We start from the raw sequence: 143,018 nt of genomic DNA on the forward strand, positions 1-143,018 counted from the left end.
TCCTTCTTCTTCTTCCTGTTTTTTTAAGAGGAGATTAACTTCTTTTTAAACTTTTTTTTAGGGTTACCTTTTTTTTTATTAAAAAAAAAGAATTTATTTATTTATGAGAAAGATAGGCAGAGAGAAAGAACCAGACATCACTCTGGTACATGTACTGCCGGGGACCGAAATCAGGACCTCATGGTTGAGAATCCAATACTTTATCCACTGTGCCAACTCCTGGACCAGGGAAATTAACTTTTATTATTATTATTACTATTATTATTACCTCCAGGTGTATTGCTAGGTCTCAGTGCTGGCACTAGGTATCCACTACTCCTGTGGCCATTTTTTCCATTTTATTGGACAGTACAGAAACTGAGAGAAGAGGGGGAGGTAGAGAGAAGGGCAGACACCTGCAGACCTGTATCACCACTTGTGAAGTGACCCCCCTGCAGGTGGGGAGCCAGGGACTTGAACTGGGATTCTAGCACTATTCCTTGTGCTTCGCACTATGTGCACTTTGTGTTTTTTTTCTTCTCAGTGATACTGCTTTCTTGGTACACTCTGTACTCTTTGAACTATGTGTGCTTAACCTGGTGCACCACCACCCGACCCCCTTCCTTTTTCTTTCAACTGTCCTCCCTCCCCATTCCCGGGGACTTTGGTCTTAGCTCAGTTTGTTTTTTGGGGCCTACTTTGTCAAGGGGACCTAGGTTTGCAGACTATTTGCTTATATAATAAACAATGGAAAATCTCTCAAGGGAATTTGGGCGGCTCTACGGGTGGAGATTTGAATAAAGACACTGACTTCTTGAGGTTGGTGAATATGGGTAAAGAAAAAAAAGAATTTGTGATAAATGCTGCTGTGAACATTGTCATCTTCACTACCAATCTGCTGAAGGGCATGTCAAGGACATGGGTGGACTATTTTTAAATTATTTGAGAGTACTAAAGTATGCTTCTTAGTGCTAGGAGAGCAAGTGTCCTGGGTACAGACTTCATATCATAACAATATAGTAATAATCACCCCATATTTACTGAGCATTTAGATTGTACTCAGCACTTCTACAAAATTTTTTGAATGCATCATCTTATCCTTTATTTACTGCATTGTCATCAGGGTTATTGCTGGGGCTTGGTGCTTGCACAATGACTTCATTGCTCCTGGAGACTTTTTTTTAATTACCTTTATTTATTTATTAGATAGAGATAGTCAAAATGGAGAGGGGAGAGAGAGAGAGATAGAGACACACCTGCAGTTCTGCTTCACCACTCGTGAAGCTTTCCCGCTGCAGGTGGGGACCAGGGGCTCGAACCAGGCTCCTTGGGCACTGTAATGTGCGCTCAACCAAGTGCACCACCACCTGGCCTCCCTTTTTGTTTTTCTCCCTTATTTGATAGAAGTTAAGAGGGGAGGAGGAGATAATCAGGGAGAGTCTTTCAGTACCTACAATTGGGGTGTGGGGGCTTGGATCTGGGTCCTTGCCCATGGTAATGTGTGTACTTAGCCAAAGTGTGCCACTGCCTGAACATGCAGCTTCTTTTTCTTAAATATTTTTCTTTCTTTATTATTGGATAGAGACAGAGAAATTGTGAGGGGAGGGAAAGCGACAAAAGAGACACCTGTAGGCCTGCTTCACCACTTGGTGGGGACCAGTGGTTTGAACCGAGGACCTTGCACCCTGTAGTGTGCCTGGCCTGACCTGCATCATCTTATTTAACCTTCACAGCTACCCCATGGAGATGGGAACATCAGAAACAGGAACTGAGTCACCTGCTCAGTCATCAGTAGATGTGTTGCTAGGCTTATTATTTATGGGTTTTTTTTGCCACCAGGGTTATCCTTGGGACTGGATGTCTGCATGATGGCTCCAACATTCCTGGTGGATAGTCATGCCTCCCACTCCCCTCCTTTTTCTTTCTTTACTGATTGAGACAGAAATAGAGAGAGACCTACAGTACTGCTTCATTTCTTAAAAACCTTCCCTCCTGCAGGTAGGGACTAGGGGCCTTGTCTTATGCATGGTAATGTATACAATCTACCCAGTGCACTTACCACCTAGCCCCTGTTGCTAGGTTAGTTATTTTTATGGTTTATTTTGTTTCTTGTTTACCAGAACACTGATCTGCTCTGGCTTATAGTGGTGAACCTGGGAGCTGACAACCTTGATTAGGAAAGTTTGCATAATCATTAAGCTATCTCTGCAGACCTATTGCTAGGTTTCCAAGATAGGAAATCCAGCTGGCATCTGGCTCCCTGCATGAGGAGGAGCAGCTACTTCCCCTATGTCAGGGACATGGGGGTCTCCTCTCAGTTGGCTTCAAGAAAACTTCTAGGTAAAGGGGCATCAGGAGGTAGCTCATTCAACAGAGCCATGCTTAAGGGTCCTGCTACGTTCCAGCCAACAAGTTCCATGAGTGGTATGAAGGGTGCTATGGTGACTCTCCTTCTCTGTCTCCTTGGTTGTCTCTCATCGTTTATCTAGAAGACTGCTCAGGCACAAAGCCCCAGCAAAGGTTCAGTGATGAAAACAGGGCAAAGCTAGGTAAGCCTTACTGAAACCATCTCTCTAGAGCACGGACTCTCATGACTTAATGAAGCCTGGAAACTGATGAGGTGTATGGGAAGCATGGCTGCACACAGGCTGCTCTCAGTGGACTGAGCAGCAGGAATGTGACAGGGGCTCAAGTGACCATCTGGGGCTGTTGCTGCTGCCTGTCTCTGCTGGTTTGTCAGTCCTGGGCGTGAGGGTGAACGGGGGAGGGCAAAACCCAGAGTGATCTCCCTTATTTTTCTTTCTCTGCTGTGGGACTATGTGATAGCTTGGTAGAGCATAGGGGAGCTCTCCCATCCTTGGATGGAGGTCTGGATAGACACCCCGCTTGCTAAGTCTCTCTCGTCACAGAGGTGAGCCAAGAGGGAAAAAGTCTCCCAGACTAAGTTTGCCTTGTTAGTCTCTCAAGCCCACAGAAACCTCACTGCCTCTCTCCACTACCTGCAGGCCACATGGCCGCCTGCTTTAAGATTCATTTACTCAAAGTTCACCTCACCTTCTGATCACAGAGGAGAACACACCTTATCACACACTCCTAGCAGTGCCCTTTGATGTCCTTAATTTGCATCAAAACTTGCTTATCTTCTATCTCGCCTTAACTGGTTCAACCCCATTCTCCCCTTAAACACCTTTGGGTAATTAAATGCCTGCATCAGGAGACTAATTATCTTGGCCTTTATGTATCTCATCAAATTCCTGTCATAACCAGCCCCTTACCATAGGGGCAAGCTGACCTTTAAGAAACCTGTAATTTCTGACATAATTTGAATAATGTCCTTTGTTTGGTTTTCTATTTAAACTCATGTTCACCTGCCAATAAACGAGATTTGAGAGGACTTCATTTCTCCCTGGTGTCTCGTCTGTCTTTGCATGGTCCCTTGAATGAGCGAGAGAGCGCCGGTCAGTTTTGACTTCTTGCTGGACCTCACTTCATGTGAAGACCGACACCCTACCACGAGGAGGGATGCTTTTAAGATTTTCCGGGGGAGGGGTGCTGAGTGGTGGCACAGCAGGTTACATGCACATGACACGAAGTGCAAGGACCAGCATAAGGATCCCAGTTTGAGCCCCCAGCTCCCCACATGCAGGAGGAAGGTGACTTCACAACTGGTGAAGCAGGTCTGCAGGTGTCTTATTCTCCCTTCTCCATTTTCCATTCCTCTCTCGATTTCTGTCCTATCCAACAACAATGAAAGCAATAACAATAACAACAATAAACAAGGGCAACAAAAAGGAAAAATAGCCTCCAGGAGCAGTGGATTTGTAGTGTAGGCACCACGTCCCAGCGATAATCCTGGAGGCAATAAAAAAATAAACAAACAAAGTAAAAATTAAAATGGCAAACAAAACGAATGAAAAAAAATCTTCCAAGGGACAAAGAGGGAGATAATAACACCTCCATTTACACTCCATTCTTCTGTTTTGTATCAAATTTGCTGTCCATCGAATAAGGGCTCTCAATGGGAACCTGAGCTTTGAGAGTCAAGACAGACATGGGTTCAAACCTTGACTCTGCTCCTACCGTTAGAGCAAGTCACAACCAAAACCTCATTGGTGAAGCAGGAAAGCTAACATAACTGCAGGCTTAATGCAAATTAGAGGACTCCACCATGCGGGTTACATAATATCCTCATTACACAAGGGTCCTTGCTCAGGCAATGAGCTGACAGAGGCAAGTTTGTGGTCACCCTAAATTTCACCAGCCTGAGATTGTAACTGGTTTCTTAAGTCCTTCTGGACCCTTCAGCCAGCCACAGTCATTGGACAGGAGAGAGAGAATCGAGAAAGGACGGGAAGGCAGAGAGGGGTAGAGAAAGACTGACACCATCACCTGCCCCCTGAAGTTTTATCTCATTGGATGGGAAGAAAGGTGGCCATTAAGACCCAGATACCAGCAAAATGAGGTCTGTGTCTCCAGGAACAGGTCTGCCTGGGATACTTGCTTTGCTCCACACTGCCCTGAGTGTATTAGGTATTCCGTGAAAAACTATGAGGACAAGGCTTCTGGTTCAAAAGGCTAAATTCAAAAGTCTAAATCTAATGAGTAATCTAATAATTTCATCTAATAATCTAATAATTTTAACACATACCTGTGACAAGCAACTGCAAACTAACTCCGGTCAGCAATGAACTACATTCTAGGCAATACACCAGCTGTGGACATTTTAAGAGTTCCCTGAGCTCAGGAACTAGAACAGCTGAGTCTTGAAGAAGCTAAACTGGGAAAGGGCAGAGGTAATGCACTGAGGAATCATCTGCAAGTCTTGACACTGGAGACAGCAATCTAAGTTTACACAGGGCAGTTTTTCATCCCAGGGCCACTGCTGGCTCCAGATGACATATACAGCAACAAGCAGTCACTTTTGGGATTAAACACTCAGCCTGCATGAGGGAATTTTCTTTCTGGGCAGCAGTTGTTATGACATTCCAGTGTGAAGTGAGTATCATAAGATCTCCTACTAATTTTCACCGTGTAACTTCCTTGGCAGGTCACTTATAAAAATTTCCACCTACGTGACACTAAAAGTTTAGCAGTTGGAAATAATTTCCAGTTATTCCACATTTTAAATGTGGATTTAGGCAAATTACTTAACCTTCAAGCCATTTCTAGCATGTGTAGTTACAGAACTGACCTGATTCTCTGGCTGTTGTGAAGATACAACAGGGCAGTGCTTTGAGGAGTAAACATTTATAGTAGTGAACAGTAGTGGCTACTATCACTGTCCAGCATTCTGAAAGGACTCCAAGGACCAGTTATTTCAAATCTAAGCTAGACATTAGATTGAGAACTTTCTATTGACCCCTCATTAACTGTAAGATGTGGACACATACCTTACAATTACCTCCTTTCTAGTTACCTGGTTGAGTTTAACCTGAATCTATTTTCCAGACTGATTCAAAAAACTTTTATTTAGTTTACCTACCAGGGCATCAAGAGAATGAAAAACCAAATAGGCTGGGGAGACAGGGCAGAAGAAACTCAAAGAATTGTATGCAAACGAACCTAGTTTCAGGAGTTGGGCAGTTGCGCAGCGGGTTAAGGGCAGGTGGTGTAAAGCACAAGGACCGGCATAAGGATCCTGGTTCAAGCCCTCGGCTCCCTACCTGCAGGGGACTCGCTTCACAGGCAGTGAAGCAGGTCTGCAGGTTTCTGTCTTTCTCTCCCCCTCTGTATTCCCCTCCTCTCCATTTCTCTCTGTCCTATCCAACAACATCATCAATAATAACTACAACAATAAAACAAGGGCAACAAAAGGGAGTAAATATTAAAAAAAAAAAATAACTCTCACAACTTAATTTTCTCCCTAAAGTTAGATCATAACTGATGGGTATGATCTAATTACCTTGCTTTTTTTTAAAACTTATTTACTTATGCCCTTTTGTTGCCCTTGTTATTTTATTATTGTAGTAGTTGTTATTGATGGCGTCGTTGTTGGATAGGACAGAAAGAAGTGGAGAGAGGAGGGGAAGACAGAGAGGGGGAGAGAAAGACAGACACCTGCTTCACCGCTTGTGAAGCGACTCCTTATGCCAGTCCCTGCACTTTGCACCACGTGTGCTTGACCCGCATCACTACTGCCCGACTCCCTACCTTGCTTTTTAAAAAATTTATTGGATAGAGACTGCCAGAGATCAAGAGGGGTGAGGGAGAGGGAGAGAGACAGACACCTGCAGTACTGCTTCACCACTCCCAAAGTTTTCCCACTGCAGGTAGGGACCAGGGTTTGAACCAGGGTCCTTGTACACTGTAAAAAGTGCAGTGAGATCAACCAAGAGTGCAACCACCCGACCCCTCATAACCTTGTTATATAAAGCCACTCATAATCTGAATTAAACTCATCTTCCCAGTCTCTTGCGACTCCCAATGTCTCAAACACATTGTTCCTGTAATATAATGGGAGTCTTCCAAAGCCTTCACATCTCGATCATTCTTTTCTCTACTTAAACTGACACACACACACACACACACACACCAGAGCACTCAGCTCTGACTTACGGTGGTGCGGGGGACTGAATCTAGGACTATGGAGCCTCAGCCATGAGCATCTGTTTGCATAACCATTATGCTGTCTCTCCAGACCAAGTTACTGATTTAATGAAGCCTATATCAAATCCCCCCAGTGTTTCCTTTTTCAGGTCCCATTATATTAACCATTTAAGGAAAACTTTTTAGTGTAACTACCAGATCATTTATTAAACAAAATAAATAGGCTGGGGAGACAGGGCAGAAGAAACTCACATTTTTGTTCATAATGACCCTTTCCCAATACTTTTAAATTTCAAACAATATTCTATCTGCACGTACTACTCAGCATACTTGGATACTTGGACATTAGTGGGCCACAGGAAATTATCAACTTAAAAAATTGGCACTTAATGTTGCTATGAAAAACATTTTTAGATTGAATACTGAGTCCCATCTATGGTTACCGTGACAGGGCCAGACTCTATGATATCAAGGGCTGTATATGGTCGGTGGGCCAGATGCTCCTCATCCTTGTTCTAATTACTAGACCCATCTCTAAGAGAAATGAGAGAATAAAAGCAGAAGTGACGGTGCCTCTTTCCTTTTAGCAATTTAAAGTCTGGATAAGCTTCTGTTGTAACACACACACACACACACACACACACACACACACACACACACACACTCTCTCTCTCTCTCGGCCTAAGACAGAGGGTCTGGCGATGGCACACTTATTGAGTATACACATCATCATGTGTAAAGACCCAGGTTTGAGCTGAACTCCCCAGCCACAGGGGTAAAGCTTCCCAAGTAGGTCTCCTGGTGTCTTATCTATTTCCTTCCTTTCCTCTGTTTTTTTGTTCTATCAGATTAAATGGAAAGAAGAAAAAAAGGGAAAAAAAAATGGTTGCAGGGAGCATCAGATTCTTAGTGCCGGCATAACCACAGAGATAACCCTGGTGGCAATAAAAACAAAACCCAACAAGAAAGCCCTGGTGGTTTGAGAGGCAGTGCGGTAGATACGGCTTTGGACTCTAAGCATGAGGTCTTGTGTCTAGTACCTGGTATTGAATGTACCAAAGTGATGCACAGGTTCTCTCCTTTCTCATTAATAAATAAATCTTTAAAAGGAAAAAAGAGGGATGGGGGAGATAGCGTAATAGTTATGAAAAGAACTTCATGCCTAAAGCTTCAAACTCCCAGGTTCAATCCCCAACACCACCATTAGCCAGAGCTGAGCAGTGTTCTCTGGTCTTTCCTTGCTTAAAATAAAGCAAAATATATTTTTTTAAAAAAAGAAAGAAAATTAAAGTTTGTAGTGTGTGCACTTAACCAGGTATACCACCACCCGGCCCCCAAAATTAAGTTTGTAATAGTGACTTTTTAAAATGCCACCAGGGTTATCACTGGGGCTCAGTGCCTTGATGAGGAATCCACTGCTCCCAGTAGGCATTTTTTCTTTTTTTCTACTTTTCACAGAACAGTAAGAAACTGAGAGAGGAGGGAGGAGAGAAGAGTGGGAGAAAGACAGGCGCAAGTCTTTGCTTCATCAGTTCTGAAGCTTCCCCACTGCAGGTGGGGAGTGGGGGCTTGAACCCTAGTCTTGTACATGGTAACATGTGAATTCAACAGTGTGCCACCACCTGGCCTCCTGCAATACTTAAAAAAATTATACCAGGGGTCGGGCGGTGGCGCAGTGGGTTAAGCGCACGTGGCGCAAAGCGCAGGGACCGGCGTAAGGATCCCGGTTCGAGCCCCCGGCTCCCCACCTGCAGGGGAGTCGCTTCACAGGCGGTGAGGCAGGTCTGCAGGTGTCCATCCTTCTCTCCCCCTCTCTCTGTCTTCCCCTCCTCTCTCCATTTCTCTCTGTCCTATCCAACAACAAAGCAACGTCAACAATGGCAATAATAACTGCAACGAGGCTGCAACAACTAGGGCAACAAAAAGGGGGAAAATGGCCTCCAGGAGCAGTGGATTCATGGTGCAGGCACCGAGCCCAGCAATAACCCTGGAGGGAAAAAAAAAATTATACCATAAACCATTACCCCCCCCCAATAAAATTAATAGTCCTCAAGCCACCACACAGTACCACATATCAGGAGAAACTACAATGTACGTAAGAGAGTATGTACAAGGGCTGAGGAGATAGCATAATGGGTATGCAAAAAAGGGGTCCGGTGGTGGTGCACATGTTACAATGTGCAAGGACCCAGGTTCGAGTTCCCGGTCCCCTCCTGCAGGGAAAACTTCACAAGCGGCGAAGCAGTACTGCAGGTGTTTATCTCCACCTTCCCTCTCGATTTTTTTCATTTTTTTTAAATTAATTTTTTAATTATTTACTTTCCCATTTGTTGGTACCCCCTTTTTTAGGATAGAGAGAAATGCAGAGGGGAAGACAGAGGGGGCAGAGAAAAATAGACACCTGCAGACCTGCTTCACTGCCTGTGAAGTGACTCCCCTGCAGGTGGGGAGCGGGGGGCTTGAACCGGGATCCTTATGCCGATCCTTGCACTTTGCGCCACCTGCACTTAACCTGCTGCGCTACCACCCGACTCCCTTTTTATTTCCAACCCTTTTGTTGCTCGTTTACTGATGTTGTTGTTGCTATTATTGTTATTGCTGTCATTGTTGGATAGGACAATTAAAAGTGAATAAAGATCAGTATGAGCACACAGGTCAGCAGGTCAAGCACACGCCTATCAGTGAGGCACATGGGACTCCGGTGACTGAACTGAGGGAGCACCACAGGTGATGGAGTGGTGATTGGCATTTTCCTTTCTTCTTTTTTTAAACATTTTAAAATATTTATTTATTCCCTTTTGTTGCCCTTGTTTTATTGGTGTTGTTATTGATGTCATCATTGTTGGAAAGAACAGAGAGAAATGGAGAGAGGAGGGGAAGACAGAGAAGGGGTGAGAAAGACAGACACCTGCAGACCTGCTTCATTGCTTGAGAAATGACTCCCCTGCAGTTGGGGAGCCGGGGGCTAGAACCGGGACCCTTATGCCTCGCGCCATGTGTGCTTAACCCGCTGTGCCACCGCCTGATTCCCCTCTCTCGATTTCTGGCTGTCTCTATCCAATAAAAAAAAAACAACTTTCATGTCTGAGGTTATGAGGTCCCAGGTTCAATCCTCTGCATCAACGTAAGCCTGAGCTGAGCAGTGCTCTAGTCTTTCTCTAAGTGTCACCTATCAGTAAATAATAAAAAGAGTATCTACAAAAAGGGTTCACTTTTTTCTCCAATATTTAATACAAGGCGTATTCAAGTTGATCTCCCCCCCAACCTCTGCATTTAGTCTCTTCAGTCACTATGATTATTGGATATGCTAAGGGTAGTAATAGATACTGGAGAAGTCAAGATATGACAAACTTCTTTTATTTTTTTTTCTAAAGAGGTAAAAATAAGATTTCTTATATTCTTCACTCTTAAGATTTTTTAAACTCTTAAAAATGCAATTACCTCTTTTCAAAGCACATGCAATCTTTAAAAAAAAAATGTAGCAATGTACATTTGCACTCAAAGAAAAACATGCAGCACTAATGTCCCCTGACAAAACACTGCATAAAAAAACCCAATTTCTGCAAATATATTCCCTCTTTATATTTTATGGACTCCAAAACACAAACATTCAGTGCAATATTAATTGTTTTTGTTTTTAATTTCCGTAGGAAACACAGGACCAAGGATGTCTTCTGACTGTAACTGTTATCTGATGGATGAGCAACAGTTTCCCTGTCTTATTTTTAGAGTACCCTCTTCAATTTGCTGATGTAAGGTACAACTAGAATTCAGTAAAACTTGGAGGCCCAAAATCGGAGGGTGGAAGAAAAATACTTAAGGTGTACCCTGTGCAATGAATTCAGGGGGAAAAATTATACACACATGAAACCAAAGGGGGAAAAAGAACACCCCAGATTTTATCAATGTACCCTTTAAAAAAGTTTTTTTTTTTAATTTTTGAAAGCAGCTTAATGTGAATCAAAAGCAGTTCCTGAGTAACTGCAGTAAACAGTGTCTTTTAAAAATATATATATATTTGCAACTTATCTCATTTTGGTTCTGCCTTAGTTTACTTCCCCAGCTATTAGTATAGTCACAGTTCCTTTACTTTCAGTTCACAATGTGCAAGTATAATAGCCTCAGCTCTGAAAGTCTGTGTGGTGCAGATGTTTGTCACTGCTGAGCGACCATCTGCATGACTGTCAAGCCAGGCTTCCAGGATCGCCACAGGTCACAGTTCTGTCTCACAAAACCTGTGAGAATCACGAATCTTTCACGTTTTCTTCATTAGACGACGTGACTGCCACGTGTGGAGCTTGTTGTAGGCTGTCTGCAGCATCTCTTCTATGTGACTTACCAACTGAAAAACACAGGAGACACTTAAGTCAGTGCTTCTGACACAGAGTTGGCACACACTTGAGTGCAGTCTCCAAGTTCACTTATGTTTCCTTAATGAGGCAACACAAAATTCCACTGTCATGGTGTTGAAAGATATATTTTGTACAGAAAAGTAAGAGAGATGTTGGGTACAGTAGAGATCGGAACTTCACCTACACTATGTGGTTATGTTTGCTTTGTCACTAACCAGACATAAGAGAACGTGAAAGGTCTAACTTGTTCTAGGCCTTACTTTTTTTCTATTAGATGATGGAGGTGGACTAAATCAGTTAATACATTAACTAATGCAAAGAAATAAAAAGGACAGAGATGATGATTTCTGAAGCCTGGCTACTCACAGCCCTGGGAGAGTGTGGGGAAGGTGTAGGTCAAAGGATAGGGGCACTCGGGGACATATCTGTAGGTACTGGCAATGCTCCATTTCTTACTATGATTGATGGGTACACATTCTTTTAAAAGTTCTTTTATGATACATCTACAATTAAAATGAAGCAGTCCAGGCAACAGAAAAAATGAATTTGTCTACTCATTTGAACAAAATACAATTAATTTTGGGCTGGGGTTGATAGCATGACGGTTATGCAAAGAGACTCTCATGCCTGAGACTCCGGAAGTCCCAGATTCAATCCCTCCCACACCACTATAAGCCAGAGCTATCAGTGCTCTGGTTAAAAAAAAAAAAAAATTCATTTTACTATACAGGAAAATAAAATGAGACTAAAATTAGATTGTTGCCTTACATTTGTGCTTAAATACTGTCTCCGAATTTTTTCTTGGAATGGGCAGAGTTTTGTAACTTGGAATCGTTCCAAATTACTCTTCATTTTCATTACCTGAAATGAAGGAAATAACAAATTATGCAGAATCTCTAAGACCATATAAGGACCCAGAAACAGGTTACTCCCCCCCCCCCTTAATGGTTTCCAGCAGAAATAGTAGTAGCCAATAACTAAAAGGATTTCAGTAGTAGCCACCACTAAAATCCTTAACATTTTTGCTTATAATTCATCTTTGATATAAAGAAGGTATGGGATATATAGTCCATTATTTATCAGTAATCTAAAAAGTGACACTATTTTATTTGGGACAAAATGGATAGAGCTTGAGGTGATTATGCTTTTTTAAATTTAATTTATTTATATTGGATAAAGACAGAAAAGACACTTACAGCACTGCTTCATTCCATGTGAAGCCGGTGGAGCTTGGAGGTTGAACTGTGTACTCAACAATTGTGCCACCACCTGGCCCCCAGGTGATTACACTTAAAGGAGTAAGAAAAGAGGTGACAGACAACTAGTGGCTTCACCCATGTGGAATCTAGAGATCTTAAATGTAAGAATTTGAGGTGGTTATGGCTGGGGAGTGAAGGCACAGTACTTCTGAGGTAGGCGCAATGTGGAACTATATAATATTGCAAACCACTGTTAACTATAATTTTTTAAAAAGATTTTATTTATTTATTAATGAGGAAGGTAGGAGGAGAGAAGGAACCAGACATCACTCTGGCACATGTGCTGCTGGGGACTGAACTCAGGACCTCATGCTTGAGAGTCCAAAGCTTTATCAATGTGCCACCTACCGGAACACTTAACTAAAAAATTTAAAAATGGCTTAAATAAAAATTAAAAAATAGTAATACTAGCAGTGTCAGAAAAGCCTCTTAGCAACTTGACCAACACAGACCATCTAAACTTTTTTGTTCCTTTGCAAAGTAGTAGATGGAAGATTCTCTTTAACTTGGAGACATTTCAAATTACTTAACTATTTATAATGTATAAAATTAACAACTATTACTACTGATACTTTTATTCTTTTCTACTTATCAATGTCCTTTTATTGGTTAAAATGATTTTTGGAATTAAATAGCTAGTGATGTATCTATCTTTTCATTTTGGAATTTAATGTCCTGAACAATGTAAATATATATATATATATATATATATATATATATATATATAATTATTATTTTTTTTGCCTCCTGGGTTATTGCTGGGGCTCGGTGCCTGCACTACAAATCCACTGCTCCTGGAGGCTATTTTTTCCCCTTTTGTTGCCCTTGTTTTATCATTGTTGTGGTTATTATTATTGTTACTGATGTCATTATTGTTGGATAGTACAAAGAGAAGTGGAAGGAGGAGGGGAAGACAGAGGGGGGAAGAAAGTTAGATACCTGTAGACCTGCTTCACTGCTCGTGAAGAGATCTCCCCTGCAGGTGGGAAGCTGGGGGCTCGAACCAGGATCCTTGTGGCAGTCCTTGTGCTTAATCTGCTGCGCCACCACCTGACTCCCCAAGTAAATAATTTTGAGGCTAAACAATGTGACTGTAGAGTCTCCCCGTGGCTTAGAAGGGAAATTTAAAAAAAACATCTATTTATGGGAGTTGGGAGGTAGCACAGTGGGTTAAGCACAGGTGGCGCAAAGCAAGGACCAGCATAAAGATCCCGGTTCGAGCCCCCAGCTCCCCAACTGCAGGGGCGTCGCTTCACAAGTGGTGAAGCAGGTCTGCAGATGTCTATCTTTCTCTCCTCTTCTCTGTCTTCCCCTCCTCTCTCCATTTCTCTGTCCTATCTAATAATGACAACAACAATGACATCAATAATAACTACAACAATAAAACAAGGGCAACAAACGGGAAAATAAATATAAAAACCATTATTATTTTCCCTTTTTGTTCCCCTTGTTTTTTTCATTGTTGTTGTTATTGCTGTCGTCATCACTGGATAGGACATCAAGAAATGGAGAGAGGAAGGGAGGACAGAGGGGGAGAGAGAGAAAGACACCTGAAGACCTGCTTTACTGCCTGTATGAGACCTGCGTTATCACCCAACCCCCTAGAAGTGAATCTTTTTTTTTTTTTTTTAAAGAATTTATTTATTGGGAGTCTGGCGGTAGCGCAGCGGGTTAAGTGCAGGTGGCGCAAAGAGCAAGAACTGGTGTAAAGATCCTGGTTGAGTCCCTGGCTCCCCACCTGCGGGGGAGTCACTTCACAAGTGGTGAAGCAGGTCTGCAGGTGTCTGTCTTTCTCTCCCTGTCTTCCCCTCCCCTCTCCATTTCTCTGTGTCCTAACAACAATGACATCAATAACAACAACAATTACAATAATAAAAATAAAACAAGGGCAACAAAAGGGAATAAATATTAAAAAAAAATTTATTAATGAGAAAGATAGGAGAGGGAAAGAACCAGACATCACTCTGGTACATGTGCTGCCGGGGATTGAACTCAGGACCTCATGCTTGAGAATCCAATGCTTTATCCACTGCGCCACCTCCCAGACCACAGAAGTGAAATTTTAAGGTACACACTCTCACAAAGGGTGCTGTGAGAGTTAACACCCAAGTTACACAATTACGCTGCTGTGGTAACAATTGGTACCAACCTTTTCTTCTAGGAATGGTGTATTAACTGGAAAGCATGACCAGAAGTGACGTAAAAGTTCACCAACAGCGACATATAGGTGTTTCAATTCAGACTGTATATCAGTTGGCACCATCTCTGCAAACAAAGGAGGAGGTTCATAGGACAAGAACTATTTTCTCTTATATCTTCTTCTTCTAGCGTTTGCCTTCTCTTATATACACACACTTTAAAGAATGATCGTTCGGGATGGGAAGGTAGTTCGGCAATAGAGAACATGTCCTGAATGAGATCCCAGGTTGGATCCCTGCTACCAGAGAGAAAGTCATAGTTGGGGGTGAGGCAGGGCTGGGTAGTGCTGCACCTGGGTGAGCTCACGTCAGAATAGGTGCAAGCTCCAGTACCTGCCTCCACCTCCCACAGTGGCGAAACCTCACCAAGTGGAGAAGCAGTACTGCAGGTATCTTTCACTTTCCCTCTTAGACTTGAACACACACTCTTTGCTAATTCCAACCAAGATGTCTAATTTTGAGACAAACTGATGTTATGGCTGAGCAATCACACAATTTAAATTCTTTTGTGATTGGGGAAGTGTCTTTTAGGCTGTCGTTTAATGTTAGGGTAGGGGAGAAAAAAAAGAAAGCTTGAAGTGTGGAGACAGCAATGTGCCACTCTTTGTAAAATAGGAATGATTCTAAAACCCAGTTCTTGTCTAGATGTTTCAGGAACTGGGTATACATAAATAAACAATCTCAAAGAGTGTTTCAAAAAACAAAAATAAAATAGTAACTTTAGTATTCCTTTGGACTTGCTCTTAAAACAAAGACATTTTAAGCGCTGGTGGCACAAAGCACAAGGACCGGCATAAGGATCCTGGTTTGAGCCCCAGCTCCCCACCTGCAGGGGAGTCGCTTCACAGGCGGTGAAGCAGGTCTGCAGGTGTCTATCTTTCTCTCCCCCTCTGTCTTCCCCTCCTCTCTCCGTTTCTCTCTGTTCTATCCAACAACGACGACAATAATAACTACAACAATAAAACAACAAGGGCAACAAAAGGGAATAAATAAAATAAAATATTAAAAAAAAATTAAAAAACAACAACAAAAAAAACACAAAAAAACAAAGACATTTTTATTAATGGTGAAGGAAGGGGAGAATCTAGAAGTCACCACTTTGGCGTGTGAACTTGGGACTCATGCTTGAAGTCCAGTGCACCACATCCTGGGTCACTCAATTTGCTCTTGATTTCATTTATTTTTAATTGATCAATTAAGCCACCAGAGTGATTTCTAGGGCTCATTGTCTTCAAGGCTCTCTTGTTCCCAGTGGTCATTTTTATATTCCATTTCTCTTTTTCTTAGAGGATGAAGGAGAGAGAAGAACACTGCTCCTGAAGCCCCACACCTTCAGGTGGGGACCAGGGCCTGGAAGCCAGGTCCTCATGCATTAGAATATGTCATTTTTACTGAGTGGGCCAACCTCCGGCCTCTCAATTTAACACCCCAGCACATACGGTTTATAGCTTGCTGTGTTCCGCCTTGCATAAGTGCTCCTCCAGGTGACAGTGCTGCGATGGTACTACTGGCAGCACTACTCGAGAGAACCTGAAAGAAATGAAGACAAATGTCCCGTAAATCTTCATTTTTGTATGAATACGTAACTTATACAAGAGTCAACTATTCCACGAGGTCAGAAAATCTGTGTGTGGAGAAAAAAAACAATTACCTATCAATTTTACAGGAATACCAAGCAAACCCACAGGAACATGAACAATTAAAAGTTTCTGCCTAGCAGAGGCATTTCTTTTGAAAAATTTTGTTGTCATAGGGCTTCACTGGACCAGGCTGACTTTCAGAGAGCTTACTCTAGTGCAGTGGGGACTGGACTAAAACCTAGGTAGTGCACATGGCAAAACAGGTAAGCTATTCTGCTGAACTGTGAAGACCTTTCTTAACAATTCAAATTCTAAACCACCACTTTCTTCTACCCTTGGGCCCCTTTTCAAATGTTCTCTATTCCTACTCTTTGGTTCCTGTTTATTAAACATCTTGTCCTGCCTAAAATATTATTGCCCTTTAGCTAGCAAACTGCAGATACCACGACTCGATCCTGACCTTCCTGGCCAGATGGCTTCACCAACAACCGCTCTGCAGAGGCAGAGATTTGAGCTGAGGCATGAATAATTATTAAGCCCCAGAAGCTGGAGGATATTGTGGGTTTAGGGCATCTGAAGAGAGCAAGAAAAATAGCACAGGAAACAAGAAACAGCTATGATTAAAAACTTAGCATCTTAAAAGTAGAGGGTTGGAGAGACAGCAATAATGGTTACACAAAAGATTTTCATGCCTGAGTCTCTTAGGTTCCAGGTTCAATCCCCAGCATCACCATAAAAGTCAGAGCTGAGCAGTGCACTGGTCTCTCTCTCGGCATCTTTCATTAAAAATAAATGAGTAGGGAGTTGGGCAGTAGCGCAGTGGGTTAAGTGCACATTGCACAAAGTGCAAGGACTGGCATATGATCCTGGTTCGAGCCCCCAGCTCCCCACCTGCAGGGGAGTCACTTCACAGGCAGTGAAGCAGGTCTACAGGTGTCTCTCTCTTCTCTTCCCCCCCTGCCTTCCCCTCCCCTCTCCATTTCTGCCCTAATGACGACGATATCAATAACCATAATAACTGCAACAACAATAAATAAAAAAAAAAAGGGCAACAAAAGGGAAAATAAATAAAAAAACAAATAAATGAGTAGTGGTCCGGGAGGTGGCACAGTGGATAAAGCATCAAACTCTCAAGCATGAGATCCTGAGCTCAATCCCCGGCAGCACATGTACCACAGTGATGTCTGGCTCTTTCTCTCTCTTCTTATGTTTCCCATTAATAAACAAATAAATAAGTAGGACACCAAAGTAAAAACCCCGTGGTGACGGGGAGGGTGGACATTCGGCTTCCCGGGGCGGCAGGGGGGTGGGAAGGCACACAGTCTTTGGTGGTGGGAATGGTGTCTATGTACACTACTATTAAATTGTAGTCATATAATTCACTATTTAATTAATATGAGAGGGGGAAAATTGATTGTATGTCTTGCACTTTTTAAAACACAGACTGAGTCCTTTTAATACATAGGCTGAGTCTTTGATATGTTGACTCTCTCAAAAGCCTAGACCAGGGAGAACAGAAGCAACTGGTGGCACAGCTATATACAAGATGTTGGGTATTGTACAGCAAATCCTAACAAAGGGACTTTTCAAAGTTAACCCAATTACCAAATAATGTGATGATAACAATAACTACCTACTGTCTTCTTGAACCCTAAGACAATAGGAACCTCACATTTCCAATATAGAGCCTATACTTCCCCCAGTCCTGGAACCTTAGGGTGGGGCGCACTCTCCTGCATGCTTCTCTCAATTCATATCAAATAATATTGCATCCACCGATCACAACTTAATCAACACAAGTGCCACCTCAGCATGCTTCACTTCAGAATGTGTCCAGAGACTTCAGGTGTGGAATGACAACCCTTCAGCTTCATTACTTGGGTGAGACTGTTCCTTTCATAGTATTCTCTAATTCCATTCCAGGTAGTTCACTTTCTAACAAAGTCTCAAAACCTAGATATAGACCAGGTACCCTGAGATAGAGCATATGTTCACACCTATCCATAAACTAGGGCAAAATATATACCTGAAAGCAAAAGTACACAATAGTCTGCAGTGAGTACCCCCTAATACTTCATCTGCACTATTCCAGTCTTTAGGTCTATAACTGTTCAACAATTTGTTTGGCTTTGTATGTTAACTCTCTTTTCAGCCACCAGGTTCCAGATGCCAACAGGATGCCAACCAGACTTCCCTGGACAGATGACCCCACCAAGGTGTCCTGGAGCTCTGCTTCCCCAGAGCCCCACCCTACTATGGAAAAAGAGAGGCAGGGTGGGAATATGGATCGACCAGTCAACGCCCATGTTCATCGAGGAAGCAATTACATAAGCCAGACCTTCTGCATCCCACAATGACCTTGGGTCCATACTCTCAGAAGGATAAAGAATAGGAAAGCTATCAGGGGAGGGAATGGGACATAGAGATCTGGTGGTGGGAACTGTGTGGAGTTGTACCCCTCCTATCCTACGGTTTTGTTAATGTCTCCTTTTTAAAATAAAGAATTAATTAAAATAAATGAGTAAATAAATAAACGAGAGACAGTATAATGGTTATACAAAAATACTTCTAAAAAAAAATTGGGGGTCGAGCAGTAGCACAGCAGGCCTCAGCATGTGGTGCGAAGCCCCAGAAATGGTTTAAGGATCCCGGTTCGAGCCCTGGCTTCCCACCTGCAGGGCAGTCACTTCACAGGCGGTGAAGCAGGTCTGCAGGCGTCTATCTTTCTCTCCCCCTCTCGCCATTTCTCTCTGTCCTATCCAACAACGATGACATCAATAACAACAATAAAAAAACAACAAGGTTAACAAAAAGGGAAAATAAATATTAATATTAAAAAAATAGCCTCCAGGAGCAGTGGATTCACAGTGCAGGCACCAAGCCCCAGCAATAACACTGCAGGCAAAAACAAAACAAAACAGAACACATCCCACAAGCCTAACCTCTACCACTCCCCTCCCGCACCCCCCCCAAATGTCCCAGAGGCTCTGAGGTTCCAGGTTCTCTTGCACTGCCATAAACCAGAATTGAGCAGTGCTTTGTCTCAGTTGTTAGATCCGTCAGTCTTTCTCCCCACTCTTTGCTAAAAGAATTAAAATTAAAAATGAATAATAAGGAAAAAAAAAAGTGGCTGTGTGGAAAACTGGTCAGGTTTTCTCAAGTCAAAGAGGAAAAAATGCTGAAGCACCTAAAGGCCGTGCTGGCTGTCGGAAGTATGAGTATGGGGGAAAGTGACACTGTGCCTCGCAAGCAGTGTCAGAAATATGCTGGAGACACGGTCAAGCTGTGCATGAAGGGAGAAAAAATCAGCAATCACAACTCAGAATCTCACTTCACTAATTTATTGTCAGACACTTCTTAAATATGTTAAATACTTCTTTCCATTAACTTCATTCTTTCAATTATTAAAACAATTAAAAATTTGGTCATGGGACCGGATGGTGGTGCACCTGGTTGAGCACGCATGTTACAATCTGCAAGGACCTGGGTTCGAGCCCCCAGTCCCCACCTGTAGGGGGAAAGCTTTGCAGTGATGAAGCAGGGCTGTAGGTGTGTCTCTCTCCATCTCTATCACCTCCTCCCACCTTGATTTTGCCTCAATCCAATAAATAATAAAGTTAATAAAAAGAAATAAAAAAATGGTCATAGTGGCATGGAAGTGGTGCAGTAGATAAAGTGTTGGACTCCAAAGCATGAGGTCCCAAGACTGATGATGAGTGGTACCCTACCCCCAACCTCGTTATTCAATAAATAAATCTTAAGCAAAGCAGTCATATAGTCCAATCTGTTGCAGTCATGAAGTAAAGGAACCATGGGGAATTCTGGTTTTCAAACTGTGCAAGTCACATACCTGAGTTAATTTGGGTGTATATGCTTCCATTTCTTCTCTAATACTCTGAAAAGAATTAATAATGTCCTGACTTGTTGCATACTGTAGTGACTGGATTGGAGTAGGACCATGATAATACCTGAAGGTTAGCAAAGCAAGAGATTGACAGTCACAAAGGGCAATGCTCTTCAACTTCTTCAAATCATCTTGCAGTCTTGATACAATACTCTCCCCAAAACAAAAGTGTTAAGACGTTTCAATAGAATAGGACCCTATAGGACCTATAAAGCAGTAAATAAAAACACATATAACCAAAAACTATTCTTTAGAATTTGATCTTTAGGATTCCTTCCAGAGAAATAAAAAGTACATTCTAAGAAAAAGGATACCGTGTGTGCGCGCGCGCGCGCATACGCACGCGCACGAGACCAGTGCCCAAGCTTGTGTGTGTGTGCGCGCTCGCACGTGCATGAGACCACAGTGCCCAAGCTTGTGTGTGTGTGTGCACGTGCATGAGACCACAGTGCCCAAGCGTGTGTGTGTGTGTGTGTGTGTGTGTGTGTGTGTGTGTGTGTGTGCGCGCACGCACATGAGACCACAGTGCCCAAGCTTGTAGTGGGGGCCAGGCTTCAACTTCATTTGTGTACAAGGCAAAGCAGCACATCATCCAGGTGAGCTGTTTCTGCTGGTTCAAGGATATTGTACTTTTATGGTGATGAACTGAATATAATTTAAGTAACAGACTATAGAATATTTTCTGCTTCAAGGTAATTTAAAATTGACCAAACTTACCTATCTGACTTCTTTAGGTTTAGTGCAATTGTTTTTATGGCATTATTTTTTCCCAAGTCTTCATATTCAATGGACTCTTGTAATTTCGCCTATAATTAACAACAGTACCTTTTATTTTAGTTGTACCGTAAGACAAACAAATGAAAAAAACCCACCCCCCAAAAAAATAAATAAGACTAACTAAAACTACAGAAGGTTTAGAAGTAAAACTACATAGAAGGTATAAAGCCGTCCACGATCTTCACTTCCTCAAAACAATGCTCTAATGTTAAGCGAACAACTTGAAAAAAAGTGCATGTTTTCCTATACTTGGACTATACTACTACTAAACTTTTAATTTGGAGAATCTGATAGCTTATAAAAATTTACATTTTACTATTCCTCTCCAAGAGCTAGTTTTTAATCAAATGTATTGCAAATAAAAAATATATTTTCCCCCCACCTGCAGGGGAGTCGCTTCACAAGCGGTGAAGCAGGTCTGCAGGTGTCTATCTTTCTCTCCCCATCTCTGTCTTCCCCTCCTCTCTCCATTTCTCTCTGTCCTATCCAACAACTATAACAATGAAAAATCAACAAGGACAACATAGGGGAAAATAAAATTAAAAAAAAAAAAAAGAGAGAGGTTCAATCCCCCTGCACCACCTTTAGCCAGAGCTGGGCAGTGCTCTGGTGTTTCTCTCTCAATCTCTCACTCCTTCTCTCTCTCTCTCTGCATCTCCCTCAAAAATAAAAATAAAATATTTAATTAAAAAAAATTTTAAAAGGGAGCCGACATCAATAACAACAATAACTACAACAACAATAAAAACCAAGGGCAACAAAAGGGAATAAATAAATATTTAAAAATAAATAAAAATAAAAACAAAAGCTTCAACATTATGACTTGGGGGATAGCATAAAGGTTATGCTTAAGATTGTCATAGCTGAGGCGTCAAGGTCTCAGGTTCAATCCCCAGCACTCGCAGAACTGTACTGATACAACCTAAAAAAACTCACCTGACTGCCCTTTCAAGTTTTATCATCCCCAACAACACAACCCAGATCAAAGCACTAGTTAATAATAAATAAAAGTTAACTTGAGCCCATAGCGAACTAGCTAGCAAGTTCAAGTTGCAGCAGCACTGTTTAAAATGCTTCATAATTAGGGGGCCGGATGGTGGTGCACCTGGTGGAGTGCACATGTTAACAGTGCTCAAGGACACAGGTTCAAGCCTCTGGTCTCCACCTGCAGGAGGAAAGCTTCTCTCTGTCTCTCTCCCTCTCTGTCATCCCTTTCCCTCTCGATTTCTGGCTGTCTGTAGTCAATATATAAGTAAAGATAATAAAAAAATAAAATAAAATGTTTCATAATTTAGTCACAAGGGCTGGTCAGAAAAACATTATTTGAAATAATAAAGAGTCAGCCTAAAGCACTCATGGTCACATACGGTATTTGGAGAAGCCTGAGCCCCAAGGACTCTGCACACTTCACTCCTACCCGCTTGACTGCTGGCTGAAAGGAATCTGCATCCCCGCAATTTCCATCTGTGCTGCTGGGCTCACCATTTTGTTCATGTTGTGCTTCTCTTAAAACAAAGGAGGAAATTAGTGTTAAAACCACCACTACAACCACACAACTCCATCTAGTTATTAGAAAAGGCCAGTCACTGCACCTTTGTATGGATACTTAACTGTTTCCGGAGACCTGCTGCGAGGACCATGGCACTGTGATGGTTGAATCTCTTGATGATGGCTGCATTGCTGTTCTCCTTTATGGATTTAGAATTAGCAGAAGGCACAGAAGAAATGCCGTATCCCTATGAGAAACAATTTAGGACATTACAAATCTGAATAAGGTTCTGGTTTTCTTACTTATTACAAGACATGCTTAATTGAAAATATTTATAGGTAGACATTTAAAAGTGACCTTACGCACATAAAAATGAAGAAATACCACTAGCTTATTTTAGCATCACAAGAAATTTCAATTGCCTTTTTTGCCCCTCTCCTCAGAGGAATACTGGGTCTAGTTAGCAAAATAGGAAATGAAGGTATTATATAACACTGGAAAAATACCCAGATTTGGGGTGATATATATATTCAAATTTTGGCTTTATTACTTCTAGTATTAGTCTAAGCAAATCAATCAACTTTTCTGAGCTCTAAAAATGGAATGCTGGAGAATTAAATGATACAGTGTTTTTAAATATACACTAAGTGTATGTCTGTGTGCAAGCCTTATGTGATAAGCCCTGCAGATAGCAAGTTGGCACGGCCCTATTCTTTTTTTGTTGTTGCCTTCAGGGTTATTGCTGGGGCTCTGTGCCTGTACTACAAATTCACTGCTCCTGGAGGCTATTTTTACCCTTTTGTTGCCCTTGTATATAGTTATTATTGTTGTTGTCATCGCTTTTTTGTTGTTGTTGGATAGGAAAGAGAGAAATCAAGAGAGGAAGGGGAGACGGGAAGAGAAAGATAGACACCTGCAGCCCTGCTTCACAGCTTGTGAAGTGACCCATCTGTAGGGGGTTCGAACCGGGATCCTTGCACTCTGCACCATGTGCACTTAACCCACTGTGCTACCATCTGACCCCCAGGCCCTATTCTTAAACAAGTCTTAGCTAGTTAGTGGGATGCTGTGCTATAAGCCAGTGTACAGTTAAGACTTACAGGCTCTGGAGCAGAGGGTAGATAGCATAATGGTTATGCAAACAGACTCTCATGCCTGAGGCTCCAAAGTCTCAAATTCAATCCTTCGCACCACCATAAGCCAGAGCTTAACAGTGCTCTGGTTAAAAAAAAAAAAAAAAAAAAAAAAAAAAGGGAAGCAATTACAGAAGCCAGACCTTCTACCTTCTGCAACCCACAATGACCCTGGGCCCATGCTCCCAGAGGGATAGAGAATGGGAAAGCTATCAGGGGAGGGGGTGGGATATGGAGATTGGGTGGTGGGAATTGTGTGGAACTGCACCCCTCCTACCCTATGGTTTTGTTAATTAATCCTTTCTTAAATAAAAAAGGAAAAAAAAAAAAAGACTTACAGGCTCTATGAGAGGAACTGATCAATCCCAATGGAGAAGAGCAGGGATAGGGTTCAAAATAGCTTCTCAGTGCACCATTAAGATCAACAGGTGCTTGCAAGGCAGACAAGGAGATGACATTTCAGGGAGAGAAAATTGCTAAAACAAAGGCACGGAAGCAATTATCGCGCACTGTTATACAGGTTTGTATGTAAAGCTGACGGGTGGGCCAGGGAGAGGTGAAACATAAAACTGAAAAGGTAAAGAAATACATAGAAATAAAAAGATTATTAATACTCATACCCCCCCCCCTTTTTTTGGTAGCACTGTAGTGTCACATGGTAACCATCAAGTGGACTCACTAGGATAATTTTTCAAATTATTTTTTAGAGATGGAGCAAGGGACACAGAAGCATCAAAGCACTTCCCCACCCAGGTCCGTCCTTGAGCTTTCGAAGACATATTTTTTATCAAGTGGGCTATCTTCTTGGCCCTGACATCCGTTCATAAGCAATTTCTCAGAGCCACATACAAGCCACAGGCTGTGAATACAGGTCAGTAAAAAAGGACAGTGAGCCTCACATAATTCACACTCTACTCAGAGGAGGCAAGTAAAAAAGATCAGATTACTTTTCAAAGTGGCAAATGTCAGGAGGCAAGTAGAAGTTAGAATTTAGACTGGGAAAAAGAGCTCCTCTGGAGAGAGATGTCAAGGAAGATCTCTGAAGGACTGACATTAGATACGACGTCACAAGATGGGCAGATGTTAGTTAGTTAGCTTAAGGAGTAGGGAGAATGAACAGCAGATGTAAGGGTCCTGCAAGGCAGAGAAAGCTTGGATGAAACCGAATGGCCACTAGGTATGAAGCATGAATGAGCTGAAGTGGGCCAAACTGAGGTAAAGTAGGTAAAGGCCAGGCCAAAAGAGGCCTCGTGGAATTTTTAAGTTCAAGGAAAAACTATAGAAGAGGAAGAAAACAATCTGATGACAACTCTTCAGTGCTGAGAATGAGCTATCGGCAAGAGTGAGACAGGACACTCAACCAGGAGGGCAATACAATCCAGTCAAAGACAATGGTACCATAAAAGCAAGAGGCTGTTAAGAGTTTGTAGACAGAGTGTTGGATGGTAGCGCAGCGGGCTAAGTGCAGGTGGTGCAGAGCACAAGGAACTGTGTAAGGATCCTGGTTTGAGACCCCAGCTCCCCACCTGCAGGGGAGTTGCTTCACAGGTGGTGAAGCAGGTCTGCAGGTGTCTTTCTTCCCCCCCCTTCTCTCTCCATTTCTCTCTGTCGTATCCAACAACGATGACATCAATAACAACAACAGGCAGGGGACTGGGGAGATAGCATAATGGTTATGCAAAGACACTCTCATGCCTAGGTTCCAAAGTCCCAGGTTCAATTCCCTGCACCACCATAAGCCAGAGCTGAGCAGTGCTCTGTTAACAAAAAAAACCACAATAACTACAATAAAACAAGGGCAACAAAAGGGAATAAATTAATATTAAAAAAAAAAAAGGTTTGTGGACAGAGATGTATTTAAATCAGAAATATATTGTGGGAGACTTGCTGATAAGCTGGATGTGGGAAGTGATGGAAAGGGAGGGACTGAGCAACTGAGCTCATGGTGGTTTTATTTATTTTAAAGATTTTATTTATTAATGAGAAAGAAGGAGAGAAAGAACCAGGCATCACTCTGGTACATGTACTGTTGGGGTTTGAACTCAGGACCTCATGCTTGGGAGTCCAACACTTTATCCACTGTGCCAGCTACCAGACCTTTTTTTTTTTTAAACCGGGAAAGGGACTTACAAGAAGAGAATCAAAGGTTCTACCTCTGACACGTTATACACTGGTATGTCTGAAATGTCCAAGTGAAGCCATCAGACAGTTGTATGTAGAATTTTTAAGGTCGGGGATTAGATCAGCACTATTTACAATCTCTCATTATATAATTACTATTGGGTGGTCAGAAAAGTCATGATGTATTTTTCTGTTTTCCTAAGCAAAAAATGAGTCATGATGTTTCCAACAATCCAATATTTAAAGCAATGTAATGGAGAGAATATATGGGGGGGGTGTTCATGACCACACTTATATCAAACAGGAGAGGAGGCATAAAAAAAATGGACCCAACTAACATTTCTATTAAGGGTACTTACTGGTTATATAACTATTAATGTATCTGTGAATGGAATACAGATTGACTATTGTGTACAAGGATCTTCTTTTTTTATATTTTTATTTATTATTGGATCGGGACAGAGAGAAATTGAGAGGGGAGGAGATAAGGAGGCAAAGAGACAGACACTTGCAACCTTCTTTACCACTTATGAAGCTTTCCCCCTGCAGGTGGGGACCAGAGGCTTGAAGCTGGGTCCTTGAGCACTGTAATGTGAGTGCTTAACCCGGTACACCACCGCCTGCCCCCACAAGGATCTTCTCTTAAGGCAATCAAACAAGGTCAGTATTTTGGAGCGGGCAGGGGTAGGAGATGACTGACATTTAACACTGCATAAGTTTGGTCCCAGGTTCAAATCCTGGCATTACTATAAGGCAGAGCTGAGTAGTGCTTTGGCAAAAACAAAACCAAGAAGAAAGGAAAAAGTGAGTTTATATATCTTGGCACATATTTGCTGATTTGATAGACTTGCAAGCTTATGCACTGCTTAAATGGTGACATTCTGAGCAGTGCTGAGATGATTTTGTCATTATACAAGTGTCAGAGGGTAATCACATAAACAACATCATCAATAACTATAAAAAAACAAGGGCAGGGAGTCGGGCTGTAGCGCAGCGGGTTAAGCGCAGGTGGCGCAAAGCACAAGGACCGGCATAAGGATCCCGGTTCAAACCCTGGCTCCCCACCTGCAGGGGAATCGCTTCACAGGCGGTGAAGCAGGTCTGCAGGTGTCTATCTTTCTCTCCTCCTTTCTGTCTTCCCCTCCTCTCTCCATTTCTCTCTGTCCTATCCAACAACAATAACTACAACAATAAAAAACAAGGGCAACAAAAGGGAATAAACAAAATAAAATTAAAAAACAAAACAAAACAAGGGCAACAAAAGGGAAGATAAATAAAAAATAATATTTATTACTTACTGATGAGACACAGAGACAGACTGATGATCTCTGGTATGTGGTGGTAGTGAGAACTGAAGGTGAGACCTCTGGGGGTTCGGGCATGCAAGTCTATCAATGTATGACTCCCTGATATGTCTACAATTTGATTGTAGCCATAACATTACCTAACATCTCTATCATGGCACTAATTATCATTTCAATTAAGTGGTGAGAACAATTAAGACCTGGTCTCTGGCAGGGGAACTAGCCTACTATTTAAAAGACTTTCATGCCTGACCTAGATTCAATGACCTAAGTTCAACCCTTCCCTCACACCACAAGTCAGAACTGAGCAATCCATCAGTTTTAGCCTGGGAAGTGATGCAGCAGATAAGGTGTTGAACTGAAGAAGCGAAATCTCCAGGGTTCCATGCTCTTGTCCTCTCATATTAAATATATATGTCTGAGGCATCAAAGGTCTCAAGCTCACTCCCCAGCACTAACACGTGCCAGAATTCAGCAAGTGCTCTGGTTAAAAATATCTACTTTTAGCGCACATGGCGCAAGGCCCTGTGTAAGGATCCTGGTTCGAGCCCTGGCTCCTCACCTGCAGGGGAGTCGCTTCACAGGTGGTGAAGCAGGTCTGCAGGTGTTTATTTTTCTCTTCCCCCCGTTTTCCCCTCCTCTCTCCATCATTCTCTGTCCTAACAATGACAACATCAATCACAATAACTACAACAATAGTAAAAAAAAAAAAAAAAAAAGCAACAAAAGGGAAAATAAAAAAAAAAAATCTTTTAGTAATGTGAAGCCTGTAAAATAGTCATACTCTTGGAAGAGCAACCCCAGGATTTCTGAGGTTGACCATTATGCCATCAGCAAGGTCCCCAACCACTGAATAAGCCATGAAGAAGACAGTAACAAACTAGTTTTCATTGCAGATGTCAAGGCCAATAAGCACCAGATAAAACAGGCTGTAAAGAAACTATGACAACTGATGTGGCCAATGTCAGCACCCTGATAAGACCTGACGGAGAGAAGGCGGCTTATGCTTGATTGCCTTGGATGTTGCCAACAAAACTGGGATCATCTAAACTGAGTCCAACTGCCCAATTCTAAATATAACTTTTGACTCATACAAATAAAACAAAAACCAGTATTCCTGATTATAATCACTATGATGTATATTTATCTCCAGAGCTTGCTTACTCACTAGTTACAAGTCTGCATCCATAAAAAGTTATCTTCCAGGGGCCAGGTGGTGGCAAACTCGGTGCGCAAAGAACAGGGTTTGAGGCCCCCCCCCCGGCCCCCTACTGCAGGGGGAAAGCTCTGCGAGTGGTGAAGTAGTGCTGCAGGCATCTCCTTCTCTCATCCTCTCTATCTCCCCTCTTTCCTCTTGATTTCTGACTGTTTCTATCCAATAAATATATAAAGATTTAAAAAAAGTACCTTCCCAATTTTCTTACTCCCCCAAAGTCAATACTATTACCCTCACTGTCTAGGAATACTGGTCTTGGCAATTCTAAAAATTAATGGTGTCTGAGTCAAGTAGCTTGGTTTTAATCACCTTGCACTTAAAAAGTAAGGCCTAGGGGGCTGGGTGGTGGCACCCTTGGTGGAGTGTAGGACCCAGGTTTAAGGCCCCAGTCCCCACCTGCAGAGGGTAAGCTTCATGAGCAGTGAAGCATTGCTACAGGTGTGTCCCTCTCTATCTCCTCCCTTCCCTCTTGATTTCTCTCTAGCCAAAAAAAAAAAAAAAAAAAAAAAAATCACCAAACACACCTAAGGTATGTTTAGTTCAGATTGATATTGACAATATGCAAAATGACGAAGTAACACGTATCTGTGTAATATACCATAATTTTTTATTAAGACAAAAACACCACATTTTCCCCCCTCCATCATAATTCTCCAAGCTTCAGTTCAGTCAGGATCAGATTCTCCAAGAAAGCGATGAGAATTATCAGGAAAACAACAGAATTTCATTAAAGACCAGCTCACCTGAAGGATTATTTTCTGTTAATTAGACTTTAGATTGTAGCACAACATTTTATCTTTGACTTTTCTCACCTGGTGACTACATGCACTAAAATAAGAGGGAAAAGTTAGGGGAGAAAAGAAAAAGACAGGGAGGTATAAGCATGTTTACACGGACAACAAAAAAAGAAGTTCAAAGAGAAGCAAGGAACTGAAAGCACATGAGTGAGAAGAGTAACTAAGGAAAGCGAGTTCCTAGCCCAGAAGTCTTAACCAAAAAATCACATCTTTCCCCCTCACTGTATGAAACTAAAACTCTGGAATCGTGACGCTGAGGAGACAGTTCATACTCGACAGCCCGTCTAGCTACAGAAACATGAGGAGGCTAGTGTAGGTAACGGTCACAAGTGTGCTCGAGGTGGGACAAATGATACAAAATAAGGGACGTCAACAAATACATCTTTTTGTTGTCTACTAATACTTCCTCAGATATTGTTCAATGGCTAGCTAGAGCGAAAAGCTAGACTCACCAATACGTGGGAGAACTGGTAATGAGGGAGCCAGCAAATTCTCCAGACAGAATCTCAGCTCTAAATTGGAATTCTTATAGTGAACAACACTACTGAAAAGGACTTCGGACACATCACTCCACAAATGAAAGCATATTAAGTGTTTTACTTCTCCAAGTGGAACATCCACACAACTAAGGCAACTTTAAAGCTGTAAGAATATTACTGATGATTAGGTCAAGACAGTTTTTCTCCTAAAACCACACATTACTACTTACCTCATCTAATGGTTTATCTTCCAAAGCTGTCAGGTCAAGTAGAGGATTTTTCACTCCTAATGAAACCATTGTTTTCAACCCTAGAAAATCAATCAGTGGGGAAAAAAGTTAATCATGTTTCTATTCAGAAGTCAGCACCAGTTACTAGAGAGCAGCAGTGCTGACGTGTCTCGCGAGTGAGCAGTTACCTTTTTCATCTATTTTGGCACATTCTGCGAAAAGATCCTTTGACCCTGTATTTAGCCGGTCCCTGTGAAAATAATGTGACTGAAAAAAGCGTGTCCAGAATTCCTTTTCTGTCATGTTGTGGGGGACATTTTCTGCATACTTCATTTTCACTGTGGATGAAAAGGAACAGTTACGAGCTGAGTTTGTTTTGTAAACTTTATACTTCTAGGGTTGGACTTCCTGCCCACATGACTGATTCCACTGATCAAACAGGACTCTATCTTCTTCTTCTTTTTTTTTAATTTTTAAAAAATCTTTATTTATTGGATAGAGATAGCCAGAAATCTAGAGGGTAGGGGAAATAGAGATCGAGAGAGACAGAGAGACACCTGCAGCACTGCTTCACCATTTGCAAAGCTTTCCCTCTGCAGGAGGGGACCAGGGGCTCAAACCTGGGTCCCTGAGCACTGTAACATGTGCGCTCAACCAGGTGCGCCACCACCTGGCCCCCTCTATCTTTATTATTTAGTTTCTTTTTTATTTTTATTTTTATTTATTTATTTATTTTCCCTTTTGTTGCCCTTGTTGTCTTTTTTTATTGTTGTTGTAGTTATTGTTGTTGTTATTGATGTGGCTGTTATTGGATAGGACAGAGAGAAATGGAGAGAGGAGGGGAAGACAGAGGGGGGAGAGAAAGACAGACACCTGCAGACCTGCTTCACCGCCTGTGAAGCGACTCCCCTGCAGGTGGGGAGCCGGGGGCTGGAACTCGGATCCTTACGCCGGTCCTTGCGCTTTGCGCCACCTGCGCTTAACCCACTGTGCTACCGCCTGACTCCCTATTTAGTTTCTTTTTAAAAATATTTATTTTCCCTTTTGTTGCCCTTGTTTTATTGTTGTAGTTTTATTGATGTCATTGTTGTTGGATAGGACAGAAAGAAATGGAGAGAAGAGGGGAAGACAGAGAGAGGGAGAGAAAGATATACACCTGTAGACCTGTTTCACTGCCTAAAATGACTCCCCTGCAGGTGGGGAGCCAGGGGCTCGAACCGGGATCCTTACACTATTCTTTGTGCTCTGCACCACGTGCACTTAACCGACTCCCAAGGATAAGTAAATTTAAGAACCCTAATGGAAGGGATGGCAGTCATCATACCATGAACTGAGCATATTACTCACTGAACCCTTAATGTCTGCCATAAAAGCAAGGTGGCGGTGTGCTCAGTAGAACACACAGATTACTGTGCACAAGGACCTGGGTTCAAGCCCCCAGTTGCCAGGGTCAAGGGGGAAGCTACACACAAGTAGTGGAGCAGTGTCTCTCTAGTTCTGTCTTTATTAAAATAGAATTAAAAGGTGGTGGGTAGTAGCACACCCTGTTGAGTGCATATGCTACAACACTGGAGAAACTGAGTTCATGCTCCTGATCCCTGGTTACAGGTGGGAAGCTTCACTTTCAGTGAAGCAATGCTGCAGGCATCATTCTCTCCCCCTCTCTCCCACTTCCCCCTCAATTTCTTTTTTGTAATAGCAGAGCACTACTTAGCTCTGGCTTATAGTGGTGTGGGAGGTTGAACATGCGAACTTGGAACCTCAGGTATAAGAATCTGTTTGCATAACCATTATGCTATCTCACTCACCTTTTTTTTTTTTTTTTTTTGCCCATTTCAATTTCTGTTGCTATCCAATAATAAATAAAATTGGAAAAAGAAAAAAAAAAAAAAGGAAACCACAGGGGAGGGGAATTGTTGTAGAGGCAGTGAGTCCCTGTGATAATCCTGGCGGAAAAAACACATACGCACACTGTAACTTACACACTGGGTAAAGTACTTGGTGTATTTTATTGCATTAGATCAGAATAAAGGTAAAGGATTTTATATCCCCCCACCCTCCCACACACTGGGGTTTCATGGACTCCCCGTGTGGTATGGGAGTTTGAACCCAGGCCCAGGAGCATCATAAACTGTGGTTCTACCAGTTGAGCCATCTCCTGGACCACAGGTTTTTATTTTTAATGAATATTGTCAGATTTATACAAACACATATTTTAATTACTGGGAAGATGACTCTTACCTGCTGGATAGGTCCTAAATATGGACTCAATGATATCTGAGGTTAAATTGTATCTCAGACCATTACAGCCATCTGTTTGGGGTCGGACATCAGCCTGAAATAAAGACAACATATACACATGTATATTTATTAGAATATGGGAGAGGATGTCTACATTCGCAACATGTCAAAGGCAGACAAACAGAAAGTATGAATGAATGATAGTAACAGAAAGTAGTTTTTCATCTTCCCTGCTGGTTTCAGGAAAGGGCGCAAAGATGCCTAGTTTGGTTTACAATCGCAGTTACACCTACAAAGCCCGGTTCCCTGGAAATCCAACAAAGACAAGTGGGCATGTTTCAGTGTGGTCAGGAGAGCTTTAGTATACAACCTGTTCACATACCAAGCTCACAGTCTGAAAAGAATTGCTTCACCATTTGTGAAGCTTCCCACCCTGCTACCACCCAGTTCCAAAATTCTTAACTATTAAAGGAAACAAACATTTGTCCTATTGTTTAAAGGATCTGGGTTCAAGCTCCCATTCCTCACTTGCAGGGGGAGAGAACATCACAAGCAGTAAAGTTGGGCTGCAGGTCTTTCTCTCTTTTTATTTCCCCCAGCACTGCTGAGCTCTGGCTGATGGTGGTGCAGCGGACTGAACCTAGGACTTTAGAGCCTCAGGCATGAGAGTCTCTTTGCATAATCATTATGCTATCTACCCCTCTTTCAGTTTCTCTTTGTTCTAAGAAAAAAAGAAGGGGGGGTAAATAAAAAGAAAAAAAAAAGACTGCCAGGAGCCATTTGGCTACACTGAGCCTCAGCAATAATTCTAGTGGCAATAAAAATAAGTAAATAGTAGTCTGGGAGGTGGTGCAGTGGATAAAATGTTGGACTCTCAAGCATGAGTTCAATCCCCAGCAGCACATCTGGTTCTTTCTCTCTCCTCTTATCTTTCTCATGAATAAATAAATAAAATATTTTAATAAATAAATAATCCATTTGGTTTCCAGCATGCTAGGGTCAAGAAGAAAAACCAAAGGAAGCTAAGTCGTGGGTACACGTCATAATGTTCAAGGGCATGGGTTCAAGTCTCAAGTCTCCATGTGTAGGTGGAAAGCTTCACGAGCAATGAAACAGTGCTGTGGTATGTGCTCTCCCCCCCCCCACATTCCTTCTTGATTTCATTCTGTTTTTACCCAACACATAAATACATAAGTAAAAATATTAAAAAATAAAGACCATGAAAAGATAATAGGCAGAAAAGAAAAAATCACATTTAAAAAATACTTTAAGAGGCCCAGGTGGTGGCGCAGTGAACAAAGGATTGGAGTCTCAAATATGAGATCCAAAGTTCAGTCACTGGCCTCCCATGTGCCAGGATGATGGTCTGGTTCTCCCCCATCTCCCCTAAACATATGTACAGTCAACAGGCTGAATTTTCTATCGATCTGCTTAAGGAAATGTTCAGAAACATCAGGGTTTCACCACCCCCAATAAATCTCTGAAGGTCACATACCAGAAATGCCGCAGAGATGCCGACATCCTGCTTGTGATTGACGGCGGCAGAGGAACTGTCTGTGGCATTGACATTTAAACGATTGGCCCAGAACTCCTCAGCACTTATCACCTGACTCACAACAAGGTCTTTATAAAGCTGAAACAGAACAGGATCTTCTTGCAGCATTCTGGTGATAGAATATATTGAATATAATATCAAACCTCTAGAACACCATTTAAGTAATGTTTTTGAAAAAGGCTTTAGTGAAACAAAAATCAAAACACAGAATTTTTATTTTGTTGACTGAGCAACAAAGGCCATTTAACTTATGTTAATTTACATGCAAAGTGAGGAAGAGATAAAGACAAACCTGAAGTAGTACAGTTTAAGCTTGGAAGGCATAAATTTAATCTGTTTTTATCTCCATACCATAGTGATTCAAAGGCCAGTTTTTATTTTGCTTGTTTTATTGTATTATCTGATATTGTATTATCTGTATATTGTATTATCTGATTTTAATGCGATGCCAGGTCTTACACACGTGAGCTGCTTAGCACTAAGCTACACCCTCAGCACTATACTGCATTCTCTCACAAAGGTGAGTGGGGAAGAGAGAAGATGCGCTGGACATTTTCCAGCAACCAGTTCTTCAGTGATAAGCCCTTAAATCATAAGCATGGGTAGGCTGAAAGATATTGGTGGTGCAGTATCAATCTCAACAGAAATCTTATTGTTTCCCCTTCCTCTCTTCTGGGCTTCATGCCTGCAAGATTCCACTGTCCCCAGTTGGCTTTCCCCACCTGTCCTCTAGTTTTGTATGGGGGAGCAGGTGGGGCAGCACAGCACAGAAATACTCCATGATTCATGAAGCATTCCAATACCCCTGCATTGTGGCAGCCCGGAAACCAGATCCTTGCACATGGTATAGACTGTGCTCTACTGGTTGAGCCATTTCCCATTCCCTGGTTACTTTCTCAACCTGATTAATAGTATGCTTCTCCTTCCTTTTCCAAGTCACTTTATTAGGAGAAAATGATTTATAACAGCATTGCTGGCACATGAGCACAGCATGCTTCTTATTCACAAACACATCTCTATAAACGAATTAGAGAACCTTAGTACCCCTGAAATCTTGATTCTGTTTTCACTAGATGTTTGGCTTGAAGTAGTTAACTTATCTTCTGTGTCCAAACACTTTCTATAAAGGAAGTCCTTTATTCTTCTGGGGGTGTGGGGAGAGGGAGGCACCGGTGTATTACAGCACTGCTGCAGCACACATAGCACCAAGGATCACACTGAGGCCTAATACACAGGTCTTGCAGTCTGCCTGCTGAACCATTTACACACTGTCATTTACCCACAGTCAAACAAGCTAGTAAGATGCCAAAGCATCTGGGAGCTGAACTTAGAAAGATGGTAAGGGTAAGAAAAAACAACCTAGGATTCTATTAAGAAAGTGAAAAGAACCAAGTATCTTTTTGCAATGTAATTCTGTCTTCCTTCACCTGTTTTTCTCTTCCAGTTCTTTATTTGCTTTCCTTTTGAATTTCGGTAGCAGCTGCTGAAGAAGGTCTTTCACTGCATCTCGCTCTTTTACTGCTGTGCTTTCATTGGAAAAATGGAAGTTAGTTGTGTCTCCTGCGTGGAGGACAAGTTGAAGCTGAATTTTAGCTTTTCCTTCTGGACTGATCTTCTGGCCTGTAAGAAGCACAAGGCTAATTAGTTAGATAAGAATACTTAAATAATGGAAATTGTCCTACAGTAAGTAAAATTAATTCCAAAAATATGTAGAATTCCTCTGGGTTTTAGCTTCCCTATTCTGCTTTGCAGAAACACACTTTGCCCAAATAACCCCATATGGTCAGAGCATGTCAACAAAGCCACTGTTTTCTTCTTTAGATGCTTGTATGACACTTCCCACTCACTGTGCCCATGTCCAAATATTAAAGGCTTTTTATTTCCTTTCACTTGAGAGTAGATCTTCTCAAAGCTTTCTAAATAATCAACTAGGAGCCCCAATCCAATCTGAAAAGCGGCTTACCAATCAATATCACTACTAGCAAAATAATGATTTCTTGTCATTCAAAAGAACTCCAACAAAACAGTTCATGATTTACCTACTAATTGCAAAGAAGAAATCTAGTCTTACATTTGAAAGATCTGGTGTCATATATGATCAAACATAGATTGACAAAAGTAATCTGACACTATGGACTTTCTTATCACCAGCCATGTATTACTTTTGTGAAAATGTTTATACTTTTAGTATAGTATTAAGAATAAGTTAAGGGGCTGGGTGGTGGTGCAACTGGTTGAGCACACACATTACAGTGTTCAAGGATCCAGGTTAGAGGCCCCACTTCCCACCGACAGGAAGAAAACTTCACATGTGGTAAAGCAGGGCTTCCGGTGTCTCTCTCTCTCTCTCTCCTCCTTCCCTCTCAGTTTCTGTTTCTCTATTCAATAATAAATAAAAAAAACTAAGGTATTATGCATACATTAGAAAACATGGCATAACAATAAAAATAACCACAGGTTAGGAGAGATATATAAGTATACTTATATTACATAAGAATATTGTATCCTTCTTTACATTTTTCTGTTAACTGAAGAGTCTTAATAAATTTTTTTTGGGGGGGAAGTGTCACAGCACTAAGAGAGTTCAGGAGCTATTGTATTTTTTGCCCTCTTCAGAAAAAAAAAAAAAAAAAAAGCAAAGCAAAAGTTGTTCTGAGATCATTGAAACTGCACACGTTGGATCTATTAATGCCCTAGCACTGCTGCCCTCCTCTCTCCCATGGGGGGGCGGGCGGGAGTTGAGGTGGGGAAAAAAAAAAAAAAATCAAAATATGCCTACACTCTCTCTTTTTATTTGATAGAACAGAAAGAATTTGAAAGGGGTGGAAAGACAAGCAGAGAAAGAGACACCTGCTTTAATGCCCACAAGCTTCCCTCTACAGGTGGGGAGTGAGGGCTTGAACCTGCATCCTTGTGCTCAGCTGGATGAGTCACTGCCTAGCCTCTGAAATGTTTCAACTGCTAAACAGGTAATAAGCAATTTTATTGCATGTTATATTACAATCAATATGTATTTAAAATTTTTTTCAAAAGATTTATATTTTTTTAATTTGCTTCCCCCCCTTTTCTTGCCCCTGTTTTTTAACTGTTGTAGTTATTGTTTTTATTGATGTTGTCATTGTTGGATAGGACAGAGAGAAATGGAGAGAGGAGAGAAAGACAGACACCTGCAGACCTGCTTCACCGCCTGAAGCGACTCCCCTGCAGGTGGGGAGCCGGGGGATCGAACCAGGATCCACACGCCAGTCCTTGCGCTTTGTGCCACATGCGCTTAACCTGCTGTGCTACTGCCTGACCCCCAAAGATTTATATTTTTTATGACAGAGATACCAGAGTACTGTTCTATTTTGACATACTGGTATTAAACTAAGGGCCTGAGGCAAGTAAAGCTGAGCTACAGGGTTGTTGGAAAAGTCATAATGCATTTTTGTGTGAGAAAAGAAAATGTCATGACATTTCTGACAACCCAGTACCTCCAAGGTTCCATTTTGCAAATCTAAAGGGTCACCCCCCATGTGGGAGGAGTTCCTAGTTTGTGACTATATTATAGTATAAACTTTAGTTTTATAAAGCGATTAAAAAGAGTAAGATAACATCAGGACAGTGGATAAAAAGAACACAGAGAACGCAGGAAGTTCTTAAGAAAACAGTGAAATTTTAGTCTTGCCTTTGGAAAATTAAGACTATAGGCTATTTCAGTGGAAAGATAAGGATTTAGGTCATTTGTAGCAGCAAAACAGACGTAAATCTTTAGAGCAGCTGTTCAAACACAAAGTAAATTTGTAAATCAACCATGCGTAAGGTGAGAGTTGTCTATCCAATAAATAAATAAAGATTTAAAAAAGGATGTATTAAAAAAAGTTACTTATAGGTTTTTTTTTCCCCTCCAGGGTTATTGCTGGACTCGGTGCCTGCACCATGAATCCACTGCTCCTGGAGCAGTGGATTTTCCCCCTTTTGTTGCCCTTGTTGTTGTAGCCTCGTTGTGGTTATTATTATTGCCATTGTTGATGTTGTTCATTGTTTGATAGGACAGAGAGAAATGGAGAGGAGGGGAAGACAGAGAGGGGGAGAGAAAGATAGACACCTGCAGACCTGCTTCACCGCCTGTGAAGTGACTCCCCTGCAGGTGGGGAGCCGGGGGCTCGAACTGGGATCCTTACACTGGTCCTTGCGCTTTGTGCCATATGTGCTTAACCCACTTCGACACCACCCAACCCCCACTTATAGTTTTTTTAAAACAAGGTAGATTTATGTAAAGCAAATGAAGGCAGGCTATATAATACATATACAGTGACTTATTTCAAATGACTTGGATCTTAGCATGGCTGACTTACATTTAATATCTGCATACATATGGCTGATTGTAAACCTATCTTTGCCTTCAGGTGCCCAAGCAATCCGTTCAGCCATGAGGTACAGGGCTCCATCCTGCTTCTTCTGACGCACCTTCTTTACAATCAGCAAAACCTCTTCAGATGATGTTGCCATGATGGCTAGAGGTGCTAACAAAGAGAAGAAGATCACATCTCAGTTAGGGCTGGTCTTGTCGACCTCCACAACTTCTTCCCAATCTGTAGAAAATAATTAATAAGATAAAGTCCTTCTCATTCAAAGTTGAATGACATAGGTGTGAATCTACAATGTGTGGGTCAAAGCACTTGGCAGATTAAAAAGGAAAAAAGAAAAAATCCACAGAGCTGGGGAGACAGCATAGCGGCTATGCAAAAGGCTTTTATACCTGAGGCTCTGAGATTCCAACTTCAATCTATCTGGCACCATCAAAAGCCATAGCTGAGCAGTGCTCTGGGCTTGGTCAGTGAATGTCTGTCTGTTTCTCTAACAAATAATAAATATTTTTAAATAAAAAAATAAATTTCTTTTTTTAAAACATTTTTTAGTATTTATTCCCTTTTGTTGCCCTTGTTTTTTTAAAAAAGAAATTTCTTCATATGCTAGTGCAACTATATTGTTTGTTTTCTCCCCAGTTATATTCTTCAATGCATAATTAGTCTATTCAGAATTATAAGACTATAATAATACAAGACCCTATTGTGAAGATTTAGTTCAAATTTTTGTATACCTTTTCCAGAACCATGGCCAGACACAAAACTGTACCACTTCCTGATTACTACTGATTCTTACTAAGTATCTGGAAATAAAACTGAGAGAAGGTGGGTACAGAAAAGTCAATTTAAAATTGATGTTAAGGTTGTAAAATAGGAGCTTTTTTTTTTTTTTTTAGATCTCCTTGTGCTACTGCGTTTTCTAAAAGCACTCACCTACCATAACAATGTTAAAAAAGAGCTTCAAAAGGGAAAAGAAATAAATATTTTTAAAAGAAAAACAGCACTCATGTAAAGGCCAGTGGCGGCCGCGCGCCTAGTTGAGCACAGGTGCGGGGACTACCTTGCACAAAGACCTGGTCTCCTGGTCTCCACCTGCGGGGAGAAAGAAGCTTAACAGTTGGTGAAGCAGGGCTGCAAGTGTCTCACTCTCTGTTCCTTTCTAGCCAGCCCACCCTCCTTTGCTCTGTCCTGTCAAAGAAAGGAAAGAAAAGGAAAAAGGCTGCCAAGAGCAGTGGATTCCTCTAAGCCCCAGCATTAACCCTGTTGGCAATTTAAAAATAAATTGAAAGCATCCAGACTTCCCCCAACATTTACAGATATCCACAGATTGTAGGCTATGCCCATCTGCATGACTCAGCGCCTCACATTCCAGTCATGTCCAGAACAGAAGCCTGTCTTCATTTCAAACTTCTGTAAATGCACCACTGTGCTCGTATTAATAAAACTTAAAAGTAGTGGTCCCGGAGGTGGCGCAGTGGATAAAGCATTGGACTCTTAAGCATGAGGTCCTGAGTTCGATCCCCGGCAGCACATGTACCAGGGTGATGCCTAGTTCTTTCTCTCTCCTCCAATGTTTCTCATTAGTAAATAAATAAAATCTTTAAAAAAGAAAAAAAAAAACCTTAAAAGTATAGCAGCTGAGCAAGCTGTGTAACACCTCCTAGTATTTAAAAATATCTGTTTGTCTTCTTGAGTCTCTGTCCCTGCTTCCCCGTTCACACTACCCCTGCTTTAAGTTAAATATACATGACTTACTGATCACTGTCATTCTTCTGCTTTGCCATCAATTTGTTTTATTTCAGTTTTCACATTTTCTTGGCCTACTCTAAGCTTCAGCCTTACTAAGCACAATCTCTTATTTTCTTTCTATTAGTGCTTATCAGTTAATTATTTTTTAATAATCATTTTCCCCTTTATTGGGGGATTAATGTTTTCCATTTGACAGTGAATACAATAGTTTGTACATGCATTAACACTTCTCAGTTTTCCACATAACAATACAACCCCCACTAGGGCCTCTGTCAGCCTATTCCAGGACCTGTACCCCCCCCCACCCCAGAGTAGTAATCATTTTCATACATTTCCTCTAATCAAACTGCAAGTTTCACAGAGGAGGGCAGAGGCTGCTGTTTGCATTTACTGCATAACAGCACCTAGCAGCTTGGTCTCGTCTACAGAATGAGCCCAGTTAAGTATGTGATAATATCTTTACTGCTAAAAGAATACAATCAGGTGGGGGTGGATAGCATAATGGTTATGCAAAGAGACTGTGCCTGAGGTTCCAAAGTCCCAGGTTCAATCCCCCACACACCACCATAAGCCAGAGCTGAACAGTGCTCTGGTATTAAAAAAAAAAAAAAAAATCTTGGGGCGAAGCCGCAGTAGCAAAGCAGGTTATGTGCACATACTGAGAAGTGCAAGAACTGGCACAAGAATCCTGGGGTGGGGGTGGGGGTGGGGGTGGTGTGCTTCGCAAGCAGTGAAGCAGGTCTGCAGGTGTCTGCTTTTCCCCCTTTCAGTTTTTCTCTGTCCTATCTAACAATAACAAGGGCAACAAAAATGGGGAGAAAAAAAACCTCCAGGAGCAAAATAAATAAATAAATACAATATTGGTAGAACCTGACAAGAAACTTTTTATATTCATCCTCAACTACACTCCATGAAGCACTATGGCTCACAACTGATGGGTTAGAGAACTATCCCTCATACACATTCTAAGAACTGGCTTATAAGGAAACAGTGACAGAATTTGAAGTTGCTGAGCAGAAACCTTTATATTACTGTGTCGCTCCATTTCCAGGACTTATAAACATACCCATTTATACTGCACAGAGGTAAGTGGTGGGGATGGGGACGAGACAGAGACACAGACACACACACTTGAAATAAGGCTTCTCATTACCCTCTTTGAACAGGATTATTATCAGAAAGCTGCTGTATCCTTCAGCACACAAAATGGAGACCTGGAATGCTGCTTGACATCAAGTATTCCAAAAACATTTTAACAATTCAGCATTATAGGGAATAAGACCTTGCAAGTATGTAATGAGTGTTCACAATGTATCATTTTTTCTCCTCTTACAGTAATGCAGGGAGTCACAGAAGAAGAATCCAACAGAAAGTGAGGTGGTAGAGAAATGTGGGCTCTTATTGCTAATATATATTACATACTGACGAGCACATTACCAGACCCGAGAAAACAATTGGTAATCAAAGTGGGGGAAGAGAGAAACTATTAGAAGCATGACAATGCCACAATTAAGACAGGACCGAGAGGAAAGAAATGGCAATAAAGACACCTTTAAGCAGCAGTATCTGCTAGCAGCAACAGCCATCAGAATGTCATGAAAGCTCAAGGTACACCAGATGATGGGGAGGCGAGGGAATTCAGCAGAACAGAGATGCAGCTTGTAGGGTGGAAATACAGACCTGCAGAGAAAACACCCAAGTCTTGAGGGCAGTACACACAGCAGTGCTAGCAAGGACCAGGGCTGACCACTTGGTTTATTACTATAACTGAGTCCTCCCCTTGCAGCCATATTCCTAGAATCAGGAAGGGTAGGAATCAGGCGAAATGGTCTCAACACTACATCTACTTTCTTTCTTGCAGGGCTTCGGTTCCGTTAAAAGGTACAGTTCTCTCCAGAGCTCAGGCTTTCAAGCCCGTTCCCCACCTGCCGGTTTCCTAAGTGTTGAGGCAGTAGTGCAGGTGTGTGTCTGTCTTCCCCTCTCTCCCTCCCTCTATATCTCCCCCCTTTCCTCTCAATTTCTCTGCCTCTATCCAAAATAAATAATGTTAAAAAAAAAAAGTCCTAGGTACTGATACCTAGGCTATTTGTCCTTTTGATGTGACCTTTCCGCCTCGATAGTCCTCGTTTTGTGTGTTTTTTTTTGGTTTTTTGTTTTTGTTTTTTTTGCTTTGGGGCTGGCAGTGTCGGCTAATCTATCAAAGCCCAGTTTGGTGTTTTTCAGACTCTTCCAGGAGAGGAGCTACTGATATGTCCGTGGGGCCTGGCCCTCCCACAGTCAAAGCCTCAGGGCTCGCTGCCTCAGACACTGGGATTCCCAGCAGGAATTCACGGGGAGCAATCGTTTCCCTTCGCTTTTGGAGTCAATAATGTCTGCGAGGTCTATTTCAATCTGCTCAAGTTTAGTTTTCTTTCTCCTTCAAATGGGTCTCATAAATGAGCAAAAAAAAAAAAAAAAAAAAAATCACTACGTATAGATACATACTATATATATCTATCTGTCTCCTGGTCTCATGTCACAGACCTAAAGTGAGTACGGACGGGGGCTCAGCCTCCCCGGTGGACGGTCGTCTGTCCTGTCCGCACCCTCACCCACCGGCCGCCGGGATGCGGACACCCAGGTGTGCGGCACGGCACCGCGCTCAAGGTGCTGTTTCGGAGCGACCGGCTTGACAGATACGAGCCAAACGTGGACGCTTTTCTCTCACAGAAACCGAAAGACTCAACGGCGCATTTCCTAACGGAAAAAAGAAAAAGAAAAGGAAAACAGAAAGAAAGAAAGAAAGGTTTCGGCTCTGCCCGGGGACGGGCCTCCCAAATCAAGCTCCATCCCGGCTCCGGGACAAACCTTGCTCATTCTCAGGGAAGTGGGAGGCTTCTCGGAGGTGAGATTAGCGGGTCTGCCTCGCTTACAGCTTCGGGATAGCGACCAGGGCTCCCCAGGTCGCGGGGTTGGAAGTTGTGGCGACGAGAACGCGAAAGGGAAGAAAAAAAAAAAGGCAGCGGGATCCGCGCGGCCCCCGGGCCTGTCAGCCCCCCAGCCACCCCCATTCTTCGGTTTGAACTTACCAGGTGGGAGCTATGCCCCTGGGCAGCGGGTGAGTCACTGGGATGGACCCGGCCGACTTCTGCTGCGCTGCTCAGAGACGTTGCGGCCAAGTGGCTGAACCCCGGCGGCCACCGCCTTCGCCACCGCCTGTGTGGCTGGGGGGTCTCCCCTCCATCGCTGGCTGCGAGAACTCCGGGGGGCACGTGACCGGAAGTACCGAGGCAGGCCGGAGGGGCACGTGACCTCAGAGCGCGGCCGCCATGACACCTTCCGCTAGACCCCTCCCTCCCCCCACCGGTTCCCGCCTGTTTCATTTCCTCTCGTTGTGCTCAAGCAATAAAGGATCCTGGGGATCCTGGCTGGCTCACCCCTTAAGCTAAAATTCCTCCAAGCCGGGCCGGAATTGCGTTTTCAACCGGCAGCGGCCGGCGGGGCTGCAGGTCACCGAGAGCGAAATTGCGAACGCGGCCCGAGGGGGAGGGACCACGCGCCGGCAGGGGCGTGCCCAGTCACGTGACCAGGAAGTGCCGTTAGCGGCGTCCCCGAGTCCTCGCAGCTCCCGGATGACGTAAGCCTGGTCTGGGCGGGGCGGCAGGCAATGACGGTTCTGTGGGGGAATATGGTGCACGGTGAGTGTCCCTGCGACGAGCTGCTGGGGCGGCTCAGACTGCCGGGAGGCTGAGCGCTGGGAGCTGGGAGTGCTGATCCGAGTTGTTGATCTGTGAATTTACTTACTGGGGCTTCTCTCTTCTAGAGATCTGACTGCAGCCTTGCAGTTTACTGTAGGCAGGGACTGTGCACAGCTTCGACAGTACCGCTTCTGGGCTTCCGTGTATGTTGCATGCATGAAGAAAACGTCGATGTGAAACAATTACTGCTCTGATGGTTTCTTCTTGGATCGAAAGATCCCACTATAGAATTGGGGCAGTCTGCCGCTGGTGCCTTCACACCTCTTAGTTTTTCCTCTCTTCTCTCTTTTTGCTTCCTCTTCCTTCCACTTCAGTGGGGCAGAGACCCCGGTAGTTTGCATTTTGAGTGTGCTCAGCAAACACTTTGGTCCCTTGGTAAAATGATTACTAGTATGATGAAAAAGAGCGCTCTTTACAGTTTTATGTCCATCATCAATACAGTGAAATGGGAAAAATGGTTAGATTGAGACTCAGGAGATGTAATTCTGGTTTCAGCTTTACTTTTTAGGTGCTTTAATCTCAAGAGTTGATTTCGTTGAGTTTGAGAAATATTATGGCCACCTTCTGTTTACCTAGGTGTTTTTTGTTTTGTTTTCTAGAGCACAGCCTAGCTCTGGCTTATGGTGGTACAGAGGATTGAACCTGGGCCTTAGTGGAGTCTCAGGCTCATGAAAGTCTTTTTGCACAATCATTATGTTATCTCCCCAGCATCCGGTACTATTGTTAGACTAGAACTGTGAAGGACTTAACAAAAATAGTATTTAAACTTAGTTTTACAGAAAGAGATTTGTTAGATGAAGAACATCTATTAAACTAGGAAGGCCTCTAGAGACACTTCATTGAATGAGAGGAACAAAGATAGTTGGAGAACATTAGTGTAAGATGGGGGGCTAGGCTGGAAAAAGAAGTAGGGATGAGATCATAGGTTAGGTATAAAGGAGAGCTGTTGAAGATTTGGAGAGTTTTTGTTTGTTGTATAGCTTAGACTTTAAATAAGTATGCAGAATATAATGTACTCTTTCTTTTCCGTATATCTTTGTCCTCTTTAATTCCTTTTTTAAATTTTTTAAAATTATCTTTATATATTTATTGCATAGAGACAGCCAGAAATTGAGAGGGAAGGGAAATATAGAGAAGGAGGGAGACAGAGAGACACCTGCAGCCCTGCTTCACCACTTGTGAAGCTTTCCCCCTGCAGGTGGGGTTTGGGGGCTGGAACCTGGGTCCTTGAGCACTGTAACCTGTGCTCAACCAGGTGCGCCACCACTCCGCCCTGTCCTCTTTAATTCTAAAGACTTTTCTTTCAGTTCCAACTTATGTTAGTCTGTTTAAGACCCCCCCCCATAAACAGGAAGGAAAAAAAATTTTCTTTCCTTTTCCACTAAATTTACTTATTAAAGGAAGTCTTATTGTTACTTCCTTACCACTCACACCTTTTCTCAAGTCCTCATTTGCTAGTGTTTGGCACAGGACTTCCTAGAAATTATATGGTGTCCCAAACAAAATCTTCCCGGTCCTGAGATCCAGAAGTGTTTTGAAATTTGTACCCCAATTACTTTTCCAGCTTTGTGTTTCATTATTCTATTGTTGGTGTCTTTACCCAAAGAGTAAACTTGCATTCTCCAAATACGTTCTTTTTAGCTTTGCTTTACTTATACCCTATTACCACACTTTCCTTTCTTCCTTCTGATACAGACCTACTTTACTCTTACTGCTTCTCAAAAAGTTTTCTGTGGCTCCCTTTAATTCAGTGTCATCCCTCTATCTTTAAGTTCCAACATAACTCTTTGCTTATAATTCCTTTTTGATGGGTGTGAGTGTGTGTGTGGTGCATGCTGCCTTTTTCTTCCTATTGATTATACAATTACTGATTTCTGGAATTATTTTACTTGTCTTGTTTCATCATTGTACTCATTAAATGAAGAAGTGAAGAGAATGAGAGATGTTAAGTTTTCTCTTATCAAAAATCCCCCAGTATTTTGAATGTAGAGTTCCTAAAGATGTTTAATGCATCTAGAATACCTATTCATTTTGATTTAGGAGGCCTTGAGACTCTGGGCCCTGTTCTTTGAGTTTTGGGAATGGTAGTGTACAGACCATTATATGCACTGTTACCACCAAGTGCTTTATTCCTGCTTAGATGCTAAGTACCTCCCCTCCAGAGTGGGGAAGCCATCCCTCCCCGTGTTTACCAATACATACTAAATGCATGCTAAGTACCTCACCTCCAGAGTGGGGAAGCTGTCCCTCATCCTCGTGCTTACCAATACTACTAAATGCATGCTGAATGAGTCATGATCATCTTAAATTATTATTATTATTTTTTTGCAGGTTTTTAAAGGGATACTGTACCTATCACTCCAGGTAGTTTAAACTCTGGCTAAATGACTTTTGTACCAGTGATACCAGATTCTTATAGCCATGTTCTTGCAGAATTTGAGTCACTGGATCCATTGCTTTCAGCCCTGCGGTTAGACTCCAGCCGTCTAAAGGTGACTTCCTTACCCTTCTATCAGTTTCATTTTCTTTTTTTTTTTTTTTTTATGTATTCCCTTTTGTTGCCCTTGTTGTAGTTATTATTGATGTCATTGTTGTAGGATAGGGCAGAGAAAAATGGAGAGAGGAGGGGAAGTCAGAGAGGAGGAGAGAAAGACAGACACCTGCAGACCTGCTTTACCGCTTGTGAAGCAACTCCCCTGCAGGGGGGGAGCCGGGGACTCGAACTGGGATCGTTCTGCTGGTCCTTGTGCTTTGCGCCACGTGCACTTAACCCGCTGCGCTACTGCTGGGCTCCCTCATTTTCTTTTAAAGAATATTTATTTATTTATTTATTTATTTATTTAAGAGAAGTAGAGAACCAAACTAACACTCTGGCACGTGACACCAGGATCCAGCTCAGGACCTACCTCATACTTGAGTGTATACCACTTTATCCACTGTTCCATCTCCCAGACTACCAATACCATTTTCATGATTTCTTTTGAATTATTTTTTCCCACCCTTGGAAACCATAATATTGACTACTGCTTTCCCCCTATCAATTATCTTGCCATTTCTTTCAGAAAGTAGTGTATTTGAATAGCATGTTAAAATTAAGTCATGCATTAAAATAGTTTGAATAAGTATAACCCGTAGAGTTTTGATGGTAAAACACTGCAGTTATAATAAGCTCATTCCAAAAAAAAAAAAGTCATTTGCTATACTCTTTTTTTAAAGCCAAAGTTGTTAGTTTTGTGGGAAAAAATATGTGCTTCCCTCAAGCCTTAAGTTCTTTTAATTATACCTAGAAATGACATGGTAAAGACCAAAATCTTCGGTTAGGGGGTGTGGAGGGGGGGATAAAAAAAGACTAAAGTCTCATAACCAATTGCAAAAGTAATTCCATAGTCCAGTCTTGGTCTCCCCATTTAGCATCTCAAGCAAGAAAGGGGGAGCTGAAAGCAAAGTCTTTCTTATCTTCAGACTGCCTTTTGTCTGGGAAAGTAAGAGTTTCAACAGATTGAGTCTAATTAGCTGGAATTGAGTCACATGGATCCTCCCTAATGAAGGAAAAACGGGGTGAGGAAATATTTATATTTTCCCACTTCTGTGGTAGAAAGCATAAAGTTGAGGCCATGTGGTGACGCACCCAGTGGAGTACACACATAACCATGTGAAGTGCCCCCCTCCTACAATTTGCCTGCCCTAGGGGGAAAAAAAAAGAAAAAGGAAGGAAGGAAGGAAGGACCAAATTCAAAGAGGGTTGGGAAAGTTTGTCAGCCCACCAGGGTATTCAACACAGCACTGACACTGCTTTCAGTGTCAGTGGCTAAATAGGAATCAGCAGACTGAGAGTGTGGGGAGGCAGACGAATACAGCGACCTGCATCGGTGTCCTTCGCGGTCTTACCTGCTCGAAAAGTGATGGTATTTGATGCTAATTATGCAGATAAGAAATGATTTAGCAAGCAGGACAGTAAAGTGGCTGCTTTGTGCCCTAGAGACTTACTTGATCTTCACCATTTTGGTGAGCATTGGGGATGATGAGGCCAGATTACAAAAAAGATCAAGTTCTGATAAATGGCTTCTGCCAAGGAGAAGTTACTCGTTTATGCGATTGGCCGTGTTCAGCCATTTTAAGATGCAGTGAAAAAATGTGAAACTAAAATGATCTTTTCTATTTTTTTCTTTTTTTCAGAAAATTAAACTGTGTTTATTTTTAAAAAAAAATTGAGAACACCCAAGAGAAAGCGAGAAAAAGAGAGAGCCTGAGAGCTCTTACTCACATGATGGCAGGTCCACCTAGGCAGAGTTCTGTTTTTTTCTTTTTTAAAAGTTAAACCTGTATTGATTTCCCTTTGGTTCACAGTGCTATGGACATTTCAGGGGTACATGTCATACCTGTGTGTGCATAGCCTCCAAGTACCCACCCCCCAAAGACCTAGGACCACTCCCTTGTCAGACTGATCCCTTCTATCCCTTCCCCTTTACCCTCTTCTTCCCCATAATAACTATTATAATATTTCTTCCCCCATAATAACTATTATAATATTTCTGTAGATTGTAAGTTTTAGTTTGTTTGCTTTGGTTGTTTGTATTCTATATGTGACAGAGACCATCTGGTAATAGTCTATTTTGTCTGTTTTTTCATTAGACAAGAATGAGAGTATAATTGTCATTACTGGTGTCCATCTGGATGGGGTGGGAGTAGGGTGCACATCCTTAGTCTTTCCAGTGGATAGATTATTTGGCTACAAGACTGTGATGGTCTCACACTTGTCTACTTATATGTTTCTAGTGTACAAGCATAGCTGTGTCTCGGAAGTGGTTGGCCTTGGGCACTTCAGGAGGAGGACTCAATCTCATTCAGAAGGAAGGCTGGAAACACAGGCTTTTTCTGTCACACAAGGTGAGACTAAGGGTGGCCAGGTCATCATCGCATACCATCTTGGGTACCTCTTATAAATGCAGCTTTCTCCACTGTAAATCACTTGGAATGAGAGAGTAGAAAACTTGAGATTAAAGGGAAAGCAGCTATCATATATTTTTCCTTTTGTGCTCCAGGAAGGTGCAATCTCCCAGGTGGCTTGTTGTCCACACGATGATGACTACATTGCTGTTGCTACCAGGTAGGACACTGATTTTAAAATAGTCTGATCTCTTTCAAATATGATTTTTAAAAGATTAATTTTATTTATTTCATGAGATAGAAGAAGGCTTGTTGCTCTGAAGATATATAAATTGTCCTGGTTTCCCACTCTAGCATATGAGATGCCAGGGATTGAATTTGGGATCCCATGCTTGTGAGTCCAGATCTTTACTCAGTGTGCCACCTTCCAAACCACCCAAATCCATTTTCATGTTTCTTTTCTTTTTTAAAAATTTTTATTTCTTTAGCTTGGACCTAGAAGTGGTATGTTTCAGCTGTCTGGCACCAGCCATCCCTGAATATAGCCTTTTAGTTCCAGGAATCGCTCCCTCACCCCCTTTCTGTCCATGAGCCACACTTGTGCGTACTCACCTGTGGCTTGGTGGGTTTTTGAAGAAATCCTGGTTGTATTTTGTTGAGATTTCAGGTAATTTTTGTTGTTTTTCCTAGTTGATCTGGGATAGCAAAAGCGTGGCAGCCGCTACTCCACACCCATGCCTCAGGAAGTTCCCTCAGACACATTGTTAGTTGACAGCTGTGGCTGCATGCTTGCTATGGTCGACCATCCTGGTTCGCCTCACAGTGAAAGTGCTGTGTCCTGGGAAATCTCTCAATTCCTTCCCAACCAGCACGGATGGCTAGCCACACTAGTTTTTGTGGAAAATACTAATATAGCAACCCCATTTAACTGTCCTTGAAAGAGAAGGGTAAGAGGTCATTCAGAATATCTGAGTTCTCCAACTAAACTGATTTGGTTGACTAAAGCAAAGAAATGATTACTGACTTTCTGTTTTTTTTCTGGAGAACAAGAATTTGTTTAATATAATTGAGTTTGTTTAATATGGAACTCAGACCTGGGCTTCACCAGGTGAACTGTCTCTCCAACCCCTTAAGACTGTTATTATAGTAATAGGTGAAACTAGACTGTTGGTGGGAATAACAATAAGCAGATGTTGAATGTGTTTATGGATACTGGATTATAATGCTGTATACCTGAAACTCACATGTTGTAAATCAGTGTTAGCTCAAGAAAAAAATATTTTTAAAAAGCCTGTTTAAACCACAATCTTGTAAATCATTATTAAATCACTAATTTAATAATGATTAAAATAATGATTTAATATAATTTAACTGTACCTGCTTAATATAATATTAATTACTAATATAGACGATAGAGTGATGAAGTGAAATGATACCTTTTTTCTTGCTTCTGTGATTCAATTCTTACAGTCAAGGTCTTGTAGTTATTTGGGAATTAAATCAAGAGCGTCGCGGGAAACCAGAACGAATTTATGTGTCTTCAGAACACAAAGGTCGGAAAGTGACAGCCCTCTGTTGGGATACAGCTATTCTTAGAGTTTTTGTAGGTGACCATATGGGAAAAGTTTCCGCCATCAAGCTCAACACTTCCAAACAAGTAAAGGTGAGAGAAATTCATCACTTTGTATATATAGACACAATTTTATCGACTGCATTTATTGGGGGGTTAAATGTAGGGCCCACCTTTTAATTTTGATGATGAATTCTTTGTTGGTGCTACATACGGTAGTCTGGTTTATCCTGATACTTTTGCAGAATGGCTTCTGTGAACTACAGTAGTGAGAGCTTTGTCTTTTAGTGTGCCATGATTCACCTGTATGACTCAAAACTTTTTTTTAAATACAAGCCTAATAAGAAAGGAAATAGGCCTATTTATTAGTTCTTTGAATCAAATGACAATTGTGGTAACAGTACCCAACTTCCTTGATCCCTATATAGAAGAAACTCATGGGTCTAAATTTATTTTTCTCTCAGGATGTATAAATTTCTTGTGGATGGGATATTTTAACTGAATTAATTTAGTTTTGTTTATCTGTGGGTCCTCACCAGACGGGGCTGACTTTTTCAGTTAAAAGGAGAAAGCCAAAGGCAGAGAGGGAAAGGCACCGCAGCACTGAAGTGTGAGGGGTTGGGTTCCAACCTGGATCATGCACCTGGCAAATCAGATGTGTTATCTTAGAATCTTAGAGGTAACGGGATACCTGCCACAGTTATTGTCATTGTAGATGTGTTGACTGTCAGGTTCCCCTATCAGAATGCTCTAGTCTTGTTCTTAAGGAAAAGCTAGCTCTCCCTCTCGTCTTAGATGGTTATATCGAAGTAGAGGATTGTCTCTCATTAGCTTATTTTTATGTAGGACTTTGGAAGAGTTCTAGCTACTATTAATTAGTTTTATTTTAATTAACATACCCAAATGTTCTTCTAATCTGCTTATAGTGATCCATCAGCATGATCACTTGATTCTTAGCATTTTTGGTAAAAAATGCAACTGGACTGGCATAGCCCTAGTTTATCTTTTTCTAAAGAGAAGAATGCTATCTACAAGTTAAAATTTACTTTAAGTACTTCAGTTTTGCTTTATACTTTTTATTCCACCCAATAAGATTAAATAGTCACAAACAGAACCATAAGAAGTTTCTTCTGTTTCCCTGTGACAGCAATAGTCTCGTAAAACTTTTCCTCAAGTAGGAAAAAAAAAAGTTAAGACGTCTCTTCTGCCATTATACCTGTACCATAGCATTTCACATTTTTCTTTGAATGAGCAAACCTTATTATCTCAACAATTTAAATTTTGACCTATTTAAAAATTGAAATTTACTATTCTAGTTATTTTTGTTTAAAGGAAGGTGAGAAGGAGGTTGTGTGTATCTGTAATGATAAATTTTATTTCTTTGTCATGTCCCACTTAGGCAGCTGCTGCATTTGTGATGTTTCCTGTTCAGACGATAACAACTGTTGATTCCAGTGTTGTCCAATTAGATTATTTGGATGGAAGATTGCTTATATCTTCACTTACTCGGTCCTTCTTGTGTGACACTGAGAGGTAGATATGTTGACCAAACATGAGTCATAGGATACAGAATTCTAGAGCTAGGGTGATGTAGAGGTCATCTAGAGCAAACCCCTCACTCAGTCATACAGATTCTAATAAAGAATCCGCTGATGGTAGAGAGAGGATGGAAAGGAGGTTCAGAATTTATTGGTCCACTAGAAATGTTCTTTTACTATAAGGTATATTCAGCTAACTCATGGAGCATGGACTAAGTGCTACAAAGAAATGCCAAAGGCCTGTCTTAATATGAAATCAAGTTTTCCTTGATTTTTTTGTTTAAATTTATCATGTGTCTTCTTTTTCTTTTCTCCCCCCCCCCTTTTTTTTTTTTTTTTTTACTAAATGTTATAGTTGTGTGAATAACAAGCACTTTTGAAACTGACTGATATTTTACAAAATCTCAAGGGCAGAGACAAAGGTCTAATGAATAACAAGAGAATGTACTAGAGGTAGCTGTAAAATAACTGGAACAGAGTAGAAAACAGCTTGAAATGAAGATTAGATATCGCTGCTGAAGTCCCTTTGCCGTTCTCACTGCAGGGATATTCTCACGGTTTTGTTTGTTTGCCTTGCCCTGGCCAGTCACCACATTTCCTAAAAGGTCTCATCCTTTTGTTTCTTTGTTTTGCCCTAGCATTTATTTCATAGGCATTAGAGAGAGAACAGAGCTCAACTAATGTAGAACTTGCTACTAAAATAACATCTTAGAAAATTTGCATTTCCTGAGTATGGAAGTAATAGAACTACCTTTTTGCACAGTTGAGAGCACCTTCACGCCCATGTGCCTACACTAAAACTGATGTCTTATCTGTGATGCAGTTAAGTACAGGGATATTTATCAAGCTAACTAAGGTCACACTGTAAATTCTACAAGAGCATTTTAGATCATTCTTCAGTTTGAATTGGATTATATAGAGCTCTGTAACAGTTGAATACTTTCTCTGGGTCAGATACTATGTAATATACTGGGAGAAGTTCAACTAAAGAGGAATAAGAAATGACCTCTGTTCCCAAAAAAGTCCTTTTTTATTATTTTGTTTTATATTTATTTATTTGTTTATTTATGTATAAAAAGGAAACACTGACAAAACCATAGGATAAGAGTTCTAATCTAGTGTTCAAATAGCTACTGTTGCCCATATGATGTGATAAGTACCATGAAAGCATAGCATGGGAAGCTTATAATTCAATTTGTGGGAGTCATAGAAGTCTGTCAGAAGAAGAATGTTGAAGGTTCACATGAAGAATAAATGAGGATTTTTTAGAGACATCCTCTTCATCGTCACCTCCTATGATTCCAGGCAGTGTGTGAAGCTCTTTTTATATGTCTAACTCATGCATTCATAAGAAAACAAGATGATCTAAGGTACAGAGATTCAAAAGGACTTGGTGTTTTGAAGATAGAATAAGGAATTCAGGGAGTCAGGTGGTTGTGCTGCAGGTTAAGCGCAGGTGGCGCAAAGCGCAAGGACCAGTGTAAGGATCCTGGTTCGAGCCCCTGACTCCCCACCTGCAGGGAAGTCGCTTCACAAATAGTGAAATAGGTCTGCTGGTGTCTGTCTTTCTCTCCCCCTCTGTCTTCCCCTCCTCTCTCCATTTCTCTCTGTCCTATCCAACAACAACAACATCAGTAACAACAACAATAATAACTACAGCAATAAAAAAACAAGAAGGGCAACAAAAGGGAATAAATAAATATTAAAAAATATTTTATAAAAAAAGAATAAGGAATTCAGTGGGTGTTTGTGACATATGAGTGATTTGGAACTGGGTTGGCATGATAGATTGGTAGTTTCAGTTGTCAAAAGAACATTTAAAAATTTTTTTTTTCTTTATTGGGGAATTAATGTTTTATATTCCACAATAAATACAATAGTTTGTACATGCATAACATTTCCCAGTTTATATATTTTTTAAATTTCTTTATTGGGGAATTAATGTTTTACATTCCACAGTAAATACAATAGTTTGTACATACATAACATTTCCCAGTTTCCCATATAACAATACAACCCCCACTAGGTCCTCTGTCATCCTTTTTGGACCTGTATTCTCCCCCCACCCAAAAATAGCATTTTAGAAAATGATTTGGCTTTGCTTAATAGAGTTTAAGGATGTAAGAAATGGTTTGTTAGCACTTTATATTTGAAATGATCTTCACATTAATTTTGAACTCATTCTGAAGTCGGAAACTATATAACTTGATTCCTGACAAATGAAGGCAATGGCACAATTTGAGTTAGAACCTTATTTGACCCTTTTAGTCTGTTCGTTCTAGCATATTGTTACTTAAATAGAGGATATTGTGAGTAGGTTTGTCATAACCGTACTGTTTTGCAGAAGCATTGTTTTTCCTACTTTTGTAAGTATTCTTCTCATCCATTCTTGGGCATTAGAGAAAAGTTTTGGAAAATTGGAAACAAGGAACGAGACGGAGAATATGGAGCTTGTTTCCTCCCTGGAAAATGTTCTGCAGGCCAACAACCCCTAATATATTGTGCTCGTCCCGGCTCCAGGATGTGGGAAGTGAACTTTGATGGGGAAGTTATAAGTACACATCAGTTTAAGAAACTCCTCTCATTGCCACCTCTTCCTGTGATTACTCTAAGGTAATGATTTCTGTGGCTGGAAAGGAGTGCTTGTGTTGCTTACATGATCAAAACAAATTGCAAAATTGATTATGGAAGCATATTTTTTTACTTTACAGCAGAAAACATACTTTGCTTAAATCATGAACCGATGTGTTTACTTCCTAGGTCAGAACCTCAGTATGATCACGCAGTTGGATCTTCCCAGTCTTTGTCTTTCCCCAAACTCTTGCATCTTAGGTAATTTTCTCCTTTGGATCCTTTAAAAAAATTAAAAATTGAGACAGTTAACTTTTCAGGGTTGTTTTTATACTAGATTATTTTTTTTAGAAAATTAGAAAAAAAAAGAAAATTAGGAAGTGATACATGATATGTTCTGTATATAACAGAAGTGAAAAGGTTGTGGAAATTTACTTCCCTTTCAGTTTTGAACTGACTTAAATCAATGTATATACTTTATAGTTGTCAGGGAACGTGTGACAGAGCTAAGAGCTGCAGGTAACTAGTTCTGTCACAACTCCCCTACTTGTTAGGATGCTAACAGTGAAAGCAGATCTTGGACTGAATTCTGCTGACGTATCTGTCTCTTAGCAAGCAGGCACAAAAATAGCTGGGCAGTGACCTGCTCTTGTGAAGCATGTGAAATTTTGGCTGTCTGCTCTTTAAGTATACTCTATCAAGTAAGGTGCAAGAAAGGTCTGCTCAAGGGAGTTTCAACTAATCATGTATTGATGTCAGGGTTCAGATAGTTTCTCCTTGGAATCAGTACAAAATTTCACTCCTGAGCCACAGCACAGTGCCACTGAAGATTGTCACTTTCGTTTATGACACTTATCTCAGTTCATAATTACGTACCCATATGATCCTCATGCCTATCTTACCCCTAGACAATAAACATGAGGCTTTGTGTCTGTTTTGTTGAGTATTTTATTCTTAGTGTCTAACATAGGGCCAAGGAAATAAGAGACACTTAGGGGACCAGGCGGTGGTGCATCTGGTTAAATGCACATATTATGGTGCGAAGGACCTGGGTTCAAGCCCCTGGTCCCCACCTGCAGGGGGAATGCTTCACGAGTGGTGAACCAGGGCTGCAGGTATCTCTCTGTCTCTCTCCCTCTCTATCTCTCCTGCCCTCTCAGTTTCTCTCTGTCTCTATCTAATAAATAAATACATAAATAAAAATTTAACCTACCTTTGTTTAGCTAGTGGGAAAAAAAACCAGTTAAGTCCTTGTTGGTCATGGTGTGGTATGTAGGGTGTGGGAAAGTTCTTTACCAAGGAGTATGTTTTGTAATGGTAAGAACACTGTCTTCTTTGTTCTTCTGCTAGAGCTGCTCCTTTGAGTGGCTCTAGTAGAACAGGAGCTGTTTCAAGCTCTTGTTACAGTTTTGCCGTAGCCTTCATGACTAGGCTGCCTCCTCAGCTTAAGCAGTAGTGACGCTACTTTGAGCCTTTGCTGACTCCTCCAAAACACTAAGCGTAGGCACTTATTTCTGTCCTTACTTTGACTAGGATTCTGTTCGTTTCTTCCATCTTTGTGAATGTATCTTGTCATTGTTCCATCACCCATTCTGTTTCCCTGTATACACCCCAGCACCAGATTATTTTTGTTAGTGATTTACAAAATAATGGGGGTATAATTTCACACATTGTTCCCACCACCAGAGTTCTTTGTCCCCATTATCTTCCATTGGAAACTACAGTGATTCTCAAGGTCACAGATATGGGTTGAGTCTTATTTCTTTAACTATCTGTCTATGTAAGTTTGATTTTACAAAAAAAAAAAAAAAGAACACTAATGTGTAGGTCCAAATTCAGGGAAGTAATATATAATATTCTGAGAAGATTAGAATTCTTTTTTGTTTTAATTTTAATTTTTTTTTAATGGCGAATTCACTTTTTTAAAAAAGAATTTATTTATTTGAGGTGGAGAGCTATAGGCGGAGAGGGAGAAAGAACCATTTATCACTTTGGGACATGTGCTGCCAGAGATTAAACTCAGGACCCGATGGTTGAGAATACAGTGCTTTATCCACTGTCCCAACTCCCGGACCACTATTTTAATTTCTTTATTGGGGGATAAATGGTTGACAGTCTGTTAACAGTAAAATGCAATAGTTTGTACATGCATTACACATACATTTTAGTTGTTGTTAGCACGAAGCACAATATGATTGACTGTAGGTTTCAGCATGGACAGTTTTCCTGTATAGAGTTGTAACTTTTCATAGAGGCAAGGCAGGAGACTCAGTTTTTCTAGATGAGACATTTAAAAAAAATCAGAGAATCCAAAACCATTGTACAGTATTCTAAAGATCTCCTAGTCCACAGAGGGAGAGAGGAATTAAATCTGGTCCCACACAGAAATAAGGCTTCAGTGATTGGGAAAATGTGAGAAGACTAGAATTCTATTAACTACTATTTTCACTTACAGTGAGCATTGTGTGCTGACTTGGACAGAAAGAGGAATTTACATTTTTATTCCTCAGAATGTTCAAGTTCTTCTTTGGAGTGAAGTCAGAGGTAAATGTTTTACTCCCTTAATCTCATGCTTGTGAAAGTTGTCATAGGAGGATTTCTTTCTCTCTTCCTTCCTTTTTTTTTTTTTTTGCCTCCAAGGTTATCACTGGGCCTTGGTGCCTACTACAAATCCACTGCTCCTGGAGGCCATTTTTCCCATTTTATTGGATAGGACAGAGAGAAATTGAGAGAGGAGGGGGAGACAGAGAGATGGAGTGAAAGACACCTGCGCATCTTTTTCACTGTTTGCAAAGTGACCGCCTATAGGTGGAGAGCCCTGGCCTTGAACCGGGATCCTTGTGCAGGTCCTTATGCTTCCTACTATGTGCACTTAACCCAGTGCGCTATTGCCTGCCCCCTGTCCTCTTTCTAGATATGGGAATTAAGAGATTTTAAAGTTGTCTTCTTGTTTTCTGTGATTTTTTTTTTCTCCAGAGTTATCGATGGGCCTCATTGCCTACACTACAAATCTACTGCTCCTGGAGGCCATTTCCCCCCTTTTATTGCCTTTGTTGTTTATCATTATCATTGTTATTGTTGTTGGATAGGACAGAGAGAAATCGAGAAAGGAGGGGAGGTAGAGAGGAGGAGAGACCTGCAGACCTGCTTTATCGCCTGTGAAGTGACCCTCCCTGCAGGTGGGCAGCCAGGGCTCCAAGCCAGGATCCTTACTGGGGTCCTTGCACTTCACACCATGTGTTCTAAACCCGCTGCACTACTGCCCAGGCCCCCTTCCTTCTTTTTTAATTTTTATGTTTTTATTAGTGATTTAATATTGATTTACAAAATTATGAGACAACAGGGGTATAATTGTGCACCATTCCCACCACCAGAGCTCTGCATCCCCATTCCCTCCATTGGAAATTGCAGTGGTTCTTCCAAGGCCACAGACATGGGGTGACTATTATAACTATATATATTTATGTATATTTGTCCACTTTTTCTGTGGTCCTGCCTTCTCTTCCTTTTTTTAATTGATTTTTTTCACTTTTATTTATTTGTTGTTTTTATTTCTTTTTTATATTTTTTCACTTTTATTTATTTATTTATTTGTTGTTTTTTATTTCTTTTTTATATTTATTCCCTTTTTGTGGCCCTTGTTGTTTTATTGTTGTAGTTATAGTTGCTGTTGATGTTACTGATGTTGATGTTGCTGGATTGGACAGAGAAATGGAGAGAGGAGGGGAAGACAGAGGAAGAGAGAAAGATAGACACCTGCTGACCTGCTTCACAGCCTGTGAAGCGACTCCCTTGCAGGTGGGGAGCTGGAGGCTCTAACCAGGATCCTTACGGTCCTTACACTGGTCCTTGCACTTTGTGCCACGCGTGCTTAACATCCGACTCCCTATTTATTTATTTCTTACCAGAGCACTGCTCAACTCTGGCTTATGGTGGTGCAGGGGATTGAATTTAGGACTTTGGAGCCTCAGGCATGAAAGTCTCTTTGCATAACCATTATGCTATCTACCCCTGCCCCTTCTCTTCCTTTCTAAGTCTCACACATACACTTACTGCTACTTCCACATACCCTTTTTTCCCCCTCCTCTCCTGGGGCCTGATAGAATTGGAATTCAAAGCCCTTTGCTCATCTTTCCCTCACATTTCTTCCCCTCTGGGAATATGGACCAGAATTCTTTATGGAGTGCAGAAGGTGGGATTTCTGGCTTCTGTAATTGCTTCTTCACTAAGACATGGGCACTCGCAGGTGGATCCATACTGTTTCTGTCTTTCCTTAGTGGGGTAGTGCTCTAGAGAGATGAGGTTCTGGGATACATTGGTGAGGTCTTCTGCCCAGGAAAGTCAGGATGGAATCCTAGTTGCATCTGCAACTTGGTAGCTGAATCGTCTTTCTTTCTATCTTAAAAAAAGGTAGCTTGAGGGCTGGGTAGTGGTGCACCTTGTTGAATGCACACATTGCAATACTTAGAAACCCTGAAGCCAGGGGAGGGAAGCTTCATAAGCAAGAAAGCAGTATTCAGGTATATGTCTCTGTTTCTTGTTTTTTCTACACCTTTCCTCTTGATTTTCCTGTCTCTATCCAATATAAATAAAATAAATAAATAAATTTAAAAATTGTGTCTGCACATGAGGAGCAGACTGGCGGCACAACCCCTTGAGCGCACGTTACCATTTGCAAAGACCTGGTTCCCAGCTGCAAGAGAGAAGCTTCATGAGCAGTGAAGCCGTGCTGCATGCTGCATCTTTCTGCCTCTTCCTCTACATCTCCTCCTCTCATCTCAATTCTCTCTTTCCTATCAAATAAAAGTAAATAAATACAAAAGAAAAAAAAAGTCACCAGAAGCAGGGCATTCAGCATATAGGCACTGAGCCCTGGCAGTAACCCCAGTAGCAAAAAAAAAAGGGGGGGGGGCAGCAGGATAGGTGAAACCCTGACAATGGAAAGGGGCAAGGCAGGGGGAGATGAAACTTGAAGGCCAAATCCAGTGTAAAAAGTGAGCATATTAAATTGTTAAAAAAAAGTGGTCTGGGAGATGGAGTAGTAGATAGAGCATTGGACTCTCAAGCATGGGGTCCTGAGTTCAATCCCCAGCAGCACACGTACCAGAGTGATGTCTGGTTCTTTCTTTCTCTTCTATCTTTCTCATGAATAAATAAATAAATTCTTTTAAAAAAATTGGATTATTAGGGCTAATCTTCCCAACCTCTACTGTCCAGGAGGAAGCTTCAGGACTGTGATGTCTCCCTCTCTCCCTCTGTTTCTCTTGTGCTGTCAGTCTCTTTCTAGCTGAAGAAAGTTGACTAAGAACAGTAAAGCCCCAGCACTGACAAAAAAAAAGTGGAATTATTAGAATGATTTTAATATTTGCAAAAAAAAAATAATAAGGGGGGTTGGAGAACAAGATTATTTGGTTAACATCTTGTATGTTTACTCTATGTTTTTTTTCCAGAGCTCTGTTCAGCTCTGGTTTATGGTAGTGTGATGCATGGAACCTGGGACTTTGGAGCCCCTCGAATGAAAGTTTTTGTATAACCATTATGCTGTCTCCCTGCCTCTGTGGCTTTTATAGACATTCAGGATGTGGCTGTCTTCAAGAATGAGATGATCTGCTTGCATCTAAATGGGAGCGTGTCACATCTTTCCTTGTCCTCTGTGGAACGCTGTGTGGAGCGCTTGCTGAGGAGAGGCCTGTGGAAGCTGGCTGCTCACACCTGTTGTCTTTTCCAAAATTCTCTCATTGCCAGCAGAGTGAGTCAGAGTCTACATACTCATCTGGGGTGTTAACACTATCCTAGCTTGCTGCATTGTGCTATGAAACGGCTGGTATTTGCTAGTGGTTTTGTATAGCCTACCTGTAAAGCCACAGTAAATTCCAAAGGAAACATCACAACTCATGACTGGGTGGAAGGTAAGAAGAAGATATGCTCTCTGGTCTTAAGTTAATATGTATGTTCTCAAGAGCTCTGTCTAGCTCTGGATTATGGTGGTGTGGTTTATAGAACCTGGGACTTCAGAGTCCTATGGAAGTCTTTTTTTAAAAAATAATTTATTTATTCATGAGAAAGATAGGAGAGAGGGAAAGAACCAGACATCACTCTGGTACATGGGTTGCCAGGGATTGAACTCAGGACCTCATGGTTGAAAATCCAGTGCTTTATCCACTGCACTACCTCCCGGACCATGCATGGAAATCTTCTGTATAACCTTTATTTCCTCTCCTCACAACAAGTATATTTAAATTTCAGAATTTCTTATAAGAAGTATTACTGTGGAGCTAGGTGGTGACGCACCTGGCTGAGCACATGTTGCAGTGCACCAAGGACCTGGGTTTGAGCCCCCGGTCCCCATCTGCATGGGGAAAGCTTTGCAAGTGGTGAAGCAGGGCTGCAGATGTCTCTCTGTCTCTCACTTTCTCTATCACCTCCCTTCCCTCTCGATTTCTGGCTGTCTCTATCCAATAAATAAATAAAGATTAAGAATTTTTTTTAAGATTAAAAAAATTTTTTTTAAAGTATTATTGTGTATGATGACTCCTGAATAAGTTCTTAAGTCTTAAGCAAAGTCTAAGCCTCAGTGGTTTGCTAAACTTTTTTTTTTTAATTCCTTTTTGTTGCCCTTGCTGTTTTTTTATTGTTGTAGTCATCATTGATGTCATTGTTGTTGGATAGGACAGAGAGAAACGGAGAGAGAAGGGGAAGACAGAGAGGGGGAGAGAAAGATAGACACCTGCAGACCTGCTTCACCGCTTGTGAAACAACTCCCCTGCAGGTGGGGAGCTGGGGGCTTGAACCGGGATCCTTACACCGGTCCTTGTGCTTTGCGCCACCTGCGCTTAACTCGCTGCGCTACAGCCCGACTCCCGCTAAACTTTTTTAAAGGTTTTATGTTCTAGGCTAGTCTTCTTTTAATATATTAACCATTTGGATGTAGACTTAGTTGCAGACAGTAAGATTTCCTATTGGTTTTCTGATTTCTTATAATTAGGCAAGAAAATCTTTGACTGTAGATAAACTGGAACATTTGAAATCTCAGCTGGACATCACAACCTGTAGTGATCTTGTTTCTCAACTAGAAGATTTGGTCTTAAAATTTGAACCTTTACATTCAGCTTGCAGCAGTAGAAGAAGCTCCATCTCCTCGCATGTAGGTATTTTCTCTTTTAAAAGGAATTGACTGTACAGCAGGGTTTGGCTGTGAGAGCATGTTGCCTCTGGGGTCCCAAGCCTTTCCTTCCTTTTCATGTGACTGATTGTGGGGGACAGCATCAAGGTGGGTGGGTGAGGGCTTCCTTTCAGCTGTCGGACTGCCGTATGAGGCCTCCATTTAGGTGTGTTTTGGAGCTATGTTATGCTTTGTTTTTTCAAACTATATTTAATGTCTTTATTCATTTATTGTATAGAGATAGAAACTAAGATGGAAGGGGAAGATAAAGAGAGAGAGAGAGAAAGGGGAGCACATTGTGGTGCACCGGCTTAAGTGCACATAGTATAAACCATAAGGACCTGAGCAGCTCCCCACCTGCAGGGAAGTTGCTTCACAAGCAGGTCTTCAGGTGTCTTATCTTTCTCCCTCTCTATCTTCCCCTCCACTCTTAATTTCTCTATGTCTATTCAAAAAATCAATAAATCAATAAATAAAAGGGCCACAGGAGCAGTGTATTTGAAGTGTAAGCACCAAGCCCCAGCGATAACCCTGGAGGCAAAACAAATAAGAGGTGGGGGGAGGGAGAGAGAGGAAAAAGGAAAGGAAGACACCTGCAGCCCTGCTTCACTGTGAAGCTCCCCCTGCAGGTGGGGACTGGGGGCTTGAACCTGGTCCTTGCACATGGGAACACCACCATCAGGTCCCATTTATTCATTGTTTAACCATAGCTCTGTTCAGCCCTGACTTACGGTGATAATGGGGGTGTGTGTGGAGGTGGGTGGTAGCAGTTCAGCTTGGGACTTTGGAGTCTCAGACATGAATGTCTTTTGCATAATCTTTGTACTGTCTCCCTTGCCTAGCTTTACAGTTATGTGCTATTTGTAGCTGTACCTCCTAGAGTCTGTAGCATAAGTTAGTTTGATTTGAGCTGTTTTATGCCAATTTAAGTCTCAGCACAGCTGGGGATCATGTCAGTTACTTCCCATTTTCACGGCCAAGCTCTATGGAGACCAACTAGAGCAATGAAGCCTGATGCCGTTGGCACCCGAGAGTGACTCAGCTGCTGGATCTTGTTCCCTAGTTTGTTCTGTTGGTGAAACACCACTGTTGTTGTTGTTGACTTGCTACGTTACTGTTGGATTTCTTTTAAAAAGTTATTTTGTGTTAGAAAAATTGTGATTTTTGTTTGTTTTCATTTTTAGGAAAGTTTCAGCATCTTAGACTCTGGTATCTATCGTGTCATTAGTAGTAGACGAGGGAGTCAGTCCGACGAAGATTCTTGTTCCCTTCACAGCCAGACCCTGTCCGAAGATGAGAGGCTGAAGGAATTTTCCTCACAGCAAGATGAGGACCAGCTAGATCAGTGTTGCAGCTCCTATGGGAATGAAGGTGCCGAGCCTTATCGTTTGTTGGTTTCATTATATTCTTTTTGCTGATATTATCTTGCGCTTGTGTAGTTTTCTATAAGGTCTTAATAATTTTACCCTAGTCTTTCCATGCAGACCTGAGTATCTACTTGCCATTATAAAAGTAGGTTGATGTTTAGTTGGTTCTTTCTCCTATTGTGTTTAGGGCAGTTGGAAAAGTCCCTGATTTTGAGCATGCATCAAAATCTTGGGAAAAATTAAGAAAGAAGGTGACTAACCAAGAGTGGAGTGATTTTTATCCTGACTAACCAACTTATATCCATCAGGAAGGAAAAATTACTGCAGTTTGGAGGCCATTGCCTTACTTTTTGATGTTCAAGTATTCCTGTGACCGAACTGTCAAGAAGAGACTAATAGAGACTCTAAACTTTCCTTTTCACTTGTGGGGACTCAGGTTTAGTAGGAAAAGAAAGGCACATGCCTGAGTGCTTTCTGTGTGGCTCATTCCTGGCATCATGTGAACCGTGTTTTGCTTATTCATATCTGGGTCAGTTTTGGTTTTGATATTGAATTCTTCATTTCCTTTGGTTTATTCATTTCAGAATTTCTTTAAAAGATTAAAAATTCCCCTATGATTAGATTTTGTTTCTTTTCTCCCGATTCCATTCATCAGACAATGTTTCTCATGTTCCAGTGACGTTTGAGACAGATAAGAATGAAACTTTTCTCCCCTTCGGCATTCCATTATCATTCCGTTCTCCATCTCCTCTTGTGTCTCTCCAGGCTGTCAAGGAAAGGTAAACTAATGAGTCTTGTCATTTAATCACATTTCTCAAATTGCTTCAGTTGTCAAATTGCGTGTTTTTGTGCTGAGAATGAAAAGACATTTTCATTGAGAAGAATGGAAGTCTTTAGCTTACCTCTTTTAAAACCTACAGAGTGAAAATATGAACTTCTTGTTTCTATCTTGGGACACTTGACTTCCCTCTTTGTTTGAGTAGGTCGATGTCCATGTTGTTAAAGGTTCAGTTGAACTCTCTCCACCTTGCCTTCCTCTGCAGAAAAATCATAAATCAGGGGGCCATGTGGTGGTGCACCTGGTTAAGCTCACGTATTACAGTGCACAAGGAGCCAGGTTCAAGCCTCTGGTCCCTACCTGCAGGGGGAAAGCTTCATGAGCGGTGAAGTAAAGCTGCAGGTGTCTCTCTGTCTCTCTCCCTCTCAATTTCCCCCTCCCCTCTCCATTTCTCTCTGTCTCTATCTGATAACAAATTAAATTAAAAGAATTATAAATCAAAGTAAATATATTTCCTTCCTCTTCCCTCTCTTCCTCCCTCCCCTCTCCTCCCCTCCCTTCCCCTCCCCTCCCCTTTCCTTCCTTCCTTCCTTCCTTCCTTCCTTCCTTCCTTCCTTCTTTCTTTCTTTCTTTCTTTCTTTCTTTCTTTCTTTCTTTCTTTCTTTCTTTCCTTCTTTCCCCACCAGAGCACCACTCAACTCTGACTTAAGGTGGTGCCAGAGACTGGATCTGGCCATTAGAGTCTCAGGCCTTAAAGTTAAAACATAGCCATGATGCTATCTCCCTGACCGAAACAAAAATTTAAAAGTCTGTCTTTTTCTTACTTTTCTACATATCAATAGTCATTTCTTGAACTTCTCTGATTGGTCTTAGAATGGAGACTAGTTTTCCTAGCTATTTCATGGGACCAGGATTAACATTTGAATTTGAGATTGATTTTTGTGAGGCTAACAGCTGCTTATCTGATTTCTAGTAGGTGTAGGTTAATTGAGAAGAATATATTTCTGCTAGTCAGTTGCATACTTTTATGCAGGAATTCTATGTTGATTCTTTATTCATTGTTGGCCAAGTGATCACATGGCCTCCTTGGCCCAGTTGGAATGTAAAACCCTTTATTTAGCACTGAATCAAGGCAGTTCAGTAAATGAAGTGAATCTTTATTGTATTGTAAATCCTACATGGGCACTAAGTAAGCTGTGTAGTCGATTGGAAGAAGTTGTTATAAACAGAGTCTGTATATTTCCCGGGTTTCCTTCCCAGGACTAATGGCAAGATAGAGCACTCCACAATTTCTTCTTGGAGGTAATGAGATTTTTTTTTTCATATTATTTTTCTTGCTATTTGACTTCTAGTGTTTCTAGCTTTGTGCGTAAAACTACTGAGAAGATTGGCACCCTTCATACAAGCCCTGATCTGAAAGTGAGACCTGAACCCCGGGGTGAGGAGCCACCATGCGAAGAAGATGAGATTTCAGTTTCTTGCCCAAGAGAGGAAACTACTGAGTGAGTCTGCAGAAGTCTGTAAATTATAGAGGAGTCACCTATCAGCATGAAAAAAGCCAGATGCTCTGTCCAGCTGGACAAGATACACAGATGACCCTGCCCATGTAGCCTGTGCATGTAACTTATGCAAACTGTGATCATCTCTGGAGACAGGAGATATCTCACCTGTTAGGGTGCCCATTTTATCAGGCATTAGTACCCAGACTTGAGCCCCTGCCACCACATGGCAGCAGGATGCAAAGGGGGAACTCATGAGCAGTAGAGCAGTGCTGTGGCATCTCTCCTTCTCTGTCTCTCACCCTCTATTGGGGGCACATAGGCTATGAGAGAGAGTGCACAGGCATGGAGCCCCAGCACAGCCCAGGTGGCCAAAACAAAAACAAAACTGAATATTTCAAAGTAGTATCAAAAAGCTATTGAGGGTTTTAGTTTGTCGACTCTGTCATTATTCCTCTTCACACCCTACCTCCTCTCCACATCTCTTGGGGTGTTAGACAGTAGATCCATATGTAGATTGAGAGTAAATGGCAAACCTCTGTTCTGGCTGTTTCCAACTAGAATTTGACTTGTGTAAGTCTCTGTTTTCTGGCCTGAACCACGGGATGTGTTTTTGTCATGTACCTTCTTGTTGGTGGCATAGTCCTTATGTTGTAGACTGGTGACAGAACTCTAGAGGTGAAGTATCTTGACCATTTGATTTCTCACTTCATCATTGTTCAAAGGATGTGAGCATTAGAGGCAGTCAAATCAAGTTCAGCTCCAAACATGAAATTGAGAGACCCACAGACCCAGTGTGTCTGGACAGTCAGATAAAATAAAAGATGTCCTCTGAATAACTTATTGAATCTATATGTTTATGATGGGGGGGTGCAGATATTGCTGTGGGCTTTAAGGTGAACCTTAATCTGACCTTAGCCCACCTATCTCAGCCTCATGTCTATCCATCTCTCTACACTATATGAATTCCAGTTCTCTCATAGAACTGAGTATGTAGTCTTTTAAAAAAATTTTTTATATTTATTTTCTCTTTTGTTGCCCTTTTTTTTTATTGTGGTAGTTATTGTTGTTATTGATGTTGTCATTGTTAGATAGGACAGAGACAAATGGAGAGAGGAGGGGAAGTCAGAGGGGAAGAGAAAGACACCTGCAGATCTGTTTCACCGCCTGTGAAGCGACTCCCCTGCAGGTGGGGAGCTGGGGGCTCAAACCGGGATCCTTAACACAGGTCCTTGCACTTCGCTCATTAAGTGTGTAGTCTTGACACCTCACTACCTTTTTTCCTTCTAATGCTGTTCACAGTAGCCCCCACCCCACCCCACCCCACCCCACCCCTCTTTTCATAGTATAAACACTACCTCCCAGGAAAGCTTTGTTTGTTGCTTACTCAGGCCTTTTTTTTTTTTCATTCATAGCAAAACATTTGCACTGCTGCTTTTTATCTTTCCTCTTCTTCTTTCTCATATTCCAGCTAATTGTTTATGTGTCTTGAATAAAGCTTGCTCATCTTGAGCCCACAGAATTTTTTTTTTTCTTTCTGTTTCTGACCTGTCTCATCTGTTTGTCTTGTGCTATAACTACAACACCTGCCATTTGGAATGTTTGTCTGAGAAGACTCTGACCCTGTTCTTTTCATACTATTCTAGGGAAAAGAAGGAAGAAACTAGTCAGCCTCCAGGAGAAGACAAGTTCCAGGAGCTCAGAATAGCAACAGAAGAAGCAATGTGAGTATTTGTGAACGGAAATGTTTTCTAGCGAATGGAAATGATTAAAAAAAAAAAAAAAAAAAAAAAGGAAGAATGAAAGAAAAAAAGAGAGAAAGGAAAAAAAGAAAAGAAAGTTATTGGCTTGGTTTGTTTATGAAAAAGAGAGAAACAGAGCAAGATACCAAAAATCAAACTCAGGACCTTATGCTTGAGTGACCAATGCTTAATCCAGTGTGCCACTTTTTTTTTAGTGATTTAATAATGATTGACAAGAGTGTGGACTAAGAAGAGTACAATTCCATTCAGTTCCCACCACCAGAATTCCATATCCTCTCCCCTCCATTGGAAACTTACCAATTCTCTATCCTTCTTTTTTTAAGATTATCAGTAGTGACCCTAAGACAACATTGGACAGAAGTGTCTCATGTGGAATTAAAGTACATACATTAATTTCATACTTTTCTGTCTTTTATAGGACCAAACTTCAGGACCCACTGGTTTTATTTGAACCCAAGTTTTTGAGAATGGTTTTGCATGAATGGCTCTCACAATTAGAGAAAGCATTTGCCGACAAGGACTTCTCAGACGTTGCAGATACTGGCGACTTAGCCAAGAAGTCAAGCCAGGGGGCGCTATTGCTTGATGAGTCAAAAAAGGGAGAAATAGATGAAGAGAATGAAGAAGAAAAGCAGGACTGTTTCGACGACAGAGACACTGTTGATCAAACAACATGTGAATTCATAAATTATCCGAGTGAGCCCTTGGAAAACCTTTTTCAAATACATCCTCCATGTATCATTGCAAACAGTCTTCAGAAAGACCTAACTGAATTAACGACACTGTGTTTGGAACTGAATGTCGTGGATTCTGAGATGAGAAACACAAGTGGGGATGTGAGCCCCACTTCACACCAGAGTTCGCCTGAAATTTTGGCGTGTCAGTTCCTAAAGAAGTACTTTTTCCTCCTGAACTTAAAAAGAGCCAAAGAGAGCATCAAGCTTACCTACCCCAACAGTCCTTGTGTTTGGGACACTTTTGTTGAAGGATTAAAAGGTAATAATCAGTTTGCTTTATTGAAGGTAAAAATTTGTAAAGAGAAAAACAACAACTTGGCATTTTTGTTTTGAAAAGAAAGATGAAAGTAGAAAATGGGCTGCGGCCATCCTCCGTTCTTTATCCACTCAATTTAATTGTTAATGTATCTTCAAAAATCCATTTAAATTTGGAACTGTACTATAAAAATTTAATTTTTTTTTTAATATTGACATTATTTATTGAATAGAGACAGCCAGAAATTGAAGGGAAAGAAGGTCATAGGGAGTGAGACAGAGAGATACCTGCAAACATTGCTTCCCCACTCTCAAGACTTTCCCCCTACAAGTAGGGACTGGGGGCTTGAACCCTGGTCCTTGAACATTGTAACATGTGCACTCAACCAGGTGTGCCACCACCCAGCTCTCAGAACATTCCTCAGCGTAGATGATAATGCTGTTTAAAGTTTGACGAGACAGAAACACAGAGAGACTGCTGTAAAATAGACTGAACTACTGTAATATCTTTTAATAACTCAATTATGATAAATGTTCATTTCTTGTTCATATATTCTAGACATGTCCAGGTCAATGAGTATAGCTACCTTTAATGTGGTACTCCAGGATTCTTACTAGTCCCCAACCCCATTTTTTCCTTTTTAGATTTATCCTTCCTTTGTGATTGATATTATTATTTTGCTTTTTTTTTTTTTTTTTTTTTTTTTTCACCAAAGCACTGCTCAGCTCTGGCTTATGGTGGTGCAGAGGATTGAATCTGGGACTTCGGAGCCTCAAGCATGAGAGTCTGTTTGCATAACCATTATGCTATCTACCCCTGCCTGTGACTGACATTATTACTGGTTTGCAATATCCAGGGGGAAGCTGTGCGAGGGGCAGAGTGTTTCGTTTTGTTTATACCATAGTACTGCTTAACTCTGGCTTAGGGATGTACCAGGGAATTAAACTTGACTCCTGCAGCCATACTTCACCACTCAAGATGCTTTCCCCCTGCAGATGGGGACCAGGGCGTTGAACCTGGGTCCTCGTGCACTGTATTGTGTGTGCTTAACCAGGTGCACTACCCCCCCTGGCCCCAAAAGATTTTTTTTTAATGAGAGAGATAGGAGAAGAGGAGAGAAAGACAACCAGGGCATCACTCTGGTACACACTCTGCGAGGAACCAAATGTAGGACCTCATGCTCGAAAGTTTGATGTTTTAGTCCCTGTGGCACCTCCCAGACCACCCAATGGTATTCTTCTAGGCCACCTCTCCTTTGGTGAGAATTCTCATTCGATCATGTGACTTCACTTAATTGCAAAGGTCACTGGGAAATGTAACCTGTCCAAGTGTCTCGTGGGAGGAGGATGGATAAGGACAGTCTCTGCCTGAATACTGGTTTAGATCCAGCGGTCTGTGCTTCACACTGGACTGAACATCACACTGTTCGTTTATCGTCGTCTGGAAACTAATGGTCCTATCCTAGAGCTTGTACTTGTCCTTTCTACTGCCCAGTCTCATAATTTAAATAGGTGACTTTTTTTTCTTTTTAATTGGTTTATGGAAGATAAAGCCCAGAACATCATCACTCCGGCACATTCAGTTTGAGATTGAACTCAGGGCCTCATGCTTGAGAGCCCAGCACTATCTACTGAACTACCCCCAAGCTGTGCTAATTAGAATTTTTATTTAAAAAATTACTTTACATAGGGGATGGGTAAGAGCTTACCTGGTAGGGTAGGCTCTTTTCCCAAACAGTGAGCCTGCACACAAGGGGATGGGCAAGCTAATGATTGTTGAATGGATGTGTCCCGGAATTGAGTATTCACATCAATGAGATGAAAAGAAGAACGTGCTTGGGGGCCAGGCAGTGGCGCACCTGGTTAAGTGCACACATTGCAGTGGGCAAGGTTGCAGGTTCAAGCCCCTGGTCCCCATCTGAAGGGGGAAAGCTTCATGAGCGGTGGAGCAGGGCTGCAGGTGTCTCTCTGTCTCTCTTCCTCTCTGTTTCCCCCTCCCCTCTCAATTCCTCTCTGTCTCTATCCAATAATAAATAAAGATGATAATAATCAAAAGAACATGCTTGCTTTTTCAGAAATGGCGAGTTTGAATCCTGTATATATGGAGATGGAAGGAGACCTGCCAACAAGGTTCAAGCTGTTCGTTGACTCGGTTCCTTCTGATAGTCCTCTGTTGGTTGCTTATGCTGCGCGGTAAGTCAGCTGATATGCTCATTTTTTGGTTTTTCTTTATTTTATTTCCTTTGGATTCTACTTGTCCTATATGTTGTCTATATGGGTTTAAAGCACATACTTTTTTTTTTTTTTTTCTGTCTTTAAAGTTTTATTACCTGTCAGGCAGATATTTTTATTTGTTTGTTTTGGGGCACCTTATCAGTACGCTTATTTTTATTTCTAATAAGCGAATAATGTCCCCAAGTCGCATAGTCTCACTGTTTCATTTTTAAATGCAGGCTGCACGAGGAACCTGGGGGGCCGGCGCTCCGCTCTTTAATCGGGCTCTACCCGTCCATTCTGCCCTCCGATGTCCTGCAGCTTTGTCGCCAGCAGCCCGCTCACTTCTTGGCCTATCTAGACGGCCTGGTGAAATCAAGACCTGAAGATCAGCGGTGAGGAGGCAGGGGAGAGCGTAGACTCCCCCTTTTTCTTTCCTTTATAGGATTTCTCTCTCTCTCTGTCTTTATAATCAGTTGCAACATTTTTGCTATGGGATGTCACGTGATTGAGGCACCTATTATAAAAGATGGGGTATTAGCATACATGTGACATTCATTCACAGTTCACAGCACATGTCATATCCTAGGTTTCTTCTCTCTCCCTCTCCCTCTCCCCCCCCCCCCAGCCCCCCTCTTGGATTCTTTGAGCATCAGTGTCAAATTGAACTTCAGGCCTGAGGCTAAGACAAATAAGCTGCTTTACCGTCTCTGTGAATGGATTTGGTGCAGGTAACCCAGCTCTCCAAGGCAGATCTCATTTCCTATGCAGCCTCAGGTCTCTTTTCTGTCTCCGTGTACACGTACACGTGTACCGTTTCATCACTTTAAGTGAAAGAGGCTACTTCTCCCTCTTATTCTTTCTCTGATTGAGTGACATTTGGCATGCTAGTTTTTATTTCTCCCCAGGCTCCTTGGTATTTTCCTTAATATGTAGTTCAGCTATTCATTTAAAAGATAAGGGGCCAGGCAGTGGTGCACCTGATAGAGCATATGCACGTCACGGTGCACAAGGACCTAGGTTTAAGCACCTGGCCCCCACCTGCATGGAGGAAGCTTCACAAGTGGTGAAGCAGGTCTGCAGGTGTCTCTCTTTTCCTCTCTATTTATTGATTTCTCTTTATTTCACTCTGTCTCTATCCAAATCAATAATTTAAAAATATAATTAGATTTTTATCAGTATCTGTAGACAGTTTGTAGTAGAGTTTGCAACTTCAACTGTATTGAGCCTCTAGTAGCATTTTCTTCACATCCCCACACTTTGTGTTTCCTTGCCCAGTATAAAATTAGTGACTTTTCTCCTTGATTGTTTTCATAGGCCCTCCTTCCTTGAGTCTCTTCTGCAGCCTGAGTCTTTAAGATTGGATTGGTTGCTTCTGGCGGTGTCCCATGATGCACCTGCAAGCACGAGCACTATGGACAGTGAAGGAAATCCCAGGTATAGAAGGAATCCTTTTGAATGAGAGGGAGAGAGCACAAAGTAGTGCCCCGCCATTCATGAGCTCTACTAGTCTTGTCTTTGCTTCTCCTTTGAGGTGCTGGGAATCTAAAGCAAAGCCTCGTGCCTACACGCTACGCTGAACTGCTGGAAGACATCTTTTTTTTTCCTTTTTATAAAAAGAAAACACTGACAAAACCACAGGATAAGGGGCACAACTCCACACAGTTCCCCCCACCAGAACTCCGTATCCCATCCCCTCACCAGATAGCTTCCCTATTCTCTAGCCCTCTGGGAGCATGGACCCAGGGTCACGGTGGGATGCAGAAGGTGGGAGGTCTGGCTTCTGTCATTGCTTCCCCGCTGAACGTGGGCAGTGACAGGTGGATCCGTACTCCCAGCCTGCAGAAGACATCGTTTAGGCTCTAGTATTGTTCTGCAGTGGAGCTAGTTTGTCCACCAGTCGTATTCAGAAGCTGCTGTAGTAATAACTGTGAAAGAGACTGACCTAAGTCATGGTAGACTTTTTTTTCTCTTTCTTTCCTTCTTTCTTTCTTTTTTCTTTTCATTCTGTTCTTTTAACCAGAGCACTGCTCAGCTTATGGTAGTTTTGGGGGATTTGAACCTAGGAGCTCAGACCAAAATTTCTTTATTTTGCCACCAGAGTTATTGCTGGGCCTTAGTGCCTGTCTGACAAATCCTCACTTCTAGAAGCTGTTTTCTTTCTTTCTTTTTTTTAATATTTATTTATTCCCTTTTGTTGTCCTTGTTGTTTTATTGTTGTAGTTCTTATTGTTGTTGTTACTGATGTCGTTGTTGGATAGGACAGAGAGAAATGGAGAGAGGAGGGAAAGACAGAGAGGGGGAGAGAAAGATAGACACCTGCAAGCCTGCTTCACCGCCTGTGAAGCAACTCCGCTACAGGTGGGGAGCCGGGGGCTTGAACCGGGATACTTCCGACGGTCCTTGTGCTTTGCACCACGTGCGCTTAACCCACTGCACCACCGCCCAACTCCCTCTTTTTCTTTCTTTTTTGATTAGCGACAGAGATGAGACAGAGGGAAAGGGAGAAGGAGAAAGAGATAGAGGAGGCAAGAGAAAGGCAACTTCAGCACTGTTTCATTGTATTGAGACTGCCCCCCAACTGGGAACCAGGAGCTTGAACCTGGGTCCTCACCCATTGTAATGTGTACACTGTACTGACTGTTACTGCTCCCTGGCCCCTAAAAAAAGTCCATTTTTAAATGAACAGGCATCTGTGAGAAGAAAAATAGCAGAAAGAACCAGAAGTAACTATTTTTAATTTTTCTAATGACGGAAGCCAAGTGATGAAATGATGGATGTGTTTCTTTTTCTTTTTATTCGGTATGACAGAAACTGAGAGGACAGAAGGAGATAGAGAGAGACAGAGACGCCTGCAGACTTGCTGCTTTACCAGTCATGAAGCGTCCCCCCTGCAGGCAGGGAGTAGGGCCTCAAACCTGGATCCTTGCACGGGTCCTTGCACTTAGAACTCTGTGCACTTAACTGGGTGTGCCACCTCTTAGCTCCCATGCTGAAAGAATGGAACAAAAAATCATTAAGCTCTCTTAGCTGACTAATAGGCATTCTGTAGAGTTTACTTCCTGTATAAATTACTGAGACTTTTTCATTTCACAGACCTCATTCACACCTATTTTCCTGGAATTATAGCCAGCTGATCCTTCATCTAATTAAACTTCCTGCAGATTTTACAACCAAAGAGAAAATGACTGACATCTGTAGGTCTCATGGGTAAGTAAGGCTTGCCTCAAAGCTAAAGTTTAGCTGAGGTAAAGAACAAACACCTCATCACAGACCCCTGCAAGCGTCAACCCGGCTTTGACCTAGCTCGTTATGATCGGGCCCTCCTCAACCGCTATCGAACAGGCCATGGCCGGTGCGCCGCTATGTTCCATCGCTGGGGAGCCAGAGACGACCCGAACTGCCCCTGCGGCTACAGACAGACTATGACCCACATAGTCAACGACTGCCACCTCTCCAGATTCAGAGGAGGTCTCGAAACTTTACATCAGGCTCAACCTGACGTTGTTGTCTGGCTACGGAAGAAGGGCAAACGCTAGAAGAAGAAGTTTAGAATCATTTTAGTTAATAACTTTATAGTTCATAAGCCTGAATTGACAGACTTCCTCCTATAGGACTTCTTTTTTTTGTATAAAAATAACTTTTTGGGAGTCGGGCGGTAATGCAGCGGGTTAAGCGCAGGTGGCGCAAAGTGCAAGGACTAGGATCCCAGTAAGGATCCCAGTTCGAGCCCCCGGCTCCCCACCTCCAGGGGAGTCGCTTCACAAGTGGTGAAGCAGGTCTGCAGGTGTCTTTCTCTCCCCCTCTCTGTCTTCCCCTCCTCTCTCCATTTCTCTCTGTCCTATCCAACAATGGCGATATCAACAACAGCAATAATAACTACAACAATAAAAAAGCAACAAAGAGCAACTAAAGGGAATAAATAAATAACTTTTTGAGTGATAGTGAACATCTTTTCTCCTAGCATTTTGTGCTTATATGAGACTGGACCTGGCCAATTCCTCTCTTCTCTGTGTGCGATGGTTAGCCCTAATTATTAAGCACAATTGCTATGTAATTAAGCGCCACTTTGTGTGATAAGAATTCTAATTGGTCAAGAGTTTCTGAGAAGGGAAAGATACAAATGAGCTCCATAGAATCATTGATGAAGGACTCAGGATGCTGAGACTCTAAGGGTAAGTCCAGAGACCATGGAGACTTTGGGTTAATAAAAGAGAAAGGCAGGTCAGCTGAAAGAAGCCACAAGAATAGGGCCTGACCACCTCATCATCGGGGGCCCTAGTCAGGGAATCCTTAGATTCCCATATAGATATGATAGGCCTAGACTTCTAACATGGCTCAGTGTGTGTGTGTGTGTGTGTGTTTGTTCTGTATCCTTAGGAAAAGTGTTAGGGCTGGTGGTGAGAATGCTAGAGCTGGGGGAGACAGCATAATGACTATGCAAAGAAAAAAAAAAAGATTCACATGCCAGATTCTGTAAGTACTTAGGTTCTGTCTCCAGCACCACTATAAGCCAGAGACGAGCAGTATTCTGGCTAACATAAAAAAGAAGAAAGGAGAGTCAGGCTGCAGTGCAGCGGGTTAAGCGCAGGTGGTGCAAAGCGCAAGGACTGGTATAAGGATCCCAGTTCGAGCCCCGGCTCCCCACTTGCAGGGGAGTTGCTTCACAAGTGGTGAAGCAAGTCTGCAGATGTCTGTCTTTCTCTCCCCCTCTCTGTCTTTCCCTCCTCTCTCCATTTCTCTCTATCCTATCAAACAATGATGACATCAATAACAATAATAATAACTACAACAATAAAACAACATGGGCAACAAAAGGGAATAAATAAACATGTTTAAAAAAAAGAAAGGAAGACGCCGGGTCACCACTCCATCGCCTGTGGTGCTCCCTCAGTTCAGTCACCGGAGTCCCATGTGCCTCACTGATAGAAAGGCGTGTGCTTGACCTACTGGCCTCTGTGCTCATACTGATCTTTATTCACTTTTAATTAACTTAAATTTAAATATCCATGTGCTATTAGTATCTACTGTTTGGAACAGTGTAACGAGATAAATTCACTAGCTCGCAGTCTTTTATTCAATTTTGTACTCTTTAAAGTTTCTGGCCTGGATATCTTACTCTCTGTTTGGAGCTGGAAAGAAGGAGAGAGGCCTTCACCAACATTGTGTATCTGAATGATATGAGCCTGATGGAAGGGGACAATGGTATGTAAACTCCAACTGGTTAGCACTCCTGGTTCTAATATTTTATAAGTTACACCAGATTTCTCAAGAAAAATAATATGAATATTTCAATAACTATATATAATTTTAATAGTTTTCAATTTAGTGTGTGTTTTAAAAATCTACTTGATTTATTCCAAAATCAATGAGGCAATTCATAAATAAACTATAATCTACAGGCAGCTTTACTAGTTAGTGCCTGAAATGTGTTAGTCAGTAGAATAGGCACTTTTTTTGTGTGGAGTTGGGAGATTTGGCCTTACACATGCAAGCCACTTTTTCCCCCCCCTTTTGTTGCCCTTGTTTTATTGTTGTTGTGGTTATTATTATCATTGTTATTAATGTTGTTGTTGTTGGATAGGACAGAGAGAAACAGAGAGAGGAGGGGAAGACAGAGAAAGGGAGAGAAAGACATCTGCAGACCTGTTTCACCGCTTGTGAAGCCACCCCCCGCTGCAGGTGGGGAGCCAGGAGCTTGAACCAGGAGCTTGCATCAGTGTGTTTGGCACCATGCACACTTAACCCACTGTGCTACCCCCCGGCCCCACAAGCCACTTTTAAAAAACATTTTTATGGTGATTTAATATTGGTTTACAAAATGATAAGATAACAGGGGTAGAATTCCACACCTTTCCCACCACCGGAGTTCTCTGTCCCCATTCCTTCTACTGGAAACTACAGTAGTTCTCCCAAGATCAGAGACATGGGTTGGCTATTATTTCTATAACTATCTATTTATATTTACATATATTTGCCCATTTTTTTCCCTGTAGTCCTGCCTTCTCTTCCTTTCTAAGTCACACCTGTTACTTTTTTTTTTCTTCTTCATTTCTCTCTGGGTCCTGATGGAGTTGGAGTTCAGAGTTGGAGTTCTGGTCATCTTCCCCTAACATTTACCCCCCTGGGGGTAAATTTCTTTATTGGGTACAGGAGGTGGGAGTTCTACTTGTTATAGGAAAAAACGGGAAGTTAGAAGTACAAACAAAACAAATATTTGAGCAACCTGAGAGATGGCGCCATAGATAGGCTCTTGATTTGAGTCCCCAGCAACACATGTTTTAGAGCGACTCTCTGGTTCTCCTTCCCCCTCTCTCATTCTCTTTCAGTATTATTTTTAAAAGGAAAATCAGTATTTTTTAAAATTATCTTTATTTATTTATTGGATAGAGACAACCAGAAATCGAGAGGGAAGGGGGTGATAGAGAGGGAGAGAGACAGACACCTGCAGCCCTGCTGTCCCATTCCCATTACTCACTAGTGTCTCTGTGGACGAGAAGCCTTTTTTGAGTTTCTTGAACTCACCCATTCTTCCCTGTATCAAATCTTCTTTTATGCTCCCTTTGTTAAAAATGTAAGTTCAGGGAGTCGGGCGGTAGCGCCGCAGGTTAAGCACACATGGTGCAAAGCGCAAGGACCAACATAAGGATCCTGGTTTGAGCCCCTGGCTCCCCACCTGCAGGGGAGTCGCTTCCCAAGCAGTGAAGCAGGTCTGCAGGTGTCTGTCTTTCTCTCCCCCTCTCTGTCTTCCCCTGCTCTCTCCATTTCTCTCTGTTCTATCCAACAAGGACATCAATAACTAACAATAATACTATAATAATAAAACAACAAGGGCAACAAAAGGGAATAAATAAATAAATAAATTTTAAAAAGTTGGTTCATTCACCTCCCATTCCCAGTGCTTCCCCACCTCCATGTGTGCTCTGAGCTAGTCTCTCCTCTTAGCACTCCGCTTTAGCGTCACTCCCCAGAGCACCCTTCTGAAGGCCTTGCCATTCTCTCTAATGGTCCTTTGACCTTTGCTTTTATACCACTTAGCACAGCTTACAAGTCTAGATCTGTTGGGGTGGCGTGTAGATAGCATAATGATGATGCAAAGAGACTCTCATGCCAGAGGCTCTGAAATCCCAGGTTCATACCACCATAATCCAGAGCCGATCAGTGCTCTGGTAAAAAAATCAGTCAGTCAATCAATCAAGTATAGATTTGTTTATGTTTCTAAGTTCTACCTCTCTTACTAGACTATCAGCTCCACAAGAGTATAGGGATTGTGGTGGGTGTTTTCTTCTGAGTCACATATCCATAAGCATATTGTGTAGCACTAATAGAGTAATGCACTGGGTAATTACTTTCTGAATGGGTGAACTTAAGACTTCTGCAATCGTATCTGTGCAATCAATCTGTGACTTCTCCTTGCATGAGCTACAGTCCTGTATTGGGGTGATGAGAGTATGTTGGTGAGTGTTTCTGTGTTTTGTCACTAAATGTCCTCACTAGAAGATCTGACCATTGTCTACAGGCAGAGTGCTAAGAGCAGTAGCAGCAAAGCTGAATGTATTTGTTTATGTAGGTTGGATCCCAGAGACTGTGGAGGAATGGAAGCTGCTTCTGCATCTCATACAAAATAAGAGCACAAAGCCAGCGCCCTTGAAACCACCAGATGGAAACTTCAATGATGGACCTACCCCTGTCAGTGTGGAGAATGTGGCACTCCTGTTAGCTAAGGCCATGGGCCCAGATCGTGCCTGGTCACTGCTGCAGGAATGCGGCTTGACCTATGAGCTGTCAGAGAGGTTTACCAGAACCTGTGATATCCTGAGGATTGCTGAGAAAAGGCAGAGGTAATGTAATCTGTCATCCCTAAATCTGATGTGTGCTTGACCACTTAAGGTCCAGCACGATAGCTCACCTGGGAGAGTGCCCGCTCTGCCGTGTGTGTGTGTGCAGCCCAGTTATGGATCAGGTGCTATGTGTCTCTCTCTGTGTCTGTCTTTCTGCCTCTCTTTCTCTCTCTCTCTCTGTCTTTTTATTTATCTGAAAAAAAGGAACCAGAGCAGTGAAACCTTGGCAGTAACAACTATTTTTTAAGGTTCTTATATTAATTAATGTGTGTGTGTGTGTGTGTGTGTGTGTGTGTGTCTGAGAGAGAGAGAGAGGACACCAGAATTTGACTACTCTAATACTTAATATAAATGGAAATGTAAATTTTTCACTTTGTGATTGCCTTGTTTCACTTAGCATAGTGTCCTCAAGCTTTATCCCTGGTGAGTATATACCATAAATACCGGCTGGTTCTCCCAATAGGAGAACTGTCCTGTCCCGCGGGACCTTCAACGTGGGTTAACCTAGGAGAGGGAGTGAGGACAAGGAAAAAAGGGAGAGGGAAGGGGACAAGACACACTAGAGAAATGAGACAAGTCAAGATTCTGATCAAGTCTGTTTATTAGGACCAAAGATGCTGTTTTTAAGGCCAGGGCAAGGGGGGAGTTAGCAGCTGGGGACTGTTGATTGAAGTGGTGTGTTGTCATGGTAATTATCTGGAAGGTCCTGGGTGATTCATGGGGAAGTGGAGTTGGGAGACAGGAACTTATCTTGTCTGTGAACAAAGACTCTAAGGTGTAAAGAAGCAGGAACTTATCTTTTAAGCAGGAATTTATCTTGTCTGTGAACAAAGACTCTAAGGTGTAAAGAAGCAGGAACTTATCTTTTAAGCAAGGCCAGTCCATGAACAAAGACTCTAAGGTGTAAAGAAGCAGGAACTTATCTTTTAAGCAAGGCCAGTCTGTGAACAAGGACTCTGTGGTCATGCCAATAGCAACCTTGAGGGCACATGTGGCTCCCCACATGTCCCCCTTCTATATATATATATATGTATATATATGTATATATATATATGTATATATATACATATATATACATATATATACATATATATACATATATATACATATATATATCTATATATACACATATATACATATATATACACACATATATATGTATGTATATATAGAGATATATATGTATATATACATATATATATCTATATATACATATATATGTATATATAGATATATATATGTATATGTGTATATATGTATATATATATATATATAAAAGGGTGCATGTTTTGATGTTTTGTGGCAGGGTGGACTGTGCCTGTCTTAGGTTGGGGATCAGCCTTCCGTCTTACCCGTCATTGGAACACCTGGTCATTTTTGCCCAGTAGTACCAGGTGCCCTGTCTTAGGTTGACTGGATAGCACTAATTTCCCCTTTACCCATCATTGGCTAGCTAGCCCTCTACATGGCCTGACGGAGGGGGGCAAATCCTCCACAGCAACTCCATTTTCTGCCATGTCCAGCCTATGATAGTTAGCTTGTATAGGTTGCATCTTTATGGCATCGATCTGTTACTGCAAAAAGGCCATGAGCTTGTTAAGAATTATAGGACCTACTGTGAGCAGAAGAAGTAAAACAAGTAAGGGTCCCACAACTGAGGGCAGCCAGGTAAGGAAGGGGGGATTTATCCATTGGTATGAAGAGGCAGGATCATATCTATTTCGTAGTTCTCGACTGAGTGTTTGTAGGTTTTTAACATTTTCTTCTATGATCCCTGATTCATTAATGTAAAAGCAACATTCTTCTTATAGGGCTAAGCAGGTCTCCCCCTCTCCGCTGTAAGGAGGTCAAGGGCTCGTCTGTTTTGTAAAGTAACTTTTGCTAGGGATGTAATCTGTCTCTGTAGTGACTCAAGACTATTTGTGGTGGAGTCTATAACCTGTTGTAATTTGTCAGAAAATTCATGGTAGGAATATATAGAATGTCCTAGCGCACCACTAGCTATGCTGGTAGAGGTGGCCAACCCTATGCCAACTATCAGTGGGAGGAAAACAGCTCTTTTTTGAGTGGAGTGTAGGAGCCATGTGAACTCGTTGGGTTCTTACAGTATAAGTTGGGGGACTATGGCCACCATGAGGCAGGGTCCGGGGGTGGTGATATTTATAGTAGTCAGGAGTGTCCCGCAGCACCAATAGTAAGTCAGCGGGGGCGATGTATGGACAGAGCTTACTGAGACATTACGGGTGCAAGTGAAATTAACTGGGCTGGAGTTGTTGGTATAGAGGCATACCAGGGTGAATGAATTACTTATGTATTCTAAAAACAGCGGAACTGAAGGGACAGGGGGATATGGCCCCACAGGGGGGCTTTTTTGTGGTAGCATTTGGGAGGGTTGGTGGTGTGTTATTTAAAGGTGCTGCGGCGAGGATGGGTCGAGAAAGGGATGCGCACAGCAAGCAGTGGGAAGTGCTGATCTGGGAGTGATTTAAAAGATTGATTGCATATTGAAAGTATAGGGGCCAGGTAGCCCAGTTATTATTATTCTTAGTTTCCATGGCTGAGTTAGTTTGAAGAGCTGAATAGAGATTATTTTCTGTTTCTATAATAACTTGATTTATCTGTTCTCTGCGCTCAGCCAGTGTTAGCTGCCGGGAGATATATATAGTCCCTGCAGGGCGTGAGGTGTACCCATTATTATATAATTTGCCTGTAACTCCCTCTTGCCAACGAGCATCCCAGGGATCAGAGATCTGAATAGTGAATTGGGACCCCTGCAACCTGAGGATACTAGGTTTTCCGGCTTTAGTCTTTGGCAAGAGGGCATTATGGAGAATGCAGGACCAGTAATGGCAGCCTCCATAAGTGGGGATGTCAGTGAGGCATCTGCCTTTATTATCAAAGGGAAAACAGGCATAAGGTCGATATGTGCTAGAGATAGTCTTGGGAGAGATGTTAATAAGGATGGTTTCCTGGCAACCTTTAGGAGGACAGCGTGCCGTGCCAATGTTTCGGACTGCAGTGTGTGTGTCTCTCTAATCTGGAATTCCCATTGATAGACGAGAGCAGTGTAGAGAAGAAAAGGAAGCATCTTACAGCTGAGCTTCTCCGGAACCATCTTCAGAGTTTTGTATTGTTTTCTGAAAGAGAGAAAAAGGAAAAGGGGGCCTCAGGAACTTGTGTTCTTGGGCATGGAATACATTAGTGACTCTCAGGGCCTTAGGGAGGCTCATCAACTTGTTTGACCAATCTTTCGGGGAGCCAACGAGCAGAATTGGCGGTTTGTGAATATATGCACACTGCTCCTCATCCCCAGATCAGTACTGGGTCTGGTCCATTCCATTTGTTGTCTAAGGGGTCTTTCCAGATAACAGAAGTGAAATTTTTATCTGTGTGGGGGTGCCAAAAACAATCAGCTGCTGAACGACCATCCTTGTCTAAGGTTAAAAAATTAAGGACAAAAAGTGAGTGTGCAAGAATGTTCCTTGGGGTACCCTTTGTAGGGTACCAGTCACCCCTCTTAGTTTTTTCAATCATATTTCTAAAGGAGAGGTGGGCTCTCTCTACAATACCTTGACCCTGGGGGTTGTATGGAATGCCGGTAGTGTGGGTGATAACAAGTTGTTTGCAGAAAGTTGAAAAAATGTTGCCTGTATAGCCGGGCCCATTATCTGTCTTAATGTGTTTAGGCAAGCCTAGGGTAGAGAAGGCAAGAAGCATATGGGCAACTACATGCTTACCGGCTTCTCCTGATTGTGCAAAGATGAACCCACTAAAGGTATCGATAGAAACATGAACATATTTTAAGTTTCCAAAATCAGTGATATGGGTGACATCCATCTGCCAAAGAGCATTGGGGACAAGCCCTCTGGGGTTTACTCCAAGATGTGGGACGGGTAAAAAAGTGACACAAGATTGACACTGTCTATCTGTCTTGCCTGTTCACGAGTGATCTTAAACATAAGCCTAAGTGTGGTTGCATTGAGATGATGCAGAGCATGTGCCTTTGTGGCAGAGGTGACCCAGTCTTCAGTGGGTTCTAAGGTGGAGAGAAAAGCAGTTTGAGTGGCTATATCTGCCTGTGCATTGCCTTCAGAGAGAGATCCTGGCAAGCCAGTATGTGCCCGCAAATGCCCAATAAAAAATGGATGTGTACGAGCCCAGATGAGTTGTTGGATCTGGATAAACAAACAGGCTGCAGCAGAGGACGGTCTAATATGGGCAACAGTTTCTAAAAGGGGGATAGAATTAGCAATGTATGAACTGTCAGTATATACATTTAAAGGGGTATTTGGAAAAGTGCTAAAAGTTGCGAGGACTGCGTGGAGCTCTACCAGCTGGGCAGATTTAGTAGGGGTGGGAAAACTGACCTTATTATCTTCATGAACATAGGCTGTGGTGCCATTTGAGGATCTGTCAGTAAAGACCATAAGAGCCCCCTTTATAGGGCACCGCAGTGTTCTTTTAGGGAAAACCACTGAATGAGTTTTGAGGAAGTGGATAAGCTTATTGGGGGGATAGTGATTATCTAATGTGCCAGTATAGGCAGTGCAGGCTATGAGCCAGCAGTCAGTAGTCTGAAATAGCCAGAGAAGTTGGCTTTGAGAATATGGTTGGATAATAATTTCAGGTTCTTTTCCAAAGTATCTCCTCCCCTTATCTCTTCCCATCATCACAAGGTTGGCCACAGCCTGATAGTAAGGATATAGAACCTTTGGTGGTGAAGAAGGGAGATGAACCCATAGTATTGGGGCAGTTTGATAAAAGACAGCTGTTGGAGTTAGGGGTGTGTTACAAATGATGAAGGACAAAGGGTGGGTATAATCAACAGCGGTAATGAATTGATTTTGTATAGCTGTTTCTACTAGCCATAGTGCCTGACGGGCTTCAGGGGTGAGATGCCTAGGGGACATGGGATCTGTTTCTCCTTGTAGGAGATTAAATAAGGGTTTAAGGTCCCCAGTAGTGAGTTTTAAGTAGGGGCGAAGCCAATTAGTATCTCCAAGGAGTTTTTGGAAATCATTTAAGGTTTTTAGGGGGTATTTGTTGATCTTAATTTTAGGCGTAGAAATTGATTTCCCTATTAGTTGAAAACCAAGATAAGTATATGGGTCTTTGAGTTGTATTTTTCTCAGGGGCAATTTTTAAGCCTTTATTTTTGAGGGCAGTGTTTAAATGATAAAAACAATTAAGGACTTCTTTTCCTTTTTGGCCAGCTACAAGTATGTCATCCATGTAATGTACAATATACATTTGGGTCCATTGCTGTCTCAAAGGCTCAATAGCTGAAGCAACAAATTTTTGACATAAAGTCAGACTGTTTGCCATACTCTGAGGAAGACCTCGCCATTGATATCTCTTCATAGGACCCCTGAAGTTAACTGATGGGACGCTAAAAGCGAATCTTTTTTGGTCTGCGGGGTGAAGAGGAATAGTAAAGAAACAATCTTTAAGGTCAATGACGACCTTAAAATATCCCAGGGGGATGGCAGCGGGGGTGGGGAGTACTGGCTGGAGGGCCCCCATCATTACCATGGTTTTATTAACCTCTCTAAGGTCTTGTAGGAGGCGCCATTTTCCAGATTTCTTTTTAATGACGAATATAGGTGTGTTCCATGGGGATGAACTTTCTATAATATGTCCGGCTTCCAACTGCTCCTGTACTAGAAGTTGGGCAGCTTGTAATTTTTGTGTAGTTAATGGCCATTGGTCGACCCACACCGGATCATCTGACTTCCAGGTTATAGGGTCAGCGTGGGGTACAGGCAGATTAATGGACACTATGGAAAATTTCCTAAACCTTGTCTGTGGGGGTGTGGGGTAGGTTGTACAGGTTGAGTGATGCCTGTTCCATTCCTCCCCAGTCCTCGGCCAGGAAGAAAGCCCTGAGACAACATCTGAGCTGTTACAGTATCATTTGGACTGCACATAATAAGTCGCATTTGAGAGTAAATCTCTACCCCATAGATTGACTGGGAGTCCAGTTATCACGTAGGGCTGAATAGTGCCTTGATTACCATCTTTGTCTTTCCAGTTTAGAAGTCTGGAGCTTTTTTCTGGATTTTGACTCTGTCCTATTCCTTTAAGGTGAGTAAGTGTGGTCAAGAGTGGCCAGGTCGAGGGCCAGGAATCTTTTTTGATAATGGTTACATCAGTGCCCGTGTCTATGAGTCCTTCAAATTCTTTTCCATCTAGCCAAAGTTTTAGCATGGGTTTATTGTTAGAGACAGTTTGTACCCAGTATGTATCAGAGGAGCCAAGGCCTTTGTCTCCCCGGGTTGTCTTGCAGCTGGGGTTGTCTGTGGATGTCAAGGGTGAGAGGAGTAGCTGAGCCACCCGTTGACCTTTAGTAATGGCAGTGACCCCATATGGGGAGGAGATGTGAGCTTAATTTCTCCTGTATAATCATTATCAATAACACCTGGGGTGATGACTAGGCCTTTAATGGTTGTGCTGCTCCTTCCTAATAATAATCCAAACGTTTGAGGGGGGAGCGGGCCGTAAACAGCCGGTGGGTAAGGGCTGAATAGCCATGTCTGGAGTTAAAACTGTGTTGGTGGTGGCACAGAGGTCCAGTCCTGCACTCCCTGGGGTTGCTCTAAAGAGATCCGAGACGAATTGTCAGCTGAAGGGACAAACCTCACTGCCCCAAGGGCTTGTCTCGGGTAGGGGGCCTGGGGCTGGCCCCATTCCCGTTTCCCTGGTGGGGAGGTAGGGGATTTCCCTGAATGTCTGTTTTAGATCTCCATTCATTGACCTACTGCATCTGGGGCAGAGGCGGCCTGGCGGTAGTCTGCCGCGGGCTTCATAGAGAGGGGCTGTGTTTTCTTTCTTTTTTTTTTTTTTAACGGTTCAAGCTTTTATTTTGGTGTACAATATGAGAAAAGAACTTTTAAAAATCAATTGAATTATATGGAAAATGAATAGTAAATAAATTAGACCCATGTTAAAATAGAAGGTCAGTTAAATGTCCAAACTTAAGGATATAACAGCCACATATCTACTTCAACTCCAAAGTCATCTTTAAGAGGCAGAAGTCTTTCAAATACAATTTTACTATGACTGGTCCAGAGCTCAACAGTACGTGGGAATGCTTAGCAGGGGTGGTGATCAGGGACACGTTTCCTTGGTGCTGTGTCGTATGCACCAAACGGAGGGGCTATTTGGCATTGTGTGGTCCTCAAGGCAACAGTCTGTAAAGTCTACGTGGACCTGACCTGCGCATCTCTCAGATAAGTAAAGACAATTTGGCTACCTATGCACGATGGCCTTCTCTTCTGCTTGTGAAGAGATCTCCAAAGGCCTCTGCTCTTTCTTCACGAGACTGTTTTGCTGTTTCTGGAACATTTATCTCTGGACCACTCTGTGGTTTCCACTCGCTCGGGCGAACTCAGAACAGCCAGCGAGAATAGCCAGCGGGCGGGAGGCGAGGCGCGGAGCTGCCGTTTCCACCTGGTCAAACAGCCAGCCAGCCGGCTGCGCCCAGACAACCCCGCGCACCGCGCCAGCAACCCCGCAGCCCCGCAGCCCGCAGGAGGCCTACGCCACCATGCAAGAGCCCGATGCCAGCACGCTAGAGCCCGATGCCAACATGCTGGAGCCCGATGCCAACATGCTGGAGCCTGAGGACAACATGCTGGAGCCCGATGCCAACATGCTGGAGCCTGAGGCCAGCCCACAGGAGCCGGCTCTCCACCGCGTGGTGCAGGGCACTGGACGCGTGATCCCTCCACGCTGCTCGGCCACTGCGAACAGGGCAGCAGACATGGCAGGGCCATGGGGCAGGGCCGCGGCGTTCTATCATGGCCGCCACCCCTGGGCACCTAGGCTCACGCCTTCTACAAAGATGGCCTGCCTGCCCTCTTTCTATGAATTCTGGAACCATCCCGGGCCTCCCGGACCCCCGGGCTCCCTGCTGAAACTGGGCACACGAGATCTCCAGCCGCCGGTCCGGTCTGAAGGCAGACAAGCTGGAGTACGCAGAGATTTGTGCAGAGATCGCAACCTGCAATTCCTAGAAGTGGAGCTGCTCGGGAATGAAGCTGTGCGGGAAGCCACCGCCGAATGGTGACCCCTCCCAACAACTAAGACAGTACAGATTTAAATTCGTGTTTAAAATGACATGTCTTCGTAACAAAGGTTTCTCTCCTTGTGTATTAATGACCATGTTTATGTGTATGTTTAAAGTTTGGTAAACAGTAGCTTTAAGGCTAAATTCTTACTAGTCAAAGTTAAATAAAAAAGGTTTTCAATGTAATTCTCATAAAGATAAAATTAACTTACATTTAAAGTCTAAGGTAAAAATTAGTTAACAATCAATATATTTTAACTAAGTTGGTCTAAACAAAAGGTTAAATAGACTTGTTGATATGTAAAACACTACCTTCTCTATTAGAAATGGTAGATCGCACAATGGCTATGCTAATTATTCCCATGCCTGAGGTTTCCTCTCCGGCCCACACCTAGGGTGTGTCTCCATCTTGAATGGGTGTAACAAAAGGTTAAAAGACGTTGTTGATATGTAAAAGTCTCAAATTCCTTCTCTATTAGAAATGTTAGATCGTGCAGTAGATATGCTAATAACAAGTTTTGTTTCATAGTAAGTAAGTTGCAGCCAGCTGCCTTTGGGACCCTAGGCCGTTCCCCGCCCCCATGCAAATGCCCGTCGAGGCAAGTAGCCCCCCAGAGGCAAGAAATGTTTTTTTTTTTTCAGATATGGCCCCCTCAGGCCTTCCCTTGGCAACATGCTGGTTTTGGTTATATATGTTTCTGTTCACCCCACACCCTTGATACTATAGTCATTTAGTTAAAAAGAAAAGGGGGAATTGTCGTATGCTTTACATTGGCTTGTTCTAGCCCTCCCCCTCCAAGAGAATTGGATGAGTCCTGTTAATTTCGCGGGCCTGCTTGGCCCCGCCCCAAGGGACCCTGGGAGAGGGTTCCGGAGTCCGAGAGTTCCTGAGTTCCCCAGTGACCGAGTTCCTGAGTTCCGGAGTTCGAGAGTGCGAGAGTGCGAGAGTTTCTGAGTTCGAGGGTAAGGGAGAGGGTTCCTGAGTTCCAGAGTAAAAGAGAGAGTGCTTGCGCCGCCGCAAAGAGACAGCAGAGTTCTGTTTGGTGATTAGTTTGTCTTAGTTTATGAATCGTTGTTCTTGAATAAAGAAATACAGCTGCCCTGCCCAGCCGTTGTCTCCGCGTCTCTGTTCACCACCGTGAAGCTAGCCGGCCGAGGCCAACCTGCCCAGCTAGAGCCTACGAATTTTAACAACAGTGCTGCTTTGATAATGTTGTCCACGCGTAGTATCACTTCTGCTGCTTCAGCTGCACTCAAAAGAACTTGTCGCTTTACTTGGAAACTTTCTGTTATGCCTAAAAGTGCCATATCACCAATGGTACCTTCTTTCATATCCAATCCAGCAGTTGTCTTGCCTTCACTATGGGCAGCTCGCAGCTGTGCCACCAGATCTGCACTGTCATAGCCTGCATTGTCAGCTATGATAGTTGGCAACTATCAAGTGAAGAAGAAAAGGGTTAACTATTTCAGCTTCATCCAGGTCATTTACTCCTATCAAGAATAGCTTTAAAAAATGCATATGGAAACCATGTAAAATTTGTTTCCTTTATAGGAAGTTTGTGAAGAAGATAAACTCCAGATGAAAATTTAAAAGGTGAATAGACCAGCTTATATTTTGGTTTTTTGTGCTCCATCAAGCTGACAGCTGCCACTGGCACAGATCCAGGGCAAGAATGCAGTCAAGGATATTTTTTTCAGCACCAGCTACCAAATCTTATCCCCACAATCTAGGGGAGGACCTGTGAAAGTGCTTTGGCTATGTTTTCTTTACAATCTTTAGCATAGTGTCCAGATCTACCACATTTAAAGCAATTATTATTTTTCTTTTTGGAGAGAATATCAGAATTTATCAGTGCACCCCTGAAGGGCAGCCACCATGGCCAGGCCTTGTTGGTATCCAGTACCAATGTCAGAGCAAAGAGGGATATACCTAGAGAGGTCAGTTTTCTTTCTCTGAGGGCAGATAGCGACCTGGCAGGCTGTATTTGCATTTTCAAAGGCCAATTGTTTAACAAATTCTGACCCCCTTATCTATGTTGCCAAAGATCCGTCCAGTGGCAGTAAGAAGCTGGTCAATAAATAGGGAAATAGGCTCATCTGGTCCTTGTTTAATATTAGTAATAGAGGAACCAGGATCACCCTTTGAAGGGATCTTTTTCCAAGCACTTATAGCAGCGTTTTGAATTTGTGCATACAATCCGGGGTTATATTGGATTTGTGTATTATGGTCAGCATAATGCCCTTCTCCAGTAAGCATGTCTAAATTCCAGCCATTATTAGCCTGGGCGTTTCGCCTAGCAGTCTCCTTGCAGTTTTCTACAAACTCAGACTTCCACAAGTCACCTCCTGTTAGGGATGCTCTGGTTAATGTTTGCCAATCTCCAGGGGTTAACCAGCTCTCTCCTGTCGATTCAACAATGGCAACAGTGTAAGGTGCGGCAGTGCCATAAAGGGCTACAGCCTTTTTAAGTTCTTTAATGGTTTTAAAATTAAAAATGTTGTGTTGTCTATATGCTTGCCCTTGTGCATCAGTGATTTCTAAAACTGGAAAGGTCTCCGGGTCTGTTAAATTAATGAGAGGGCCTGGGGGAACATAGAGTCTAGTATTGGGTTTCTGATCAAGTCTGTTTATTAGCACCAAAGATGCTGTTTTTAAGGCCAGGGCAAGGGGGGAGTTAGCAGCTGGGGACTGTTGGTTGAAGTGGTGTGTTGTCATGGTAATCAGCAGTTATCTGGATGGTCCTGGGTGATTCATGGGGAAGTGAAGTTGGGAGACAGGAACTTATCTTGTCTGTGAACAAAGACTCTTAAGGTGTAAAGAAGCAGGAACTTAACTTTTAAGCAAGGCCAGTCCGTGAACAAGGACTCTGTGGTCATGCCAATAGCAACCTTGAGGGCACATGTGGCTCCCCACAGAGAACATATTTGCAAACGGTCTATCTGATAGCATTGACTAGCTTTCCTTTGGATGTGTGTACTACATATTCTTCATGCATTCATTGACGGACACTTGGGTTTCTTCCACCTCTTCTTTATAAGTAATACTATGAATACAGGTGCAGTCTACAAATATATCTTTGAGATCTTGCTTTTACTTGGGAGAGGAGAGGGTAATATACACAGAAATGGAATTGCTAAATCTACCTTTAATTTTATTAAGGGACTCCTTTACTGTTGTATAGAGAATTTTCCATTTTAAATTTCCACCAACACTGCATAAGTCTTCCAGTTTCTCTACAACTATACTTGTCTTCTTTTTTCTTTATAGTAAATACCTTACTGGTTGTGATGTGACAGCTCATTGTGGTTTTATCTGCATTTCCCTAAGAATTGGTGATGCTGAATATATATATTTTTAAAAATATTTATTCCCTTTTGATGCCCTTGTTGTTTTAATGTTGTTGTTGGATAGGACAGAGAGAAATGGAGAAAGGAGGGGAAGACAGGGGGAGAGAAAGATAAGACTCCTGCTTCACCACTTGTGAAGCAACTCCCCTGCAGGTGGGGAGCCAGGGGCTCCTACCGGAATCCTTACGCTGGTCCTTGCGCTTTACACTACCTGCGCTTAACCTGCTGCACTACCGCCCGACTCCTGAATATTTTATAAATTGTAAACCGTAGGGCTGGGGAGATAACATAATGGTTATGCAACAAGACCTTCATATCTGAGGCTCTGGGTTTCCAAGTTGAAACCCCAGCCCAAACTTAAACCAGAATTGAAGTTACTTAGATTTAAAATAATAAGATAAAATGTTAAATCACCTTTGGAGAAATACCTACATACATAAGTTTTACCCAGTACTTAATCATTTGTTATTATTATATATGTTGTTGTCATAAGAGTCCTTTATGCATCTTGGATACTAACCCTTTATCAAATACATGCTTAGCAAATATTTTCTCCTGTTTTGTAGGACAGAATACCTTTTGCTCTATTGATTTGCTATTGACTTTGATGCACAGAATCAGAGTCTTTTGAATCTTCTGATTCTCTGTGTTTTTTGTTTGTTTTGTAAAGAATTAATAGTGAGATCAGGTGGGGGTAGATAGCATAAGGGTTATGCAAACAGACTCTCATGCCTGACGTCCAAAGTCCCAGGTTCAATCTCCTGCACCACCGTAAGCCTGAGCTGAGCAGTGCTCTGATTAAAATAAGTAAATAAATAAGTAGATCTAAGTTTGCTTATTTTTTTTTCTTTGGAATTTCAGAGCCTTGATACAAAGCATGCTTGAAAAATGTGATCGGTTTCTCTGGTCTCAGCAAACCTAGGGGAAGAAGACTCAGCAGGATGTCATGACAGTTTGGAAACACTCGTAAGGCTCCTGAGCCTCCCGGATGTGGTTGGTGTTGAAGGGGAGCCACCACCTCAAAACTCCAAGACCTAACTGGAAGTGCTTTTGCATTTGTGGCTCTGTGACTTCACTGTTCTGCAATCAAAGCTGGATTTTTAAAAGAGACATTCCTTACTTGCTGCAGTGAAGTGTTACTGAATCAGATTGTGAATGCTCACAGCTGTGGGGGCTGTTATTCTGAATTACACTATTATTTGTGGGGCTGTTATTCTGAATTACACTATTATTTGCAGTGTTATTTTCTTACTGGCAATTGGGCAGATTATTTTCTCATTGTAGGTCAGGTACTAAGGAGCAACTAGCTCCTCATGATGGCTGGATGGGGACACATAATGAAACGGGTTGTCAAGAAATTCATGGCGCGCCCAAATTAAGTTCATAGTTTGGAGTACAAGGACCTACACAAGGATCCTGGTTCGTGCCTGACTCCCTGCCAACAGGAAGGAAGCTTCACAAGCGGTGACGCAGGTCTGCAGGTGTCTCTCTGTCTCTCTCCCTCTCTATCTCCTCCATCTCTCTCAATTCCTCCCAAGCCCCAGTGATAATCCTGGAGGCAAAAAAAAAAAAAAAACCATGACTTTTCCAATAACACAGTAATTGACAGGAATTGACTTTGATTCTGTATTATCTGGGAGAGCTGAGAAATTACTGAAATAAAATCTAGTATTTTGGTGACCAGGAAAGTATCTCAGAAGATAAAGCAAACATTTCATATGAGCAGGGCCTCTTGGTGGATCCCCAGCCTTGCATATGACCAAGGAGTGTTGCAGATGCACTCTCTCTCTCTCTCACACAGATTAAATGTATACTTCCTTGAAAAAAGATGTGATATATTAGAATCAATACAAAGTGTTATTAAGTGAAATAAAAGTAAGTGAAGCACTGAAGATTCAAATTAGATATTTAAATGGAATGACCCTATATTTAAATTGAGCTAATAAAAAATGTTTCCAGTATTTGATATCTTCTAATATGAACCTGTGTGTGACAAATTCATTAGTGAAAATGTTTTTCAAGTTTTCCAATATTTATTTATTTATTCCCTTTTATTTTCCTTGTTGTTTTATTGATGTCGTCATTGCTGGATAGGACAAAGAGAAATGGAGAGAGGAGGAGAAGACGGGGAGAGAAAGATAGACACCTGCAGACCTGCTTTACCGCCTATGAAGCAACTCCCCTGCAGGTGGGGAGGCAGGGGCTCGAACCGGGATCCTTACTCTGGTCCTTGCACTTTGCGCCACCTGCACTTAACCTGCTGCGCTACCACCCGACTCCCGTGGAAACGTTTTTGTACTTATTCTTACCTAAACTAATCCAAAAGAATTATACACTTTTCAAAAGCCACAATAAAGGAGGGTTGAGTACTGAGAGAAAGCTGGTTTAGAGTGGGTGAAACTTTAGCGACAACCACAGAACAATTTCTTGAATAATCTTAAAAGATCAGGTCTTCTCACCTCACTGCCTGAAATCTGAAAATAAGAAAATAATAACCTTTTATCCAAAGGAGAGGATTCTCGGTTAGAGAATCTCCCACATACCTGTGTCCTTGCAGACCTCACACCATTTCCTAGTAGCACTGTCTTCCTGAAAATGAAGAACCCATAGCTCCCTCCCCTCTGAAAGGGGAGGGAGAATGGGCCCCTCTCCGGCACACACAGCATATCTAGTGCGATTCAGATTCAGCTTTTCCAGATGCTCTACAGTTTTTGAAAGTTGTGGGTGGGGGAAATAGCATAATGGTTATTAACAAGACTCATGCCTGAGGCCTCCAGGTCCAAATTCTATCCTCTGACTCACTAGAAGCCAGAGCTGAACAGTGCTCTGTTTAAATAAAAATATATATAAATATTGGGCTTGGCAAGTAGCATAATGTTTAAGCAACATTCCTTCCTGCCTGAGGCTCTGAGGTCAAAGGTTAATTCCTAACAATACAATAAACCTGAGTTGAGCACTGCTAGTTAAAAATAGGGGCTGGGGGGTGGGGTGGGCGAGCGGTAGCACATTGGGTTAAGTGCACATGCTTAAGCGCACTTGGTGCAAAGCCCATGGACTGGCCTATGGATCCCAGCTTGAGCCCCTGACTCCCCACCTGCAGGGGGGTTGCTTTGCAAGCAGTGAAGCAGGTCTGTAGATGTCTATCATTCCCCCTCTCTGTCTTCCCCTCTCTCCCATTTCTCTCTGTCCTATCCAACAACAGCAATAACAACAATAATAACAGCGATTACAAGAGCAACAAAGGGGGAAAAATAACCTTCAGGAACAGTGATAACCCTGGAGAGAAAAAAAAAACATAGGGCTGAATGGTGCTTTACACATTACACACTACACACTACCATGCATAAGGGCCCAAGGTCAAGCTGTCAGTCCCCACCTGGCAGGAATAAGCTTTACAAGTTGTAAAGCACGGCTACAGGTGTCTCTCCATCTCTCTGTCCTCCTCTCTCAACTTTCTGTCTCTATCAAATTATAAAAGTTTGTTTTTAAAGAAAGCTTGGAATATTTAAAAATAAAAGGATCTCAAAAAGATGTACTGTTTCATGAGAGCAAGAGAAGGGAGGGAGAATCAGCATCACACTGGCACGTGCACTACCAGTTTGAGGAAGGGTCCTTGGCTGAGAGTGCAACAGTTTATCAGCTGCTGCGGCTCTTGTGTTGGCTGATGTTAACTCTGAGATTATCAGTCTGCTTCTTTTACTTTACATCTGGTTCTTAGAAACATTTGTGTGAGTAAGAATAATAGGGGAGGGGGCTGGGTGTTAAGCACGTGCAGTACTAGGCGTAAGGACCCAGGTTTGAACCATCCCCCCACCTGCAGGGGGAACGCTTCACAAGTGGTGAAGCAGGTCTGCAGGTGTCTGTGTTTCTCTTTCCCTCTCTGTCTCCTCCTCCCCTCTCAATTTTTCTCTGCCCTATAGAATAAAATGGAAAAAAAATAAAAGGAAAAACTTGCTGCCAGGAACAGTGGATTTATAGTGCTGATGCCGAACCCTAACAATAACCCTGGAGGAACAAAAATAGGGGGAAAATTGCTTTAGAGACCTTTCTAAGCCAGTACAGAAATGGCCAATAACTGAATTTGTAGGCACTGCTAAAATTTAGACAGCACCAGGAGTCGGGCGGTAGCGCAGCAGGTTATGCACATGTGGCGCAAAGCGCCAAGGGCCAGCGTAAGGATCCTGGTTCAAGCCCCCGGCTCCCCACCTGCAGGGGAGTCACTTCACAGGAAGTGAAGCAGGTCTGCAGGTGTCTTTCTCTCCCCCTCTCTGTCTTCCCCTCCTCTCTCCATTTCTCTCTGTCCTATCCAACAACGACGACATCAATAGCTACAACAATAAAACAGCAAGGACAACAAAAGGGAATAAATACATATTAATAATAATAAACAGCACCACGGCAGTTTTGGGAATAGTATGTTCTGCCCTAATCCTCTCCTAGCTGCATCCCGTCAACAAGGAAGCCATTGAGAAACTAAATGAAGGAGGCTAGGAGAGGGGCCTGGAAATGGCATCTAGGTACTCATGTGACCTGCAGAAGGGAAGCAGGGCTGACTTCAAGGAAGGTTCAGAACATGTGTATGACCTTCCTTCTCCCACCTACACACAAACATAAAGGCACAGAATCAGCCTTCACAGGGTTTCCATCTCACACTTACCACAAACGAGGGAGTCCACATGCCAAAGAATCATACAGTGAGAGCATTTATTAAATACCAGTTGTGTGACCTTCACCGTGTCCACAGGCAGAGGGCTCAACCAGGCAGCCCCCAAGCCTGACAGCAGGGTGAGGGTGTAGGGAGGAGGCTCAGTACTTTTCAGGCAAGCCATCAGGTCGGTAGCGATTGGGGTCTCCACCACTACGGCCCCACTCATTGGCTTCCTGGTCAGCCCGAGAGTCTTCCAGTCCATGGCCACTGTCTCCATACTTGAAAAAGTCTGTGACTCTCTGGGATTTCTCTCTGGCATCACTGGAAATGGAGAGAGAGAGGCAGGCAGGCAAGCAGGGGGGTAGTCAGGGCTGAGGAGCAGCAGCCCCACCTCCCACTCTCTCCCCTTTGCAAGGGCCAGTCAGCACTGACAGGAGCCAGGGAAGCAGAGGCTAAAGCCCTGAGCCTGGGCTCACCACATGGCACACAGAGCACTCATGTGGGGAAGCTGACAGTCACTCCTGTGCCCTCACAGTCTTCTTTAGGGCAGGACATAATCCAGCACCCGTGCTCAGGAGGGGCTGGCAGGTGGAGAGGATGGTCCCAAGGAAGAGTCCCCACACCCAAGAGGACCCCAAAGCAGTCAAGTCTTGCACCCCAGCACTGCACCTCCGTGAGCATATCTACCTGATCACTTTGGCAGCCCAGGCTCCCCCAGGTCCTCTGCTGGCAGCGTCATAGTTCCCCCGGGCGTGGAAGTACTTGTCTGAGTTTTTGTAGTTGGCTTCTCTCATGTCAGAGTAGGCTCTCCACATGTCCCTGGTCCCTGGAAAGGCAAGCACATGGCAAAGTGGCAACAGGTGAACAGAAAAACTGGGACTCGCCCTAGAGAAGGACAAGGACTGAAAACCATGTCGGGAGAAAGAACATAAGGTCTCTTTTTCTAGTCTTTGACAGAATCCTGTGGCTTTGCCATCTGAGGACACCTCCCCTCCCCCTACACACAAACACCTGGCCTCTTCTACCACTGGCAGCAAAGGCTCAGTCAGAACTACCAAGCTTGGCAGCACTCAGGGTGCACCCTAGTGTCCTGGGGACTGGTGTCCCCATGGACCTTACCTTAAAAAGCCTCACCAATGAAGGAAAGCCAGCCCTGGCTGCTGACCCCTAGGACCCAGGAGCAGAGAAGCAGGCCTATGAAAAGCTTCATGGTGTGATAACCCTGGGAGGTAATTAAAAGAAAGTAAGAAATGGAAGCTTTCCCCTAGGAAAGTCATCATGGCCACTCATCAGCCTCTGCCCATTCTAACCCAAGTCTGTCCAAGCCACCCTCAAAATGGTAGTAATGGCAGAGTAGGCTGTGAGGACAATGTGTCCCTCCTTCAAGCAGCTTAGAAGTCATCCCCAAGTCACTGTCAACACAGACCTCATACTCATACAGCATAAAGACATAACAGAATAGTTAAGTTTTATTTTATTTATTTAAAAAATGTTTTTATCTTTATTATTGCATGGAGACAGAGATAAACTGAGAAGGGAGAGGGAGCTAGAGAAGGAGAGAGGCAGAGAGACACCTGCAGCCCTGCTTCCCCATTCATGAAGCTTTCCTCCTGCAGGTGGGGACCAGGGGCTTGAACCTGGGTCCTTGTTCACTGTAATGTGTGCTCTTAAGCAGGTGCGCCAACACCTGGCCCCTATTTTATTTTATTTTATTTTTCCAGAGCACTGCTCAGCTCTAGATTATGGTGGTGCAGGGGATTGAACCTGGGACTTTGGTGCCTCAGGCATGAGTCTCTTTACATGACCATTATGCTATCTACCCTGGGCCCAGAATGGTTAAGCTTTAGGAAATGATGGTCTTATTAGGAAAGAAAGAAGTGAGTGTGTGGTTTTTAACAGATGCTTCTCAGAGCAGTTTCTCACCTGATTTCTGGTGGAGTGCAAGTGCTGGTCCGTGCCTGCTGAGGACAGCTGGGGGTATTCAGACTTGCATTTGTATTTACCCCTCCCCGCTGGAGTCCTGGGGACAGAACAAAAGTCAGACCTGGTGCCCAGGGGAAGTCCCCTAGATGGACTGCAAGGGAAACTTACCGGACATGAGTGGTTTTCATCATTCCCCGGTCATTTGCCCAGTTGTGTAACCCTGACAGTGTAACCATTACCCTGGTGAGGACAAGAGCAAAGCCCTGCCATCAGAAACTGGAGGGGCTGACAGGAACCCCCAGGCCTGCAGAGGAAGATGTGCAGTGCTGGGGTTGGGTCCCAGGGATGCTGGGACCTATGGGGTTAGGAGAAATGGCTGGCTGTGTCTGCGCTGGACATTTCTGTTCCCTGCTGGGCCAGAGGACAGATGTGTCTGAAAGAGAATTCCTTGAATTCATATCTAAATCCCTGGAGCTTCAAAGCTGATGGATTAGCTTAAAGTGTTCATGGTGCTGTCTCTATCTCCTTCCCCTGCCTGCCTGTGCTATGTTCCACAGAAACAAGTTCCACAGAAACAAGCACCATGGCTTAGCTAGAGTTCTTTCTACTGCAGTTCCTTGCCTCCACAACTTAACAAAGGATCCTTTATGGGAACTTAGGCATCTTTTAAAAAGATGAGGCATTATTTATGGAAATTCTGGGTTGCATGATTTAGTTCAGAAGCGTGCTGCCCGTCCTGGCTTCTGGCAGGAGGAACTTGGAATTTGCCCCATTCCTCTTTTCCAGCCTGTCTCTAACAGGAGTCCTGCGACAAAGTGTCAGAAAATCTTTCTGGTAGAGATTACAACACCAGGTTCCTGTTGCACATCCTGGACTCTGCCACCTGGACTTGGAGGCATCATGGTGCAAAGTTAAAAGCCAAGCCCTGGGCTCAGAGCCTCCCAGTATGGCTTCCGCTCTGCCACCTGGTCATATTGTGATGATCATGTAAGAACATGAAGAAGTGTAGATGGCATATTTGGGGGTGGAGGCAGCAGAATATGATTCCTTTATTAATTAAAAATATATATATGGGGGCGGGCGGTAGCACACCTGATTAAGTGCACATGGTACTAAGTGCAAGGACCTGTGTATGGATCCCTGTTTGAGCCCACCCATCACCAAGGCTCCCCACCTGCATGGGGGACACTTCACAAGCAGTGAAGCAGGTCTGCAGGTATCTATTTCTCTCTCTCCCTCTCTCTCTCCTCTGCCTTCTCAACTGTTCTCTGTCCTAGCCAATAAAATGTAGAAAATGGCCACCAGGAGCAAGTGGATTCATATTGCTGGCACCAAGCCCAGCAATAACCCTGAAAGAAAATAAAAGATTTATTTATTTATGAGGGAGAGATAAAAGAGGGAAAATAAAGAACCAGAGTATCACTCTGGCACATGCAATGCCAGGGTTCACACTTAGGAGCTCAACCCCTTATATGCTGTGTCTCTGCCTGGGCTACCGGTCCCACCTTTATTCAGTGGTAGTTTCCCTCGGTGAAACACAACCTAGGAAGTTTCATGCCAAATGGTATCCATGCTTCTAGGTGGTGAGAAGTGTTCATGTTGTTCAGAGCTTTCAAAGTTCCCTCCTGTGATTTCGTTTGTATTTATTCACCGACTGACTGTCTTTTGTGAAATCAGCACTGTACTAGAGTGGGCCAGGAGTTGGGAGAGTGTTGGGGAATAACAAGGCCTAAGCTTTGCTTTCGTGAAAGTGAGACTTGTGTGACCTGGGAAGTGAAACAGTGATTAAGCCTTGAACCTTCAAGCATGAGGCCCTGGTTCTGATCCCCAGAAATACACATGTCAGATTGATGCCCCCATTCTCTTCCCCTACCCTTCCTCATAAAGAAATGAATACATGGGAGTCGGACTGTAGCGCAGCGGGTTAAGCGCAGGTGGCGCAAAGCACAAGGACCAGCATAAGGATCCCGGTTCAAACCCCGGCTCCCCACCTGCAGTGGAGTTGCTTCACAGGCGGTGAAGCAGGTCTGCAAGTGTCTATCTTTCTCTCCTCCTCTCTGTCTTCCCCTCCTCTATCCATTTCTCTCTGTCCTATCCAACAATGACAACAACAATAATAACTACAACAATAAAAAAAAACAACAAGGGCAACAAAAGGGAATAAATAAATAAAATAAATATTTAAAGAAAAAAATGAATACATTTAGTTTTTAAATGAAGGGGCCCAGGGGGTGACACAGTATGTAGAGTGCTGAACTTAGAAGTATGAGTCCCAAGTCTAGACCCCAGAATCTCAGGTAGTCCAAGATGCTCTGCTTCTTTCTTTCTCCCTCTCTATTTTGTGTTAATAAAGAAGCACACAACTTCTAAAAATGAAAGTATTTTTGTAACTGGTAATGCATAGTTATACTTTAAAATAAATTGTTCATAGATGTATGGACAGTAAACTCACATTTACTTGATGATAACATCAGTCGAGCTCCAGTAAATAAATGTGCACACAATATATAATGATCGGTGGACGAAGCCCAGGAGGTGGCAGTGGATAAGGCACTTGTCTCGCATGCGTGAGGTCCCAGGTTCGTGTGCAGAGTGATGCTCTGCTTCCCTCTCATGTTAATAAATTTATCTATTTATTTTTTATTTTTATTTATTTTATTTTCGGGAGAGATGAAGAGAGAGACACACACACACACAGAGAAACACCAGAGCACTGCTCAGCTCTGGCTTATGGTGGTGCGGGGGATTGAACCTGGGACTTTGGTGCCTCAGGCATGAGAGTCTGTTTGCATAACCATTATGCTGTCTCCCCCCCACCCTCTCTCATGTTAATAAATATTAAATAACTCTTTAAAAAATAGGGGGCCAGGTGTTAGCACTCCAGCTGAGCACACAAGTTACCGTGCTTAAGGACCTGACTTCAAGCCTTCAGTACCCAACTGCAGAGGCGAAACTTTGTGAGCAGTGATGCAGGGCTTCAGGTGTCTTTCTTTACTCTTTTCTTCTCTAAGCCTGGCCCCAGAGAGTGCTTCTTATCTCTTTGTGTTCTAAACATTCTGGAACTCTTTGATTTCTCTTGCCTTCAGAGGGACATAATTTACAACATACTGGTTCAATATACAAAAAGTACTTTCAGGGAGCCAGGCAGTGGCACACCTGATTAAGTGCACATAGTACAATTAAGCACAAGATCCCGTGTGAGGATCTGGGTTTGAGCGCCTGGCCCCACCTGCAGGGGAAAAGCTTTGTGAATGTTGAAGCAGTGTTGCAGGTGTCTCTCTTTCTCTTTCCCTATCTCCCCCTCCTCTCTCAATTTCTTTCTGTCCTATCCAATACATGGAAAATATGGCCTCCAGGAGCAGTGGATTCATAGTGTTGGCACTGAGCCCTAGCAATAACCCTGGAGGGAAAAGAAAATTACTTCCACATCCAAGTGATTTCCTTCCAAGTCTCCTTTAATTCAGTTCTTTGCCTGAGTAGACACTCAGGCTTCTTGTGGCACACTGTCCCTTCCCACAGTTCCTGTAGTGTGTCCTCTGGTCATCCCCCAACACACTGCTCAGAGCAGGCTCCTCCACTTCTCTGAAGCCCCACCCTGATTTAGGAGCACCAGGTTCTTATTTAAATATGAGAGTTTTCTTTTTAATTACTGATACAATGAATTATAGAGACTTTTTTCATTTTTCATTTTTATTAGTGATTGAAGGGCAAACACTAGAAGAAGAAGAAGTGATTGAATAATAATTAACAAGATTGTAAAATTACAAGGGTACTCAACTTGGATCAACAACAGTAGAGAATGTTCCATCCTCTGAAGGGAGGCTGGACAACATAGTCTATGCTATACTTGAGGAAGATGGGTCGATACTGGGGCAGCATGGAATGTTCCTACTCATGACCACAGAATGTGAGCTCAGATCTACAGGGATGCAGAGGTCACATAGACTCCTAAGCTGATTATGGGCCCCAGATCAGATCAGATTGATGGGGTTTACAGTCAACAATATTTATACCCCTTTCCCATATTTGGGAGCTACTCTCTTCCCTGATCCAGCTTTCTGGTTCTTTTTCCAGCCATGGCATCATCTCTGTAGATAATAACTAGGATCCACCTGCATATCAGATTTCCAGCTCGGGAAAAACTAGTATAATCGGGCCCTTTGGAATATAACTAAGATAGGCCTACTAGCTATCTACAGAATTGTCATTCAGAGTTCACAGCGCCATTAGGCCGGGCTAGCTTCACGGCGGGAGACAGAGACCAGGGACACACGGCTGAGCGGAGAAGCAGTATTTCTTTATTCACGAGCGAACGGTTCAAAAAACTAAATCTAATCTAATCACAACCCCATTCTGTCCTGCATCTTTCTCCTCCTGCGGCAGCATTAGGAACCCAGGAAGTACATAGGATAGGGGCCGGCAGAAGAGAGAAGCATGGAAAGGCAAAGACTAAACCAAAATCTGGAGGCGGGGAGAGTGAGACCAAACCAATGTAACAGAATGACCATGTAAATAGACCACAACATCAAGCAATGTAACAGAAGGAATCCCAGAAGCAGAACTAGAACAGAATGGAGACACCCCTCCCCAACTCTTCATCTGCACTCTTCCAGCCTTTAGGTTCATGATTAGTCAACAACTTGTTTGGCTTTATATGTTAACTCTTTTTAGCCACCAGGTTCCAGATGCTAGCATGATGCCAACCAGACTTTCCAGGACAGACAACCCCACCAATATGTCCTGGAGCCCAATTCCCCAGAACCTTGCCCCACTAGAGAAAGAGAGACAGGCTGGGAGTATGGATCGACCAGTCAACGCCCATGTTCAGCAGGGAAGCAATTACAGAAACCAGACCTTCCATCTTCTGCACCCCACAATAACCTTGGGTCTATGCTCCCAGAGGGTTAAAGAATAAGAAAGCTATCAAAGGAGGGAGTGGGATACAGAGTTCTGGTGGTGGGAAATGTGTGGAATTGTACCCCTCTTATCCTATGGTTTTGTCAGTGTTTCCTTTTTTATAACAAATAAATAAATATTAAAAGTAAAAGATTACAAGGGTACAATTCCATACAGTTCCCACCACCAGAGTTCCATGTCCTATGGAAGAGTTCCCCTCCATTGGAAGCTTCCCTAGGATGTGACAAAGAACTTGAAAGGAAAAAAGTGGTAGGTACTGACTCCTATTGTAGGCTCACTCATACTAGTCTCCTGTACTCACCTCTCTCTTCTCTCAGCCCCTGTCAGCCCCGGCTTACACTCCTGGTATTTCTGTCACAGGTGCCCGGGGCAGACAGTGACACAACCCTCTTCCCTGCCCATATACAACAGACAACAAGCCATTCCAATTACTTGGAGACTGGCAATTTCCAATAGACATGGGTTACATGCATTCTGACTACCACTGAGCCAGATTCTGAATAGGATGAAGGAAGAAGAAAGTAGGGCTGAGCAGTGGTGCTCCCAGTCAAGCACACATAGTGATAAGTGCACATAGTACTAAGCATGAGTACCCGCACAAAGATTCCAGTTCGAGGCCCCAGCTCCCCACCTTCAGAGGGGACACTTTATAAGTGGCAAAGCAGGTCTGCAGGTGTCTCTTTGTCTCTGTTCCTCCTCTATCTTCCCTTCCTCTCTCAGTTTTTCTCTGTCTTATTCAATGGAAAATAATGACCATGAGGGCAGAGGTTCTGTAGCGCTATCAAAGATCCCCAGAGATAAGCCTTGAGGAAAAGAAGAAGGAGAAGGAGGAGAAGGAGAAGAAAGTGCTCCAGGTTAAGTGCATGTGGCGCGAAGTGCAAGGAACAGCACAAGGATCCCGGTTTGAGCCCCCAGCTCCCCACCTGCAGGGGGGTCACTTCACAAGCGGAGAAGCAGGTCTGCAGGTGTCTATCTTTCTCTCCCCTTCTCTGTCTTCCCCTCCTCTCTCCATTTCTCTGTCCTATCCAACAACAACAGCATCAATAACAATAATAACCACAACAATGATACAACAACAAGGGCAACAAAAGGGAAAAAATATCAGCCTTCAGGAGCAATGGATTCATGGTGCAGGTACCAAGCCCCAGAACTGGAAGGGAAAAGAAAGAAGGAAAGAAAGAAAGAAAGAAAGAGAAAAAAAAAGAAAGAAAGAAGGAAAGAAAGAAAGAACTCCAAAGTGGATTGCCCCAAACTCCAGAGTCAGCTTACATATGAGCATTGAGACAGGCTCTTCTGTACCTTAGATCTAAATATTTAAAATATGCAGATGGGGGTGAGGGAAATAGAGAGTATTGATGGGCACCCATGGGAACTTTTAAAAAATTTTATTAGTGATTTAATAATGATTAAACAGATTTTAAAATAACGGGTAAATTCCACACAATTTCACCACCAGGGTTCTGTGTCCCATCTGCTCCACTGGAAGCTTCCCTATTCTTTTTCCCTCTGGTGGATGGACCAAAATTCCTTATGGGGTGCAGAAGGTGGGAGGTCTGGCTTCTGTAATTGCTTCTCCACAGGACATGGGCATTGGCAGGTGGATCTATACCCCCAGCGTGTTTCTATCTTTCCCTAGTGGGGCACGGCTCTGGGGAGGTAGGTTTGCAAGACACATTGGTGAGGTCATCTCCCCAGGGAAGTCGGGATGGCATCATGATAGCATTTGGAACTTGGTGGTTGAAAAGTGGTAAGATATAAAGAAAAGCAGAAATATTGTTTAACAAAGAAGAATCTAAAAGTAGGACTAGATTTGCAATTATGGGTCTTTGTGTGGGAAGAAGCTAGAGAACTTCTAAGGCTAATCCACCAGTTTTGAAGGTTCAGGGCTTGAGACATGAGAAAATTTATTGCAGATAATTATGTGTCCCCAGGCCAGGCAGGGAAAAAGACCAAGGCTACGAGGAGCTGGACAGAGTAGTCACCTTCTGATACTAAAACTTCCATCTGCCCAGGGCCCCGATCAGTGCTGCTCACCCTCTTCTCTGCACCCTTGGCAGCCCACCTCAGCTTCTCCAAGTCAGACAGCAAGACAGCTCTTCTCACTAGTGGCCACCAAGGTAAAATGACCTCCATTCTTTGTTTGCCCAACTGGGCAAATGGCCAGGGTGTGATGATAAAACTCGTGTTTGGAAAGTTTCCCTTACAATTCCTTAGGGGAAATCACATGGAGAGACTTTTCCCGGGCAACAGGTATGGATTGCTTCTCTCGCCAAGACCAGAAGGGCACAGTATAAATGCCAGCAGCTCTCCCCAGCAAGCTGGGACCAGCTTCTCTGCTCCACCAGAGGTCAGCTGAGAAGGAGCATCTGTTGAAAACTACATACATTTTCTTGATAAGACTGTCATTTCTTTTTTTATATATAAATATTTTTATTTATTTATCCCCTTTTGTTGCCCATTTTTACTATTTATTTATTTTATTTTTATTTTTTGTTTATTCCCTTTTGTTGCCCTTGTTGTTTTATTGTTGTAGTTATGAATGATGTCATTGTTGTTGGATAGGACAGAGAGAAATTGAGAGAGGAGGGAAAGACAGAGAGGGGGAGAGAGATAGACACCTGCAGACCTGCTTCACCGCTTGTGAAGCGACTCTCCTGCAGGTGGGGAGCCAGGGCTCAAACTTGGATCCTTATGCCGGTTCTTGCGCTTTGTGCCACCTGTGCTTAACCTGCTGGGCTACCACCCAACTTCCGCTTGTTGGTTTTTTATTGTTGAAGTTGTTGTTGTTATTGATGTTGTCATTGTTGGATACAAGAGAGAGAAATGGAGAGAGGAGGGGATTACAGAGAGGGGGAGAGAAAGACACCTGCACACCTGCTTCACCACCTGTGAAGCGACACCCCCTGCAGGTGGGAGCTGGGGGCTCGAACCGGGATCCTTGTTCTGGTCCTTGCACTTTGTGCCAAGTGCGCTTAACCCACTGTACTACCGCCTGACTCCCTCATTTCTTAAAACATAATTATTTTGTTCTGTGTTTGTGCTCTGAGTTGTGTTGATAGTGACTTGTGGATGTCTTCTAAGCTGGGACACCTCAGTCTTTGCTGTCCTCTCCTTTCATATTGTCATATTAGGTACATCTTAGTCTTAGGGCTGAGTGGCCCCAGGGAGTTTCCTAGATTAAAGCCTCCATTCCCACCCAGAATAACGGGGACTGAACAGCCAGGCTGTCTTGGAATGCAAGCCTCTTGGGAAGATATGCTGTCTTTGCTCTGAGGTCACTTGGGGTGTGCTGTTTTCCTGGTATCCTCACCATTTCCTTTCATTCCAGCACCATGAAACTTTTCATAGGCCTACTTCTCTGCTCCTGGGTCCTGGGGGTTAGCAGCGAGGGCTGGCTTTCCTTCATTGGTGAGGCTATTCAAGGTAAGGCCCGTGGAGGGAGATGGCATCCCCAGGACATTCACTGGGGTGTACTCTGGGTGCTGCTGAGCATGGGAGCTCTGTCTGAGTGTGTGCTGCCTGGTACTAGATGTTCTGGATAGTCAGACACAACTGTTGCACATACTTCCTACTTTTCTTGACTTCTAATTGACAAAATGTGCAACGAAGTGTGTCTGGAAATGTTTATGGTTGTCACTCAGGGTGACTGTGGGCTGCACCTCAGAAGCAGAGACCAAAGAATCCTGTGACCTTCTCACAGTACTCGGGGGACCCTAAACAGAACTGCAGCTGAGAAAGGTGGTTTGACTGTGAAAATAATCTCGTCTCCTTTTTGAAAGAGAAAACAGGAGCCCAAGTGACACGTGGTTATTGATGGCATTGCAGGGGACAGACAAGACAGCTGTGGCCCATTGACCCAACTGCCTCCAGCCACTGGAGCTGCCAACTAGGACTAAGGGCTATTCTGCTCAGTCTCTGGTTATCAGTGCTGTGAGCACAGGCTAAGATCTAAGTCAGTGGAGGATTCTGTCAATTAATTAGTTAATTAATTTTACCAGAGGCCTGCTAAGCTGGGGTTTCTGGTAGTGCCAGGAATTAAACTTCAACTCTGGAGCCTCAGACCTGAAAGTCCCTTTGCACGGACCTTATGTTCTTTCTCCCGATGTGGTTTTCAGTCCTTGTCCTTCTCTAGGGCGAGTCCCAGTTTTTCTGTTCACCTGTTGCCACTTTGCCATGTGCTTGCCTTTCCAGGGACCAGGGACATGTGGAGAGCCTACTCTGACATGAGAGAAGCCAACTACAAAAACTCAGACAAGTACTTCCACGCCCGGGGGAACTATGACGCTGCCAGCAGAGGACCTGGGGGAGCCTGGGCTGCCAAAGTGATCAGGTAGATATGCTCACGGGGGTGCAGTGCTGGGGTGCAAGACTTGACTGCTTTGGGGTCCTCTTGGGTGTGGGGACTCTTCCTTGGGACCATCCTCTCCACCTGCCAGCCCCTCCTGAGCATGGGTGCTGGATTATGTCCTGCCCTAAAGAAGACTGTGAGGGCACAGGAGTGACTGTCAGCTTCCCCACATGAGTGCTCTGTGTGCCATGTGGTGAGCCCAGGCTCAGGGCTTTAGCCTCTGCTTCCCTGGCTCCTGTCAGTGCTGACTGGCCCTTGCAAAGGGGAGAGAGTGGGAGGTGGGGCTGCTGCTCCTCAGCCCTGACTACCCCCCTGCTTGCCTGCCTGCCTCTCTCTCTCCATTTCCAGTGATGCAGAGAGAAATCCCAGAGAGTCACAGACTTTTTCAAGTATGGAGACAGTGGCCATGGACTGGAAGACTCTCGGGCTGACCAGGAAGCCAATGAGTGGGGCCGTAGTGGTGGAGACCCCAATCGCTACCGACCTGATGGCTTGCCTGAAAAGTACTGAGCCTCCTCCCTACACCCTCACCCTGCTGTCAGGCTTGGGGGCTGCCTGGTTGAGCCCTCTGCCCGTGGACACGGTGAAGGGCACATCACTAATAAATGCTCTCGTCGATATTGTTGAAACCTGTGTGTGACTCTTTGGTATAAAAGTTGCTCTTTGTTATCAAGTGGTGGTCAGTGGATATTTCTGTCAACTCTGTGTGTCTGGGTTTGGTATGTGAATGTCAATATCACATCTTCACAAGCCCTGCATTGACCTTCTCCAAATCAGATCTGCTTTCCTCTCTGCTCCTCTGCATCATGGTCCTATTTCTAGGTTTTTCATGTCAGAGTGTACTGTAAATTATGTCCTGTTATTTTGCCAGTCTCCAATGCCTTAGTCTAAGATTTTGTCATTAAATATCCTCAACTTTATCAAATGCTCTCATTTTGGTCAGTGGAGAGATTAGTTTTCTCTGGGGCCAGTTAAGCACACACAGTTCGAAACACAAGGATCCTCACAAGGATCTGGGATTGAGCCCCCACTCCCTATATGCAAGGGGGGGCACACTTCACAAGCTGTGAAGCAGGTCTGCAGGTATCTATCTCTCCCTATCTTCCCCTTCTCTCTCAATTTTCTTCTGTCTTACCCAGAGAAAGAGAGATTAGTTTTCTCCTGTAGACAGTTAATGTGGAGAATTACATTGATTTATATTCTTTGAAATAGTCTATTTATTTATTTTTAGATACAGAGAGAAATTTAGAGGGATGGGGGAGAGAGATACAGAGAGAAATTTAGAGGGATGGGGGAGAGAGATACAGAGAGAAATTTAGAGGGAAGGGGGAGAGAGAGAGAGAGAGAGATTCCTGCAGCACTGCTTCATTTCTTGTGATACTCCTCCCTGCAGGTGAGGATCTGGGACTTGAACCTGTCCTTGTGCAATAGGACATGCTATCTACCAGAGGCACCATTGTCTGCCCCCCACATTTATTCCTTTATGATGAATAATTTATATTTTACATTTCAAGAGTAATCCATAGTCATTCCCATGCCCTTACTGATTTATTTATTGACTTATTTAAGAGAAGGGAGAGATGGAGAATCATGGACCTCACTCTGGCACATGCTGTACCAGGGACTAAATTTCTGCACTTCATGCTTTCAAGTGCAGTGTTCTCATCATTATGCCATAAATGACTCCAGGAGACATTTTTTATTACTAACTTTAGGTTAGGTAGGTTTGGTCACACTGTGTGACACTTTTAAATTTTTGCGCCTTTGAAAGTCTAACGGGCCAGTTGGGGAGGTAGCAAAGTTGGTCAAGTCATAGACACAGAAGCATGAGGTTCCACGCTCAGTCTCTGGCCTGAATGTGCGAGAGTGGGAATTCTGGTTCTCTGTCTCATCAATAAATACATGTATTTTAAAAAAGAAATGTGTAACGGGACTCTTACTGTCTTTCTTTGTATTGCCCATCTGTTTTGGAATTAAGATTACTCCAGCTTCTTTAAAACTACTACACAACTTCATTCTCTCATGTCTTTATTTTTTTGAGCAGTTTTTTAGTTTCTTTTTTTATTAAAGATTTTATTTTATTTTATTAATGAGAAAGATAGAAGGAGAGAGAGAAAGAAACAGACATCACCCTGGTACATGTGCTGCTGGGGATCGAACTCAGGACTCATGCTTGAGAGTCCAATGCTTTATGCACTTTGCCATCTCCCGGGCTACTTAAAAAATTTCTTTTCTTGTTATTATTATTTTTTTGATAGGACAGAGATAAATCGAGAGAGGAGGGGAAGACAGAGAGGAGGAGAGAAAGATAGACACCTGCAGACCTGCTTCACCGCTTGTGAAGTGACCCCCCCCCCGTAGGCGGGGAGCTGGGGTGCTTGAACCAGGAACCTTACTCCGGTCCTTGCACTTCGTGCCATGTGCCCTTAACCTGCTGCGCTACTGCCCAGGCTCCCTAAAAATTTCTTTATTGGGGGTTTAATGGTTTACAATTGACAGTAAAATACAATAGTTTGTACATGCATAACATTTCCCAGTTTTCCACATAACAAGCCAGTCCCCCACTAGGTCCTCCTCTGCCATTATGTTCCACATTCTTTCATTTCTATACAACTCATGTAATATAAAATGAATGATCCACTGAGATTTTAATTTTCCTTAACACCTTAAAGATATTGCAGAATAGAGCTCTTTGAGAACCACTTTGATTTCTCAATTACTTTGACACTTTCTAAAGATCTTTCTAAAGATCACTTTCTAAAGATTTGTGTCTCTTTGTAGCAAACACATCGTAGATATTTTTTTCATTTTTTATTTGTAATTAATAGTGGGTTACAGGGTTATAAGATTACAGGGCACAGTTTCACACTACATGCACCACTCAACACTTAAGATGCTTCTGATATTATCTACCCTATATAGCAAATGAAATTTCATTCCATTTTAAGTCAATTAAATTAACATCTGACAACAGCGACTCTACTCTAAGTTAGAACCAGGAAAGGGGGGGAGGGGGGAGTCGGGCTGTAGCGCAGAAAGTTAAGCGCACATGGCCCGAATTCAGGTTCAAGCCCCCGGCTCCCCATCTCCAGGTGAGTCGCTTCACACACAGGAGGTGAAGCAGGTCTACAGATGTCTATCTTTCTCTCCCTCTCTCTGTCTTCCCCTCCTCTCTTCATTTCTCTCTGTTCTATACAACAACAAAAACAACAGCAACAACAACAACAAGGGCAACAAAAGGGAATAAATAAAGAACCAGGAAAGGAGTATTCATATTGACCTCATTTGGGTCTTCACAGAGAGAGGACGTCTGCCTCTGTGCAACTGTTCTAACCAGCTTGAAAGAAAGCTGCTTATATGTTATGTCAAGAAATATTGCTGTCATTGAAAGAATGATTGTGAGAGTTCTGGTCTGTGCTGTCACTGTTGTTCGTTGCTGTCTTATGGCTCCTTCCAGAAACCAGTGGGTTTATATGCAGGGGACGCAGACACAATCTTGCTGGTGACTTATTAGCAGTTAACTCTGATAAGGAACAGTGGAAATATCTTTAGTGATTCTAGGTTTGATGATTGGGTTAGATTTGCATCAGATGCCTCCTCCTAGGATTAGGGAACTGCTGCCCTCTGCTGGATAAACCTGGAGGTAAAGCTCTGGTCTCTGGAAGCTCAGAACAGCTGTTTCTTTTTCAGATGTATCCTCTCACCAACCCTATTCTCTCTGTGTGTGTGTGTGTGTTAGGGAGAGAAAAATGAAGTGGTATTATTAACAATATACAAGAATTTAGTAATTTTCCCAGTTGCTTGAATGTAGCATTCTTTTTAACCTCTGTGAGTGAATTGAAGACAGGGAAGTAGGGATATAGATTCAGTGACTGTTTAAATAATTTTAAAAATATTTAGTTTATTTATTTATGAGAAAGATAGGAGGAAAGAAAAAGAACCAGACATCACTGTGGTACATGTGCTGCTGAGTATTGAATTCGCTTCTTCATGCTTGAGAGTCCAATGCCTTATCCACTGCGTCACTTCCTGGACCACTAAATAATTATTTGCGAATGGAAAAGAACTGAGGCAATGACCCAGAGGAGGCTGACTTTTGTGCCTGAGTTCCTGAGGTCACAGATTTGGTCCTTGCACCTCAAAGTGCCTGGGCAGAACTGTGTTCTGGTATCTGTTAGGTAAATAAGTGAATAAAAATCTTAAGAAAAATTCAAATGGGAGGTCAGGCGGGTAGTGGCGCACTCAGTTAAACACATGTATTACCATGCTCAGTGGCCAGTCACCTAACTCAAGTTGGACGTGCTAAGATCGACCCAGTCTGGAAAAGAGAAATTTCCCATGAGTGGTCATCCCACTTCCGGTTATCTTGTCCATCTCCAAAACTCTCTCCCTTTACACTGTCTGAACTGGAAGACGCTTTGAAGAGGGTTAAACCGGGAACAGCTGCTGGCTATGATAACATCACCCCAGAACTCATTCTTAACCTGGGCCCCGCGGCAAAGAAGTGGCTTGCTTCATTCCTGTCCCACATCTTGGAATCTGAGTCTATACCCAAAGTTTGGCGTCGTGCGAAGATTATAGCGGTTTTGAAACCAAAGAAAGACCCAACACTGGCCGCCAGCTATAGACCAATTTCTCTCCTCTCCATGTGTTACAAACTCCTTGAGAGGCTGCTTCTGTCACGTATTTCTCCTCTTACAGAGAAATTCCTATCACCCGCCCAGGCTGGTTTCCGCCCAGGAAGATCTACCTGCGAACAAGCCCTGGCCCTCTCAACTTACATTGAAAATGGATTCCAGAAGAAATTAAACACGGGTGCTGTCTTTGTTGATCTCACAGCAGCCTATGACACGGTCTGGCACCGTGGTCTCCTGGTCAAGATCTCAAGATGCCTGCCTCCATGGGTGGCCAACACTATATCGTTTCTTCTCCAAAACAGAAGATTCCGGGTACATCTGGGTGACAAGTCTAGCAGATGGAGACTTGTCTCAAGTGGCCTCCCCCAGGGCTCTGTTCTGGCTCCTACGCTATTTAATATTTACATCAATGACCTCCCAGAAACTTCTTCAAGGAAGTTCATCTACGCCGATGACATCTGCTGTGCAACTCAGGCATCAAAGTTCGACATCCTCGAGGAAACACTCACGAAAGACATGTCTCTGATATCTGATTACTGTAAAAAATGGTGACTAATTCCTAGCACTGCTAAAATGGTATCATCTGTTTTCCATCTACACCATGCCTCGGCCTCGTGTGAGCTTAATGTGCAGCTTGGCGATACGAGAATCCGGCATGAAGCCCAGCCAGTCTATCTTGGCATTACTCTCGATCGCACTCTGTCATTTCACGAACATCTCATAAAAACTGCAGCAAAGGTGGGCGCGAGGAATCACATCATTGCAAGACTGGCCAGCTCCTCATGGGGCGCGAGCGCTTCCACACTCCGATCATCATCTCTGGCATTATGCTATTCCACTGCAGAATACTGTGCCCCAGGATGGTTCCGTAGCCCCCATGTCCACTTGGTCGATTCCAAATTATATTCCTCCATGAGGATCATTTCTGGAACCATCCGTTCCACCCCGGTTCCATGGCTGCCAGTTCTTAGCAACATCGCCCCGCCGGATATTCGTCGGGATGCGGCATCATCTAAGTTCATTTCCCACATCTACGCTCGACCGGACCTGCCAATATACGCGGATATCTTCGCCCACCCTGTCCAACGCTTGACGTCTCGTCACCCAATCTGGTCCCCTATGCCTACACTGAACTTCTCTGTTCCAGACTCTTGGAAACAGAGTTGGCAGTCAGCTGAGGTCAAGAACAAACACCTCATTGCAGACCCCTGCAAGCGTCAACCCGGCTTTGACCTAGCATGTTATGATTGGGCCCTCCTCAATCGCTATCGAACAGGCCATGGCCGGTACGCCGCTATGTTCCATCGCTGGGGAGCCAGAGACGACCCGAACTGCCCCTGCGGCTCCAGACAGACTATGACCCACATAGTCAATGACTGCCGCCTCTCCAGATTCAAAGGAGGTCTCGAAACTTTACATCAGGCTCAACCTGACGCTGTTGACTGGCTACGGAAGAAGGGCAAACGCTAGAAGAAGAAAAGACCATGCTCAAAGACCCGGGTTCGAGTCCCCGCTCCCCATCTGCAGGGAGGAAGCTTCATGATCAGTGAAGCAGGTCTGTAGGTGTCTGTCTCTCTGTCTCTCTCCCCATCTCAATTTCTTTCTGACCTGCCAAATAAAATAGAAAGGAAAAAAAAAAAAAGAGGGAAAAATGGCCACTGGGAGCGGTGGATTCGTAATGAAGGCACCAAGCACCAGCGATAACCCTGGTGGCAATAAAATAAAATAAAATAAAATAAAATTAAAAAAATGCTGTAACCAATTTAAAAAAAAGAGAGAGCGAAAAAGAAACAAAAGTTCAAATGGTGGTCCGGGAGGTGGCGCAGTGATAAGGCTTTGGACCCTCAAGCATGAGGTCCTGAGTTAGATCCCTGGCAGCACATGTGCCAGAGTGATGTCTGGCTCTTTCTCTCTCCTCCTATCTTCTCATGAATAAATAAATAAAATCTTTAAAAAAAAAAAAAGTTCAAATGGTGCCAAGGATGTCACAGGTTAATTTTGAGACTCACATCTGTGTCAGAGAGTCCCCTAGTTCCTACTCTGCCATTACATTCGGGCTAAGAGCTCCTGGGGACAGTGACAGGTAATAATAACCTTGAACCTGACAGTGAGCGCGTGTTCCGGGCGGGAGAGCGGCCGGCGCGCCTGCTCCTCTGGGCAGCAGGGGGCGCTGTGGCGGGAGTCACACCGGCGCGCCGGGCCCTCTGCAGCCGGCGGCCTCTCGTCTCCTCCGGCTTCCGGCGCGGTGCCGCAGCAGTGGCGGCCGGTCATGGACCGCAACCCGTCGCCGCCGCCGCCCAGTCGGGAGGAGGAGGAGGCCACGGGCGACTGCATCGGGAACACGGTCTACAGCAAACACTGGCTCTTCGGCGTCCTCAGCGGGCTCATCCAGGTGCGGAACTCGCGCCGCCGGGGACCTCGAGGCGCCCCCGGGAGCGACCAGCCCTCGAGCACCCAGCCCCCCTCCGCCGGCACCTGCACCTTTTCGTGCTGTTTTTCTTTTTAGACCTCCGTTATTAGCTACTATTGCATAGAGACAGGGACATTGAGAAGGAAGGTGAAGACAGAGAGGGAAAGAGACAAAGACACCTGCAGCCCTGCATCGCCGCTCGTGAAGTTCCCCCCCTGCAAATGGGCACCAGGGGCTTGAACCCAGGTCCTTGTGCACTGTAGTGTGTGCTCTTAACCAGGGGCACCGCTGCCTGGCCCTCCGACTTTCCCTAATTTCCCAAAAAGCACAGAACCATGTAAATACGTTGCTCTGAATAGGGCATCTTGTTCTTACTGTTGTTTCTGAACCTTACACTTGATCGATTTCTTGGACTTGAGGTGTAGGAGGATAAATGGTGGATTGGGAGTCGTGCCCCTGTGACTTGAGCAACTTCCCAAAGCCTTGGTGTCTTAATTTTCAAAATCGATGATAATGATTATCATTGCATATAGGGTAATTGGGCTCAATCGGCTTATAATGGCCATTGAATGTTTGCCGTGGTGTTTGGCATTTGGAAGACTTTTAATTCTCCCAAATTTCTTCCTTCCTTCCTTCCTTCCTCCCTCCCTCCCTTTCTTTCTCTCTTTCTTTCTTTCTAAGTTTAGTGTGTGACTTTTTCCTATATTTTATTTAATGAGAGACAGACACAGATAGACCACACTACTCAGCTCTGGTTTATGGTGGTGCTGGGGATTGAACCTGGGACCTCTGTGCTTCAAGCATGAGAGTCTTTTTATGACCATTGTGCAATTTCCCCACCCCTATTATCCCTAATTTTTAAACTGATTTTCCTGCTTGCCGTCAGCTTCTCTGCATGGCTGCCAGAATAAGTTTTCTTAAAAAAAAAAAAAAAAAAAGCTGTTCTTCGGATGTTCCCTTGCCCACAGTTGTCATCGTTGTTGGATAGGACAGAGAGAAATGGAGACAGAAGGGGAAGACAGAGAGGGGGAGAGAAAGACAGACACCTGCAGACGTGCTTCACCACCTGTGAAGCGACTCCCGTGCAGGTGGGGAGCCGGGGGCTCGAACTGGGATCCTTCCACTGGTCCTTGCGCTTTGCGCCACCTGCGATTAACTTGCTGCACTACCGCCCGGCTCCTTACTTATTTCTTAAATTGGAATCTAGGGCTCTTTACAACCCGTCCAGCCTCATCTACCCATCACGCCCTACACTGCCCACCATTCCCCAAACCAGCTGGGCTGTTCTTAGCTTTGAGCGTAAGGCCTTCCCTCCTTGCTCTGCACCCCTTCACATGACAAACCCTTATTTTCTCTCAGGTTTAGCTTCAGTGGCACCTAAGAGGAATTTGCCTTGACTTCTGCGAGGTGTAGATCTTTGGCTCATCACACTTGCTCTCACAGCTCAGTGGACTCACTTTTTATGTTGTGATTATCAGCTAATAGCTTTCTTTCCTCACTAGACATCCCAGATACACTACTTTAGAGCAAAGGTTGTCTTTGTATTTCTACCTCTGCCTAGCAACATGATGCCATCTGTAAATATGCAATGGAAAGATGTATTCAAAGTATTGCTTTTAAGAGACCCCCCTTTTTTTTTTTTTAAAAAAAAAGATATTTACTTATTTATAGGGTAGAGACAGAAATCAGTAGGAGAGAGGATTAAAAAGACACCCGCAGCACTGCTTCATTGCTTGTGAAGCTTCCCCCTGCAGGTGGGGAGAAGGGGCTTGAATCCAGGTCATTGGGCATTGGAACAAGTAGCAAATGCATCACTATGTGGCCCTCAGAATCATGTATATTTAGAAAGAGCCAGAAGGTGGCTTGCCTTGCAGAGGCACCCTTTCCTATGCAGGAAGGCCCGGCTTCTCCCCTCTCCTCTCTACACAGGTGAAGCTTCACAAGTGGTGGAGGTGCACTGTGGTGTCTCTCTGCTCTCTCTGTCATCTGCTATTTCAATGTAAAAAAGAAGTCTGCTGGCAGTTGTGGAGCTGTGCACGCTCGGAAACCTAGCAGTAACATTGGTGGCGTGTACACACACATACACACACACACATGCTGGCTGGAAACCTAGCAGTAACATTGGTGGCGTGTACACACACACATGCGTAGGCCAGAAACCTAGCAGTAACATTGGTGGCATGTATACACACACACATACACACACACACACACACACACGCAGGCTCAGAAACCTAGCAGTAACATTGGTGGCGTGTACACACACATACACACACACACACACACACACACACGCAGGCTCAGAAACCTAGCAGTAACATTGGTGGCGTGTACACACACATACACACACACACACACACACACACACACACACACAGGCTCGGAAACCTAGCAGTAACATTGGTGGCGTGTACACACACACACACACACACGCGCAGGCTCAGAAACCTAGCAGTAACATTGGTGGCATGTACACACACACACACACAGGCTTGGAAACCTAGCAGTAACATTGGTGGCATGTACACACACACACACACACACACACACACAGAGGCTCGGAAACCTAGCAGTAACATTGGTGGCGTGTACACACACACACACACACGCGCAGGCTCAGAAACCTAGCAGTAACATTGGTGGCATGTACACACACACACACACACACACACACACACACACACACACAGGCTTGGAAACCTAGCAGTAACATTGGTGGCGTGTACACACACACACACACACACACACACACACATACAGGCTCGGAAACCTAGCAGTAACATTGGTGGCGTGTACACACACACACACACACACACGCAGGCTCAGAAACCTAGCAGTAACATTGGTGGCATGTACACACACACACACACACACACAGGCTCGGAAACCTAGCAGTAACATTGGTGGCATGTACACACACACACACACACACACACACACACACACACACAGGCTCTGAAACCTAGCAGTAACATTGGTGGCGTGTACACACACACACGGACAGAACCAGTGTGTCATTCTGGCATATCTAGTCCTGGGGATTCAGCGCAGTATCTTATCCTTGTCCTGTGCTCCACTGCTGACAGCTCCCTCAGGCCACAAAATAATGTCTTTTTTAATAATTAAAAAATCATTTATTTATTATTGGATAAAGACAGAAATTGAGAGGGGAGTGGGAGATAGAGAGGGAAAGAGACAGACACCTGCAGCCCTACTTCACCACTTGTGAACACCCCTCCCCACACACACGCAGGCAGGAACTGGGGCCTAGAACTTGAATCCTTGTGCACTGTAAAGTGTGTGCTTAACCAGGTGCACCGCTGCCTGGTCCCGATAATGCTTTTTTTAAACAGCTTTTTGTTGTTGTTGTTGTTTGTTTTTATAAGAGAAGGTCCTTTCTCTTATAAATGATTATGGGAAAATTTTACTTGAAGAGTACTTGGGACAACTTTTAGTTGTCTCTTTTTGAAAACATTTATTTTTTAAATTTTGGCTAGAGACAGAGGTAGGGAAGGAGAAAGAAAGAGTCCTGCATCACTGCCTCTCTGCTCCTGAACCTTCCCCCCTGCATGTGGGGATGGGATGGGGCTTGAACCTGGATCCTGCACATTGCAGCGTGTGCTTGAAAAGGCGCACCACTGCCCAGCCCCTCACGTGTCTTTTTTTCTTCCTTTGTGTTTCTGCAGCTTGTCAGCCCCGAGAACACCAATTCCAACTCAGAGGAGGAGGAGCAGCAGTTAGGGCTTGATGAAGAAAAAGAGAATGAAATCTGCAGAGTGTGGGATATGTCGATGGATGAGGTAAGACGTTGGAAATGCAACAGAAAAAACTGTTTGGTAAGAGAAGGGTAGTGAGTGAGTGGGCTTTGTGAAAAGGCTCAGTTCTTAAGACAGGAAAAAGCCTTACAGTGTCTGTAATCACGTACGTAAGGCACAGAGGATGAAGTCCCAGGGACTAGAAGTGTGAGAGCTGTAGTTGGGGAAAAGTTCCCTTTTGTTGTACTTTGCTAAGAGTCTTGATCACAAATGAATTTTAAATTTTGTCCTATTTTTGCTGTTTATTGAAATGATTTTTTTTCTTTTTAGTTCACATAGTATACTATGTCAGTTGCTTTTTCAAGTTAGTCAAGTCTTATTTAGACATTTTATCCATGTTCATGAGCAGTAATTATATTGCTATCAGGGTAACGCCATCCTCACAAGATTGGGACATTTTCTTCCTTTACCAGAGAGTTTGTGTAGAATTACTATATTTCTCTCCCCGTCAGTATCTGGTGGAATTTAGCAATGAAACTGTTTGAACCTGAGGAGTTTATTGTGGGACTTTAAAATTTTTATCTTTTTTAAAATTAAAAGATTTGCTATTTTTATGGTTAATATTCCCAACTTTTGGCATAATACTTAGCTATCAGTAAGCAAATGTGTTTGAGCTAATGAGAATTCCAGGTGGGCAGAAAGATCATTATGGTAAAGGCATTCTTTTTTTTTTTTTTTTTTCCCCTACCAGAGCACTGCTCAGCCATGGTTTATGGTGTTACGAGGGATTGAACCTGAGACTTGGGAGCCTCATGCATGAGAGTCTCTTTGCATAATCAGTATGCTGTCTACCTCTGCCTGGTAAAGACATTCAAGGCAGATAAAAGAGGACAGTCCTCTGGCGTTTCACAGTTGATTTTGATTTGTTTATGGAATTATTCTGTCGCTCAGGATCCAGTACCACAAAGACTATAAAATTATGTTTGTATTCTGACACAGTTCTTAACCTTATGTGCTCTTTTTTCTTTTTTCTTTTTTTTGATTGCTTAAGTTGTGGGTTAAAGAGGAATATTAGACATCCAAGTTAAAAATCATTTTTAATTACAGGATGTGGCTTTATTTCTCCAAGAATTTAATGCTCCTGACATATTCATGGGGGTGCTGACTAAATCTAGCTGTCCTCGATTAAGAGTGAGTATATGCATTTCTAAGACCTTTTCTTCAGAGCAACAGCAGGTAGTGCTGGGTAGTCTTTTATTTTTATCACTTTAATTTTCTTACTGACTCCAAATCAGTCTGAAAAGATTTGTTGAATGTTATTAAATACTAAGGAGTGTGCTATGTAAAATGATTAGCCATGGAATTTTAGATTTGGGAGTGACCAGGGAAATAAATGTTTTAGTGACTGGAAACCAGTAGCTGAACAAGACCTCCTATTCTCAGGATTGGCATTATTATTACTACTAGTTTATTTTATTTTCTTAAGATTATTTTTTTAACTTAAGAGAGGAAGGGCTGGAGACTCAGCATCTCTCTGGGGTTTGCAACACCAGGCATCAAACTCTGGGCCCCCTCCACTTTACCCACTGTGCCACTTCTTTGACTGCTCTCACTTTTTTCTTTTTCATCTTCTTAAATCCTCCACTGCTTAAATATCTTCACTCTAAACTCACTGTCACTTAAAACTTTTTCATCTGACCAAACTCATCGTCCAGTATAAAACCTGCTTTCTAGGTGTTTCTCCGTTGTCTGTTTTTTTCTTTTTTTTAATGTTGTTTACCAGAGCACAGCTCAGCTCTGGTAGATGGTGGTGTGGGGGATTGAATCTGGGACTTTGGAGCCTCAGTCTTGAGAGTCTTTTTGCATAACCATTACGCTATCTACCCCCACCCTCAGGTTTTTCTTTTAACTTAGCTTGGTCTATCTATTCCTTGTCTTAGAAATTTATTGTGATCTTCTCTGTCTTTTTAAAGATTTATGTATTTGTTACGAGAGGGAGAGAGAACCATAGGATCACTCTGGCCCCTGGGTTGAACTTGGGATTTTGTGTTTGAGAGTCAGGGCTTTATCCATTGTGCCGCCTTCTGGGTCCTCAGTATTCACATCTTTTATCCAGAGTGGTATTTTTTAAAAATATTTATTTATTTATTCCCTTTTGTTGCCCTTGCTCACGAAAGACATGTCTCTGATATCTGATTACTGTAAAAAATGGCGACTAATCCCTAGCACTGCAAAAACGGTATCATCTGTTTTCCATCTACACCATGCCTCGGCCTCGCGTGAGCTTAATGTGCAGCTTGGCGATACGAGAATCCGGCATGAAGCCCAGCCAGTCTATCTTGGCGTTACTCTCGATCGCACCCTGTCATTTCACAAACATCTCATAAAAACTGCAGCAAAGGTGGGCGCGAGGAATAACATCATTGCAAGACTGGCCAGCTCCTCATGGGGCGCGAGCGCTTCCACACTACGATCATCATCTCTGGTATTATGCTATTCCACTGCAGAATACTGTGCCCCAGTATGGTTCCGTAGCCCCCATGTCCACTTGGTCGATTCCAAATTATATTCCTCCATGAGGATCATTTCTGGAACCATCTGTTCCACCCCGGTTCCATGGCTGCCAGTTCTTAGCAACATCGCCCCACCAGATATTCATCGGGATGTGGCATCATCTAAGTTCATTTCCCATGTCTACACTCGACCGGACCTGCCAATATACGCGGATATCTTCGCCCACCCTGTCCAACGCTTGACGTCTTGTCACCCAGTCTGGTCCCCTACGCCTACACTGAACTTCTCTGTTCCAGACTCTTGGAAACAAAGTTGGCAGTCAGCTGAGGTCAAGAACAAACACCTCATCACAGACCCCTGCAAGCGTTAACCCGGCTTTGACCTAGCACGTTATGATTGGGTCCTCCTCAATCGCTATCGAACAGGCCATGGCCGGTGCGCTGCTATGTTCCATCGCTGGGGAGCCAGAGACGACCCGAACTGCCCCTGCGGCTCCAGACAGACTATGACCCACATAGTCAACGACTGCCACCTCTCCAGATTCAAAGGAGGTCTCGAAACTTTACATCAGGCTCAACCTAACGCTGTTGACTGGCTATGGAAGAAAGGCAAACGCTAGAAGAAGAAGAATTGTGATTATTATTGCTGTCATTGCCATTGCTGGATAGGACAGAGAGAAATGGAGAGAGGAGGGGAAGACGGGGAGAGAAAGACAGACACCTGCAGACCTGCTTCATCGCCTGTGAAGTGACTCCCCTGCAGGTGGGGAGCCGGGGGCTCGAACCAGAAAAGTGGTATTTTTTTTTCAAACTTTTCCAACTATGTAAGCTCTCAGTGGTCATAAAAAAGGCTTTTTTGTTTTGTTTTGTTTTCCAAGTTGCTGCTTTTGTATGTCTTTTAATTTGGAGTGATTGTGACCTGTGCAATTTGCTTTGGCAGGAAATTTGTATGGGGATTTTAGGAAATATGGCCTGTTTCCAGGAAATATGTGTGTCTTTCAGCAATGACAAAAATCATGGGTGAGTTTTACTACATTTACATTTTCTTCCACTTTTGCAGCACTGAGCCATGCATATACACAGTTCCACCACTTTGATTCATTTTTTAAATTTCAGAAAAGCATGCACACGGGGGGGGGGGGGAGGAGAGTAGAGAGAGAGAGGGGGCAACCACCGCAGCATTACTTTACCAGTGCTGGAGCACTTCTCTGAGTGCCATGGTGCTGTGATGTCATGCCATCACTTGAACCCAGGGCTTCACATATGATAAGGTGCATGCCTTACTTAGTGAACTGTATCTTGACCCCTCCATAATGTGTTTTTAAAAGAGATTCACAGGGCTAGGCGGCGGTGCACCTGGTTGAGCACACACATTACCATGTACTAGGACCCAGGTTCGAGCCCCCAGTCCCCAGCTGCAAGGAGGGAGCACAGATGGTGAAGCAGGCCTGCGGATGTTTCTTTCTCTCGCCCTCCTTTCTATCCTGTCAAATAAATAACTATTTAAAAAGATGGATTCATATTACTTATCTCTAAGAAATTCTACGTATAGAAGTAGGAAAACACTCTGTGATGTGGTGCTTCCTTCTTCCTGATGAAGACTCTAGACACTTAACTATGTGTTGATAATTGATGGGGGCTTCCTGTTTTTGGAGACTCAGGATTTAGTCCCATTTTCTTTATTGGTAGTAAAGGCGCTTGAATCGCCCGCCAGCAGACAGTAAGCCAGGCAAGGTAAGAACCAGTGGGGCAGAGGCTAGGGATGAGGACACCTGGCCTGGTCCAGAACACTTTAGGCTTAGGGGATCCTACGACTTAGAGAACCAGAGTCTGGACAAAAGAGACTTGCTGGCCATGTCACCCTTAGAACTCTGACTTCAGTTAGTGGGCTGGGACTTCCCAATAGAGTAGAACAGCATTCCCTCTGTGATTCAAAAGATTTCATATTTGTACTTGGAGACCAATTCTATGTATGGGAAAAGCTGTGTGCAAAGGAGATTTTTATTTTTATTTATTTATTTTATTGCCACCAGGATTATCACTAGGACTCAGCAATAACACAGCAAATTCACTGCTTCTGGTGGCCACTTCTTGGTCTCTTCTCCTCTCACCCCCATTAATAAATGAAAGAAAAATCATTAGGAAATTAATGTGGAGCAGTATACAGTGCTGATGGTATATAGTTTATTATTTATTTATTCATTTATTACCACCAGGTTATTGCTGGGCCTCATTGACTGCGTGGCGAATCCACTGCTCCCAGAGGCTTCCCTCCCCCTTTTAAAAAATAAAATTGATAGGACAGAGAGGGGAGATAGGAACTGAGAGGGGGGAGGAGATAGGGAGAGAGAATTCTGAGAGTCAGCTGCAGCCCTGCCTCACCAGTTATGAAGCTCCCCTCGTATTCCCTGCTTGTGGTAATGTGTGCATTCTACAGGGTGTGTCACGGCCCAGCCCCTGTATAATTATTATTATTATTATTACTATTACCATATTAGAGAGAGGTAGTGAAACAGACTGAAAGCAACCACCACAACAAAGCTTCCTTCAGTGTGGTGGGGACTAGACTCAAACCTGGCAAATAGCACACTGTCCGGGTGAGCTATTTTGCTGACCCCTATGGTAGATAAATTTGTTGAGCCACTCTGGAACAGTTGAGCATTATCTAGTGAAGTTGAAAGGTGATCGGCTGCTATGTCCCTGCCATGTAGCTCAAGGAAACCACAAACATTAGGATACTCATACAGAGAGTGTTCTCACCTGTATTATATTATATTCATGCAATGGGATGTTCTGTGGCCATGAATCAGAACAACAGCTATAGGAACCTCATAGGTAGATTTTGAAGGCATAGTTGCGCAAAAGAGCTAAGACTCACTAGAATACATACATTATGATCTCTTTCATTTAAATTGAAAAAAAAATGCTAAAGTAAAACTATACTAGGAAGAAATGATTCCTGTTAAAGTCGGGCTAACAGTCATTTCAGGAAGGAAAAAGAATTGTGATTTGGAAAGTCCACACAGGGATCTGTCCTGTTTCTCAGAAATATATGGGTTTGTTTTATAATTTTTACAACTGTATGTCTTCTTTTTTAAAAAACTTTTTATTAGTGATTTATTAGTGATTAACAAGCTTGTAAGATAACATGCTTTACCATTCCACACAGTTCTTAACCACCAGAGTTCCATGTCCCATCCCCTCCACTGGAAACTTACCTATTCTTTTTTTTTTTTTTTTAATATTCGCTCTTTTACCATTTAGCATTTTATTTATTTTATTTTTGAGAAAGATGCAAAGAGAAAAAGACTCAGAGAGAAACACCAGAGCACTGCACCGCTCTGGCTTGTTATGGTGCAGGGAATTGAACCTGGGACTTCGGAGCCTCAGGCACGAGAGCCTCTTTGCATAGCCATTATGCCATCTACCCCTGCCCAAAACTTCCATATTCTTTATTCCTTTGGAAGTATGGACCAAAGTTCTTCTTGGGGTGCAGAACATGGTCGTTCTGGCTTCTGTAATTGCTTCTTCACTGGACATGGGCATTGGCAGGTGGATCCATATGTTCAGCCTGATTCTATCTTTCCCTAGTGAGGTAGGATTTCTGGAGAGATGGGGTTCCAGGACACATTGGTGAGGTCCTCTGTCCAGAGAAGTCAGAATGGAATGATAGTAGCATCTGCAAGTTGGTAGCTGAAAGGCAATATGATATAAAGCAGGACAAATTGTTTAATAAACAGGAACTCAAAGGTAGGACTAGAGCAGATGAAACTAGGGGTCTTCATGTGGGAAGAAGCTAGGAAGTCTACTTTAGGTATGTTCCAAGGGGCCCATGACTTTGGTGACTTTTGCCTGAGCCTGATAGTTAACATGCAGGTGGACTAAAAATACTATCTGCGAAGACGGTGTCAGAGTTGAGAATAGGACTATAATTATTCACAAGATAGATTATTATCTTACATGTTTTTTATCTGTGCTGTATTTCATAACTAAAATATTTAAAAATGAAATGAAAACTCTGTATTCAAAATGAGGGAAGTGACTTGTGCTACCCTTTTGTTCTTGTAGCCAGGTGCTACTGCAGTGTTTGTATGATTCAGACCCCCCTACTCTGCTGGAAACAAGCAGGTATGCTTCCCTTCTTGTGGATTGATAAGGAGAACTAGGAAAACAGTGTTCATTCTCCATTCTCGAATATCCTGTGCTTCTGGAATACAAATAGTAAGCTCCCATTTATCATGCAGGTTGTTGCTTACTTGCCTTTCCCAGACAGAAGTGGCTAGTGTCTGGGTTGAAAGAATTCGGGAATATCCACCTGTTTATGATAACTTTTGCTTCATCATGTCAAGTTCAACAAATGGTAAGTCACCATGTAATCGAGAAAATGTATTTGTTGGAGATCACTTTAGAAGCAGGCAAACGCTAGAAGAAGAACTTTAGAAGCAGCTACATAGGGGTAGATAGTATAATGGTTATGCAAAGACTCTCATGCCTGAGGCTCCAGAGTCCCCCACCACAGCACCATGAACCAGAACTGAGTAGTGCTCTGGTTAAAAAAAAAAAAAAGATATATATAAAGTGAATTTCAATTCAAGATAAAAGATGTCAGTCTCAAACTCCCAGGATACTGTTAAGTCTTCTGACTAGAGGTGAAGGAAGACAAGCAAATTTAAACAGAGTCAACAAATTACTTTTGGAATAAGTAGCTCTTGGCAAGAGCTGGCTTTTTGGAATAGCTTTAGGAATTTTGGCTATGTCTGTGGCCATACCACCTTGGACACGTCCAATCTTGTCTAATCTAGGAAGTTTGAGTAACCTGGGTGTTTTACTTTTTTACTTTTTATTGCCACAGGGTTACTGCTAGGACTTGGTGCTGGCACTACGAATCCACTGCTCCCTGCAGCCTTTTTTTTTTCTTTCCTTTTTTATCTTTTATTTGACAGAGAAATTGAGAGGGGGAGGAGAAGATAGAGAGGGGGAGAGAAAGATAGACACTGGCAGACCTGCTTCGCCGCTTGTGAAGCGCTCCCTTTGCAGTGGGGAGCCGGGGCTCAAACCCAAGTCCTTGCACATGGTGATACGTGCCGTGTACATGTCACACTTAACTGGCTGTGCCGCCTCCTGCCCTGCTCTGCTTACAGTTTCTCTTTCTCATTTTATCAGGTTTTATTTAATTTTTTAAATTTTTTAAAGTTATCTTTATTTATTTGATAGAGGCAGCCAGATAATGAGAGAAAGGGGAGATAGAGAGGGAGAGAGACACCTGCAGCACTGCTTTACCACTTGTGAAGCTTTCCTCCTGCAGGTGGGGACTGGGGGCTTGAACTTGGGTCCTTGTGCATTACAGCATGTGCACTCAACCAGGTGCATCACCACCCAGCCCCTCGTGCTTTATTCTTTACAGTTGACTTGCTAATGAAAGTGGGGGAGATTGTAGACAAGCTCTTCGACTTGGATGAGAAGCTAATGCTGGAATGGATCAGAAAAGGGGCTGTTACACAGCCTCTAGATCAACCACAAGAAGATTCAGAAGAACAACGAATATTTAGAATTGTGCCCTGTCTACTCGAAGCTGCAAAGCAGATACGGTAGGCGAGCTCTTTTGTGCAAATGTTCTGGGAAAGTCTGGTTGCTGAGGAAAGTATTGTTAGAGGTGTCTTGGTTTCCTTTCTGCACATGAGTAGCTTTCTCGACACTGAGATTTTAACACTTTGTCTCATCTACCATAAACAGGTTTATGTCTGTTCACATAAATAAAATTTCTCTTACAATGCTGTCCCCAATTTCTCCAAACTAAATTACCTTGAACTTTCAGTACCTTACAGTCATCTCACCTTAAGTGTCTTCATTTCTTTCCAGATTATAAACTTCATGAAGGGAGGGACAGTGCCTTGTACATCTCTTTTCGTCCTCAGTCGCTAACACGTTGTCAGAAATCATTAAATGCTTAAGTAAATGTTTGCGGCACCACCTTTCACCAAATTATTTTTTCACTTAATTGGTCAAAGAACTAAACTTGTGAGTTTCTTGTATTCCAGACTGTTGATCACAGAAAGTTATGCTCAGTGGCTCTAGTATTCTCTGCTGGGCAGCTAGGGGTAGTTCTGTGAATTTTTAAGAATGTCACCATTGTCAGTGCTTAGTGCAGTGTGTCTTGCATTCACCCTCTAAAAGTCTCAGCCTTTTTTTTTTCCTGGTCCCCATTTTGTAAGTAAATTATAACAATGTGCCTACTTTTTGCATAGTTGCTTTAGTGGGGTAAGACCAAACCAAACTTTCACTTCTTTGCTATGTGTATTTGGGAATATTTATTACATATTTATTTTATTTATTTATTTTTAAATATTTATTTTATTTATTTATCCCCTTTTGTGTTGCCCTTCTTGTTTTCTTGTTGTAGTTATTGTTGTTGTCGTCGTTGTTGAATAGGACAGAGAGAAATGGAGAGAGATGGGGGAAGACAGAGAGAGGGAGAGAAAGATAGACAACTGCAGACCTGCTTCACCACTTGTGAAGCAACTCCCCTGCAGGTGGGGAGCTGGGGGCTCGAACTGGGATCCTTACGCTGGTCCTTGCGCTTTGCGCCACCTGCGCTTAACCCGCTGCGCTATAGCCCGACTCCCTACATATTTATTTTTGATTGGTTTGCTTATTAGTATGTAGGCTCTGGTGAGCATAGAGCCTTTTCCAGTCTCCTGGTTTGTCCTCAACACCTAATAGTGTTGGACTCAGTGACAGGTACTTATTGAATGAATGAATGAATGAATGAATGAGTACAGTCCTGGAGAGAGGACTGTGTTGATCCTGTGTTTCTACCTTTTGTGTCTAGTTCTGAACACCCGGAAGGACTTGAAGTGTACATGCACATTTTACAGCTGCTTACCACAGTAGATGATGGGATTCAAGCAATTGGTAAGATGTTACACGGGAGAACACGTCAGTGGCACATTTAATTGCTTCCTGTGTTTAAATGACTTTTTTCTTTTCTTGTCTATATTAAGTACAGTGTCCTGATACCGGACAAGACACTTGGAATTTCCTTTTTGACCTGGTGTGCCATGAGTTCTGCCAGCCTGATGACCCACCCATCATGCTTCAAGAGCAGAAAACAGTGCTCGCTTCTGTATTTTCTGTGTTGTCTGCCATTTATGCTTCACAGGCGGAACAAGAATCTCTAAAGATAGAAAAAGGCAGGTATCTTTCTAGTTCACTAAAGTGTATATTTGTTGGTTAGATTTTGACAGCCACTCTCAGTGTTTGTTGCTCAGCTAGTTATCTTGCTCCTGTTTCTTGACTTCTGGAGGCTCAAAATTGCATGCTCAATAATAGTAAAAAAAATAAGTAAAATCTTACCATTTGCAAATAGTAGACATATATATGTGTGTGTGTGTATATTTTTTTTTAAAGATTTTATTTATTTATTTATGAGAAAGGAGGAGAGAAAGAACCAGTCATCACCCTGGTACATGTGCTGCTGGGAATTGAACTCAGGACCTCATGCTTGAGAGTCCAGTGCTTTATCCACTGCGGCACCTCCCAGACCACATGTGTGTGTATTTTTTTTTGAAGAAATATTTTTATTATCTTTATTTTATTTACTGAATAGAGGTGGTCAGAAATAGAGAGGGAAGTAGGTGATAGAGAGGGAAAGACAGACATCCACAATACTGCTTCACCACTTGCAAAGCATTCCCCCTTCAGGTGGGGACTGGGGGCTTGAACCTGGGCCCTTGTGCTCTGTAACATGTGCGCTCAACCAGGTGTGCCACCACTGGGTCCCCTGTGTGTGTATTTTTAAAAATAAAAATACATTTATTTTTTAGTAAGGTTTTGCTTTTTAAAATAATTTATTTTTTAACTTTATTTGATAGGATAGAAAGTAATTTAGAGGAAAGAGGGAGGTAGGGAGAGAGAGACAGACAGAGAGAGACGCCTGCAGACCTGCTTCACCACTTTTGACATGTGCACTTAATGGGATACACCACTTCCTTCTGCTTCACCACTTGTGAAGGTGCTACCCTGCAAGTGGGGAGTGGGGACTTGAACCCAAGTCCTTGTGCTTGGTAATGTGTGTGTTGTACTAGGTGTGTCACCCCGGCCCCTAGGAACATGTTTTTTTTTTGCTATTTATTTATTCCCTTTTGTTGCCCTTGTTTTATTGTTGTAGTTATTATTGTTGTTGCATAGGACAGAGAGAAATGGAGAGAGGAGGGGAAGACAGAGAAGGGGAGAGAAAGACAGACACCTGCAGACCTACTTCACTGCCTGTGAAGCGACTCCACTGCAGGTGGGGAGCCGGGGCTTGAACCAGGATCCTTCCAATGGTTCTTGCGCTTTGCGCCACATGCGCTTAACCTGCTGCGCTACCGCCGGACTCCCAGGAACATGTTTTTATTGATATTATATGACTAGGTGTTTTATCCTTTCCTCACTTCCTAAAACTGTATGTATGATTTGATGAGAAAGTTTAAAAATACTTTAAAATAAATTTTTAAAGATTTTTTAAAAAAATCTTTATTTATTTATTGGATAGTAACTGCCAGAAATCTAGAGGGAAGGGAGTGAGAGGAAGGGAGAGAGACAGAGAGACACCTGCAGCCCTCTTCACCGCTCGCAAAGCTTTTTCCCCTTGCAGGTGGGGACTGGGTCCTTGCGCACAGTAACGTGTGTACTCAATCAGGTGTGCCACCACCCGGCCCCCCTTGCAAAATTTTTTTACCGGAGCACTACTCAGCTCTGTCTGTAGTGGTGCAGGGGATTGAACTTGGGACCTCAGGACCTCAGGCACGAGAGGCTGTTTGCATAACCATTATGTTCTCTCCCTGTCCTGAAGAGATTCTTTCTAAAACGTTATTAACTCCTATATTCTCATCCTGCCCACTCTTTCAACATGGGCTTTGCAGATGAGTGCTGGTGTGAAGAGAAGAAGCCGGTGTAGTGTAGCGTGTGTGGCCTCCAGGGCTGTCATGGAGTCGAGAATTGGATGCTGCAGTAAAGTTTCTGATAACAGAAGTAAGAGTAGGAGTAAAGTCAGTGGCAGCATAGTGAAATAGCTGGGCAGAGGAGGTGTTGGGAAGCGATGGCAGTGTGTTGAAGTGAGATTTTTCTGGCTGCTTTATTGTTATGTTTTAACCAGCGCACTGCTCAGCTCTGGTGTGTCGTGGGGCAGGGGATTGAACCTGGGACTTGGGAGCCTCAGGCATGCGCGTCTCTTTGCATAACCATTATACTATCTACTTCTGCCTACTGCTATTTATTATTATTATTTTTTAAAAATATTTATTTACTTATTTATTTTCCCTTTTGTTGCCCGTGTTGTTTAACATGGTTGTTCTTGATGTCGTTGTTGTTGGATAGGACAGAGAGAAATGGAGAGAGGAGGGGAAGACAGAGAGGGGGAGAGAAAGATAGACACCTGCAGACCTGCTTCACCGCTTGTGAAGCAACTCCCCTGCAGGTGGGAGCAGGGGGCTCGAACCAGGATCCTTAACGCTGGTCTTTGCACTTTGCCATGTGCACTTAACCCGCAGCGCCACCGCCCAACTCCCTACTGCTATTTTTTTTTAAATTTTTTAAGTATTTATTTATTTATTTTCCTTTTTGTTGCCCTTGTTACTGCTATTTTTTTAAATGTCTTTTTTCTGTGTACTAAAAATTAAGTTAGTTTTTTCTTTTTTTCTTTTGACATCAGGACAAACTGAAACTGGTGAAGGATAATTCCACCATTCTTGGAGGCCATATATTTTTTTCTTTCCCCCTCCCCTCCCCTCCCCTCCCCTCCCCTCCCCTCCCCTCCCCTCCTCTCCTCTCCTCTCCTCTCCTCTCCTCTCCTCTCCTCTCCTCTCCTCTCCTCTCCTCTCCTCTCCTCTCCTCTCCTCTCCTCTCCTCTCCTCTCCTCTCCCCTCCCCTCCCCTCTTCTCTCCTCTCCCCTCTTCTCCTCTCCTCTCCTCTCCTCTCCTCTCCTCTCCTCTCCTCTCCTCTCTTCTATTCTCCTTTTCCAGTAGAGACAAACAAAGGGGGATGGTGAGAGGAGAGAGAGAGAGATGGAGAGAGAGAGAGATCTGCAGCACTGTCCCACTAGTCTTGCAGCTTGTCTCCTTACAAGTGAAGACCAGCATCTTGAGTCCAGGTCCTCTTACTTGGTCATGTAAATGTAAGCACTCTACCAAGTGCATCACCTCCCTAAGTGAGGTTTTTTGTTTTGTTTTGTTTTGTTTTTTTCCTCCAGGGTTATTGCTGGGCTGGGTGCCTGCACCATGAATCCACCGCTCCTGGAGGCCATTTTTCCCCCTTTTTTTGTTGCCCTAGTTGTTGCAGCCTCGTTGCGGTTATTATTGCCATTGTTGACGTTGCTTTGTTGTTGGATAGGACAGAGAGAAATGGAGAGAGGAGGGGAAGACAGAGAGAGAGGGGAGAGAAAGATAGACACCTGCAGACCTGCTTCACCGCCCGTGAAGCGACTCCCCTGCAGGTGGGGAGCCGTGGGCTGGAACCGGGATCCTTACGCCGGTCCCTGCGCTTTGCGCCACATGCGCTTAACCCACTGCGCCACCGCCCGACTCCCTGTTGTTTTTTTTTTTTTTTCCCCTTAAATCAACATATTTGGTTCAGGGCTATTGCAGAGTTTTTTTCCCCTGGGTTTGGAACTATTGGACAGAAATGGTATATTTAGTCACTGTAAAGTCAGTGATTGAATCAGAATGAGATCCCTTTTAGCGTGTTTGTGCTATGACAACTACTGTTGGAGTCCAAGCTTTCATCTTTTGTAAGAGTCTAATTAAAATGTTGGGTTCGGGAGTTGGGCAGTAGCATAGCGGCCTAAGCGCACATGGTGCAAAGTGCAAGGATAAAGTGTAACTATCCCAGTTCGAGTCCCCGGCTCCCCACCTGCAGGGGAGTCGCTTCACAGGCAGTGAAGCAGGTCTGCAGGTGTCTGTCTTTCCTCCTCTCTGTCTTCCCCTCCTCTATCCATTTCTCTCTGTCCCATCCAACAACGACAACATCAAGAACAATAACCACAACAACAACGGAAACAACAAGGGCAACAAAAAGGAAATAAATATATTTTTTAAATATTGGGTTCATCCATCTTTTTTAAGAGAGCATACTATTTGTAATAAACCATAACATTTAAAAGCATTATTAAAGATTTTTATGATAAGATTCGAGTTCATTTCTCACCATGACCTCTGTAGTCCTGTAATACTAGCCCTCTTGCTTCACTTTCAAAACTCTTTTTTTCCTCTGCTACCCTTTGCTCACCTGGTTAAGCCACACTTCCTGTTCCCGAGACCTTTCAGGCTTTCCACACTTGCCTCCTGTGCCTGAAATGTTTTCCTGGGTCCTTTGGATTACTCTTTCTTTTTTAACTTTTTTTTGTTATTACCATTATTTATTTATTGGATAGAGACAGCCAGAAATCAGAGGGAAGGGAGTGATAGAGAGACAGAGACACCTGAAGCCCTGCTTTACCACTTGCAAAACTTCAAACCTGGATCTTTGCGCATTTTAATGTGCACTCAACCTGGTACACCACCACTCAGTCCCTTTATTTTTTTTCTCTTTCTTTTCTTCTTTTTAATACTTTTTAATATTTATTTATTTATTCTCTTTTGTTGCCCTTGTTATTTTATTGTTGTAGTTATTATTGTTGTCGTCGTTGTTGGATAGGACAGAGAGAAATGGAGAGAGGAGGGGAAAACAGAGAAGGGGAGAGAAAGACAGACACCTGCAGACCTGCTTCACCACCTGTGAAGCGACTCTCCTCCAGGTGGGAGCTGGGGGCTTGAACTGGGATCCTTCCTCCGGACCTTGCGCTTTGCGCCATGTGTGCTTAACCCGCTGTGCTACCGGCCAAATCCCTCTTTTCTTTTCATTTTTTTTCTTCTTGATTTAACATTTATTTACAATACCGTACTATTTCAGGGATGTAGGTTTGCACCTCTGTGTATGTGTATGTGTATGACTCACTGTACCTACAACCACAGTTCCAGTATTCTCTCACTATCAGAAAGACCCCTCTAGAAACCAGTGTTAAATCAATTAAAACAAGAAGAAAATGCCTGTTTCTCCTAGCCCCTCTTTCGCCTCTGATAACCACCAGTGTTTTCAGAGTCTAGTAGTTTAGTTTTGCTGGCTTTTGCTAGTTTGATTGCATGAGTTAATGTTAGAGACCCTCTTCTGCCCCTTTAATTTGCTCTATAGAACTTAAGAAAATCGCAGACATTCCTGTTTTCCTCACTTGCTTATTTGACAGTTAAAAAATGCAGATCCCTTGAGAGTGGAAACTTGACAATCTTATTTACAACTGGATTCATAGAAGCTAAAATGCAAAGTTTAACACTAGTAGTTATTCAGAACATATGAACCAGAGATAAAATCTGAATGACTAATTTCATAACTCTTGATCTGTTTCTACAGCTTATCTTCCTCTAGTTGACAGTTTGACTCGTGTCTTTAAAAATATGAAACATTGTCAGAAGAAACTAGAGAGCTCAGTAGAGTCTAACGCAGAAGACACTAAAAAGTCTGATTTAACCCAAGATGATTTCCACTTGAAGATCTTAAAGGATATTTCATGTGAATTTCTTTCTAATATTTTCCCAGTGTTAACAAAGGTAAGAACTATTAGTGATCTGTTCATCAAAAGAAAGCATGGATTGCTTAATACTTCTAGCTTTTATTGCTAGTTTTATTATTCCAGTATTTTAATATGAAAGTAGTTAAATTCTATTATATGATCTGTAGAATAAGAAGTAGCATCACTTGGATAGTGCACCTGCTTCGTCACGCATATGATCCGGGTTCCAGCTTGGCCCCCACGGTGCTGGAAGTGTGCTTTCTTTGATGGTGTGATTTCTTTCTTCTGTCTCTATAAAAAATAGGCTTGGAGTATTGACACTATAGTAATGGCGAAAAAGAAAAAAAGTTTATACTCTTATACTAGCAACTGTGATAGCTTGGTATACATTTATTTATGTTTCTCACAGAATTGCTTTTTTGCTTTCCTTCTTTTACTTGATAGAGAAATTGAGAGGCAAGAGGGAGATAGATATATAGGTAAATAAAAGGAGAGACACCTCAGCACTGCTTTACCATTTGTGAAGCTTCCACCTCTACAGATAGGGGCCAGGGCCTTGAACCCAGGTCCTTGTGCATGGTAACTTGTACACTAACTGGGTGTACCACCACCGGACCCTCTCACATAACTATAACCCAGTGTTTTACTGCCCCCCCCCCCCCAGTACAGGGACTTCACTACTCTTGGTTGACTTTTTCAGATAGAAAAAGACGAGAGAGGGAAAGATATCCCAACACTAAAACTTTCTCCTGTGTGGTGGCAGTTAGGTTCAAACCTGTGCTGTATGCGTGATAAAGCATGATCTAGTTCAGCTAACGTGCTGGCCCTAGACTGATCTTTTCACTTCATATTATAAGCACTTTCTTGAGTCCAGATCAGTTTGTCGAAAGACTTAGTTTAAACTTGGGCCATTAATCTTTGTTCTTTTTTTATTAATACTTTTATTTATTTATTATTGGCTAGAGACAGATAGAAATTGAGAGGGGAGGAGGAGATAGACACCTGCAGACCTGCTTCACCAGTTGTGAAGCTTTCCTCCTGGAGGTGGGGACCAGGGGCTTGAACCTGGGTCCTTGTGCACCGTAATGTGAGTGTTTAACCAAGTGTGCCACCGCCTAGATCCAGGCCATTAATCTTAAGCTTGCTCTGAGGAATAGTGTTATGTATGTAGGCCATTAATCTTAAGCTTGCTCTGAGGAATAGTGTTATGTATGTTCTTTTATTCATGTGTTTTGTGATCCAAACATATCTATGAATGATATATTTGTTAGGGACCAAGTGGTGGCGCACCTGATTAAGCACACACATTACAGTGCTCAAGGACCCGGGTTCAAGCCCCTGGTTACCATGTGCAGGGGGAAAGCTTCACGAGTGGTGAAGTAGAGCTACAGGTGTCTCTCTGTTTCTCTCCCTCTCTATCTCCCCAAGCCCCTCAATTTTTCTGTGTCTAATAATGAATAAATAAAAATATAAAAAAATTCTTTAACAAATGAAAAAGAATATATTTGTTGAATTTTTTCCAAGACTGATATTTCTTGAAGCAAGTTTTAAAGGGATTTGGCATTTTGTTGAATCTTCCAGATTTGGAATTATTACCTTAACACAGATTTTCAGAAATTAGGTTGCTGGGTTTGACATTGTCAATGTGAAGAAGATTGAGGCATATGACTATGTATTACCAAAACGCTTTTCACATATGAAAGTGGTAATTTTCACTTGAACCTTTTATTGGATATTACAATTTGTATGCTAAGTAAAGTCATAGGTGATAAACTGTACCTGATTTGTACTATTAGTAAGGGTAAATATTTGTTCATGTATTATGTATTAAATTTGTTTCCTGCTTTATAAACATACCCATTTTGATTATCTATATGAACTCCTTGGGTAATATGGTACTTTGTACATATTAGTTGCAAGCACTTTTCTCATTAATCGTTGTTACTTTTGGATTTCAAGGCAAGGACGTAGATATTTCTTAAGTTTTATTACTTTTATTTTTTTGAGATTTTAATATTTTTTATTTTTTTTATTAGTGACTTAATAATGATTGACAAGATTGTGGATAAGAGGTGTACAATTCCACATATTTTCACCACCAGAGTTCTGTGTCCCATCCATCCAATGGAAGCTTCCCTATTCTTTATCACTCTGCTATTATTTATTTATTTATTGGGCAGAGATAGGGAGAAATCAAGAGAGAAGGGGAGAGATAGATGGAAAGAGACAGAGACACCTACAGACCTGCTTTACCATTCATGAAACTTTTCCCCTGCAGGTGGGGACCAGGGGCTTGAACCCTGGTCCTGGCACAGTGTTACATGTTTGTGCACTCAACTAGATGTGTACCACCCCCTAGCTCTGATATTTCTTCCAAGATCAGAGGAGATCGGGCATGTTCAGGGTGGTATGGCTATAGACTTAGCTCTAATATTTCCATGGGTTTTGTTTTGTTTTTTAGCAGAGCACTGATCAGCTCTGGTTTATGGTGGTATTGGGGATTGAACCTGGGACTCTGGAGCCTCAGGCATGAGAGTCTCTTTGCATAACCTTTATGCTATCTACCCCTGCCATATTTCTATGTTTTTATGTGAGAAAAATATAGGCGGAAGCAGTGCTGAGACTAGACCAGGGATGTGTGGTAAACATTCTTATATGGCATATTTGTGGAATTTAGACATACTTCATCTTGAGGAAATTCAGTTACTACTAAAGATTATTTTAAGTGTCAAGTCATGTGATCTATTTAGAATGATTATTTCAAAAGTAGAGGAGAAGAGAGGAACAGAGAATTGAGGGCGAGGGTGGGAGACCAACCAGCAGAGGCCTGTGGCTATTAATTTTCAAGATTAACTGAGAAACAGTGAGAGCATATTGCAGCGGAAGCATGAATGAAAAAGAAAGATGGGAGGAGAGGGTATAGAATGGTATAGAATCAAACAGTTAGGGAGTCGGGCTGTAGTGCAGCGGGCTAAGCGCAGGTGGCGCAAAGCACAAAGACCGGCATAAGGATCCCGGTTCGAACCCCGGCTCCCCACTTGCAGGAGAGTCGCTTCACAGGCGGTGAAGCAGGTCTACAAGTGTCTATCTTTCTCTTCTCCTCTCTGTCTTCCCCTCCTCTCTCCATTTCTCTCTGTCCTATCCAACAACAACAACAATAATAATAATAACTACAACAATAAAAAACAACAAGGGCAACAAAAGGGAAAAAATAAATAAAATAAATATATATATAAAAAAAGAATCAAACACTTAGGGGGACTAGTCAGCAGGAGGGGAGGAGGAGAAGTGTTGTCTGTGTCTCAGGTGTTGGTTTGTGCAGCAGGGTGACAGGAGACAGACAGGTGGTGGTGCTGTGTTCTACAGACTTAGGGGACCTAAAGGCGGGGAGCACTGGTGGCCCTTAGAGGACACCCAAAATGTCTTTACTGTCAGCAGGGAGTTGTGTAGATGGTTTCTGTTTCTCAAGTATATCTTTAGAAATGTGCCCTTTTTGAATGTGACCATCTGGTTTTGTTTTGTCTTAGGAAACTGTGGCTCAGGGCCTAAAGGAGGGCCTGTTAAACAGACAGAAGTGTGCCTGTGCCTTACAGAACCTTCTTCCTGTCTACAGCCCTGTGGTGAGTATATGCAGTGTACACACCACATGTGTTCCAGAGGGTTACTGGGTAAAAGGTAAAAGTGAACCCTTGATCTTTGAAGATGCTGTCAAAAAGTGTCAGTGCCTGTTCAGGGCGCCATTTGCCGGTCTAGCTTTGCGGGCGGGAGACAGACGACCAGGGACTCATGGCTGAGCTGGGAAGCAGTATCTCGTTTATTAATCAGATACATCACCTTTTATGCATCTCTTCACCGGAAGTGACAAGGGAAAGGAAATGACTAGGAGAGGGGGCGGAGCAAAAAAAGAGCAGGAACAGCACATAGAAAGCTCCCATCTACCCAGTGGGGATGAAACCAATCCCCTGCAGGCAGGGCGGGACCCAGGGAAAACAGTGATTATGTAACTAGACCACAGCCTCAAGCAATGTAACAGAAGGGGTCTTAGAAGCAGAATTTAGAAGCATACCAACAAAAAAGGAGGGTGAATACAATTCACATGATGTAATGGCTTTGTCAGAGAGGCAACTAACCACTGACTAGTCTAAAGTACAGTTCTGATTTTGAAGAGAAAGGAATTAGTACTGTATTTGGGGGATTCTTTGTTATGAAATTGGCAGGGTATATATTAGGCAAAATTAGATCCTAGATAGGTTTATTCAGTAGATTTTTTAAAAAGATTTTATTTATTTATTCATAAGAAAGATAGGAAGAGAGAGAAAGAACTAGACATCCCTCTTGTACATTTGCTGCCTGGGACTGAACTCAGGACCTCATGCTTGAGAGTCCAGTGCCTAATCCACTGCTCCATCTCCTAGACCACAATTCAGTAGATTTATATGGCTTTTCAAATTATATCACATTTGCTACCAATAGAGGCAGTTTTGAAGTAGAAATTGTTTTTGTGTTTTATTTATTTATTTATTTATTTTCATAAAATACCACTCTGTGGCAGTGAAGGGACATGTTGAGAGGAGGATAGTAATAAAAGAGAAGCCATGCAAGGATAAGAGTAAAACAAAACAAAAAAAAAGAGTAAAACCAAACACTAAAGGCTAGTCACTTCCTTGATATTTCTGAGGAATAACCCAGGAAGTACTTATTGTCATCTGGGCATCTGTCAACATTTCTTTGACAATTTGGAAGCCACTGGTAGAATTTTTTTGTTTGGCTGGCTGGTTGACTTTTTGTTTGTTTTTGTCATTGCCTGGGCTTTGCTACTGTTAGCAGACTTTTTGGATTGAGAATGACAGCTAGAGGGAGAGGGGAAAAGATACCACAGCACCAGAGTTCCCCCAGTGCTATGGGGCGGGCATGCATGACAAAGCAGTGAGCTGTCTTGCAAACCTCATAGGTAGAACATTTTTCTAGTCAGTAGTCAGTATCTGAAACCATCTTTTCCTCTGTTTCTTTCTTTTGTTTGACTCACAGGCAAAAGACTTTCTCAAAGTCCTCCATGAAGTAGATGAGACTCTTGCTGGTGATCTAGAGGAAGACTTCCCAAGCTTGAAGGTTCAGACTTGAAACGTGAACTGGAATTTCTTCAGCCCAAGAAATAAACTTTATTTTCCTCAGTGACAGTTGAAATAGAACACAGCAAGTATTAGATAAGGTCTATTTTAGACCATAGTTGTCTGGTATGACATTATAGGAAAGTATTTATGTTTTTCTTCTTCCCCAGTCCTAGTCTCACTTCTGTTTACCATTAGAATTTGGATTGTTACCTCTCTTAGACAACCCTCCACCCACTTTTTTGTATTAGTTATGTGGTATTTGTTATCTTCAGTCAGGTAGAAAAACAAAAACACAAGTTTATTATTGAAGTGGTTTAGAATTTTTGAGGGGTTGGACTGAGGATTTTCTTCATTTGATTTTTACATGAGATTTTTGTATTTTATACTGTATAAGCACATTCAACTACACCAGTAGAAAGATTCTACTCGAATCCAAGCCTTGTTAAGTTTTGTATGCAGTGAAAAGACCACAAGTGGGCAGTCCAGACCTGATAAGGTGGCTCAGGGACCATGACTCCTTTCACCTCCACTGGGTCTGCTATATAGATACCTGTTTTGGCGTCGATTGGCTTATTGACTTTTAACACTTCTGCAACATTCGTCAGGTAGGAAAAAGCCAAAGGGGCTTTCTTCTAGCAAGTCTTTACCTATTTATTTGGAAAGGGCAATCCTCCTTGACTAGAACTATGTCATATAACCATCTAACTTGCAGGTATTCAAGGGGGGAGGCTGTTTGTTTTGCTTCTTTTTTCAGTCTGTAGAAAGACGAGAGAGAAAGGAGATGTGAATGACTTTGAATAGATGATCCGTGGTGTTTTCACAATATGCAAACACGTCTCTATGACTATTCATTGTGTTTGGTCCATACCAGGTTGTTAATAACTCAAAAGCAATTTATCTTTTTTTTTTGATTTAAATTTAAATTTTTAAGAGAGAAAGATACAGAGGGAAAGAGTGCAGCTGAGCTCTGGCTTATGCTGGTGTGATGGAGATTGAACCTGAGACCTCAGAGCCTTAGGAATGGAAGTCTTTTGCATAAAAGAATTGATTCTGTGTACTGCTTTCTAATGCATACTTCCAAAAACCAGCCAGGCACACTAAGGACCCAATTTGCTTTAACTTCAGTTACTGAAAGTGGAGTTTTATTTAAGAGACCATAATAAAATAATCAATAGATCTCTCTTACATAGTACCACCCCTTCCCAATTTATTACAAACTGTGTTTTCATGTTAAAGCATTGGTCTTGCCACTCTTTGTAGTTGTTCCTTGAGTAACTTTTACTGATGGAACATAAAGGATACCGTTACTGAGGAGAGACTTAATTTCCAGTCTTACTGTTGACAGTATCCCTCCTGTAAAAATGGAACTGTAGAATTTAAATCTTACTGATTAAACTTACTTTGTGTATGTTTGTATGTGTCTAGTGATGATTTCTCCACAGATCAACATGACCATATTTAATGTGAGGTGGTTTTGTTTTTAATTATCTTTTATTTATTTGTTGGATAGAGACAGCCAGACATTGAAAAGAAGGGGGAGGGAGAGAGACGGAGAGACACCTGCAACACTGTTTCACCACTTGTGAAGCTTTCTCCCTTCAGGTGGGGACCAGGGTTTAAATCTGGATCCTTATGCATTGTAACATGTGCACTCAACCAGGTGCACCATTGCTTGGCCCCTTTAATATGAAGTTTTTAAAAAAATTTTTAATGTGAAGTGTTTGTTTATTTATTTATTTATTAATGAGAAAGATAAGAGGAGAGAGAAAGAGCCAGACATCACTCTGGCACATGTACTGCCGGGGATGGAACTCAGGACCTCATGCTTGAGAGTCCGATGCTTTATCCACTGTGCCACCTTCCGGACCACCACTAATGTGAAGTTTTTAAAGGCATTGATTAAATTACTCCTACCTATTAGGGGATGTTAAAAAGTCTATTCTTACTACTTCTTTTAAAAATTTTTCTTGTTTGTTACTAGTACCGTGTCACAAGATTGTAAGATTATAATGTGCAGCTCCACTCCACAGCCACCACCAAAGTCTGTATCCCCACCCTCCCAGAGATAACCACCAGAGTTCTCACACGTCTTACAAACTGTTTCATTTGGAATTTTTTTGGCAAATTCATGTGAATCAGATCTCTGGATTTCCAGGTATGAGTGAAACCATCTGGTAAGTTGTCTTTCATCTCTCTGTTTATTTTGCTAAACATGATCACCTCCAGTTCCATCCATTTTATTCCAAAGGACACAATATCATCTTTTTTGATTACAGGGTAGTATTCCATGGAATATCTAACTTATATTAGCCATTCTTCTGTTAGCCAGTCTTCTTTACCTAACGTCTTTAGCTAGTCTTCTGTTGATGGGCATTTAGGCTGCTTCCACTCTTTGCTTATTGTGAATAATGCAGCTATGAAAATAGGGGTGACATTTTCAGTAGCAATAAACCAATCCTAAAATTGACATAAAAATCACAAAAGACCCTCAAATGGTCAAAGCCATTTTAAGGAGGAAAAAAAAAAAAAAGAAAAGAAAAGGAAAGAAAGGCTAGATGCGTCATTCTTCATGATTTCAAATATATCCAGTGAAGATAGACCACACACAGTACTTAACACTTAACTAGAGGACCCAGAGCTCTCCAGCTGTCATCATACAGTATAACTCCAGCTGCTTTCAAATACCTTTCTTTGGGGAAGGACTGTAAATGAACTCTGAAGTACCAGCTTCCTGTGCTCCACTGCTAAGGCTACAGCGTATATGTATACAAACTTTTCTGCTCGCTAGGATACCTCATTAGTTGCGTAGGAGCTTATACCAATATTGGGCTTGTAGACCTGAAGGCTGTTTAGAAGTTGAGGCCTTGCCAGACCATCTGCCCAACCTTGTCATTGGAAATGCTTTTTTTCTATTACTATAATGAGATCACTGAAATCATTTCCTGTTCCCAGTCCTTGCTCATATCTTCTATCTACTGTCAATAAGGGGATATTAAAATACTCAGGAAAGTCCACATACCCTTTTCATCCTGGTCCACAAGGAAGCACAGAGCTTTGTGTTTTAGTGTTGGAAATAATAAATAATGATGTCAAGCTATTGTCATAAAAGGCAGCTGCTGATTGAATTTCCTCCAGCTGTTTTTTCTTTGACATCATGGGATCTGTTTATAATAACTTTTGTATATTTTCTCTTATAATTCAGGGCTTATGTGATTCCATGAGAAACAGAATGTCTTGGGAATAGTCTTTTGTACAATTGACACCTTCCTGTTCAGTCAGGCTCGTTGTATGTGCAGGCTGTGGACAGTAGGGGAAGGACACAGATTTCCGTATTCACCTGGGCTGCTTGAATTCCTTCTGTAGGGGTTGCTTCCAGGAAGGAATGTATGTGGAAAAAAAGGTGGGAGAGTGCACAAAGAGAGGGAGAGGGTGAGCGAGTCATTATCTGTAGTCTATAATTTTACTTTTTAAAAGATTAATTTATTTCACAAATGGTAGGTGGAGAGAGAGACAACACCATTTTGGCATATGCGATGTCAGGTAGTGAACTCAGAACTCGGGCTCTTGGATCCAGCACTCTATTCGCTGTGTCAGCTCCCAGGCTGCTGTGAGTATAACTTAAGACATGCACAGATGAGTATATTCTAAATCACTCGGGCAGATAAAATCACATAGTTTTGGTTTTAATTGTGCCAGTTAACTCAATACCATTTGAAGGTTTGGGCTTTCACTGGAATTTTTTTTCCATGAAGATTATATCTGGAAAAGCTGGTGGGTGTTAGAAACCTATGAAAATGCAACTTTTCCTATCTGTACCCAGGGGGCTGCTTTCTCTTGGCCCGTCAGCAAGTATGTCTCCCAGAGGAAGCTCTCAGCCTTTAATTTCTCCAACATGGTGTGATCTGTCATCATCGGGAGGGGAAAAACTCCTCATTGTGGAACTTAGACCAAAGTTCCTAAATTAACTGTCCTAGTTTTTGTTTTTGTTTTTGTTTTTTGTATGTTTGCTTTAGATTTGGATGCCAGGTAATTTTTTTTTGTTTGTCCTAAATAGATTCTAGATATTACTTCAATTTTATGGTTATAGGATCATTATGTAGAACAATTTGAAGGGCTTGAGAGATATCTCACTGGGTAGAATTTGTGCCTTAACGTGCACTCAGCTCCATGAGAAGATCTATGGCACTGGAGGAAGCTTGGAATTTGTGGTGTCTTTCTTTCTCTCTCTGAATGAAAATGTGGCCTGGGAGAGGCACATATACAAGGCCTATGCTCTATAAAATAAATAAATAAACAAACACTGTGGATATTTCTTACTCCAAATATACCCCTTTTTCATTCCCACAGTAAATACACGAGCAGCTTACTTACAGTTTTATTTATTTGATAGGACAAAGAAATTGAGAGGGTGTTATAATGCACAAGGACCCAGGTTCAAGCCCCTGGTCCCCAGCTGCAGGGGGAAAGCTTTGTGAGTGGTGAAGCAGTGTTGCAGGTGTCTCTGTCTCTCTCCCTCTGTCACCCCCTTCCCTCTTGATTTCTGGCTATCTCTAATAAATAAAGGTAATTAAAAAAATTAAAAGATAAAAAGAAATTGAGAGGGCGAGAAGAGGAAGAAAGAAGGAGACACCTACAATACTGCTTTGCCTCTTGTGAAGCTTCTCCCTTGCATGTGGGGACTGTGGATTTGAACCCAGGTCCTTGTGCATTATAACATGTACCCTCAGCTAGGTGTGCCACCGCCCGGCCCCTACAATTATAGAAATGTCTGCACTTTTCTGGGATGACTCATGAAAAACCCTCGGGATTATGTTATTTTTTTGGAAGTTGCCTCACTTTTCCCTGGTTGGTGAATAGGTCCCCAAGTGGCCACGAGGGAGTCAGGATTCTGGAAGCTGAAATGTCCAAGTGAAAAAAACAAAAACAAAACATAATCCTCTTCATATCCACTGTAGGGTGTCATGGGTACACTGATTTATACAGCTCCATTCACTATTTTAGAGGAAAGCAAAAGAAAATTTGTTTTTTTTTTTCTTTGATAGGACATAGAGAAATTGAGAGGGAAGGGGGAGGTAGACAGGTAGAAAGAGACATCTGCAGCCCTGCCTTACTGTTTATGAAGCTCTCCCCTGCAGGTGGTGGACAGGAACTTGAACCTAGGTTCTTGTGCATGGTAATGTTTCTTCAACAAGGTGCACCACCACCTAGCCCCAGAAGAAAGCAACTTATGACTCTAAACCTTTTCAGTGTTTTTAAAAAGGTTGTGTGTGTATGTGTGTGTTAGGGCAGAGTGTGGAACCTCATGCTTACAAGCCAGATACTTTTTACTGCCCCACATCTGGGCCACATTTATTTTTTGATTAAAGACTGGTGGCTCCAGGGAGCTATCAATAAATAGCTCAGATATAGAGTAGGATTTGGATGCATGGAGTCACAGGCTTAACATGTCAGTGCTGAGTGGCACTCTGTCCTGTTTCATAAAAATAATAATAAAATAAGTGTTAGAATATATAAATAGGCCAATCATAAAATGCCCAGTTCTTGAAGGGTCTACTTAAATCACTGAACCACAATAAATTTAAACTGCATTGTTACAGACAGGTGAGGGTTGCTGAGAAATACAGTGTTTGTTATGATGGTAAAATTAATGTTACCATTTCTCTCCACATCTGTGTAATAGTGTCAGTTGAATTCTGAGACCATATAACATGAACACATGGTCATAGATGTTGCCTAAGTTTTATCAGGTAACTGAGAATCCTTAATCCTTACAGACTTGCTTGGAATTTACTTGTTTATTAGACAGCCAGAAATTGGGAGGGAAGGGGGTGATAGGGAGAGAGACAGAGAGACACTGGCAACACTGCTTCACCACTCGCAAAGCTTTCCCCCTGCAGCTGGGGACCAGGGGCTCGAACCTAGGTCTTTGTGTTTGCAACATGTGCTCGACCAGGTGTGCCACCATCCAGCCCCTTTGGAATTTCTGCAGTGAGATATACTCAGTGTTCTGCTATGTAGATTGATGAACAAGAAAACAAGAGAATAGACAAAAAAAGAGACATGCCACTACATTTCAGGAAGTTTGCCAACCAACTTACTTTGTCTGCAGAATTCACAGAGAATCATGAAGCATTTTAATCTTGGGAAAAACCCAAGGTCCCTTTAAAAACTTAACATTTCTTGAGGAAAAAATGAACTGGAGCACCCCAAATATAGCCTATAGCCAGTCTCCAGTGTGAAACAGGCTAAACAACTAGTGTTCGTGTATGTTCTCAGCAAGCGCTTATCACTGACTGCCAGCTCGATGCCTAGCACAGTGCCAAGTGCTAGGAAGATGGCAGTTCTTTCACAGATACCCAATAAATGGATGAGAATATACTCCCTTTCCAGAGGCACACTTACTTGAGAGAGTTTTAATGCACTTGTTCCCAAACTTCATTGCACATAGGAATCATCTAGTGAACTCTGAGAAATTCTGGTGCCTGACTCAGACTCACTCAGGCTTCATTGATTCCGAGTACAAACTGAAGACCAGAATGTAAGTTCCCTGAGGGGTTCTAGCATATAGCAGAGTCGGGGAAACACTAGTTTAAGAACCTCTGTACTCAGGCTGCTTCCAAGAAGACTAGGGGATTCCTAACACTTTAATTTTCCCACTAGGGTTACCTCTGGAGCTCAGTGCTTGCATGATGAAGTCACCACTCCCCAGGTGGCCATTGTTTCTTCTTTTATTTGATAAGATAAAAATTAAGAGGGAGGGAGTCAGGTGGCAGTGCATCAGGTTAAGTGCACATGGCGCAAAGCGCAAGGACCTGCTTAAGGATCCCGGTTCGAACCCCCAGCTCCCTACCTGCAGGGGTGTTGCTTCACAAGTGGTGAAGCAGGTCTGCAGGTCTATCTTTCTCTCCCCCTCCCCATCTTCCCCCTCCTCTCTCCATTTCTCTCTGTCCTATCTAACAACAACAACATCAATAACAACAATAACTACAACAATAAAACAACAAGGGCAACAAAAGGGAATAAATATTTTTTTTTAAATGAAGAGGGAGAGAGAAAGAAAGACTCCTACAGCACTGTTTTACCACTCATGAAGCTTCCCTCCTGTAGATGGGGACCTGGGGTTTGAACCTGGGTCCTTGAGCATGGTCTGTATATGTTAGTGCCCAGTTCTCTTAACACCTGAAACGTGACTTTTTTTTTTCTTCTTGAGTTAAGTGTCAGGTGTTACAAAGCCTGATCTGACCTTCTGTATCTTTGAGGCGGTCTTAGTTTAATCAGCAGGATACTTAACCAGAGCAGGCTCTTCAGAAGTGTAATTTGACTGAAAGGTGGAGATTAACCACCCTCTTCTGACAACCCCCATGTGAAAGTTAAGCTGTGTTCCCTACAGCAGATGGCAGATGTCCTTTTCTCTGGTCTTGTCCTTTAAAAAAAAAAAATCCACAACGACCCTGGATCCATACTCCCAGAGAGATAGAGAATGGGAAGGCTATTAGGGGAGGGAATGGGATATGGAGATCGGGTTATGGGAATTGTGCGGAATTGTACCCCTCTTATTCTATGGTTTTGTTAATGTCTCCTTT

The 143,018-nt window shown here is 42.8% G+C and overlaps 5 protein-coding genes and 1 non-coding gene across 7 annotated transcripts; 3 read left to right on the forward strand and 3 right to left on the reverse strand.

The window, feature by feature from the left end:
* Nucleotides 1-9,866: 9,866 nt before the first annotated feature.
* GTF2H1 (general transcription factor IIH subunit 1) lies at nt 9,867-42,593 on the reverse strand. Its single transcript, XM_007515860.3, has 15 exons — nt 42,327-42,593; nt 37,498-37,665; nt 34,588-34,780; nt 33,101-33,269; nt 31,606-31,699; nt 29,553-29,702; nt 29,365-29,444; nt 22,207-22,331; nt 22,013-22,100; nt 20,536-20,624; nt 19,765-19,882; nt 15,774-15,864; nt 14,286-14,401; nt 11,646-11,738; nt 9,867-10,867 (listed from the first exon to the last, which is right to left on the reverse strand). Exons 2-15 carry the CDS (start codon nt 37,649-37,651, stop codon nt 10,781-10,783), a joined length of 1,647 nt encoding a protein of 548 aa, XP_007515922.1. The 5' UTR covers nt 37,652-37,665; nt 42,327-42,593; the 3' UTR covers nt 9,867-10,780.
* A 207-nt stretch (nt 42,594-42,800) lies between these two features.
* On the forward strand, nt 42,801-90,554 carry HPS5 (HPS5 biogenesis of lysosomal organelles complex 2 subunit 2). The gene is made up of 23 exons (XM_007515889.3): nt 42,801-42,935; nt 45,327-45,487; nt 47,772-47,882; nt 48,038-48,102; nt 49,353-49,545; nt 50,852-50,985; nt 53,391-53,603; nt 53,751-53,822; nt 56,017-56,105; nt 59,132-59,310; nt 60,547-60,705; nt 61,908-62,094; nt 62,746-62,869; nt 64,221-64,370; nt 66,014-66,091; nt 66,549-67,126; nt 69,198-69,315; nt 69,576-69,731; nt 70,654-70,773; nt 72,433-72,546; nt 74,435-74,541; nt 76,907-77,177; nt 89,455-90,554. Exons 2-23 carry the CDS (start codon nt 45,380-45,382, stop codon nt 89,513-89,515), a joined length of 3,387 nt encoding a protein of 1,128 aa, XP_007515951.1. The 5' UTR covers nt 42,801-42,935; nt 45,327-45,379; the 3' UTR covers nt 89,516-90,554.
* Nucleotides 86,869-86,999, reverse strand: LOC132534206 (small nucleolar RNA SNORA30/SNORA37 family). Its single transcript, XR_009545879.1, has one exon. It is a non-coding gene; the product is annotated as a small nucleolar RNA SNORA30/SNORA37 family (small nucleolar RNA).
* A 2,726-nt stretch (nt 90,555-93,280) lies between the features above and the next one.
* LOC103107128 (serum amyloid A-2 protein-like) lies at nt 93,281-94,463 on the reverse strand. Its single transcript, XM_060177066.1, is given in 3 exon segments — nt 93,281-93,562; nt 93,929-94,067; nt 94,361-94,463. Coding segments are annotated over 3 exon segments (393 nt in total). The 5' UTR covers nt 94,452-94,463; the 3' UTR covers nt 93,281-93,399.
* A 7,885-nt stretch (nt 94,464-102,348) lies between these two features.
* Nucleotides 102,349-104,841, forward strand: LOC103107126 (serum amyloid A-2 protein-like). Of its 2 annotated transcripts, none has more exons than XM_060177067.1 (3): nt 102,349-102,428; nt 103,410-103,504; nt 104,273-104,841. In XM_060177067.1, exons 1-3 carry the CDS (start codon nt 102,376-102,378, stop codon nt 104,413-104,415), a joined length of 291 nt encoding a protein of 96 aa, XP_060033050.1. In that variant the 5' UTR covers nt 102,349-102,375; the 3' UTR covers nt 104,416-104,841. The 2 variants fall into 2 exon arrangements, with proteins under 2 accessions (XP_060033050.1, XP_060033051.1); XM_060177068.1 differs by lacking the exon at nt 102,349-102,428 and adding an exon at nt 102,593-102,737.
* A 6,446-nt stretch (nt 104,842-111,287) lies between these two features.
* SAAL1 (serum amyloid A like 1) lies at nt 111,288-136,847 on the forward strand. The gene is made up of 12 exons (XM_007515856.3): nt 111,288-111,458; nt 115,163-115,276; nt 116,339-116,422; nt 118,685-118,764; nt 121,813-121,872; nt 121,989-122,104; nt 123,149-123,332; nt 124,574-124,656; nt 124,746-124,934; nt 130,165-130,361; nt 133,852-133,944; nt 135,353-136,847. Exons 1-12 carry the CDS (start codon nt 111,336-111,338, stop codon nt 135,443-135,445), a joined length of 1,416 nt encoding a protein of 471 aa, XP_007515918.1. The 5' UTR covers nt 111,288-111,335; the 3' UTR covers nt 135,446-136,847.
* Nucleotides 136,848-143,018: the final 6,171 nt, after the last annotated feature.

The sequence above is a fragment of the Erinaceus europaeus genome, chromosome 17 (assembly GCF_950295315.1).
Source record: "Erinaceus europaeus chromosome 17, mEriEur2.1, whole genome shotgun sequence".
Classification (NCBI taxonomy): Eukaryota; Metazoa; Chordata; class Mammalia; order Eulipotyphla; family Erinaceidae; genus Erinaceus; species Erinaceus europaeus.

Excerpts from the sequence above, each read along its gene's own strand:
- GTF2H1 (XM_007515860.3), bottom strand. The coding sequence starts at position 37,651 with ATGGCAACATCATCTGAAGAGGTTTTGCTGATTGTAAAGAAGGTGCGT. Across the intron at positions 34,781-37,497 it reads TATGTATGCAGATATTAAAT|GCCAGAAGATCAGTCCAGAA; the intron begins GTAAGTCAGCCA and ends TGCTTCTTACAG. Across the intron at positions 22,101-22,206 it reads GCAGCAGGTCTCCGGAAACA|AGAAGCACAACATGAACAAA; the intron begins GTTAAGTATCCA and ends CTTTGTTTTAAG.
- HPS5 (XM_007515889.3), top strand. The coding sequence starts at position 45,380 with ATGACTTTTGTACCAGTGATACCAGATTCTTATAGCCATGTTCTTGCA. Across the intron at positions 50,986-53,390 it reads TTCTTGTGTGACACTGAGAG|AGAAAAGTTTTGGAAAATTG; the intron begins GTAGATATGTTG and ends CTTGGGCATTAG. Across the intron at positions 62,870-64,220 it reads CTCCAGGCTGTCAAGGAAAG|TGTTTCTAGCTTTGTGCGTA; the intron begins GTAAACTAATGA and ends TTTGACTTCTAG.
- LOC103107126 (XM_060177067.1), top strand. The coding sequence starts at position 102,376 with ATGCCAGCAGCTCTCCCCAGCAAGCTGGGACCAGCTTCTCTGCTCCAC. Across the intron at positions 102,429-103,409 it reads GCTTCTCTGCTCCACCAGAG|CACCATGAAACTTTTCATAG; the intron begins GTCAGCTGAGAA and ends CTTTCATTCCAG. Across the intron at positions 103,505-104,272 it reads CATTGGTGAGGCTATTCAAG|GGACCAGGGACATGTGGAGA; the intron begins GTAAGGCCCGTG and ends TTGCCTTTCCAG.
- SAAL1 (XM_007515856.3), top strand. The coding sequence starts at position 111,336 with ATGGACCGCAACCCGTCGCCGCCGCCGCCCAGTCGGGAGGAGGAGGAG. Across the intron at positions 116,423-118,684 it reads CTAGCTGTCCTCGATTAAGA|GAAATTTGTATGGGGATTTT; the intron begins GTGAGTATATGC and ends TTGCTTTGGCAG. Across the intron at positions 124,657-124,745 it reads TGATGGGATTCAAGCAATTG|TACAGTGTCCTGATACCGGA; the intron begins GTAAGATGTTAC and ends GTCTATATTAAG.